The sequence below is a fragment of the Aplidium turbinatum genome, chromosome 11, assembly GCF_918807975.1.
Source record: "Aplidium turbinatum chromosome 11, kaAplTurb1.1, whole genome shotgun sequence".
Taxonomy (NCBI): domain Eukaryota; kingdom Metazoa; phylum Chordata; class Ascidiacea; order Aplousobranchia; family Polyclinidae; genus Aplidium; species Aplidium turbinatum.
In genome coordinates, this window is record NC_137482.1 from 18,764,163 (window position 1) to 18,904,456 (window position 140,294).

General features: G+C 37.4%; 5 protein-coding genes and 1 long non-coding RNA gene across 7 annotated transcripts; 2 read left to right on the top strand and 4 right to left on the bottom strand.

The window, feature by feature from the left end:
• The first annotated feature begins 9,001 nt into the window (after nucleotides 1-9,001).
• LOC145779960 (uncharacterized) lies at nucleotides 9,002-16,596 on the top strand. The gene is made up of 7 exons (XM_082591653.1): nucleotides 9,002-9,111; nucleotides 10,102-10,153; nucleotides 10,943-11,092; nucleotides 12,833-13,057; nucleotides 13,472-13,573; nucleotides 13,686-13,811; nucleotides 14,357-16,596. The coding sequence occupies exons 1-7, from the start codon at nucleotides 9,055-9,057 to the stop codon at nucleotides 14,395-14,397; spliced, it is 753 nt and encodes a 250-aa protein (XP_082447779.1). The 5' UTR covers nucleotides 9,002-9,054; the 3' UTR covers nucleotides 14,398-16,596.
• Nucleotides 16,597-38,388: 21,792 nt separating this feature from the next.
• Nucleotides 38,389-45,383, top strand: LOC145780089 (U11/U12 small nuclear ribonucleoprotein 48 kDa protein-like). Its single transcript, XM_082591802.1, has 7 exons — nucleotides 38,389-38,488; nucleotides 41,430-41,589; nucleotides 41,915-42,030; nucleotides 42,656-42,844; nucleotides 43,463-43,575; nucleotides 43,921-43,985; nucleotides 44,776-45,383. Exons 2-7 carry the CDS (start codon nucleotides 41,438-41,440, stop codon nucleotides 45,077-45,079), a joined length of 939 nt encoding a protein of 312 aa, XP_082447928.1. The 5' UTR covers nucleotides 38,389-38,488; nucleotides 41,430-41,437; the 3' UTR covers nucleotides 45,080-45,383.
• A 123-nt stretch (nucleotides 45,384-45,506) lies between these two features.
• LOC145780088 (putative methyltransferase-like protein 24) lies at nucleotides 45,507-56,282 on the bottom strand. The gene is made up of 9 exons (XM_082591800.1): nucleotides 56,167-56,282; nucleotides 54,774-54,864; nucleotides 53,853-53,932; nucleotides 50,073-50,260; nucleotides 48,531-48,670; nucleotides 47,379-47,453; nucleotides 46,768-46,884; nucleotides 46,099-46,189; nucleotides 45,507-45,860 (listed from the first exon to the last, which is right to left on the bottom strand). The coding sequence occupies exons 1-9, from the start codon at nucleotides 56,237-56,239 to the stop codon at nucleotides 45,507-45,509; spliced, it is 1,209 nt and encodes a 402-aa protein (XP_082447926.1). The 5' UTR covers nucleotides 56,240-56,282.
• Nucleotides 56,283-61,904: 5,622 nt separating this feature from the next.
• LOC145780121 (uncharacterized) lies at nucleotides 61,905-62,786 on the bottom strand. Its single transcript, XR_014290603.1, has 2 exons — nucleotides 62,669-62,786; nucleotides 61,905-62,133 (listed from the first exon to the last, which is right to left on the bottom strand). It is a non-coding gene; the product is annotated as an uncharacterized LOC145780121 (long non-coding RNA).
• LOC145780293 (uncharacterized) lies at nucleotides 62,781-73,825 on the bottom strand (the record flags this gene model as incomplete). The annotated part of the gene is made up of 12 exons (XM_082591996.1): nucleotides 73,777-73,825; nucleotides 73,085-73,265; nucleotides 72,584-72,731; nucleotides 70,940-71,276; nucleotides 69,347-69,607; nucleotides 68,309-68,675; nucleotides 67,599-67,830; nucleotides 65,840-65,987; nucleotides 65,474-65,566; nucleotides 64,157-64,396; nucleotides 63,641-63,736; nucleotides 62,781-62,833 (listed from the first exon to the last, which is right to left on the bottom strand). Coding segments are annotated over exons 1-12 (2,205 nt in total), but the record flags the coding sequence as incomplete, so codon positions are not given.
• A 7,238-nt stretch (nucleotides 73,826-81,063) lies between these two features.
• On the bottom strand, nucleotides 81,064-98,305 carry LOC145779454 (bifunctional 3'-phosphoadenosine 5'-phosphosulfate synthase 1-like). 2 transcript variants are annotated; one of them, XM_082591048.1, is made up of 15 exons: nucleotides 98,179-98,305; nucleotides 93,549-93,660; nucleotides 93,247-93,362; nucleotides 92,924-93,043; nucleotides 90,614-90,752; nucleotides 88,608-88,726; nucleotides 88,202-88,315; nucleotides 87,685-87,864; nucleotides 87,008-87,145; nucleotides 86,521-86,609; nucleotides 85,848-86,020; nucleotides 85,088-85,230; nucleotides 84,475-84,600; nucleotides 83,886-84,022; nucleotides 81,064-83,360 (listed from the first exon to the last, which is right to left on the bottom strand). In XM_082591048.1, exons 2-15 carry the CDS (start codon nucleotides 93,652-93,654, stop codon nucleotides 83,252-83,254), a joined length of 1,809 nt encoding a protein of 602 aa, XP_082447174.1. In that variant the 5' UTR covers nucleotides 93,655-93,660; nucleotides 98,179-98,305; the 3' UTR covers nucleotides 81,064-83,251. The 2 variants fall into 2 exon arrangements, with proteins under 2 accessions (XP_082447174.1, XP_082447173.1); XM_082591047.1 differs by lacking the exon at nucleotides 90,614-90,752 and adding an exon at nucleotides 91,922-92,060.
• Nucleotides 98,306-140,294: the final 41,989 nt, after the last annotated feature.

A 140,294-nucleotide genomic window follows, 5' to 3' on the forward strand; every position in this document is an offset into this window, starting at 1 on the left:
ATGAGGAATATTGCATCATGTCTCAGTTTTCCATCTGTACGTGACCAAATTGTTTCCCTCCTTTAGTCCTTTTAACCCCTCAATGATGTTATTTAGACACGCTTGTCTCTTATCATTATTTGGATTCATTTGACATTGCAATTGAGGAAGCAAAGCAAGCGGGACGTATGCCAAGTAAGAATTTTTTTTTCGGTTTTCTGAGATATTTTTTCGTTTTTTTTTTAATCTTTGGATTGAGAAAGCGTTTGATAGGGGATTTCTAGCAGTTTCACATACTTGTAGGACAGTCTTTAAAATCGAGAGCAGTCCTCAAAATGCATTGCTTAAGCGTACATGCCGAGAGTCTAATCAGAGCCGCTTGATCGAAAAGTTTCTTTGTGCACAATGGCCAATGTCGTGTGCTTAAACAGCGGAGCTGTTGGAGGGGACGATGTTTTTTTTTCGCTTGAGTCTAATGGGCCAAAAAAAGTTTTTTATTTTGTCTTTTATTGTTGACCATCACAACAAGTGGTTGTTGTCGATTTTCCTATAATGCCAAATAGTTTATCAAAAAGTTCAGCTGCAGTGTCGATTTGCAACGTAAGTTATTAATAATATCCAACTCACTGGAGCGTTTAGAATTCAGACAAAGACAAGGTGCGTATCATTTTGTTGACGCAGTTGTGAAAACAAAAGTTTTCTGTCATACCGCAGGAATTATTAAGTTTCGCAGGCTTGAATATTAGAAAATAAATATAACTCGTAAGTATGATAATGCTTAATGCTTGTTTTTTTTTTATATATTGCTGTAGCCATTGCAGAATGCATTTTGCTCCTCAGCGCTTTACAAAACTGCAAAAGAACCTATCAGTATAGAGGCGCAACTGAATCCATTCCATTGCTCAGTGCCAAGCAGGAATTAGATTCAGTACCATTTTCAAAAAGTCTTTGGTATGACCCTGCACTCCTGCAGGGTATTGCAACCATGCCTTTTGCCTACCGTTTCAGAGGCGGACGCTTTAACCACTAAGTTATCGAGGCGGTTTTGATTAACTTTAGCTGATAGATTGAGTTTTGAGCAACGTTTCTTAAATGATATGCTGTAAAAAGAAAAAAAAACAGGCTCGTGTAAAGTAGCTTACTATGCAATAACATTAAACGACATTGATCACTTAACGCAGGGCTTCTCAAGCTATGGGTCACGACCCCAAACGAGGTTGCAAATCATCATTTTTCGTCGTCAAACAAATTAAAAGTAGGCCTGGTGTGAATAGTTCACACTGTAAACTGTTCACCAAGAGGTCGAATAGAAAATGATTTCGTCGCACAATGAAAAGGTTTGAGAAGCCCTTGACTTGAAGCACATAAACTCTTGTGTGTTAATAAGGAATGCTCATGAATAAGTGAGAATGACAATATTCACTGGGATGCACCGTAAGTGTGCTCAATGTGGCTTATCTTCCTACCTTTTGGCACAGAGACTTACAGCAGTGGACGTACATGTATTTTTGTGCACGGGCCTTACAACACCTTTTCAGTTTTGGGTGATTAAGCATGTTCGACCGAAAACCAGTTACCAAATCTCAATCCCCCAATCTTCACCTTTATCTTTCATCAAGTCATTTAAAGAACATTAGTTTAAAGGACGTCGGTGCAAAAGCTAATGTGCCCTTGAAAGGGCAAGGTCATTAGCAAAAACTTCATTTCTACGGTTCATTTCTACCACAAAAAGAGAATAATGAAAAAGGCTAAGTCGATATTTGCAAATTAGTTTTCTCATTAGATAAGCTTATCGACAGAGCATCTTGAGTTTGCAATATAAGCTAAACTACATTTTGAGTAGCGACACTTTTCATCACTTCTTGCTCCCATTCCTGTGAAAAAAAATCTTCAATTAACTGGAACAAGCAAGTGTAACACTTTCTAATCTGGAAAAGTTTAGCCATAAAAGTTCATGAGAGCATTTAGCAATGTCATACAGATACAATACGGATCATAGAAACTTGGCATAAAATTACGCTGATAAAATACGTTGTCCTTTGACTAGCAAAATACGTTTAACAAACACCATCGTGTTTATAATCAAAGCAACATAAAATCAAACTGCAAAATTAGCAGATCTGAGCGAAGCAGCAAAACGTTTAACCAGCATGGGATGATTTTATGACGGAATCTTGGAATTTTTATCGTCATGGCCTAAATATGTTGCTCTGTTTTATCCAGACTAGATAACTAGACTGTACCAGTGAGATGAAGAAAGGGAACTTGAATAAAGAAAGTCTAATGACGAAAGCACATTTTCTCTTTTAAAGCGTGAGATAGGCTTACACTTAACCAAATATGGAAATGTGATCACCCATAAAAACAACAGAACTGTTCAACTCGTCAACGACGAAGTTGTGAGCAGGGTCATAACGAAAGAATTTCTCCTTTCAAGATCGACACCGGAACGGCAAGCTTAAAACCAGAAAACGACGAAAACTTCCAGACTTTGGTCTGGAACGTGTTTCAAGCAACATTGTCAAAACTTGTTGGAAATAGTTCTCTGCAAAGTCATTATGCTTTTTTTAAAGGTGAAGAAGTCGTGAGACAAGGGTTAAGTGGAAGTTTTCTTGCACCAGGCACCAGCTTGAAATCTGCAGAACTACCCTCTCATTACATTACGCCGCGACAGTTTATGGATATGCGAGGTTCAATAATATTGAGATTGGTAAAATCGTTTTCAATTTGCGTCAAGACATTAGTGAAAAAAACACAAGTTTAGATAAGAAAAGTTGCAGTTCGAAGAAAGCAATTATTTTGTGTTTAGGTTGAAAAAGAAAAATGAGCTTTTAATAAGTTTAAAAAAACTTTAAAACTCGTAAAAACCCCAGAAGTATACATTGGCATTTTATGCGTATTATTTATCAGCTGTCGAGAATCACACGAAAACTATCATTTCTAACTCGTAAACGATGAAAAAGTGGTAAGGTAGTTGTGAGGATATTTATTTATCGGTAATTTAAAAACAAATTACATGTTTCACAACACTTTGTAGCAAGTTGAAGGGGGAAGACATTTTGTTTGTTCCTCGTCTCCGGCGTATTGTGTTTTTGTAAATTGTGCCACGAAGAATGTCACCTTTCCGCGGAAGTAAGGAAATTTCTCGTGTCACTTTCAATTGTTAACTGCAATACATGCATAGGCTGCAAGGGTAGAAATCGGATCACTGACATCATGATAGGCAAGCTCGTGAGGAAACTAAAACCTTTGTATAACCCTTTGACTGTCTCTGTTCAGCATTGTAAAAGAAATAGTTTAGAAAAGCAGGCTTCACCTACTAGCATTTAACATTAAACTGTGACTTTTCTTTTCGAGATATTTGCATAAACATTATTTGCCGCAGCTTGATTTATCTTTTCGTCTGCAAAAAGTGAATTCGCTATGCAGGTGTGTGTGGTCGGTAATTCAATTTTGCATGTTGACTTTTTCTGCTAATTTTTAAAAGTATAAACTTTGCAGTGGTGTCTTGAACTCCATTGCCATTTGGTGGTTTGCCAAAACAAACCTTTACTGATTTGGGATGTCACACAGATTTAAAATACCATTTGTATCAATTTGCATTGTAATTTATATTCATATTTCTTAAATTTCATTATCTGTATGTCATTTAGTGAAAAGATGCTAAAGTCATAGAAAGGATCAGGCACTAAGGCACTACCTCTATGGGCGATCACAAATCTAAACTTCAACGAATCAATAAATGACATAAAACCCTAAAGTTTTTGCTCGAAGTCAATCTTTATACCATCGACGACTAGCTGTATGACGACCATCGACGACTGTATGTCATTTATTAATCATTTTGTTAAAACTTAGAAAATTAAAACTTAGAATGCTTGTAACACAAAGTCAGACCAGAAAACGTGAAGCATTTCAGACTGTTTTTCTTGTGCCATTCAAGATCAGTGAAGCATTGCCTTTTCTGACTTTCAGCAGAGAATTATTTTATTGTTTTGCACGTGAGCAGGGCAAGAGTTGTAGCTGCTTCTTTGTTAAAATGATATATACACTGTCTGTGACAATGATATATACACTGTCTGTGACTGTACAGTACCTACAGTGCATTAGATGCAAATTCTCAAGGCAAAATTTTGTAAGTGTGCTGTTTCTGTAGCGGACAGTTGAAGGGCTCCACTGTGTTATGAGCAACCATAAACCTACACTTTCGAACTAAAAAGTATTTCCCAGTATAATATAACAGCCATAATTTTTGGAAACACGCTGTTATTCCTCTGAAAAAACGTCAATCTTGCTGTCAAAAAGTAATGACTTTCTGTTTAAATGTGTAACAAGAGATAGGTTAACTAAAATTTATATTTGTTGGTTTCCTATTTGAGAGGGTTGATTTAAAATGACATTTACAATTGGTTAAAACCATGGTTAAAACTAAATTATAGTTTGTTTACAATTACCTTGTTTTCCTTGATGCGTGTTTGTTTATTAGATAACAAATTACCTTTGGCGTTGTTTAGCTGTTTAACTTTGTGAAATACCATCTTCCAAAGAATACTCAAGCATGGCTTTTATTGAAACAATTAGTGATTTGTTTATGATGGTTTCCTTAGAGCTGATTAACAATGTTTTTGGCTAAGCTTTCTGTTTAATTTCGTTTTCCTTTCGATCAAGGAGTGTTTATGTAACCAAGCTGAACAGTCTCTTCCGAGTTTACGATTTCTGATTGAGACTTTTCTCCAGCAACACTGGTAACAAACACAGTGGCCTATTGCATTTTTTGGCATCTAGACTTATCAAAGAAATACAAACTTTGTTTGAGAAGTAAAAACTTTTGTAAATTCTCCAGTTGCGGATGGGCGGATCGGCTAACTTGCAGGTTGAGTTGTTAAACTTGGCTAATTTCATTTGCTTGAAGTATTTGAAATGGATTGTTAAAAGGGATTTCATTTGCCAACGGAGCCAAATTCAAACTTGCTTTATGTAGATACTTGTTTTTTGTCTTCAACAGGTGGTTGGTAAATAGAATTAATTGTAAATTCCTAGCGAAGTTATAACGTTAAGTGACACAAATACTCCAATATCACATTTTTTACTTTTGAACCATAAAACCAGAAACGTCACCAATGCAAATATTCACTCTACTATTACACCAGAGATATCTAAACTCATGTTTTCTGCAACCTTACCACGACCTACCAGAACACGGCCAAATATGTTGCTATTTGAGGAAATTTCTAAGAGTCTGAATTGTTACAATCGTAGCTATGATAAACCTGTCATCTTCCCATTACCAGAAGTAAGTAAAATAAGCAATATTTGCACCTAGGCATATGTTTGGCTTGTTTAACCGGAGATTAGGTATGTGCGTCGAGCACAGTTTACACAATAATAATGTAATATGTAAAACTTTTCAACTGCACCCTGGAGGTAGTATCGTTTGGTGTAATTGCATGCTCCATTTACAATATTTTTTGTGGATTTTATGATGTAAGTTGTTCATTTGATGTGTCAATTTAAGTTTTAATTCGTTTGTTTTTCGCCAAGTTTAGTTTTGCAAGTAAAATATAGCTATTGGCGAAGGATCCTACTTTACAAAATAAGCCTAACGACTGTATGATGAGACCACCTCCAACATGCAGCTGGAAAGTCTTACATATTTTACATTATTATTGCATAAATTGTGCTTAACATACATATCTAATCTCTGGCAAAACAAGCCAAAAATATGTCTAGATGCAAATGTTGCTTGCTTTACATATTTCTGTAAGTGGAAAAATAACAGGTTTATCATGGCTATGATTGTAACAATTCAGACTCTTAGAAATTTTTCTAAATAACAACATATTTGGCTGTGTTTTAGTTGGCCTTGACCTTACCCTATAACATATCGATAGAGGCAGGAAACCAGTGAGTCAGGGGGGGATCTAACGAGTAGCTTTAGGAGGGATAGAAGCAATTTCAGCAAACCACAACGCTGCATATGTGTCCACAATAATCCGACCTTGCAATACCGTGAATAATTTTTTGTTTTAGAGGAGGCGATTGCCAAAATTACCCAAATCGCCCTCCTCTCTCCCTGAATCCGGCACTCGTTTCAGTTCTGTTTGATTTTACTTCTGACCTGTAAAACGAGCACAATGCATGCAAGTCATACTTTTTCTGATGGAATTCCTTAAGAGCAGGGGCCGATCCAGGAACTAACCTCAGGAAGGAGGGGGGTGATTTCAACAAAACACAATGAGCTGTGTAGGTCTACATTAATCCGCCCTTAAAAATACACCATGAATAAAGTTGCTTTTTTGTGTTTAAGGGAAGCGATCGCCTAATCGCCCCCTCCCTGGATCCACCACTGATTGAGAGTTACAAAGCGTAGTGGTCGGTTGTTAAACTGTAGCAAACGAACACAACCCTTACAGGTCAGATTTGTGTTAGCTCAATGGGAGAATAAACACACATTCTTCCGCTTATTAAATTTTAGGTAGCATTGTAGGCCTACTTACAGACTACATGCCAAGCGCTTCGACATCGAGTTAATTGTTAATTTTATCCCAACTGGTAAAGTGGTAAGATTACATGACAAAAAGTAATTGCTAACCGACCAGGCTTCCAAATATAAAGATGGTCTGACTGATCAGTTGTTGGTTTTACAAAGTGTTTATTCGATCTAACATTGGTAGTTTATTGGTTTCTTGAAATTGGGTCATAAACGCCTCATCGGAATTGTTCGAAACTTAATTAAACATCTTGTGTTTATCCAATGCGGAAACGAACGTCGTAAAAACATTTAACAGTCCGTAAAAAAGAACCTATCGCCATTGGTATATGATCGGAAGCGCTCAGACAAAAAACTTTGTTGAGCAATGTCAACATCATAACTGCACGTAGTCCGCAGTTGCACCATTCACACATTTCAGACAATGCCAATTCCAGCCTTGGTGAACGCACAGAGCGATTTTGTTATTGTGAAATCAACGGCAAATAAAGAATGGAATTTTCAAAGTAGAGAAGTCAGACAAGAGTGCAAATAAGCTGTCCAAACGAATGGTTGGGTGAAATAATGGAAGAAATATTTATGGCTGGGTAGTTCCTCTTCGCGTGAGTGCAGTGATGGTGTGTAAGTACGAAAGAATCAAGTGCTTCCTGACTTGAATTTTTAGCTTTAGGAAACAAAAGATTGTTAGTAAGTCTAAAAACCAGGCAGTTAGACACCTAGAAAGAACATCAGACAGTTATTCAAAGTTGTAGCGTGTTGCAGCGCATGTTTGAAAATCAAATAAAAGAAAATCGACAATAATAACAAAACAATGCGATTAAAAAACGTGATTTTCTGTTATTACTTTCAAGAAAAAATTAAAAGCGAGCGTGTATTGTGTGTAGCCTTCTATTTTGTCTATGTTTTCACCTAATTTTCACACATGACTTTTCGACGGAAATGACATATATTTAATGATTTTTGTAAAACTAGTTTTTGCATTTCTGTAGCCATAAAGAGACGGGTGACGTTATGAATAACCTAGTGCCAAAAATGAAAGAATCAAAAAGTGTGAACGAAATCGAGTTCATGACATTATAAATACGTTGAGTGGTATCCCTTTAATGTAACGTTGAAGGCAGCGTTGTAACGTCATCAAACAACTGCCAATATCACCACTGCATAGTGTTGCATGCTTTGTCAGAGACAGATGAATCTATGATCACTAAAATGCTAACGACAATGACGTATTGGCTTGAGTTTAGCACGCCGCGCATACAAGTTATGTCATAATTAATCATTAGTATGCCTCTGCTCGGTGGTCTATGCTAAAATCACATTACCTTTAAATTTTTGTAAAGTTAAAGGTGAAATTTAGCCTTAAGGGGATTCACCTTGTTTCGTATTTATCAAGGCTGGTACTGCGTTAGCTTACTATTACTTGACTGTGTAAGCTCAGAGGAAGGTACAAAAGACGTAAACGGTATTGGTGCTGCTGAGGTTTTTCAAAGTTGTTACTTTTCAATTGTAGATGAACTTTTTACCCGAGAAAAGTAGACAAATTACAGTACGGTAGTTTGTGTTTTAGTTGAGAAATATACTGCACGAAAGTTGTGGTTGATAGTTCAAAATTAAAATTTTAGGTTGTACAATAATTACTTTTGAAAGTTTCCTGACTGCTTGCATACATGAAAAGTGTCACCAAAGTGCACATGTTGGAATGCCAGTAAGATTGTTGCATATTGTCAAAATAACCTTCAAGGAAAATGTTTGACGTATAAAAAGAAAGAATGTATATGAAGAGTTTGAATCTTCCTTTATCTCTTAAACTTTATTGATAGTCAACAAATTGGCATATTCTTCCGCATCAAGTGTATTTGGCCCAACCTATGATATGTAATACCCAAGACAGTGACGATGACACACATTCGTATTTGAGGTTTTTATTACTTTGTCATGTAGCAGGCAGATATAACGATATAATAAAATAGTGTCAGTGTTTTTTGTTTTTTTTCTTTTTTAAAAAGGGTTTGGTCAAGAGGCATAACTCGACCAATGACAATAGATGATGTAAACCTGTCTACGCAATACGCAACAACAATAAAGAAATATGCTAGTAGGTTCCCTATTCAAATAATCGTCATGCAAGCCAAATGTGACTTTAAAATCACGTTTACGTCATGGAAAAGTAGCCTACACATTCTCTTAGAATAGGCTAACAAACAACCATATCTTCTAACGAACTGCTAGGACAATCAATTTTTTTTTGGAATGTTGTAAGCCTACCGCGTCATATCAGTTGCTTGTTTGTTTATTGATAGTTTGATTGATTGTTGTTGATTAGAATTGGTGTTTCAGTTGTTGATTTTGAAAATAGATTATAGAGTTTAGAAAGCAGTTAGGCCCGGAGATTAGTTTGTCATCATGCTTCAACAAAAAAGGTTGATTCAAGCTAAAAGAATTCTAATTGTACTTCGAAATAAAACAGGGCAAGGTTTTTCAGAATTAAACCTACTGTACTTATTTGAGTGCAAACTAAAATCTTCTATTTTTAGAAAACATAGGTAAATATTATAATTTAAAATCGATTAAAACTATCATTAGTAATGAAATACTCCAAAGAAACCATTGTATTTTGTATGGTTCTTATTTTTACTTCCCAGGTAAGCAATTGTTTTTTTTTTTAAAGTGGCATGCAATATTTGAGTGTAACCATGTAAATGTCGTGGCTTGTACTTTTTGAACTGGTTTAATCTATTTGTAAGTGTAACATACAGTAAACCTCCGTTTAGCATTGGACATTAAATTAAGCTTTTGTTGTTTTTTGTAAAAGATGTTACTTATATTTATTCCTTGCAGTCTTAAACTGCAGATGGCCGCATCAGACAATATAACCTCGTTTTCACAGATCTTGACTGATTATCGGGAATTAAAAAAAACATGCTTTTGCAGATAACGCTGATATAGAAGTCTTAGAAAATAGTAACATGAGTACTTCGTTTATATTTAAGTGACGGTGATCATAAAATCATTTACTTGTTATCACTAGTCATGTACCTAAACGATTATATTTTCTTGCTTTGAAAGTATTGTCCCTTTTTTTTTTATTTCATTCACATATTTTAACAAGTGGCTCTTTCTCTTAAACGCCACATACTTTGTGTGAAACTTCTTGAAATCTGCTTCTTTGCTGATGTTAAAAAAGCGTTTGATTTCCGCAACCTGTTCGATAGTTTTGTAACAATTCGCCTTGCCTATTGTTTACTTTGACGTCACAGTTAGGGCAGCCTGCGCCTATGGCTTTGCTCAAACCACAATACGGTATAGGATAAGTTTTAGCTTTTCCATGAAACGCAGAAAGTCAAGCTTTGGTGAAGTAGTTTAGTTTTAGCATGCCACTGCAACATTTTACTCTTTAACTCTTGTTGACCGCGCAGCTACTCAAAAGTTTACCATAAAACGTGATCTATGGCCTCAGTGAAAAGGTCTTTCAATTTACATGATTATTTTGCTCTCGTGCCACCAGACGGACCTGAAAAAAATGTGAATAACTAAGTAGTTATTGAATTGAATGTTAAAAAGAATTTCTTTTTTTTGATATCCAGCAATACGGCTGTTCGAAACGACAGTAATTAAACACATTTAATTTTCAGGCATTCAGTCTGGAACTTGTGCAATCTAAAGACGGCGCAGACACGAGTACAGGTACAATTTTATTTTTTTCTATTTTTAAAGAATTATGTTTTGTAGTCCATTGGTTTTGCTTTTAAATCAATGTTGCATCAAAACAAAGCAAATGTTGAACAAACCATATTATAGACACCTTGCGTCAACTTTACCCATCAAAACTCTAACAGACTGTTGACGTATTTGGGAAAAGTTAAAAAGCCACATTTTAAACTCACATGCTGTAGTCTACTAAACAACTAAATAAAGTGACTTGCTTCTGGTCACCAGAAGAACGCAAGTCATTTTATTTATCAAATGCCTGGTTAACAGTTTCACTCTGTCTTCACTAAACAATTGTTGAAGATTTAGTCAACTTCTGTTTAACGGCTATTTTAATCATGAAGGCAGCAGAGTTTACTTATAAAGCCTTTGTTGTTCATGTATAAGCGACCAGAGTTTCCAGAAATTTTGGTGAAGGCCTTTTTCCTGATTCAAAAGCCATGTGCTAAATGTTTCTTTTGTAAAATTAACCAATGACAATATTTTGTATTTTTGGAAACAAATACAGGAAATTCTAAATTTTAATTAACCTTGTGATTTAATTGAGTCATCTATAGACTAATTTCCGCCAGGTTGCAGGAGTGACGACTATACAATACAAGTCATGTAGTGATTGAATAAACGGCTTCCTTTTTTGAAGCAGCCTATATTCTGCCTTGTACGGAAATTTTCCAATCCGCAAGAGAAATTCTTTTTCTGTTTTTAAAGCATACTCTTCGGCTTTGAAAACTCTATCTTTGGCTTATGATAAATTATTATATGCAGATTATATTAGCGACTACTACGTGGGAGTAGTTTGTTTGACGGACGAGTTTCGGTGCATATCTGAAGAGTGTATTCCAATCACACAGAGATGTAACGGTAATAATGATTGTCCAGATCCAGACGATTCTGATGAAGTTAACTGTACTTTTGGTAAGCGAAATTGGCTTAAATAGATGGTTTCGTCATATCATTTTATTATCTAATGACGGAAACCCTGAAACAATTGCACCTCGAATTATAACGCGAATTACTGCGTTTAGCATTTGATCTACTCTTGCAATAGATTATTATTGCCGATCTACTTGGTTGATATATGAAGTTTAGCACGGCCAAAATAGTTTGTTTTTTTAACTGAAAAAAGTAACCTTGAATTTCATCGACAACACACTTTTCATAATCTAAATCAGGGGTGACGAACCTTTTTGCGGTCGCGGGCCACTTTGTCAATTACACATGAGTTATCGGGCCACACAACTTTTTAATCGTAACCTACTATGAAATCTTTTAGAAGCGACTCAAGATATTATTCATGAAAAGTAACAAACTGCAGATGAAAGTGATAAAACCCACACAGTGGAAATTATCTTACGCAAAATCGAAACATACAACAGTAAAAAATAAAAACAAATCAACTTGAGTAAAAAGGATAGAGCAACAGTACTTGCACTGATAATAAAGACAGTTTCATTTTCGAAGCGTTTGCTTTCATATGAGTATGATTTCTTCTTTTTTTGGCTCTATCCTTTTTGCTCAAGTTGACCAAATGTTTCGACCATTAGCCTATGCTCCGAAACAACAAATCAATTAATGAAATTTCTTTTTCAAACAACAAACAAAAGTTTATGCGAATCATACAGCAGAAGCTATCTAATGCAGCATTGAAGCATAAAATATTAAAAAATAACATTGAAGCATTGAATTTTTTTTCCTTAGTGGGATTTTTGGAAAGTTTTTTTGCTTGACTAAGCATTCAATATTAGATCGAACAGACGATGTGGCAACTCTCAACTGCATAGGCCTACTAAGATTTTCATCTGTCAGCCTCGACCTGTTACGACTTTTTTAGGCAAAGGTTTCATCATCATCATCATTACGTGCCGTCTCCGATCCGAAGGTTGGCTGTCACTTTCTTCCACAAGTCACGTTTTTCCGCTACACTTTTTGTTTCTCCGATACTTGACAAATCAGCCCACTGTATCACGTCATCTCTCCATGTTCGTTTCCTTCTTCCTCTGCACTTCTTTCCTTCCACCATACCTTCAATGACCAATTGATGTAGCTGTTCTGCCGATCCTCTTAAATTAGTCCTGCGAATTTCATCTTTTGTTTTGCAAAGTCGCTTGCCCATCTATCTCGCACTCCAATTTTCCAAAGGGTTTAGGTTTAGGGCAAGAAAATAGCAAAGAAAAGGTGTACCAGTGAAGGCATAAAACAGCGCTGAGATGTCTTTTGTCTTTAATGCATGAGTGATTGTCAAATTGTTTTGCGGCCGCACAAAATTCTTGGACGGGCCGCAGGTTCGTCACCTCTGATCTAAATGCTAATTTTTTTCAATAGCGACTATTCGCCATTTGTCAGATAAAAGCGTCCTCAAGAGGCTACTACGCAAATACAGTAGTTTTCTTAATCCTGGCAGTTTCGCATACTTGTACATTTCTGTAGTGAACGAAATGAGATAAGCAATGGCTGAGTAACATTAGCCTTTGTTTTTGTGATAACCTTTTTTTATCTTTTGCTGCTCCGTTGTAATTGATTAACAAGACTAGATTTGTTTAAAAGCAAACATTTACAGTTACTGGCCGAAAAGTTGGAAATCTTCGCAGCAAACGTGATGTTATTTAAGCAGTCGGCTGTTACGAAAATTATGTTTGAAATCTTTTTTTCTTGCAGCTTCCACTACAGATGCCGTTTCTCCTATAATTTCTACCACTGCTACCGTTCCTCCCACAACTTTCACCACGACTTCCGTCCTTTCTACAACCTTCCCGGAGTACGAGGGCTGCGAAGAAAATGAATTTGAATGTGATGATGGATTTGTGTGTCTTTCCAACAAGCAAGTGTGTGACGGCCTAGCTGACTGTACCGATTTTACTGATGAAATGGAGTGCCCATCTGGTAAGTAATGCAGGCACTTTTATGCTCCGATTTTTCACTTTCAGCATTTATTCTTTGCCAATCTTTTTTAATGAACATTATATGACAGCATTTACATCAAATTAAGCTTTTTGAAATCTTAACAATACAAATACTATGAAAAAAAAAACAGCATATGCCATTTTTCAAGCGCTTATTGTTTACAACCTGCAAAATTTATTTCATGTGTTTAGATTAGTAAGATTTAGCCACCAATTCACGAGGAGATTTAATATTTTTGGGTACATTGGGTTGTCTATGAATTCCACTAACCCAGACAGCAAAGTTTGCCATTTTTATATATTGATTCAACGTCTGTTAATGACATCAATCGTCTATAATTTTTGCATTTCTATCAATGCAGCGACGTTAAAAACTGATTCATTATCATTGCAGAAACAACAACAGTAGCAAACACTACTCCAACTTCAATCACATCAGCAAGACCTTTCACAGAAGGACCAAAGTGTTTGTATGAAGATGTCTACTACTCGGCAGGTATAGGCTGTGTTCGCTTTTACCCCCAACGCTACTGTTGTAAAGTATAACCAAGTTCTGTTTCTAAAAATTGCTTTGCATTGCTTGTAACTGACACAAAACTTTTTTACAGATACGCAAATTATAATTACAAACTGCTCCGAAGTGATATGTTCTTCTTCTGGTCATATTGTAACTTGGGAAAATGATGATCCGGCTTGCAGTGGATATACAATGAAACCTACCCTATCTATGCCATGTGAGTAGGGCATAGCCTAACTGTTCAATGTTTTACTACAGAACTTTTGTTTATGATGACAGTAATTTTTTTAATAAAGAAAAATTAAGGGATGTCGTTTTACCGGTGTCAAACCTTAAGTAGACCTACACTTATTCAAAAATAAGAATTTGAACATTTGATAACTTCACTTTCAATAAGTACGAGCTGGTTATGAAAAATAAATCAGTGCTTTATTTTTAATTTATTGATTGGTTAGTTTTTGCTGTCACATAAGAAGCGTATTTGCATTTTTCAAACCACCGTACATTAAATTTTTAAACAGAAAAAAATCCTATTTTCTCAAAATATCAAGAGTATACTGGTCTAATGTTTGTTAAGCAAAAACACAAAGTCGGTTTGACTTCCTTTGTTTTTAACATTGTAGCTTGTAAGGTGCCGTAGTAAAGTCTAGCAAAATACCCACGACAGTTATCAAAATATATTATATTGATCGAGAAATTAGAAGCCTTACTTTGAATACCGCTTAATTTGTTTGTAACTAATACATTGCATGTTGCTTGTAGATTTGATCTTGACATCAGTTTTAATTTCTTGGCTTCGATAGTGTCTCCCCAATGCATTCCTCAAGCATGTCGCCAGCACTTTTCAAGCCTTCATTTCATTCCGCATGTGGGCGCTGCTGATCTTTCAAGAAAGAAATGACGTCTTGTTGGATTTCTTATCAAGCCCATTGTTTTGTTGCGTTGGCCCAGACGAAAGCACGAGCCACACATGTCTGCTTTTCGCGGTACGTCAACGTACAAAAATGTCACGTACGTCAACGTCACAGAAACGTCACGTACGACAACGTCACAAAAATCCTGTCTTTGCAACTTCAACCAACAATTTGTAGACCTTACCCAATTTTACCCAAAATTGCTCAAGTTTACCCAATTTTAATTTTGTTTTCCTTGAAATCAAGCATTTGCATTTGTTTGTTTGTTTCATATAATCTTATTGCTTTCATATTATGTTTCTGTGTTGTTTTTTTTGTAAAATTTTAGATTATGTTAACGTCGTTGATCGACTGTTGTTTTACCTTGTTCAGAAAGAGAAAACGTCCAGCTGTGCATAAGTCATACACTATCTCGTTTTTATAAAATAATCAACATTTTTCAAGCCAACATTTTTGCAATTAGTGAACTAAAAATGGCTCGGCTCGTTTCAACTTTTTACATTTGGAAACTTCTTATACAGTATATTCAACAACATTTCTTGCTGTTTTTTTTTTTGCCATTTCAGTTTTAAATTAAGCTAATTTGACGAAAATTGTCTTTTAATCGAATCAAACTTTTTTGTGTCTTACAGTTAGTAGACTACATACAAAACACAAATTTAATTTACTCATTGGCTTGCATGGCATCACTGTTACAGAGAGACTAATGTGATTTTCCAACCACTTGAGCACTTTTTGTATTTGCTTGTGAACGTTTATTTCGCATTGTGTTTCGACTAGTTTAATGGCTGGATCATTGAACAATGTGTAAGCTTTGCTTTAGAACTTTTACTGAGGTTTCGTTTCTTATTATTTACTCAAATACAATTTTTTTATGATTCATAGACATCGGTAGTTGCAGGATAATGCTGCAAGATAGGATAATTTGTTTCTCTATCAGTTACTGTGAGTTAAAATAGCAATCCTATTTTCTTCAATCAAATCTTTATTTTGTCATTTCTTGTTTGAATTGTGCAGGATTTGCGTAATTTGCAGTGAATTGAAATTCGACATGCAACTGATCACAGTGCTCGTTAGATCTGTGACCAACTTGCCAAACAAAGAAAACGAAGTTATCTTCTCAAAAAATCTTTAGCAATTACTCCACAGCAGGCTTAGAAAAGTTAAAACATTTGACTTTTTCTGTGAATAGTAAAAACTGTTTTTCAAAGATATGTCTTAAAGATCTTGTAAATTAATTTTTCCACTTCGTTTGCAAAACTTGTGGCAATCAAAAACGCTTTTTGCATTGATTGAAGGCAGATAATTGTTGTTTGCATATGAAGTATTGCCGGATGTTTTCTAATTGAAATGCTTCCAGTTTTTCTGCTCCTTTCAGTCAACATTTACGGCAGGCATTTTCCTATACATTATTGACCGACAAGCGGCACTTTTATTGTATTTATTTTACTGCTAATTAGAGCATTTTGCTTGTACTACAGAGCAAATGTTCTTTGTAGGCCTTCCTATGCATCTTCAGCATTTTGTGGTGCTTGAATTGCTTGAAGCTTGTTATTTTTGTTGTGGCACTTCATTAATCAAAGCTGCAAGACAATGGATTCTCGTATTTATGTTTAGTTTAATTGGCCGAGGCCAGCTTTGCATCAAACATAAGATGTAATATTTGTGGGTTTACTTGTGTTACAGTTTATTAAGGCCTCAAAGTTGCACGATTTCGGTACATGTTAGTATTTTATATGTTTATTTTAAATACAGTAAACTTTTATAATTACACTGGTCGACAGCAAATTTTAATCAGATATTTGTCCTAAAACGTATTTATGACGCTGATTTTAAAAATGTCTTTACTTTTTTTCTAGCACATCTCGTTTGTGAGATATTTACATTTTTGTTTGTGAAGCTATATCTATGTAGTATATGGTAAAGCATATGGATTTATATTATCTTGACAATGATAAGCTTAATATAAAACCATCTATTGAATATATTCCTGTGGCACACTCTGCGCATTTAAGGAATCTTACGAAAATATAGAAATCCTTCTCAGTTCGATTCAGTACGGTGAATACAAATGGAACGTTTGTTGAGGTCTTAAGGTAATCGGCATTTTAATGGCAATGCAAAGAGAGTTCACCAAACACTGCTGCTTTGTCTGTGGGATAATCGTGCTACTGCAGAACACTATGTCAGAAGAGACTGGCCAGCAAGAGACTCATACATACCAATAAACGTTAATATATCAAATGAACTTTAATAAAGAATTTTGTTAAACAGCTGGGAAGACCAATTTCAATAGTTTCGCATTTCTCTGCAACAATAATTTTCCCAAAATAAGTGAAGAAAAAACGAAAGAAGACATTTTTGTTGGCCCACAGATTCGAGAAGTTTTGAAAGATCCAGTTTTTTAGAAAGCACTAACTGCACTCAAACTGCGTGCGTGGAAAGCATTTGCGCGGCTGTGTGCTGACGTTTTGGGCAACAGAATGTCACCTTTGTTTAAAAGGAAGGAGTTGGTTTGTTTTCGGAATTTTTATTCTTGGACCGACAAAGCATTTGATAGGTTATTCCTGGTAGTTTCGTATACTTGTAGAAGCTTTTCACTAAGGGCCGATTACCGAGATTGGCAGAGCGAAGTTTCCGATTGTTGAAATGCTTTGGCCGGGGAATTATTTCATCCACCAGGTGCTGCTGAATGTAGAGCAATCTTGAAATGCGTTGCTCAAGCGCACACCCCGAGAACTGAAACAGCGCCGCGTGATTTTGAATCGGGCGCTTCACAGAGCTAACAGAGAGGACTTGCTTGAAGCTTACAAAGGGATGAGGTTGTCGCATGCCTTTAAAGATACACGTTCTTCATTCACATCAAGATTTTTTTTCCCTGCTAACCTTGGTGCAGTTAGTGATGAGCGAGGAGAACGATTTCATTGGGATATACAAGCACTGGAGGCACGCTACCAAGGTTTTTGGAATGATGGGCGATTATTGCTGAATGTTTTATTGTGATAATCCGAGCCATTCTTACGAAATAAAATCATATTTAAAGCATTTTTGAGGTGTTTATAGTAATTTCCTTATCAAAAAAAGAAACCTTGCATCCAGTTCTGTGTGTGGTTGGTGGACTGAACTGCTTAAAAGGTTTGTTTAGACTTTAGAACAACCAGCTGCGTAAGCGTATTAAATATGTGCAAATTCCGCCCATAAGATGGAATATGTGCAAATTCCACCCATAAGATAAACGAATTGTACGCAGTTGGATATTGTTCATATTTTTTCACCTTTTTGATTAGATCTGGAGTTTTTTGTTTCAAAACATTGCTACAGTACACAATAAGTATAGTGAAGCTATAAAATGAGAATTTATAAAATATTTTGAAAAAATAATATGAAACAAAGTTTAGCTTAATTCATTAATAGGCCTTTTACTATAAACGCAAAATTGAAGTGCAAATATTTTGAAAACTTGATGTGCTAGAGAAAAAATGAGCGCGGATTCGGAATCAGCGCAAAATATTCATCTAGAAAAGTTTACTTGTGTTTCTAATTTAAAAAATTATTAAAAATTTGTTGACCAGTGTTATCAAACTTTTGCGCAATGATAGCAAGCCTTTTAGCTTGTTTGTTGTAAAAAAAAAGTATGGTTAGTCAAATAAAACTGATTTTTACTGGGGAATTTTGATTTATTTTCCATAGACACAGTGTTGTGACAGCCAATAGATTCCAGTCTTTATCCTTGGATTAGACTAGCATTCAATAATAAGCGACAAAGCAATCCGATCTCAAACTTTAATTAGAATTATGCCAAAGCTTAAGAAAGCTTAGCCTACCATTTTCTCGGAAATGTAAAACCGGGACACATAGCCGTAAAACGCAAAAACTGGTGTATTTGGAGCGACTCACTTTACGTGCGACACCCATAAAGATAACAATACAAATTTATGCAGTAAACGTAAATACAAATAAGTTTTATACTAGTTTAGTAGACTTATTTTAATTGAAAGTTTTCCCAAAGCATAAAATGCATGACAAAAACTTGCATACATATGCGAATGGTCCAACTGTTCAATGCGATATGACGTCTATAGGCTTCATATAGAGTAGAAGAAAATATCTTTGGAAATGAGTCTTAGTTCGAATTCTTTATCACATTCACACCCAACACAGCAATCTTCGCAAGGTAAGTGGCTATATGAAAAAGACATAACCATCTCGCGCAATAGAGCTTCGTGAAAAAAACTAGACACTCTGAACATGAGACCATTCAACTTTTCTCCTGAGACAGATTGTCACTACACACTTGCAATGCTACGCGTCTGATAAACTTAAGAAATAGGCCTATTATCACTCTGAGACTCACTCAATGTGTCTGGTGGGTTTCAGTTGAGGAGTTGCGGCGTACGACAGTCACGGAATCCAAGTCACTTAATCCATTCCAAGCTCTACGCTCACGAAAATCCTTTTTTACTAAAGTAAATAAATTCATATGAAGCAGTAGCTCACCCAGAAAAAAAATTTAGGGGGGGGGGCTAATTCAGAAATGTCGGCCGAGTGATTTGCAACAATAGTGACAGTAGGCCAATGCCCATCCCGTTGATTACTATTTAAAGGCACTCACAGCCCACAACCCACCGGTTGCCGATACATCAGGATTCGTTCTCTCAATCAGATTAGAAGTTGGCCTAATGAACCCCATGCTATCTAGCACCATCAGCATCCTCTTCCTTATGTCCACTCTCGCAATCGTCTATAGGTCTCAACTTTTTTGTCATGTATGACAAAATAGAAATAAATTTCTGTTTGCCACCACAAATTAGTGCGAAAGCAACAACTAGCACGAAAACAGTTTGAAACAAAACGGTAATTTTAAATAAATAATTAACACTAACAGTAAATTTGATGTGGACACTTTTCCTACTTACAAAACATTCAAAATTAGTTCGTATTTTGAGCTAAAGTCCAAAACGCTTTCGTCTCTCTGCTCAATTGTCGTGTACAGTTTTACATGACCGTGTGATTCGGCATTGACGTACGGTACATCGGTATGTCCACCAGACATTTGACCACGAGCGTACGGGAGCATCTGAACTTTAGAGAGTTAAAGAAAAGTGCCATCAACGACCATATCATGGAGTGTTTTTTGCGTAGATCGAAAATTCTCTGCTAACTCATTTAAAATTTTACGCAAAGGCAAATCCCAATTCGATACCAAAATTCAGGAAGCAGTGTTAATCAAACGCTACAACCCAAATTTAAACAAAAACATTCTCCTCAACATTTACTTGATGTAGGCTATCACGTTCTCTGTGGTACAATTTTTTTTGTGGTTATTTATGAAGTTGCCTTTTCCTAATGTAATTTTTAATTTTACCTTCAAGAAGTTGAAATTTATTGCATTTTTATAAATATTTTCAGGTTCCTGATGAGGGCTTAAGCTAAGCTGAAAACGTTCGACTGTTACAACTATTTGTAAATATGTAAAGTATATGGTTATAATGCTCAGCCCTGTTGTATTGTTGTGTCTTATTCATAATCATATCTTACCTGTAAGTAAAAGGTATAAATTAGAAACATACAAAAACTTCATTTTTGGTGGCGGGTTTGGGGGGGCTTGAGCCCCCCTTAGCCCCATGCTGGGTGCGCTACAGATATGAAGCAGCCTTCACTGCTGATCTTTTCAAAGAAACCGCCGAGAAATAAATTTGTGCGAATAAGTAAGACAGATGTTGGTGCGCTGCCCCACTACCGCCTCAATAGCTGTACGCAAGCTATCGTTGACCAAGTAAACCGATCCTTTAACAAAATTCTCCAAAATCCAAGTGCGAAACTTTAGTTACTTCTACTTACATCAACTTACAACAACGTTAAACCAATAACAAGTCAATTTCATGTTTTACCGCAACGAATTTTTACATTTTAGCCACTACGAGTCCATCAAAGACTTTTCAAAATAAGAAAGCTTGGGTGAAGGCTTTCAACTCATGGAGAGAGAAGTTATTTAATGTTTGGCTGCCTGTTCTACGAGAGTACAGCAAAGGAATGTTTTCAGGTATTTTAGCTGCAGTAATTATTTCAAGAGCCACTTAGTTGTGTGTTCCCATCCAAACCGAGAAAAATAAGCATTTTTGCTTTTGTAATTTTTTGCTCGATCAATCAAGTTACATTGACTTACTAACAGCACAGGGGCAAATGTATCTTGTCAGCAGCAGATTTACAAAGGGAAAAGAACTTGGTCATAAGCCCTTAAAAATTCGAACATGTCTGAATAAAAAATGCCAAGGCTGCACAATTTCATTTGAGTAAAGAAAGAGTAAATTAAGTTGTTCCGGATTTAATAAATTAACATGAGGAAAAATTCCTCCTACATTGTGCTTCAAAACCATGTAAAAATAACCAACTGAAATAAACAAAATTAAATTAAACATTCCACTACGTTTAGTGAGGCACGTTGTAACATGTTTGGCTGGGCTAATTGTAACATCACTTTTGTGTTTCAGCGAATCTAAAAATTAATTTCATTTGTAATTGTTATTGATAAACTGTTATGTGAGCTATTCTGAAGTGAGAAATCAGCCTAGTGCTGACGGAGGGTAGCTTTCTATACAGTTTCTGTTATCTAGCTCTGTGATCATGATTTTGTCTTGTAGAATCGTTGGCATCCATCAGCTGTCAATCATGGTCTGAAGCTCCATGTGACGTCATACCTTCTTGCGTGTTGGATGCGCACGACTGCGTCTATTGTTACTGCGATGTAACAGAAACAGGTGTTAAAACCTACTTAGTTTGGCTATTATGAACTAAATTGTTGATCACTCAACGTAAAATTGATGCAATTGAACGATAAGGTCAAGCTACTATCAGTACAGCTGGTAGTTAAAAGGCACGGAAGTTGCAAACTATATTGGCTAGTCTTCTTTGCGACTTTTCAATAGCTGCTGTCAACGTATTGTTTATGTTTAATTTTTGATCTACTTTAGTTCAATCATTGCTGTTCAGTCATGTTCTAGTTTAGTTCAATCATTGCACCAAGCGTATATGTGCATTTTTCCTTTCCCCAAAGTGACTTACAGATTACAGCCATCCTTAGCTTACTAACTTTGCAATGTGGCAGATGATGTAGATGGCGGGTTTTTGACGCAGTCAATCGTAAGCAGAAGGCTACAATAGATTTAAACGTTTTCGGCACAACCATGTGCCCTCGTCAAAGCTTTGCAAACAACGTTTCAGTTTGTTTTGTTGTTATTTTGCCAGGATGTTATTCAACCAAATTCCTATGTTTTTTATCATCTATTTGTGGTAGGCCATAGCAAAATAATTTTTTTCTCAAAGTTTTACTATTTTGTTATTTATTTTGAAGATGTTTTTAATGCCTTACGCAGCTCTCGATCTGCATTTACTTCCTTCTTCAACTATTTAAATCTAAATGCACATTTGTCCTTAACAGACACCAAAGAAACACTGGAAGAAGCTTGGAATAGAGATTTTGCCTTTTGGAACAACGTGATGACTTCCGAATGGAATGACGTTGTCAACAAGTATGAAAAGATCAACTGATAAAGCTAAAACAGCAGCTTCCAGCAGCAGCTAAACCAATTTTACTAACAGCTCTTCTTGTTTCGTTGAAGTTTGGATCTAGGTTCACTTAAGACTCTCCATTCAAATGATGATACAAGCCATCATTGTTCTAATGTTCTTGTTAACAAAAGTGCTGAAGTACATTTTTCTTCCAATACTTGTTTGCCATAGTTTATTGCTGCTGATCACGTTATATCTATGACTGCCTCCATTAACAAGACCCAAGACCTCACAGAACGCTCCAACACAATTAAAATATTTGAATTTTTTGTATCAGACCATCTGCCAACTCTACCCTGTTTTTATAACGTGCAGTTGCTTGAAAGCCATGCAGCCAAAGGAACACAAAGATAGCATGACAGACCTTGTTTCTCAGTATATTGAATTTTTATGCATTTCTTATATTGTACTTTTGAAAACATGTATGAAAAATGTGTTTCAATTGTAGCTTATAGAATTTAGTGTAAATATTTATAACCCTAGAATCTTTTGCTGATTTTTAAAGGTGTAATGTCGTAAGGCACAATCTCATAAGCCCATGCTGTAGCGCGAATTTTCTTGAGTTAAGCTTATTTGACAAATGATTTTCGCTTTTATTAAGCAGCATACATGGAATCAGTGTTTTTTTTAAGGTGTTTTGGGGGACCGAAACGGTCCCCCAAATTTCTCCAGCGGTTTCCCAAAATTTGGACTTGCAACTACAGTAGAAAAGTAATGGTTGTTTTTCGCTATGTCTTGTCGATAATACGAATATAGCCTACGATCAATAGTTCACGTCCGGAAAAAATAATAAGTGGAGGTACAGCTAACAGTTGAATCAAAGAGTTATTCACAAAAGAAGTGCACCTTCGATACTCGTCAATGTTTATTTCTGATTTATGGCGCATAATGATCAGTTTTTACGTGTGGAAACATGACAAGCAGAAGTCAACAAGCACGGTAGGCACTTTAACATGCAGATATCCAATCCAGCACGAACCAATCAGAAGCTACGCTTTTCATGACGTCATCAAGATTGCGTTTAGGAAGAATAAAGGAAAAACGCAAATTCTAGCTAAATTAAATCATCGCTTTGCCATCGGTTGGCTTGGCGCATTGGGTTAGGGCGGTAGTAGTCATTACAATGACGTGGGTTTGATTCCCACCTCTGCTATAGCTCTTTTTTCTTCTGTAATTACCAAACAAAGTTCAAAGTAATTATTAATTCTCTGGCTGAATGCTGGAATGAATGCTGGTCACAATAGCAGATAACGTAGCATCTCATTGGTTCGTGGTTGGATTGGATACGCGCGTGGATTATTAGAAATCTGCTTGTTAAAGTGCCTACCAACAAGCACACGTTGTTTGATTGTGCAGCAAACTTGTTTGGCGGCCGTGTTGGGCAGGCTGTTTGGTCGCTGTCACAATCATTTAAGCTGTGCCTTGTCGAATAATTCATTTTATGTTGCGTTGATTGTATGTAGTTATGGCTATTTTTTGGTATTTAAATGAAACACTTGCGGTTTCTTAAAACTACTTAGCGGTCACCCAAACCAAACCTTAAAAAAAACCTGTACATGGTAAATTTCTCGCAATGTTTTGATACTAGCACAGCATCGGCCTTAACTTTTACCGAGCCATATTCAGGAAAAGATAAGCGAGGCAATAAAATGCAGTTTTGAAAGGGACATGGTTGAGAGCTTCGAGCTGTCTAGGAGCATGATCTCCAAAACTTCGATTTTTTGGTTTATTTTGTGGTAAAAACTATAATTAAAAAAATACTTTTAGAAAACATGCTACCAGTCATTATAAGCTTATATTTATACTCACACGGTGATACAAAAGAGCTTATGAGCTATCTTAGAGAGAAAATATCAAAATGAAAAAGCAATAGATTTATGGCAAAACACGATCTGGACGAACTAACACAAATATATTGAACAAAAATACTGGTGATTATTGTGCGTCCTGTACCTACTGTTTACATCTTTCATAGCGTTAAATATTAATTGTAACCTATCGCTTTTGTTTTAAGTTTTAAATACCGGTATGTAATTGCACTGTAATTGCTACAACACACCACGACAATGATATTGTGTACAGTTAATCATGAGTTTCATGTCAATATTCTGCCATCATTAAATACCAAGTTGCCAGCAACAGTTTCTTTTTGTTGACTTTGAACCAGGAAAATTAAGAGCGTGCTGGAAGCTCAACTTCTGCCATCTTGCCTCTGCAGTAAAGTGCTTTAAGCAAAAGCGTTGCCAGATTTCGGTACATTTCCAGACAAAAGCTATTTTTAATCCAGAACCATAGGTTTGTTCAGTTGGCCATTGCCCTAAGAAGGGCCGTATGCATTTCTCTCTAGAGCAGCTCAGTTCATAATGATGAGAGACACCCTGCGCTTACAGTCGAGTGAGAGCCGTGCATTCCGCAACAGACGGTTTGTGTTCAAGGTTTCCATTCTTCATAGCCTTTACTTCACATTTAATGATCTACAAGGCTATATGACCTACAAGTAACTGAGAATTAGAGCAAGGTAGCACAACGTTATTTATTTTCTACAGCTCGAATCAACATATGTGTTTAGAAGGCATTTCTTCCATTAGTGCAGCTAGCCCGTCCCAAGCGCTCATACTCCAGAAGTCGGTGGCATTTGATTGATTGATTGATAGATTGAATGAATCTTTATCCTCGGACTGGGAAAGCTTCTTGCAGAGCTTAATCCTGGCAGTTTCGCATACTTGTAGAGGCTTTAAATCGCTGACGCAGGCCCGGTCACCGAGATTGACAGAGTGAAGTTTCCGATTGTTGAAGTCTTGTTGCCGGGGAACTATTCCATCCATTAGATGCCGCTGAATGGAGAGCAGACTTTAACGTGCGTTGCTCAAGCGCACACCCCGAGAGTCGAACCAGCGCCGCTTGATCTTGAAGCTTCTTCGTTCCAGGCAACATCGGTTATACCGCCCGATACCGCAAAGTGCTCGGTAGTATCACGAAAATCAATTAACGCTTTCCAGCCAATTCTCAATCAAAATTTGCAAAAACTGTACAAATTAATCTAAAGTCTTTTGTCAACTATTGTTAGCTGTAAAACTGAATACGAAAAAAATAACTTACCAAAGTAATGGTCTTGATAGATTAATTTATCCCTGTAAAATTAACACCTGAAAATGAAATCACAAATAAATTATAGAATAATAAAAATTGCACTCTCAACTCGACTCATCCAGTAATGCTACCTTTGGATAAACTGATGTTGTTATACAACAGTAGCTGATTTGATAATTTTATATTTTTTTCAGGTAGCCTAATAAGTACATTGAACAACTTAAAATCATAAACACTGTTGTACTGATGAGTTGATAAATTAAAGGTGCAAAATTTTCTGGAATTTTGTCACAGAATAACACTTATACTAAAGAACACCTGGCAAAACTATTGTTTAACACTTTAACACAACCAATTCTGAGAAAGTATAGTTTCTCATCCCGTACTTTTATGGGTCCCTGTTTTGAAATTAGCAACGAAAGTTCTTAATCTTTTGGTTGCAGTAAAAAGGCCACTTTAGTTCTTACTGTGCTTAAATTTGTTGTCATCAAAATAATAGTAGTTTTAAAAATCTTTTGTCATTGACTGGGATATTAATTACCATTGTGCTGATACAAAAGATAAGCCATGGTAAATGAGTAGTTAGTGTTGTTTATTTGTGAAATGGTCGACTTTGTTTTTGTCTCTCGGCAGTCGAGTGTAGCAAGAATTGACAGCGATAGACAGGTGTTTCACCCATGAGAGTGGGCTCATCAGTATTGCACCACTTTTGTCGGTGTAATTACGTTTGCAAGACAGCAATCGTCAGTCTCTTAATGTTAGCTTCTGTTTTAAGTCCTTCGCGGCAGTGACAATTCAAACGAGATAAGTTCACCATCTCTAGTCGTCTTTTGAGTCTTTGGGGCTCCACGGTCTATCTTTTTACTATACCAGAAAGAATTAATTGAATCTACATATATTTGAATAAGATCCCACCAAGGGTAAAGCAGATTGTTATAGTTTTTTAGAAGAGTAGCAAATATCTCAGCTCTAATTCTTTTTGCTTGGCTTTTATGGTTGACATAAAGCACTTTTTTGTAACTTTAAAATAATAATAATTTTACAGTCCTATGTTGGAGATGTGTTCTGGCCCGCACCAAGAGACTACAGTAATGGAGACACAATCACTAGAACATTTTTGGATTGCAGTTACTCAAATCAGTTCTTTTGAGATGTCAAAAGCGAGAATTGAATTCGACTTTGGAAACGTTAGGGTTAGATTTAAATAACGTTTGTCCAATTCCATTGATTAAAACAGACTAGAAATGGAGAAATAATTGGCTTTTCCCTTAACATGCAGAATTAATCATTTCTAGCGTACGACTTTGACAGCAAGACTTTTATCATTAGCTTTAGCAAACGTATTACGTATATGTACTTTGTGCTTTCTGTATCATCATTTTGCGGACGGAATTGCCGAACGACAAAAGCCAGTGTTTGCAGAGTCGAATCAATGTAAAACAGAACTTATATATCTGGTAGGATTTTCTTGGCCCTTAGTAAGATATGAAACGTGTTATATCCCTGAAGTGGACAACAATAAAATAAAAAGCATTGAGGAAAACCCGATAGTTGAAAGCTACGATTATTTATTCTAAAAAGACAGATTAATCCAGTAATCATTTTGCAAAGAAATTTTCCTGCAATAACTTCGCTTGATTGTAATATAGGATTATAATGGCCACTACTAACAGTTGATCAACGCAACCTAACAGTAGCTCTCGAAACGCTTTCTAAACAAAAAAGCGAACTTAAGACAAACAGCCTCTCGTAATTTTGGCTGAGAACTGCAGTCACCTTCTATTTTGTTTTGTGGCTTCACAATATGTGAAGAGAACGTATCAACGAGGAAAAGTACGACGTCATTTCCTCATATTACTCTGCAATGACATTTTTGTCTGCTCGACGAACTGCTGCTGGTGCATTAAATGAATCAACCTTATGATGGTTTAATTCTATACAGTAAAGACAACACTAGCGAGCAAAGATTGACTACAATAGATAGCAAAAGATATAAAAGAAGGTTTGGCGAGACTGAGAAAAAAAATTCAATGAATTAAATGGATTTTTGAGACTATGGAGTGAACAATTTTGAAAAAACAGGAAACTTGCCAACAATTCAGTAAACAACTGCTAAAATTCCATTTCTTCACTTCAACTTAGTAGATTTAAAACCCAGTCTGCTAGATAGTCTAAATCCTACAGAACAGTTTCAAATAAATCATTTTTGACCGAGATGAAACACAACAGGGAATTTTGTGAATACTGAAAAGTTTGGGTGTTCATCAGGACAATTATCGTTTCTAGCACTAGTTGCAACGTTCATCTGATGAAATTGAAAGTAAAATTAACAACATCAGTGAAGCAATAAACCATCTTGTTTGTTGTTAATTTTACTTTCAATTTCATCAGATGAACGTTGCAACTAGTGCTAGAAAAGAGAATTTTGTGCTGAAACAAAGCAATCCGAAATTTTGAACAGTTTATAACAGGGTTGCCAGATTGGCCTTTTTACGGCCAAATGTCAGAAATTTGGCCTTTTTGAAAAGTGTTTGGCTGGACAATTTTTGTTTGGCCGCTTGGCCTTTTTTTGGCCTTTTTTAGTTTCCCGATTGGCATTTGTTTGGCCTTTTTTTCTTTTGGTTTTCATAGTTCTTTTGGTTATCCCTAGCAACAGTGAAAAGTTTTGGTGTAGCGTTTTACATCATGCCCATTTCAAAGACCTTGCTAGCTATGCTTTAACATGTCTCTGCATCCCTGTCAGTAATGCAGTAGTAGAGAGGATTTTTTTATTACTTACTGCAGTGAAAATAAACACGAAACAAAATGCAGACTGAGATTTTGGAAACGATTTTGCGAATACAAACGGACAGGCTGCTGAATGGAAAATGTTACACAAACTTTGATGGCAGTGCCATAATGATAAGGCGTTTCACATCTGATATTGTTTATGGTGAAACTAGCAGTAAGTAACGAAATGGCAGAGGCGCTAGCTTTCCTATAATAAGGAGTGTTCATTGTGGAAAGATGTTGGACATAAATGCAATTGATTTCTTTGATTTTGCAGTGTTGGGTGTTTAATGTAGCCTACAAGTAATTATATTGGGTATAAATATTGTATATATATACTATTGGTCACAGCGGTAAACCATAATTTCTTCGTGGGAAAATTGTAACTTAAAGTTCCCGGATCCTTTCGTTTGCATATAATGACCGAAGAAACACACACTTGAACTTCTTTTCAAAAAGTGTATTTCTGTAAAAATTAGCCCACGGCTACCGAAAACGAGGGGGTGCAACGCGTACACCACTGAAAACTGTCACTACAGAACAGATTACTTGGATAAAAGACGGAACTTTTGTCCAGCTAGCAAGCACTAAGCCAACAGTTAAATGTGCGGCCAACTTTCAAACAATCATTTTACGAATGACCAGAATAGATATCAATATCTCAAATTCACGTATGCAGTACTATGACGCAATAATGAAAGACAATTATGAAGTCATTCAACAGGTGTTTAAGCTGATGTAATCCAATGTATTCATGTTTAAACAGGTTTCAAATCGAAACAGGCCCAAACAGGTCCAAACAGGTTCAAACAGGCCTGACACAAGTCTTATTAACGATGGTGGAATTTTGGCACATTTTCTAGCAACTTCCATGACGTAATATTCAGTAGACTTGAACTGTTTTTATATGACGTTTGAATAGGTGAAATTTGTCGGGAACAACTATTTCATATTGCATTAAGTGATATGCCAATATTAACTCCTTCTCACTAGTCACCTAGGTCTCACTGGTGGACGTTAATGGCTTTTTAGTCTACAGGATGACGCTTAGCCTAATGTTGTATGCATATTTCAGTTGTATTGTAATTGTTTCCATACCTATCTGTTTGTATTTTATGGATTGCATTTTTTCAGGAATTTTACTAAGCGATTCTTCTTGTTTGTTTGTTTTGTTTTGTTTGTTTATCTTTATCCTGCATTGCGGGAAAGCGGACTTGAGCGCTATGCATCGGTGTACGCCTTCCGACATACACCTGACCCACGCTGCAGCCGACGGCAATGTTTGTTTCCGGTTGTCTACTATACTTATGACTTAAATTTGGTACTACCCATTACTCGAAATCGATCACTAGGTAGAGGCAATTATCGTTAAGTTTCTTGCCCAGAGAAACAACAGCAAGTGCGGTGGTTGGAGTCGAACATGCAGGCTCTCGACTGCGAGCCCAACGCGCTAACCACTCGGCCACGGCTGCCGATTCTCGCGATCGGCTTCTTTAACAGATAACATGTAGAACAATAGAAACTGGGTAAATATTATCTAATTTGTTGTTGAAAGTAAGTGCAAAAACACCACTGATTTCAACAAAGAGAACAAAACCTCAGGTTTGGCCTTTTTTTCTATACTTTGGCCTTTTTTGGGGATGCATTTGGCCTTTTTTGTTTTATCAATCTGGCAACCCTGGTTTATAATCGTTGTGCGATGGCATGTGACGAAGCAACCGCTTTAAATTTAAACTGCTTTCTGCATTACGATATTCTGTGCGTTTTGTTTTTGCTGTGGGTTGGCTATATCGACAAAAAACTGCTTATATTCTCAAAACTAAACAAAAACTAGGCCTATAACTAAAACAACAAAACTTTTTCTCAAGTGTATACTGTACGTGCACAGTGAGCAGGTCGTACTCTCAGTGGCAAGGCAAGATTCACGATAATGATCCCCATGATACAAATTTCACAAAAGATTTCGGCTGGTTTCGTTGTAACTAAAATATATTTTCTTCTACCGTTGCCAATGTTCTTGCATTGCTTGATTGTGTAAGGTTTCTTTTATTGTAATGTATGGAAGCTTTGTTCAGATCATAATTAGGCTACATCCAGTCCCCTATATCTAACACAAACTTAAAATTTGACAACGCAGTCTGCAACGTAAAAGGTTCATGTTGTATGAGGAAGTAGTGAGGCTTATGTCAACCTTCTCAGCTGCTGGCACAGGCGTGATAGGCTTTTCACGAGAGTGGTTGGTGAATAAACTGTTAGGCTATGCAAAGTTCATTAGTCAAGATGATTTATTGCTTATTACCCAAAAAGTGCATCAATAAGACAGGTATAGGCTACCACAATAGAGCCAACCAAAGAAACATACAAACCGTGCATTTGACACAGGGATCACCTTTAGGCTGGTTTCACATTAATCAATAATTTTTTTTTATTATTATTAATATTACATTAGTGTAGCGTAGATTACGTGCTGAGTAGATTAGGCCTACTAACCTTTTACAAGTTTTGTATTTGCTTCACAAAACTGCCTACACTGGTCAAAGGTTGTATATAAGTTCTCTTACAACGAAGGTAAACCCGAGATCTACTTTTAAATGTTTTTAGCTTTATTGAAACTGATAAAACTTGCAATATTGAACTATTCCGAAAAACAACTGTTTTTATACAAAATTAACCGACGCTTGACTTCTGTGCGATATTCTTTAAAGTTTTTGAAATATATGATTCTTCAAAATACGGAAAACTTCTTTCATATTTGAAAAGTTTTTAGTTTTGCATTGACGTTTTACAAATAAAAATTGTGTTCAATATTTTTCAGAAAAGAGTTGCCTAATATACAACACTCTCAAAAATAATTTTTAAATTGTATTTCTTCATGGATGAAAGCAGGCAAGAGCACAATTTTCTTTCAGTAATATTAGAAACATTGCTTGCCGGAGGTGGAATTCTCTTGCTGCTGCTATGGTGCAAAAAACAACAAAAAGCAGACAAAGCCGTTATAGTGTCTGACGAAGCTCAAGAGAGTGTGAGTTCATTAAATACTGACGACAAAATACAGGAAGACGATCTGTATTTATCAAAATCGTCCAATAAAGTTTTGAAAAAACCCGAAGGCGAGATTGCAGACATTGCAGGACACGATAAACGAGATCCTAGTGACATTGGTATGATAGAAAAGAAAACTCAAGCTACTCAAACAGACGAAAATACAATATGGAAAGCAGTATGGGTAGGAGATGATGATGAAGATTTTACGGACACCGTGTCAAGTCGCCACCGTAGCGAATTGTTTTTGGACTTGGGCACAGGAGAAATCAAAAGAAAACATGAAGTTTTTCACACTCGGTGTACTCATGTTATAGCACCGTTGTAAACAAACTTTGTGAGTAAATTGTGAGAAAGTAACAGTTCGTCCGTATGCGTGAAAAAGAGAACTCCAACCCAGTGATTGCGTTTAACTTTGCTTTTCATAGACTAGGCCTGTGACGTAGATAGACATTCTTTTAAAGGGCACAAAAGCAACTGTTGGGGGGCTAAATGTTATTTAACATAAACTACAATGTATTTTTTTTGGGGAAAGATAAAATATTTGTAGAGGCGATTGCTTTCTCAACCCCCCTCCCCCGCATGCTACGTCCCTGGTGTAAGCTACACTGGCAAAAAGTTAAATTTATCTTCAGGGTGCAAAACTAGCTGAAGAAGGACTCCACTGGTCATATTTGTTATACTGGCGTCATGTTTTTGATGCAAAATAAAGTTTTTCAGAAGTGAGGCTCTAGTTTTCCCCTGTGGCCGTCTGTTAGCTACACCACGACCTACGTTTGTGTCTATTGTAATTTAATGTTTTGAGAGTACAACTTTCAACTTTAATATTTATATGCATGGTTACTTCAAAATTAAAGTTTCATTTATGATGATCTGAAATGTCCTGTACGGAAAGAAAGTTCAGCTAATATGTTGTTGCTTTGCTTGCAGTGTTAAAAGTAAACTAAGTTCTTGGTCTCTGTGGCCCCCAACCTGGGATCCACCGATCACTTTGGGGTCTATGGGAAGGTTTTAGGGGTTTGTAAGTGCACCAGTGATCGGACAGAATTAAGTTACTGTATTTAAACTTATTCTGTTTTATTTATTTAAACGATAACACTTCATGTATATGAGATTTAGTTGTAAAAAAGTAGGTGCCCATAAGCTTGACATTGTTTGAAACGAATTTGCGACCAAATGAAAATTGAAAACCTTATTAGTGACTTAAGTTAAACTGTTGTGGAGAAAAAACAGCTTGATGGGCATTAGATAATGTCTTATAAATATACAACCAGACTGGTCTTGTTTTGTATTTTAAGTGGTGTTTTTGAAAATTCCATGAGTAGTGATAAACTGGCAGTGAAAATACCATGTGGTAAACTGGCAATACTGTAGTTCTTAATTGAATATTATATTTGCATCGCAGTGTGATGTATAAAAGAAAGAATATTTTAAAAACAGCTTAGCCTGTAGGCTAGGCTATTGCATTGTCATGCTAATTCTATTCACAGCAGCTTGAGTAATAATATTGTGACTGCAATAAAATGCTGCAAGCATTCTGCAAATATGGATGCGAGAGAACATTTTGTTTGTATCTTTTAGGGAGTTATTTGATAAAAGACATAGGCTAACGAAACATGTGTTCAGGCTCCATTTATTACGCTTATTTGTTCAGGTATCCTAAATTTACCGTTCCAATAACTTGGCGGCTTGGGGGTTACGTTAAAATTGATTTTAGAACCTGGTGGTGCACTAAAAATAATAAAGCTGACTATATAGATCTCTTAAAGCCGTAGGTTAGGCTACCATAGCCTATAATTGTGGCTTGAAGCTTAGAGCAGAAGTGTATGGTTTTTCCATTCAATAGAATTCAATTTATATTTTCTTTGTCGGAAAGCAACAACAATGATAAAGTTACAAATAGTGAACGGGAACAAAACTAACAAAAGGAAAAGGTGGCAAAACTACAGAAGTTTAAAACGTGCATGCGATGCAGATTTAAAGGTTACGTGGATGAAAGTACATTAAGCACGGCCACCAAACTTCATGTTCAATTAATCCACTATCCCTTTTTCGATGTCAAAAGTTGTTGTTTCTTTGTAGCCTATGTGTAGCCTAGGCTACAATAGTAGCCTATATAGGCCTATGAAATATAGCACTCGGGGAGCCTGCGGAAAATCCTCAGTAGCGCTAGTTTAGGCAGAAAATCCTAGCGCTAGTTTAGGCTGAGCAGTTTGAAGAATTGGAATTAAGTGGACGAGGAAGCCAAAATTTTGTTTCTACCTTTACGCTGAGGCTCCGATAGGGAGAGAGTCGGGCAACTTTTACCCCTTGCATAATATTGCAAAGGAAAAACGAGTAACTAGTTGATGGACTTGGCTACTTCGTAAACAACACTACTTTAACAACAAACGGTAATTTCACTATGTCAATTTTGGTGACCAGGTCTGCTAAGTAGGCTATGCGAAAGTGCTTAAATAATTGTAAAAAAAGCATTTTCACTCCAAGGATGAAAATTCTTAGAATAAATTTTGTTATTTCCAGAATAGCTCGAAGCAGTTAGAACAGGGGTGTGCAACCTTTATTACAGGAGGGCCATATATAAATATCTGGGTGAAACCGCGGGCCACACGTTTATTTAACATATGTTTTCTAGTAGTTGCAGGCACAAAAAAGTAGTTTTTTTGTTATTCATGTTAATCTTATGGCATTATTAGAGGTTATCTCCCTGCAGAAATAATAAGTTAAGACACATAGATTTCTAAAGAAAACTGCTATTCAAATTTATTGTCACACCGACTACGAGTTCAGTGAGAAATTTGCAGCTGGTTTCTTTTCCGGACGACTTTTTCCAAATTTACTTTAATGGAAGTGCTCGCAATTCGAAGTCCATTTTCCAGGTGTTCGCCTGTCAGAACGGATCGATGGGGATATTTTATGACGCCCATTTTAGGAAAAATCTGTTCGCACAAATACGTTTAGCCAAAAAGAGCCATTTTTGAAGTCATGTTTTTTTCAAATGTGGAAAGTCATCTTGGTTGAGGTATTTTCGGTAAAATCAAAAAATTTACGACTTCTTTCCGCAGTTCGTAAAATCGTTGCAACATGCAGCCCTTGCTTAACCAACGCACCTCGGAAAAGTAAAGTAGATCTTTATGTGTCGTGTTGAGATTATCCAGAAACTTTTGAAACTGACGATGGTTGAGCTCTCGTGCTCGAATGAAATTACTGCCTTAACAACCGGACTTAAGACGTGTTTGAACTTGAAGGATTTTGCGCACAGGTTTTGCTGGTGAATGATACAATGAAAAATTGCTATGTCATCATCGATTTTTCTCTTCCTCAAGGTAGACTTCAAGAGACCTATGAATCCAATGCCAGTTCCGGACATGGATCGAGCACCATCAGTTGCGATTCCGCATAAGCTGGACAAGTCCAGTTCGAAGTTGTCAAAAGCATCAATTCAGTAAAAATGTCAGCACCAGTAAGTTGTCGTACCCTTCATTGACTGTAATGACAGAAGCTCTTCCGCTTCGTTCAAGTCTTTGTCCACTCCTTTTCAAATATGGCCAACTGTGCTGTGTCCTTCTGGTCCGTAGCCTACTTTCATCGATTGCAAAGCTCCATGAAACAAAGTTCTTCACCTTATCCTTATTGAGAGTGAGAGTGTCACTAATATCACAAGCAAGATCATCGATAGCCTACGCCTCGCTATCGTCCACCATTTTCTCGAACGCACTCTTCATTTTAGAGCACATTTCTTCTGCGACATCGATAAGACACTGCTTCACAAAATTACTGTCAGAATACGGTTTCATAGTTTGAGCTATTCTCTGTGCAATTCTGTGCCTCTGATCTACTGACATTCCAAATAATTAAATACAATCGGATGAGCGGTGGCCAGTGAGAGATTTCTAAAATAGTTAACAGAAGGTGCGAAATGTACAATAATCCACTCTATAATGAATTGTTCGCACGTACCAGACTATACTAAATTATAAACACGTTTCGCGGGCCGCACACAATTCAAAATTGCCACATCTTCGCGGGCCGCACAATTTTTCTTCGCGGGCCACATTTGGCCCGCGGGCCGTACGTTGCACACCCCTGAGTTAGAAGGTAACCGTCGTGCTTATAATTATACCTTCAGATACCAGTTGGATGCTTTTATCAATTGAGTTACACTGCCGCTTACGTGCAGTAGGCAAAATAATTAAATCAAATGAAAATACCATAAAAAATTCCAAACTTTGTATTTTGCTTTCTGCTTAAGGGCTGTTTACAGCAAAGTCAGCAATAATTGAAAAAATTCCAAAAAACGCGAAATGCTTGAAAATTTATCAGTAATCTTAAGCGTTAGCCTATTGGTAGTAAAGATGTGCATAGCCTACTGTGAAATCCATCAAGCTTGTCAAATTAGTCGTGTTTGTTTTAGAACAATAACATAATTATCGTAATTTGCTGATAATTTCAGATAATTGTTTTTTTTTTTTTTTGTGAACATTATCATTAAAGCAATGGCAGAACGCTCAGTTGTTGAAATAAGAATTACAATATAGACACTGTATTAGTGGGAATAAAAATATTTGATTGAGGTAGGCTATGGCGCATAGGTAAATGAGAAAGGTTATACTGTATTTAGATTCAATCTGTATTCAATTTTAGTTTCATTAACTAGGTGGCTAGTAAAAATACTACTTTTCTTTGTCTTTCCACTTGTGTGTTGATTCGAAATAAAATTTATCGGCGATAATCAAATATTGCCTTTGGCGATAGCGATAAACGATAACTGAAAAAATAATTGAGCGATAACGATAGGCGATAAAAATTTATCGCCGATAATTATCGCGGGTAAATTATCGCCGACAATGCCCATCACTGCCGGCTCCAGTTTTTGCCAAGAGTTTCAGACTCCGGCTCCACTTCGACTCCGGCCAAAAACCGAGATTCTGGCTCCTAAATACTCTAAAACTTTGGCTTCTGTACACCTCTGCTCTGCTCCTAACAATTTACGCCAAATAATCAACACACTAACTGTAGCTGTAACTTACAATGCATTGTTTTTAATTTTCATTTACTCTGCTTGTTTGTTTATGTAGCGCTATTGAAACAAAATAAATTGACAAAATAAACAAATTGACTCATCATTATCATTATGTTCCTTCCTCATATGGAGAGTGGGATACATAGCGGTTTTGCTTATCGGCGATAATGATATATAAAGAGTGCCATGGTGTCATTCTGCCTAAAGAAGTTGCTTCTCCCAAAGATCTGGAGGAAAGCTAACATCATAGCCATTAGAAAGCCCAACAAGCCAGCTGATAACCCTAAAAGTTACAGGCCCATTTCCTTGCTCTGTGTACCATACAAGTTACTTGAGCGTCTCTTATTGAGCAGACTCGAACCAATCGTTGATCCAAAACTGCCAAAAGAACAAGCTGGATTCCGACGCGGCCGATGTACAAACTGACCAGGTTGTCAGCAAGCTTACAGATAACATCGAAAGTGGTTTTGAAGCCCGTGAGAAGATGGGTGTTGTCCTAGTGGATCTTACAGCAGCCTATGACACTGTGTGGCACCGCGGTCTTACTATGAAACTATTACAACTCATTCCTGACCGACACATGGTTAAGTTTCTGGTAGAGACCATCTCGAACCGTACCTTCATACTGCATACCAACGAGGGAAAACCCAGCAGACCACGCCGCCTGAAAAATGGCGTCCCCCAATGGTCAACACTATCGCCACTCCTATTTAATATCTATATAAGTGACCTCCCATGCACTACATCGCAACAGTATGGCTATGCGGATGATCTAGCTCTTCTACACGCTCACAGGAACTGGCACGAGGTGGAAAGAAAACTTGAAATTGACCTGAAACTGGTGGCTGACTATTTGGACAAATGGAGGCTCAAACTGAATGCGTCGAAAACAACAATCTCCGCTTTCCATCTAAATAATCGGGAATCCCAGCGTCAACTGTCTGTCTCGCTAAAAGGAAATCCTTTACCATATACTCCAAACCCAACTTACCTTGGAGTAAAACTTGACCGACAGTTGACCTACAGACCCCACATCGAGTCACTCCGTGCCAAAGTTACCTCGAGAAATAACCTCTTGAGAAGCCTTGCAGGAACAGGATGGGGAGCCCGAGCATCAACCTTGCGTACAAGTGCACTAGCCTTGGTCTACAGCTCAGCCGAATATGCCACAGCTGTGTGGAACCGTAGCAGACACACAAAAAAGATGGATGTATGCATTAACGACACCTTGCGCATCATCACTGGCTGTCTCCGCCCCACACCTACTGCTTATCTGCCAACTTTGGCTGGCATTGCTCCTGCTCATGTCCGTAGGGAAGAAGCCTCTCACAAACTGGCTTTGCATGCAAGACTCGATCCTCAACACCTTCTCCACAGTCACTCCCAAAGATATGGACCAGTCAGACCCCAACGCCTGTCATCAAGGCGCCCATTCCATCGATATGCTACACAGCTTGTGGATAAGAACTTCAGCTGCATGGAGACATGGGCCCAGGAATGGAACGAGCTGCCACATATCCCTCCCCAGTTTTCAGTTATACCAGCACTCTCCATCCCTCCTGGAGCAGACCTCTCAAAAAGGCATGGGTCACATTGAACAAGATCAGATGTGACGTTGGCTGCACTGGAGCTAATCTATTTAGGTGGGGGTTGCATAATACGCCGATATGTGTCTGCGGAGCGGTAGAACAAACAATGCAACACATACTCCACGAATGCCCCATCTTACGGCCCCCAAGTGGAATCATTGGTATTCGAAAACTGGACCCAACTACCGTATCATGGCTGCACGATGAGGCATTGCCAATCTAAGCTACTACAAGTCAAACGAGAGAAGAGAAGAAGTGCCATGGTTGGATACAATGCGCCATTGTTTTCGATTCTGAGCTGCTAGCACTGCACTCTTATAATTTAACTTTGTCCATTTAGAACTGTTTGTTGTCCAAATCATTCTTGGTCTGCATTTGTTTTTTTTCACCTTTTTATTTATCTTCCCATCTATTAATGATCTTAGTAACGATTTTTTCCTGATTGTGTGTCCGAAATACTTCAATTTTCTTTTTTTGACTACTTGTAAGAGAATTTTTTGACTCAGTAAGTGGCGGTAAATGCACACTGAACAAAGGTAAACACTTTAACATGGTCAAAGATTTAACAAACAAAAGTATAAACGAGAAGAAAAAAACTAGTGTGGTTTAAGAAATAAAAAAACAAAAAGCACCAATTTCTTAAATCTCATTTTTCCTATTTATATTCTCGTTTTCGTAAACCACACTCTTTTTTTCCTCTCCGCTTTTATTTATTTTTGTTAAATCTATAACCATGTTAAACTTCGGGCAGCAAAAGACATCTGGCAGCACTCATCCAATTCCAAACCAAAAGTTTCCAAAACCAAACAAATAAGAATGTAACAAGTTTGAAGTTTCTCGTCATCATCAGTTTCCATCTCAAATTGCTCAGAAAAGTTTCTTACTTTTCCTTTCATTGGTAAGAAATCGAAATGATTTGTTATTTATGTTAACAATATGTCGAGATCTATTAAAATAAAGTTTGAGATTGCATTGTCCGGCTGCAACCTAATTCGTACCTTGAAAAGATCGAGAGAAAAAATTAAAAAAGCTGAAGTCGCTGATCGCAGTTCCGCAAACATTTTAAAATTTTCCGCAAACAAACAAAAACTCTTAGGATCATTTAAAGAAATTTTAAAATGTTTACGGAAACTCCGATCAACCCTAACCCTTTTAAAATGTTTGCGGAAACTCCGATCAACCCTAATCCTTTTAAAATGTTTGCGGAAACTGCGATCAGCAACTTCGGCAAACTCTTAGGATCATTACCAGAAATTTTAAAATGTTTGTGGAAACTGCGGAAAAACAGAAACTGCAATCAGTGACTTCGGCTTTGTTCTATTTTTTCTCTTGATCTTTTCAGTTTGTTTGTTTACGGAAACACCCTAGCCCTAAACCTTAACCCTTTTAAATGTTTGCGGAAACTCCGATCAACCTTAACCCTTTTAAAATGTTTGCGAAAACTGCGATCAGCGACTTTGGCAAACTTTTAGCATCATTACCGGAAATTGTAAAATGTTTGCATTTCCGGAAATTTTAAAATGTTTGCGGAATCTGCGGAAAAACGGAAACTGCGATCAGCAATATTCTATTTTTTTCTCTCAATCTTTTCAGTTTGCGGATACCGATACTCAGATACCCAAACCCTTTTAAAATGTTTGCGGAAACTGCGATCAGCGACTACCCTTTTTTTTAATTTTTTCTTTTGATCTTTTCAAGGTACAAACTGACGGTATGAATTGTTCATTGTACGAATTAGGTTGCACCCGCATTGTCCTGCGTTAAAACATGTAATTCTATTCTATCCAGGTAAAATCTAGTAGGCTACTCAATCTTGCGTTTTATCGAGGCTTTCTGGTGTGCTGTCTTGGTGTTGGTATGGCACCAAAAATAAACTCTTAGACTTCTTTCTATCCTATTTGAGTACTTGTGTCTAAATGTCTTCTTCTGTGTATATGAATTTACGGAGCTGGTATACAAGTCCCCCCTCCCACTGGTAACTCATGATAAAGACAGGACTCGACCAAACATATAAGGTGAAACTACATTACCTTTTCTTTACTGTTCACACACTTCAATCCACATGTTTTGGTCAATTTCTCTTTGTCATGAGTTACCGTACCAAGGGGGGGGGGGGGGGGGGGGACTTGCATACTAGCTCCGAATTTACTTGTTTGCATAACGGAAACTGTAAATGCATTGTTAAGTCCATGTGACTGATTAAAAAAAGTGCCATTAAAAATCCTATTATTTAAGCTTTAATTAGGCTTAAGCAATTAATCATTCTTAGACTCTTGAAATTATATGTAAACATTTTACACTAGAATTCATGAGGCTTTGCTCGTCATCGAATTCTGTGATTGTAGGCTTGGCAAGCAATTGTTTGCCATAGGTACTTTGTATATTTTCAGCGTCTTTATGTAACTCGTGATGTGTAAACTCATGATGTGTTTTTCTCTTGTAATTATAGCAGTAGCACCATATAATGCACTAATTATCTTCTTTGCCATCTTAGTTCATTTGTATTTTTTTGTATTTCTTATGTCAGTGATGTATGAATTAGTTGTTCAGATGCTGGACAAGGCCTAACATGCTGTATAGCAGAAAATGTTAATTATTTCTAGTTTATTTTTACATATTCGATTCTTAAATGTGTCATGGCTTGGTATTATCGTTATATGATTCAGCAAAGTTACCATACCTCTTTAACAAAGTTGTATGGTATATATAGTTTTGTTTTTGGCATTACCTTATTCTTTTGTAATATTTTCTGGTAGAGCAATCATTCTGACAAAGCTCATGTTTGTAGGTTTTATTTTTATCTGAATTAAATAAATCATGTCACTGCCAAGTGGTTTAGTCATGTTTTATTTTGTTACATCTGTTTAGTCGCCCATGCAGTAAGTATATATCATATATAATTTATTTGCAACTTAGAATACATTGAGTGTTGTAGCTACCTTGGTGACAGGCCATCACCTTGGAAGATCCAGGTTTATTGTGGAATGTATATATACAATTATTTATCCCAAAACTAAAGTCTGATGCAGTAGGCTGAGTTTTTTTCAGCAGCATGATTGTTTAACTTCACAAAAGTAAATACAAATTACCTGCTTTAGCCTGATGCTGCAGGTTTGCTGTGGTACAGTAGAATTCGCCTATAGTGACATCTGAAGGGACTGCAGAAAAAGTGTCACTATAAGCGAAGTGTCACTATAGACGAATGATGACGTTGTTGATAACGTCACTTGTGCAGTATCTGCGCATGCGCATCCCATGTTGGTTTAATTCAAACCCAGTCAGCAAATCAATCCTTTATGGTTCAACCTCTGCATACGTTAAATCAATTGAAAAAGATGGATTTGCTGGCTGGGAACTGGCGAATGTTGATACACCGTAAAGTGTCCTTATACGGAAATTTTTGAGCCCAAGGAACAGAAATGTGTCACTGTAAGCAAAGTGTTCTTATACACAAAGTCACTATAGGCGAAGTCATTTCTATGCAAAACATATGGTTTGCAAACGGGACTTTGTAACAGGTGTCACTATAGGCGAAGTGTCACTATAGCCAAAGTCACTATAGGCGAATTCTACTGTAGTAGCGGCACACACTAGATTTCGGATCACAGTTCCCTAGTTATGTGCTACGTTGATTGTTGAACCTTACAAAACAACAACACACTGACTCCAACACCAATTGCCATAGATGGCACATGACCAGGGAACTGTGTTCCAAAACCTAGTGCAAACCGCTACTACCACAGCGAACTTGCAACATCAGGCTAAAACAGGGAATTTATAAAGCTTGCACATAACCCTTACTGCCTATGCAATTACAGAAGTCTGTTGTGTATATGCAGGTATTGAAATGAATCAATATCAAATTGAATTGCAAGAGTTTCTTAGCAGTGCCAAAAGTACTCTCAAGAAGATTGAAGATTCACTTGGCTGGAACAAAACTGATGATGAACCATTTGTTCAGTGTCCAATTGACAAAGACCACCAAGTACCAACCAAAAGGTTAGTAAATGGGTATCCAACAGCTTTAGCTGTGTATATATACTGTACGTACATTAAGCCCTCTTCCATGTTGTCTAAAAAGATGTAATTTTAAAACTTGATGAATAATTTCAATGTGGGACTTAAGCTATAGGATTCAAGTTAACTACCTCTTACATCAAGTTAAGTTGATTTGCAAGTTGTTTACGGTCACAGATTTAGTTGTTTTTCTATGATGGCAACATTTGATTGTGCCAGTAAGTACTAAGTAGTAATTGTTTGATGAAAGATGACGCTCTTAAAAACAATGGCTTATTGCTCACTGTGACAGCACCATGTATTATAGTATTGAAAAACACACAAGACGATGCAAATGGAGAAAGGCTGGTTACACTCAAGCTGAAATAGATGAAATTATTGAAGAAGAAGATTGCAACTTCTCTGGCCCATGTGTATCCACTGGTAAATATACAACTTTATTTCCAATACAGATGTGCAATTTAAAGAATGAATTTTTATCCATCAGAATTTTATGAGAATTTGTGCATACTGTTACTGCATATCAAGTTTTAACAGTCTTAGTATATATTGTAGTGTGCGAAAGCCAGATGTTTAATTCTTGTGATGTTTCGGCCTTAGGTACTTCAGAAATTATCGCCGCATTACACTTTGTCTTCGTTGTTGATAGGTCAATGTAGTTTTGTCGATTGCCTTGTTGTTTTTTCATATTTGTTTATTTGTTGTTTTTAGTTGCAGTGAATTTGGTATATAATAACTTACGTAGAGTTTAGTTTTGTTATCTGAATATTTTCTGTTAGCATTTTTTGCGGCTTGTTTTCGATTTCCAAGGTAACACAATTTCACGTTCAGTCGTTCAGTGAATCCTACGCATGTGAAGGTGCACAACTATAATATAAAATCATGTCACTTTGCAAACCCAACTTTTTTTGTTCCAATGATTTTAATAGTGTTGTGGTATGCTTTCGAAAGATATACTTGAGTTTACATCGTTTTCTGTATAAATTACCAGTGAGTAATATTTTTTGATGTGAAAAACTTTTAACCAAGTTGTGAACATATCTTCCAGATGATATTGTTGCTAAAGTTGCTCCTGGAGTTCCACCTTTGAGAACTCACGAGCACTTTGTCTGCACTTTGACACATGCCGAAAGATTGCAAGTGTATGATCAAATTATTGAGCGGTTGCATATGAATAAACAGAAGAAAGAAAAACCAGAGATATTTGTGGACCTTTATGCGAAAGATAACAATGCAGGTTATTTGTCAATGTGATTTTAAATCTTTTTTATAAGTAAAATGAAAGTAACACAGAGCTTTAACTGGTTGTGTGGTGAAAGAAAATCTATATTACAATAGTAGCATACATTGATCATGGATACATTAGAACAAAAACTTGTGTCTCCTTTTGTCGCTCATTCAACGGGTAAATTGTCCAGTCTGATGTCGAGTTGGCTCACAGCTTGATAAATAAAAATTTAATTTTTTAATTTAAAGTAAAAAAATGAATCGTTTTTACAGAGTTTTGATGGAAACACTGGACCATAAGAATGAAATTTCATCTAGAACTTCTTTTCCATGACGACGTTGAAATGGCAGTGTAAACGAATATGATACTGAAAGGTGATATTATTCGTTTTCAATGTCATTTTGACGTCACAAAATACTTGACTCGAGCTTTCCAGTGTTAGTTTAAGACCGAAGTAGCGGTAGCGCAGTATTTTCATCGACTGGTAGCAGTGGCACCGCTGTTTTGGCATATTGTAGCGGTAGCGATAACGCGCTACTTTCAAAGTAGAAAGTCCCCACCTCTGCAAGAAGCTGTAGAAACTCGAATCACAGTTGCGTTTGCTATAATTATTTGAGTTATTTACAGCGTTCTCGACCAAGAGCAACTTGGAAGCTATCAAGGAACAGCGAGATCACAAGAGGAGGAGGCAAACATACCGGGCCAAGAATGTCCATGTAACAAAAAGAAGCCAAACGGAAGTAAGCTACGTCTGACTTGTGAAGACATTTTCTCCCCAGACAACAATTCAGTCGTTTCTTACATTGATTCAACGTCTGTAGACACTAAATCAATATAAAAAACGATTGATTTGCTGTCTGGGGATCTCTTGCGTGCGTAGTGGTTTAGGTTAGTTTTGATGGCATGAATAAGAAACCGAACAGCGTATGTGTGTGAAACACTTGCGTGTGTCGGTTCAACGTAAAGCAATGTATCTTTAAGGGATGGATAGGTACTTTCAATACTGCTTACTCAAATACTGAGGTATTGCAAATGCCATGGTGTAGTGCTTAATTTCTAAAAGTGTTTTGAACATTGCTTGTCAGATTATTCGCGGTGTCCTGGCAGTACATATGGAACAACTTCGTAAAGTTTGGAATCCTGACATGAGGTACGTTCAACCCTGGTTGAATTTCTTTAGTGATTATCTAATTGAGTAAACTGCTCGGCAAGCGATCCACAGTCCACACTGTGAAATTAAACTTAACGCAATGTTTTCTATTAATAAGTTTATGATTAAACGAAGCATTACTTTTTGTATTAACTTTTTCTTCCACTGCATAACCCAGGCTGGTGTTGTAAGTCTAGTGTGTACTAAATTAAGTTTGGACTAGGAACGCACCGGGACATACATGCACAGGTTGTCAACGTACATTCGTACAAGCATGCAAAAGTAACTGGAGGTTGACCTACTGCGCATGTTAACAATTGGAGCCGCTAGTTTTAGTAGTTTGTAAATATAATAATGTAACGTTTGTTTATATTTTAGACCACTGTCACCATGCCAATCTTGAATTACTTTTTGTACTTGTACCGGAAAGCCAGAGAGAATCTGGCAACACTTGTAGCCTTAAAAGTTTTACCATATTAAAATGAAACAGAGTTTGAGATTCGGTGATCCCATTTCGGCATGTTTAATTTCTCGTAGCTATCATAAGAGATATACAGTACATTTAGTTTGCAATTAAAATTACATCAACCTCCAAGTCATTTTTAATGCAAATTTGCACGTTAGCAAAGCTTGTGTGCATGGAATGTATGAAGTAGAGTTTTTATTGTTTCCAGTCCTTAAAGTAACAACAATTTTTAGAAATCACTGTACTGATGCGTTTGAGATAGGATTTGTGTTAAACAGAATTGCGTCATTGTATGTATTGGTCTCAACGCATATGTTATTTCAGATCCCCATCTCCGTCACATGACGAGGCACCACGAACACATGACAGAAGTCCTCAACGTCCAAGAAAGCGCAGGCGGAGTCCATCTCGAGAGAGACGTTACGATGATGTTTTTGATCGTCGTCCCAGGGATAGGAGTCACCGTAGGAAACTATCACGTGAAAATGTATCACGTGAAAGAGAATCGCATAAACATTCACGACGTGATCATGAAAGCAAAGAGCACAAAAAGAAGAAAAGAACGCGTGAAGGCAGGTCTCATTCAAAGCATAAAAAGCACAAATCAGATCGAAAGAATAAGAAGTGATTGCCCGGTTGCGAATGAAAGCCTTTGATCGTTTGATAGCTTCCAAGCCAGTAATAGTGTATTTTGATCAGTGCTACTGCTGTAAAGGACTGATGTGCTGACTTAGGCATTCCACCATTCGGCTGATATGACTAACCGACGCTCATGTCAGTTCGACACGCGTAGCTGTGAAGAACAGACGAACGACAACAATGTGGACAAGAAAATGCCTTTTTGTTCGTCTAATCCAAATCTGCGTACATGGGTCATACGCCTGGATACGAGAAAGAGGTACTAAGGGAAATAAACTTACAAAGCTATAAATACTAGTATAATACATTCCAAGGACTTGACTCTGTATCTTACTAATGTGCTTAGTAGAACAATGTCATGCTGCAATATCTTTTCGACTTCATTTTGCGTTGGAGGCAATGTGGTCTTTGATTTGTCACGAACATGGTCTTGGGTTCAAATTGACCCAGAGCATGACTGGTACTACCGCACTTTTTTCGGTTAATGTTTTTACAAACTTCTCCGCCGAATCAGCATTTGTGCGCGGAGGAATATTTACGTTCACAAGTTTAAAGCCTGCTGCTTGAAGGCTCTTGAAAAGGCTGTAACTTTCCCGAACGAGTTGAACCAAGTAGTCACTGCCGTCCAGAAAAGGCCCAAAATAATGATTTTCAAAAGTGATCTGCCTCACACATTTATACGTCCCTTCATCCAGCAGGTTTTTGAGCACAGAGGATTCATAAGATAGTCTTGGTCCTTCTGCGTCAATGCGAAATATATCAAGGATTCTCTGAAACGTAACAACAAATATAACCAACTTTCCCATTTACTTGATTTGAATACGTAACCACGCAGCAATGAGTATGATAAACTTCAAGCTTAACTTTGCAACGAACGCCATGGATTTTCTGTTGGTAAGATCAAACACATGGTGTTAATTGCTTAGATAAGCTTTTCCATGAACGGTTAGGTTATCCACGCTACACACATTTGGTATACACACGGTCTACTCTTGAGACATTCTGTACCTTTTTGTGTCCAAGTTGCTTCATCACTGAAGACAGCGTGTGCATTTTGACAGATCTGAACCTTCCCAGCTCCTTTTCTCCGTACTTTTTCCTTTTTTTAAACAGTGGTTAATTTTATTTGCTGTATGGAGTTGGGGAAGTGGTGAACTCTTCTTGCGATATGTGAAGTTACTACACATTATTGAAAAAGTAGTTCACTCCGGAGCTCGGGCCACTGTCTCACCTTTGTTGACTATGATCATAGTTGTAGGAGAGTAAACATTTTGGGGAGGCGAACAAAGTTTGCCTAGGTTTTGTCTTAGCAAATATACTTTCAAAAACGCAACATTACTTAGTCTCAGCATGAAGAGCGACCGCCCCCCATCTCCTATGACTATGATCATTAGTCAGATGTGTCACGCGGTTCCATAGCGCATACACCAATTCTTCGAACCCGCTCAATAATATACACGCCAACACTAACAGCTGTATCATGACCGTCTGACCAGACCAACTTCTACTTTTTCAAACCAAAGGAAGAAACTTTTCTGCGGTGTGTTATATTTTCTTTTTTATTTGTCACTTGTTATTTTTCAAAAACACTTCACATTATTGCTTTTATATTTTTGAAAGCAAACCTCTCATTTGATATTCTAAGAATATCTAAATTCTTGTCCTTTCACGACCCACCTGAACAAGTAATCTCGTTTTCCACGCAACGTCACATCCTCTGAGTTCCGGTTGCCTATCGCCACCTTGTGGAAGATGAGATTCTTGTTTCGCTCGTGGTATTTTGCGTCATACATGCTGACGGGATTTATATGATATTAAACACAGTAATAAAAACTTGGTCATTGTTTTTGTTTTCAACGCTTAAGTATTATGCTGATGTCACTCATTAGGAAACGCTTGGGGCTCGAATCGAAAGGTCTAGCGTTCCATACTCTGACCAGTTTCGTTGGGCATGGCCTTTTGCAAAGGTTTACGCTGATCACTGAACTATCCCGCACAGAAAATTAACCATTTTTTACATTGATTCAACGTCTGCAAACGTTGAATTATTGTGAAAAAGGGGTTGATTCGCTGTCTGTGCGGTTAGTCCAACGCGCAGGCAACTCTTGTTTCGCACCACGATGGGGAAACATGTCCAGAACAAGAAGCCATGGACAAGGTACGGTGGCTTAATGAAGACCAACTACGATCGAGTTTGGTTTCTACGCGTTCCGCAAGCGTGAAAGTGTGAGCAATAGAATAGCGTGTAGTTAACCACGACACCACACACTCTTTGATGAGTCACTTACTTGGCATCGAAACCGTGAACCTCGCACTGATACATCATCGACATTGTGTCGTCAAATCCCCAATCGTTGTCAATTCTAATCAAAAACAATTTAGACTAAAGAACAGTGTTACCAGATCGGGAATTTTTTCTCCAATGTGAGAAAAGTTCGTCTAAAAATGTTAAATCAATGTAAAAATTGCTTTGATTTGATTTACTTTCACCCTTTGATTTACTGTCATTTGCAATATTGTATTTCAAGCTGGGGAAAGGCCTGTGACAGTGCACTGGATCCTTTAATAAAATTACAAAAAAAGGTTATAAGAATAATTACGAAACAAAATTACTATGCTCACACTAATTTTTTATTTTTCATAATGAACATCTTGAAACTAAAAGACATACATAACATTGAAATAAAAAAACATATGTACAAAGTTCATATGAATGAGTATCCGTCTACGTATTGTGATTTATTTACAAATGCTTCATCTATTCATCAGCATAACACAAGATATCAAACAAACAACAACTATTTTATAAATAGATCAAACACAGAATTTGGCAAGAAGTCCATGCAGGTATTGGGACCAATGCTCTGGTCAGAGGTTCCAAGTAGGCTAAAAGACTTATCATTTCATTGTTTCAAAAAAGAAATCAAAACGTTAATTTTACAAAGCTACAGTGCATCGTAAGTGATATGTTATGGAAACCAACTTGTCAGTTTCTTCGGAAACTTGATTATTTTCTGCTTGCTTCATGGAATTTTGTGTTTTGGCCTACGTTATCATCAATATGTTTTTTTTTGTGCGTATGCTGTTGTTGAAGCGCGGGAACGTTTCAATTATTATTTTTTCTCTTGTAAGCTTATTTTAAATTGCAAAATTGTAATTTCCGTAGGGTGGCAATTGACTAGTAGACCGTATGGTCGTCTCGTTGTCTCCCTGACGGTATGGGAACTTGTGTAACTTTTGTACTGTGTATATTGCATATTTCAAACATGTACCTATGTTCCTGTTACTGACAAATAAAACATTGATTGATTGATTGAAAAAAGGACTGGTTTCTGACTGGGTTAGCATTCTCCAACTGGTGGTGGTAAACACACCACAAGGCTCCTCATTTTGCCTGCGTTGCAAGTTTGCAGCCTACTTTAGTTACAGTACCATCTCACCCGTATGAATACACCAAGCACTCTGATCTGTTCTTAGGGGGTTTCCAAACCTTCGGATCTACGCAAATAGGGAAAGTCCGATCTTTGAACGAGTCGTGGATTTTGCGTCCTCCAATGTACAAGACGTCGGTGCAAGTTTTCTAAGAAAGCAAAAATACTTTCAACATGGTAAAATACGACGTTACAAATACATACAACAGCGCAACCAGTGAGGGCCAAAACTCTCCTTAAAACGTGAAGGATGTCAGTTCAGTAGGCTACATATGATGAATTGTCCTGCCGTCGGTAAAATTTAACGTGTGTCTTACTCTTACTGTGTCACTGTAGGTTATTATCACTTCACTTTTCTAAACGCATCAGATGCGTTTCACGCGTTGATACCCTTAATACTGTTATACACTACTGTCGACCACCATAGAAATTGTAGGCTATTTTTTTTGTATAAATTATTTCTAATCGGCCACCCCCACTAGTGGGGAACAAACCGACGATGGATTATGATGATGATGATTTCTGCTCACACGTTTTCTTTCAACTCTTACGCTTTTAAGTTTTTTAAAAGTGATACAACCTTGCTACATCGTTTAGCTTAATTTTTTATTGCAATCTTTTGTGTCTTAACATTTTAATTTTAGCCTATTGCTTCTTTTGTCTAATTGGCCCGTCTTATATTCGCTGTGATGGTCAAGTCATTATCATCATGTAGCCTAAGAAATAAAGTTGATCTGAGTTGCTCAAAAATACAAACATCGATGGAGATATGAGCACTGTTGCCACTCTCTTGTCATGGAAAAGTACTAGATTTGACTGAAAAAAACACTAGATTCACAAAAAAACACTAGTATCATAAATACACGATCATTTACATGCATAATGTACAAAAATGACAGCCAATGGCGTTAGTGAGTGTTAAAAGTCCTTAAAATTTCAAAGTAGAACTGAATTTCCTTGAAAGTGAGAGCCCTGAAGTCATAGTCGTAGGAGAGTAAAACATTTTGGGGGGGCGAACAAAATTTTCTCAAATTTTCCCCAAATTTGGTTTTTGCAAATATATTGTCAAAAACGCAATATTACTCACAATCATCTCTGAGGCAGCGTAGTCTAAGAACTCCACAGTCCACACTCATCAAATGTAAGCCGACGAAATGCAAGCCCTATGGTAGACTACGGTACGCTACCTACGGTATTTTAGTCTACTTTGAACACTTTTCACAGTCATTTGTGTGTATTTTTTAAAGTATTTATGCTAAATATCTCAAATTTGGTCATCACTGGGTGTAACCAGACAAAAAACGTGCTGTCCACTTTGAAAAGTACTACAAACACATTGATGCAGCCAAACAAAAATAGGTGGGGCTACTTTGAACACTGTCCAAACTTATGCACACCAACATAGCGGTAAATCGCTAAAAAAACCACTAGATAGCAAAAAAAAACACTAGAACACTAGATGCAACCCAAAAACACTAGATCTAGTGGAAAAACACTAGGAGTGGCACCACTGGATATGAGTGGCAAAACACAGAAACCATCATTGCTAACCTCCAAGCTCGTGATTAATTCGTACACTCGCTTTAACTCCGCTTGTACTTGTGACGTCACTATCACTCCATCCATGCGAGCGGGTGGTTGTATGACGTATGCCGATCTGTGTTTCGAATTATTGTCTTCAGCTTGCTGAGAGTGATTGGTTCCACGCAATTTCTCATTAATTCCTCCAAATTTTGCATCTGAAAAGTATTATTGTATCACCGCCGAGCAGGGTGTAAGATGGGATGGAAAATGTAAAGGGATGAAAGATTTGGGTGATGGGATGGAAGACAGTTTTCCTTCATTCCATCCTAATTCCATCATGAACTTTCTAACAGGGTTGTGGAGTCGGGCGAAAAATGTACTACTCCGAGTCTCCGACTCCTCGGTTTATAACGGGCCGATTCCGGCTTCAGCGTTGCCAGACTTTAGAAAGTTGCCAGATTTTTCTGAAATTTTGTCCTTTTTCATTTTTTTTTTTAATTAACTTTATTAAATTTGTAATCATAGTTGAAACTGTGAGTTTTACCAAACTGACAAGAACCAAAACTTCTAGTTATTGCTAAAGGTTTGAGCGCAATACAGAGAAAAAAAACAATATTTTGAAAAAATGTGTTGCAGACAAAAATTTTATTGTTTATTGGTTTTTAACAATCTTCAATCAGCAAAGTCAGTTGTATGTCCCATCGAGAGAAATTGACGTTTGCTGACTTGTTGAAGCAGGGGAGTTGGAGTTTCTCAAACTGAAATCATTCCATTTTCAGTTCGCATTGAACCAACGCAACTGTTGCCGTACGGTGCTCGAGAATAAGAAGTCGACAATTTCACAAGAGTTGCAAGTTTGTAGAGGGAACAATTTTTTGAGCTGTAGGCTAATGGAAGATTTTAGATTCCTATGATGTAATGGAAAAAATTTGAAGACACTAAAGCCGCCATGAGACTCAACAAGCATACGGTTGCGGACTTATTTCGACACTAGGCCTACACAAAGTTATTTGTCTTGATTTGGATTTGCTTAGAATTACATTTCCCTGTAAATAATTTATTTTTATTTTAACCGAAAAAATATTAGTTGTTTGGGAAAGCACCAGTATCAAATCTTCACACATTCTACAAACCCAAAAGTGGGCACGCTAAGACTGATAGTAAGGTTTTAAAGGTTGTTTTTTGTTTATATAATTATGCTACTGTGTGGTGTGCTCTTATTACGCCATAGTCTAACACAGTGTTTTCCAAACTTTTTTTTAATAGCGCCCCCCTGGACAACGAACAGAGTATCAAACGCCCCCTTCGACAAAAAAGTAAAACCAAAGTTATTCTCCATTCATCACAACTTAAAGTCCAATTCTAATGAGACGGATGAGGTTGGTGCAATGCTATCAGCCTCTTGCTATCGGGTTTCAGTATGGACAAGAACAATCTTAAGTTTCCCCGTCTGACTATGCCAAGACGGTTTCTTTTGTTATCCAGAAGCGTTGTTACGGCACTGAAAGCACACTCCATCAAGTATGAGCTGGGAAAGGCAATGATAAAAACTTTGACCCGATTCTGCACGTGAGGGTAATTCTCTTTGATTTGGTTCTGTAGCCAGAACGATTAATACGAGATATTGAACTCCGGTTTGAGTGCAAAATCGCTTTGCAATTTTATCAGTTCCTCCTCAAGAATTCCATGTTCGAAAATATCACAGAATGGGTCGATTATCCAGTCATGGATTTCTAACTGGAATACATCCTGGAATCGAACTCCCATGCCTTTGTGGACTTCTTCAAGATGATTGCTGTACGTTTCTACATCAATATCAGATAGCCTATGCCTTTGTCACTGCTTTCAAGTTGATACAAGCTTGAGAATTGAAAAAATTCTCGTTTAGCTAAATTTCGCTGATACAATACGAGCTTATTTCGTTACCCTGAAGGGATAATTTTAATTCATTAAATTTGGAAAATATGTCTGACAAGTAAGCAATATCATTTCTCACAACCAGGACGTCATTCGCAAGGCCAGGGTCACAACTCACAACTATTTAGAAATTCCACGATAGTTTCAAACAGGTAATAAAACCGTGCAAGGCAATTTCTCTGGGAAAGCCATCGTACTTTGGTGTGGAGTAGTAAGCGCTCAAAAGCTTCATCGTTCTCATTACACAATCGTTTGAATAAGCGTGTAGCCTATTCAGAGCGTGTGCTTTAATTTTATTCGCTGCTTTGATGACAGTCTTCAAAGATAAATTAAAACGAACGCTAGATCAAAATACTCTCGGACTGTAAGATCAGATTTGCGTAATCGCAGTGCTTCAAATTGTCGTCATGCGTTAGGTTACGACCTCAACTAACTTGTAAGGCACTGCGAAGCGACGTTGCCAACATAATTGCCACAATATCTGCCACAGAGCTCTTATAGTCACCGTCTTCTTTGGTATTTCTTTGAAGCGAAACATGACAAAAAATGCTTTGCAATCCTCTTCTTGTAACTGCCCCGATTTACTCTCAGCGCCCCCCAATCGCCCACTTTATAGCCAGCGCCCCCTTTATAGTCGCAAACGCCCCCAGTGGGCGCTGGCGCTCACTTTGGGAACCACTGGTCTAACAGCTATAAATAGTAGCATTTTTTAACGTGACATTGACAACAATAGGGGAAGTGTGGGACCTATGGAACACTTTTTTTGAAATGGTCATAACTTTTGTATTTTAACTTCAAACAACCTAAATTTTGGACTATATTATGCTGGTGGGTGGTTTTAACTTATGATTAAGCGAAATAAAAATATGTTGTTTGGTTAGCTTGTTACGAGAAAAAACAAAAAATTTGCAAAATGTTCCATTGGTTCCACCCCTATGGGACCAATCGAACACCCGGTGGGACCTATGGAACGCTATTGCATTAGAGCTAAAAGCACTGCTCATTGTCAAGCAAAATCTAGATTTTTAACAAAGCACCACGGAAAACATTCAACACCAATCGAAAAAAACAAATACACAGAAAAATAACAAAAAATGAAACCCACAAAATAAAGTCACGTGGTAAAGTTGTTAGACTACTAAAAATATTAAAAACCTAAAAACTCTACCCCTCCAAATTTAAACTTTCTTACTGAAGTGCAGGCGTTTCCAAGATATCACCTTTCAAAGTGAATTCCTTATTCCGAAGTTTTCAGTAGAAACACTATGCAACGAACATTATATATTGAACAGTGTTGCCACTAACAAATTTTGGATAATAGGGTTCACATTGAACAGTAACATTTCGGCAACGACTGCATGCAGAGCTTATTTAAAACCACAGTGTCTCTTTCTTAGTTTTTCACCATTTAAATGACAAATCCAGCCAGAATAATGATAGCGCCCCTTACCTATGGAACACCTATGTGAAACAGTGTTCCATAGGTCCCACATAGCCATGATGTTTAGATAACTGGTTGTAAGTTTGAAATGATGCACGTCACTGTGCTGCATTCTTGTCTATATACTGTTTAAATAAATGGTTTCATCGGAGATTCTGCGCTAAGAGTCCTGCTTGCCCTAAACTCCTGAAGAATTCTTACAAAGTTAGACCTCAAAGGTACATTTTCAAGCTCAAAAACATTAAAAAAGCGTTTGGGTCTTTCAAAACAGCCTTTTCCAGAATTTTCGAAGTTGATTTTTGCTTACATGTCAAAACGGTGTTTCCAAATATAAATATTTTTTAAAATCCACTTTTGGTTTGGGAGCAAATCTGGTGTTCCATAGGTCCCTGCGTTCCATAGGTCCCACACTTCCCCTAGGTCTTAAAAATGAAGAACATTAAACCAACCCTTTTGGAGCACTTGAGGTACCGACTCCTTCACTGTCTGTATTTGCTTTCGTTGCTTGACTTTCAGCAGCATGTCTAACCTGCATCAAGAAAAACCTGTTCATATTGGTTTAACAAAAATGACGTCTACACAATATTTAACGGGCATCTGCACATATACCTGTAAAAGTAGTGCCATCATCGGCGTATGAGTGCCATCAAGGTGCTCTTGGAACTTTAACTGTTACAAAAACGTTTCTACATTGAATGGCCAACTTGGGAAACAACTTTAAGCAATTGATTGAACTTTTTTAACTGCGTGAAATATATGTAGCCTAGGTCTATTTAATTTCTTTTGTCAGAATGTAACAGTAATGATGGTGTTTAAAATAGAGTATAGGAACAAGACCAACAAAAGGAAAAAAACGCGAAACCGCAAAAGTTTATAACGTGTAGCCTATACGGCGTAGAGGTCACATTTAGATAAAAATAAATTAAGCACACGTTCCGTTTGCTCAATAGTTATGCGCCCGATTTTATACAAGAAGAAAACCAAGTGGCGCTGGTTCGCTCTTGGGGTGTGCGCTTGAACAATGCATTTCAGGACTGCTCTCCGTTCAGTGCCACCAAGTTTACGCTTCAACAACAAGCGAAAACTCCGCTTTGCCAATCGTTGCGTGCAAAGTATAGTTAGCCTACATACTGTATAACAGTTCTAAACACCAAGGATCGGCTGTGCGGATTTTGTAAGCAGCAGATTAAGTTAACCGTCTGACTACTTAATGGAGATTCAGTTTATGCAAAGTACATCTTTGATTAGTGGGCTAATTGAAAATTTTAATCAGTGGATTACGATTGCTGCATAAGGAAAAAAAGTTAGCTCGCAAATAAGTAGGCCTACCTTAATCGGTGAACAATCCAATTTGAGTTAGCATAACTTACTTGTTAGATAAATCTTCGACTTGATGGCGATAATCATCATTATAATCCTTTGTCTGCTGATGGTGCATCTGTTTATGAATTTTTCGAAAATCTGCAGAGAATGAATATTTCAAACAGAAGGTAGCCTACTTTCTCAGGCTTCTATCTCACGCTTGATGGCACTCAAATAGGCTAATTCTTCTGAAAAAAAAAATGTTTTCACGCCCTCTTATTTTAATTTTTCTTTATCAATAAAAAGTAACTTTTCCAAAATGCAATTGTTATAACTTTTTAGTGAATGATTAAGCTGACTGTTTTTTGCTTTTGACCAGTTTCTATGATTTGGCTCAACCACATCCAGCGGTGCGGCTCTCAAGACTGGACCTCCTCCGGCCCACTTTGATCAAGATTATTGAATACAAACAGGAGCTGGCCGCTTCCATTCCAGTATTAACAGGTGGGGATTGGCTTTTTCAAGGGCCGGATGGCTCGATAGCTGAATTGGTTAGCGCTTGACTTTGTGAACGAAGAAGCTTCAAGGTCAAGCGGCTCTGGTTTGACTCTCGAGGTGTGCACTTGAGCTTCGGATTCTAAGGACTGCTATCGATTCAGCGGTACCTAATGGATGGAATAATTCCCCTGCAACAAGACTTCAAGAAGCGGAAATAACCGGCCCTGCGTCAAAAGCCTTTACAAATATGCGAAACTACCAGGAATAGCCAACGTATCAACGCTTTGTCATTCCGAGGATAAAGATTCAAAATCAACCAAACAAATTCTACGCGAGGCTTTCTCTGCCGAAGAATCAAAATTCTTACAAATTACTATCATGTTTTATATATTTTATTGTATTATTTATTTGCATCAGACTGGTCGGTCCATACTTGCTACCAAACATTGTATCAAAATTCAAAAACGTATGTCAAGAATTGACTGAATCTATGGTATCGGAAATTAAGACTCCTGATGAAAACATTTTAAATTAATGCCCGAATCACCCATTTACAAGCTGCAGGCTCTTAGCCAAAACCTATCGGTTGATTGTGATGTGGGCTGTAGCTGAAGCTTTACTTATGATGTCGCATCATCGAAAAGCTTCGCATTGCTGAATTGGTCTACTAGCTTTATGTTGTCTACCAGATAAAGTGATAACTGATAATGATTGGCAACTTTACTTGGTTTTACAAGCTAACCTATTGTTCAGTCTTCAAAAGCTTAATGAATTACCCTCACTGCAGCATTCAACACTACTGTATTATTATAAAACAATTATCGTAACCTACTGCTTTCACTAACTATCTAAGTTGCTTTGATGAAAAACGACACTTCAGAACAATGAATAGGCTAAGGCGCTAAGCTACAAAAAATAGGCTAATTCACCTACTGTAGGTTACAAAACCAATTATCAACTTACTGTGTGTGCCAGCAATGAAGAATAAGGCAGTTAAAATGAGTTGTAAAATTTTTCTTTTGTTTCTCCGCCTCATTATAACATAAGCCAAGACGCTTTATTCCTTCATTGGAAATATCATTCTTTTGGATTCTCCTTCTTCAACTACACTAGGCTCCACGGAAAATAAAGTTGCCTGCAATAATGGCCAGCCTACTGTACTTGCTCTGAAGAAAATTAATAGTCTGCAGCGGTTCAAAGCAGCGTGATACGAAAAAGTAGCCTTAGGGTATGCCGTGGTAAATGGACGTTCCGACTTGAACCAGTTATCCTCTTAACATATTTTTTCTCTGTTATGCCACTCAGTGGCGTAAAAACACAAGCATGCCGAAATGTTTTCTTTTCAAGCCGAAACGTTTGGTGCAGCTGAAGAAGTGGTAAGTACGCAGTTTGCAAAAATGGTCTTTTTTGAATTGACAACGTTTATTGGCGATGCAAACAGATTAACTGTGCTCGCTACGGGTAGGTTATTATTGTTGATAGTGTAGCCTAGACTTCAAGCAGACTCTTTGTATTACATGAACTTTTTAAAACAAGAAACCTACCAATTGTGCCATCCCCTTTGCAAGCCTTCCGAAACAATAGATGATGTGAACATATTTAATTTCATACGATACTTATTAATTTTTAAACACTATTTGATGCATCAATCTCGTAAAATTGTGTCCAAGTGAAAAATAACAGTGACATTGCATTGACCTTCCTTATTAGTCTAGTAATAAAAAAGACATCTCTACAGCTACTTGGGTGGACCATAAATGGAATTCTGAATGGAAGTCAAGCACTACCAGACTCTATTCGTTCATTTCCGACGCCGACACACGCCCCATCGGCCTGACACCACAAAGACAGGCATGGGTGCGCCGCAACCGTCTCCGTACGGGCGTCGGGCTTTTCCGCTCAACCATGCACCAATGGGGAATGGCCTCTACCTCTTCCTGTGAATGTGGTGCCGAGGAACAGACCGCAGAGTCTGCGGTCATGGATGATGCGATCTGCGGCGCAGACCACATCATCAATGGCTGTACCATCTTCAAGCCACCTAACGGAGTGGAAGGTCTGCGCGTCAGGGATGATAAAACCAAAGACTGGCTGCTCTCTAATAGTCTTCCAGTGTAGTCCGGGAAAATCGTGAATCTGGAGCAGTAAACGGATAGACCCTCGTCCCCAGAGGCTCACACGACGACGATGACTCCAGTAGTTCTTTACAAGTAGAATTTTATTTCTTACATTTTTTTGTCATTAAACGTTTGGTTTGGTTTTTAGCTTTCTATCTTTATCCTCGGGCTGAGAAAGCCTCCGGTAGGTTATTCTTGGCACTTTTGCATAGGCCTACTTGCAGAAACTTTGAACCACTGACGCTGGCCCGGTCACCACGATTGACAAAGTAAAGTTTCCGATTGTTGAAGTGTTGTTGTCTGTGAAGTATTCCTTTAACTAGGTGCCGCTGAATGGAGAGCAGTCCTTGAAACGCGTTGCTCAAGCACGAATTCAGAGAGTCGAACTAGCGCTGCTTCATCTTGCAGCGTTTTCGTCCACAAAATCGGGCGCTGAACCTGTTAACCAACTGAACTGAGCTATAGAGTCAAACTTTGTAGAAGAGTTTTTTTTTACCTAGGTTATCCAGATGAAAAATTCGACTTGGAGACATCAGGCATTGGGACGTTAATACTTTGAAGACCACTGTTGTAGAGGCTCGAACCGCTTGATTGGTTGGTTGGCTGGAATTCTGGTTTTCGAGGTGGACAGAATGAAGTTTAAATTGTTGAAGTGTAGTTAAGGCCTGGGAATTATTTTATCTACTAGTTGCCGCTGAAAAGAAAGTTGTCTTCTGAATGCTTTGCTCAAATGTACACCCCAGAAGGTTGAATGACAGCGTTGCTAAATCTGCCAGTTTCTTCGTTAGAGCGAAGTTTATCGGTATTCACGTGCGTTACAGGAACTATAACTGAAAACAATGCAGATACGTTCTTGAAGCGTGTATAGTTATTTTATTTTTAGATTGCAGTGTAGCATACGACTTTACAAACTGACCAAAGACAAAATTGCAAACTGCTCATCAATTCATTTCCCAGACAACAAAATCCGTCATTGTTCATTGACTCAAGTCTGCAGACGTTAAGTCAAAGTAAAAATGATGGATTTTGTTGTTGTGTTGATTATAATTAAAATCTATAAAGCAACAGTTATCAACCATTTTGCGTCAGCCAACTTTAAGGCCTCAAAGTTTTAAAAAGCGTCATGAAAACAACGTTGTTTTTGGATTGAATGGTTGGTAGAGAGAGGGCATACAGATTGTTTTTAGAGTGAGAAAGCCTTTCCAAAAAGCTTAATCGTGTTAGGTGAGCTTTGAGCTACTGACGCAAACCCGGTCAATCGAGATTTACATACATAGCCGTAGGAGGGGAGAGCAGGAGGGTTGCTCTCTCTGCTGAAAAAAAAACGTCGCAAATTTGGGGGGAATGTTCGGTTACTTGGGCAAATCAATCTTACCACGATGTTTCGACATCTCACCAGTTAATAAACTTTACATTATTGTTATAATTTATGAGATATATTGATATTTTCTAATGAATGAAAAATGTATTTTTGAAAAATATTGCATGTGATATTGAATTTGGGCAAAATAATAAGTTTCGATTCAACATTTGCAAAAAGTAAGTGGAAAAGAGCACAATTGGCGAGCAGAGGTAAGCTTATTCACTTGCATGTAAGCTATATTTTTTCAGAAGTAGAATTCAAAAGCCTGCTGGGTACTGGTAACCTTATGAGATTTTTTTTAGCATCGCAAACCTATTCAGGTTTTTTGGTATTTTGTCCATGTCTTGCTAATGCAGTTATTTGTAAATATATTTGGGCAAAAATGCCCAGTTATTAACGCAACGATGGTACTGAAAAAGCATTGACTATGATATCCTTGTAATAGTACATCAAATACTAAAAGTACCGGTAGTTTAAATTTGTTCAAAGGTGCAAGTTTGATGCCAGAAAGACTCAATTTGATGGTTTATTGACGGTAATTTGGACACAGACAGCTCTATGAATGTAGATTAAAGCTGAAAATTGAATGAGGCTGTTCACCAGGCATTAAATTAAATGATACGAGATGTTCTACTGGTGCAAATTAAGCTAAACTATCACAAGATGTATACAGTGACAATCTGCTTTTATTCCGACGTTTCGTCAATCAGACACGACTGACTTCTTCAGGGGGCTAGACCAGGTAGTGACTACCTGTCTAGCATGGCAAAACACAGGACATATTGCTGAAAACAACTAAACATGCAAAATGAAAATTCGTTGTTTTCAGCAATATGTCCTGTGTTTTGCCATGCTAGACAGGTAGTCACTACCTGGTCTAGCCCCCTGAAGAAGTCAGTCGTGTCTGATTGACGAAACGTCGGAATAAAAGCAGATTGTCACTGTATACATCTTGTGATAGTTTAGCTTAATTTGCACCAGTAGAACATCTCGTATCATTTAATGTAGATTAAAGTTAAGTTAGCCTTGTTTATCTAAGTTGAACGTTTTGTTGCCTGTGTTTTCGTGCACTGCCAAGTTGATGACTGTGGAGGTATTAGACCAGGGGTCGGGAAATCATGGCTCGATAGCTATATACGGCTCTTCGTGACGGCATCTGGTTCACAAAAAGTTTTATTTTAACTTTTCATTAAAATGTAAAGCTGAAAATACGCTTAGAATGTACCAAATTAAAGGCATTTTTTCAAAAGTCCCCCAAACCCCCTTTTTTTCTCATCTTCAGTAAACACACGGCCCCACTTTTACAACTAATACCCTGCCACTACATTTTTGTTGTATTAAGTGTTAAAGCATCATATGGTTCTTATGGAAATACATTACCAAAAATGTAGCTTTATGGCTTTCTTACCCAAACAGGTTCCCGACCTCTCTATTAGACTATGCACCACATCAGAATGAGTGATGTTGCGTTTTTGAAAGTATATCTGCAAAGACAAAAATTGGGCAAGTTTTGTTTGCCCCCCAAAATGTTTTACTCTCTTAGGGCTATGTTTACAGATTGCAGTTTCTGCGTGTTGTTGAAGTTTTACTGTTGTCTAATACTCTTTTTGTTGTTTGATGATGCTTTAAGTTTTATTGCGTTTTCAAAATATTGGTGAAAGTTGCAAAAGAATGGTTGAGAATCACTGCTTGGCGTTTGCTGCATCGGTAGCCCATATGCGCAATGCGCATGCGTAGAAGACAAAGAAAAACACTGATTTGCATTCATTCACGTACTGATGACAAAATATAAGCTTTTAAAAAACAGACGATTTACCTGCTTACAGAAAAAATTCAACTTCACACTAATGTGCAACGCAATAACGAAATGATCTGATCATGATCAATAAATTCTAGTTTGCTTAAATTTGATTAATTAAGATGCAATCTCCAGATCTAAAGAAGTCCGACTTTATATTAAGTTTAGTAAAGCAACCAGCCACTCAGTGTGGTAGGCTACACACATGAAAGCAGTCTTAACATACATTGTCATTTTAACTAGTTGTAAGTCTTAAATTATAAAAAAAAACATCATAAGTAATGACGTAATGTCATACCAATGTCAAATAATACTTTCCTTCATATCGAGCTCAAAAATAGCTGCAGCAGTAAGTTTTTTTGCTCGCACAATTAAAGGAGGCGATGGTTTGTGTGGCTGCAAATTCTTTAATTCAGCTCCATTGGAAATGCCATTGGCCAAACTTTCTCTCGAGGTTAAGTTAGAAAACCGGACCTTTAATGTTTTCTTCAGGACGTTGTTTGCAAGCCTACCGTTTTGATGATATTTTTCTTGATCGCTGTTGGCCAGAGACGGCAAATTTAATAAACTTCCTAAAAAACAAAATTATTCATCCCAATTGGTTTTCAATGTTTCTTGTAAAAAGCTTGATTGACAAGTCATACAATTAAATGAACAATCAAAATTATGAAGTAAATTGAGATTTGCTTTTAGCAGCATGATCGTTGTTTTCTTCACAAATGTTGATACTAACGATCTGTTTTAGCCTAATGCTGCGAGTTTGCTGTGGTAGTAGCGGTTTGCACTAGCTTTAGGAACACAGTTCACTAGTCATAGCACATGATTATTGACCAGGGAAATGTGTTTCGAAAGGCTAGTGCAAACCTTCGCAGTGCATGCTATGCCTTCGCAAAAACAAATATAGTTGGTAGGCCAATGCTGCTCTCTTTCCAACATTTGACACCACAATGTGTTTTGGCACGCGTTTTGCTTTATCGCAAGCAGATTGCGGAAAGTAGATTGCAGCATAAACTTACAAATAAGCAACACTTTTGAAACCGATTCTGAAATCTTGTTGAAATTAATTTATATTTGTTAAAATTCTTTCCACGAGATCAGCAAAAGATTCTGTCAGTTTTGGGCGCTGATTATATGTAGGCTAATTCAGATTCAAAATGATTTGGTAGGCTACTTGATGCTGAAAACCGTAATTGCTTGCCATTGCCAGTGTAAGAAATTATCGCACAACACAGGATCAAAGCAAACGTTAGGCTACAACATAGGTGTAGGAGTAAGAGGTGCGGTTCCACCCATTAAAGAAGAGAGAACTCAATGCTGTTAATTCTGTATCGTTTGATTTTGTGAGAAGCGCTGTTTTAAAATTAAACGTGCTGAATTACTTGATTGTGATGACAAATTTTATAAACAGTAGCCTAAATGAAAAATTGAAGGAGCTAGATTGAATTTAAGCAAAACATTTTTTTGCCCGGGTGCCATCCGTCTCAGGGGTTTGTCACGTGTTGTTGATTTAGCATCAGCTTTAACTGGCTGTTAGTGCTAGAATTGGAAGACTTTTAAACCACGCTTTTTTTGAAGATGACTATGTCAAGGCTCTTGATTTTCAAGATTGAAAAGTACTTTTCTTTCACGCTTCTTCTTGGTCGGTAAAAGGTCTGCCAAAAGTTATCAACATACAAAACGTAAGTGTTGCAACCGGTACACAAATAGTTGTTTTTCGGCAGTCGAGTGTGGCAAAAAATTGACAGCGATAGACACCGTGTATCACCCATGCTACTGGGCTCATCGGTATCGCACCACTAATTCATGCCACAGAGCTCTCGACGGCTGCGTTTGCCAGTCAATTGAAATCTTACCGTTGTGGAAAGAAAGCAACCAAACCAATAGAAATAGTTCCTACTTATTATTAAATATGGTATTTATTTTTTCACTGCACTAAATGAGCAGAGATACAATTGGCCGGAAGCGAGTGTGCGTGGTGCCAGTGCAAACGAATCGTGGGAGACTAAGAAAGAAAACAAGAACAGCGTCCTATCACAAGCGATTAGAATTGCACGGTTAGGACACTTTTACAAACGCTAAAGTTACTCCAATTTATCTGAGCTTGAAATTGAGAAAAACCACTCAATCACTAAGTATCAAACATAAAATATGTTGTAAAGACAAAAAAGGAGTAGTCCATGAACTTACCGACACTACCATTGGCATGAGTGACGAAATAACTCGTGTCGGCAGAAGATGACTTCATAAGGTAAGGATAAGGATCTTTCTTTTTAAACAATTGCTTGAAGTTTGTCATCAAACTTGAATAAACTATGGGATTGACTGCACTGTTGATCGGTAGAAGGACTGTTCCTGTTTGATACATTTCTTGTAAAATATTTACTTGATTGTTAAAATGAAAGTATTCATCCCTTACCCAAGCAAAACAAAAATAACACTTGAAAAGCTTTTGGCTAAACAGCACTTTCTCTTAAGATTTGCGACCATTTTCTAGTAAGTTTTACGTTAGATCAAGATGATTAAAGTCACTGATACCAGAACAAGGAAAGGTACATTTGTAGCCTACATATCAAAAAACAGCAAAAAGAAACACTTCTTATGCATGATTTCAACAACTTTAGAGTTAAGACAAGATCAACGTGTAAGCATGACAAATTATGCAAACAAGTAAATAAATTAGGTAGGCTATGCCTCCATGCCTACCCCACAAGAAAACTCCTCGTGCGCCACTGTGGGTGAGCTACGTGTTTACTTCGGAACAATGCATTATTTTCTCAGTTTTTGACCGCCAGAAACATTTTCACTCCTCATATTGAGGGTCGGCGCGTCCAACTGTTATAATAACTGCTATAAATAAATAACTTTTATTGTTCACTTTATACAGTAAAATGTTGAGGCAATGGGGCAGAGAAATTAAACCTTGCCTAGGGTACAAGATATTCTTGGGCCGGGCCTGCTTATATGTATACTGTTGAAACGTTTTCCATACTGTTGGTTAAGTCAATGAAAAGTGATAGAACGAACGAGAAAATGTGCAAAATGGATAAAAATTGCATGTTTTTTTTCGGTTTTTGGGTGGGCACTTGACCAAGTGCCTCCTTAGACTCACTACAGCACCGTGCCCAATGGCCTAGAAAATCTGAACTTTACATTCCATACCTGTTACGGCGTGCACTACCGGGTGGAGTGGAATGCCAACTAATTTGACCAACATGATGATACAGATGGGCATCCAGCACATAAAATCTGTGAGAACTGCAAATAGCAAGTTTGAAACTGAACCCACTTGTCAAATATAGTTTACAGTTCATAAATATGTCATGTAGCCTAACATACATTACTGTCAGTATTTAAACAGATGTCTGTGATACATAGCAGTAAATAGCTTATTAAATTGCATAAGACTAAATACCATAAGTGCGTTGGCGATGATGGAGCAAAACCAGAAAGCTAAGTAAGATTTAGAAGATTTGTAGTTTTTCTGTTAGCATTGGTTTTGAAAAGATGGTTCAACCAATCAAATTTCTATGTTTAGTAGCAGCAGAAGAGCAGAAAACCAACCACACAACTGTGTTTTAATTCACAAAATTGTTTTTTGACATCGATTCAACGTCTGCAGTGATTGCATCAATGTAAAATTTAAGCGGCAACAGTTACACCCCTGAAGAAACCTACCAAGAATAAATATTTTCTTTTGCATTTTTCTATTGTCTCGCCGCCACTGCTTCGATCTTCGGCGCACACTTTTCCGTACACAAGGCCGGGAAGACGCCTTGTAGATTACTCCATATGCGATTGCTATGTAAGCGAATGCCAGGAAATTGAAGAAAACAATTGACGCCATGTACAGCCACGCGGTGTCGCCCACGTTTGAATAAAAAAAGGGCTGGCACGTTGGATATTGATTGTAAAAACCTGAAACCAACGATGTTTTTTTCAAATAAAATTTTGGTTAATAAACCATCTGCCAAGTAATAAATATTTTTATGTGTTATTCAAAATAAAATCAATAAATTGTATTCGACGGATATGAAAAGGTTTTTAGGCTAAAACTTTTTTCTTCAATTCACAATTCAAATATTGAGTTTGATAGCGTAATGGCCATTAGATTTATTTACCATTACATTTGGCTCGTGTGTGTTTCATTGTGTAAATCAAAATATTTACAATAGCCTCCCATTTCTTCATAGAATATTTAGTTTTTTTCTTTCAAAATTTTTTGCAATTGTAAAAATAGTAAAATTCTCTATACTATAGCCTACTCTGACACCAAAACGTCAAGCATGGTAGCTACCCTATTCCCTGCTTTACTTGAGAAAAAAACAGAAGTATCATTTTCAATGAAACTGGTCTGAAATCTAACTAAGGGTTTCAGATCTAGGTATGAAAGACCTAATAAACAAATGGTCACTAAGTTGGGTTACGGCTCTTCATTACCGACGCCGACACCCATTCCATCGGTCGTTAACAGTCATCCCACTAGCCCGTTGTTATCGAAATTGGAGTGAATGCGTTTCAACCGTCTCTGCATGGGCGTTGAACGTTTTCAATCAACCGTACACCAATGGGTAGTGGTATCTTCCTGCGAGTGTTGTGCTGAAGACCACACCACAGACCGTATCATTAATGATCGTACAATTTTCTTACCACTAACGGTAGAGCAAACACGACGTGTCTTGGGTAATGAGACCAAAGGTTGGCTGCTTCTTACTAGCCTTTCGATGGTACGAAAAGCAGGTTAATTTGGGATAATAAAAGAAAAGTGTAGAGTAGACCATCGACATAACAGCTCAAACAAAGACTGTCATCGAGACGAAAAGTATGATCTTATGTAAGGAGCTGTTGTAGGCTACTGTCTAAAGTGAAACTGGAGTTATAAAGTCGATGGTATAATACGGGTCATGATAGTGATGATGTACTTGATTTGATCGCTAACGTCTGCATCAGATTAAGCACAATGGGTAAGCATCAGAGTAAGCACAATAACCTTACCAATGGGTACAACTTTTTTCTGATACCAATTTGGATGAATAGGGGTAACATTGCTTTTCCACATGTAGTTCATCATTGTTCTCCATTTTAGGTCTGCACAAACAATGAAATTTTAAAAATATGACATGGCTTCTTATTTGTTGTGTAGACCTGTAGGCTTTCCGGCATATTGTATAGGGTATAGAAGCTCTTGAATTTCTGTTAGTAAAGCCATCACAGTAAATACTCGACGTTAGCGGACTTGCAATTGCTTCCATTGAGGACAACTTCTATTGAAATCGTGTTTCTACATTTTTCTTTTTTTTAAACCGCATTATTTTATGATATACTTGTCACAGCACACAATGTACAAAGTAAAAACTACACCTTTTAACTCCAAACTCGACGAATTGTAGGAGAATGTATGAACATTTAGTACTAATGTTTCCATTTCCTTTCTATCTAAAAGGTCGTGATTGAGAAATGGCAATGGATACCAATACTGATCCACAAAATAGTCATTTGCAAAGCGACTCTAAAAAATAAAACTCTTAATGAATTAATTTTGACAAAAAAAAAAAACACAATATGTTATATTTGACATAAAGGCTATAACTTCTGTGTTTTTCTGACCTCATTGATTATGATACGGTACAGATATATTAATCTGCTGGCCGCCGTTGTGGTTTAAGTTTGTGAGCAACGGAGATCGCACCAGTCTTCGAGTTCAAAACACACAGGAAAACAAATCAATGCAGAATTACTCGCAATGAAATGATTAACTGACAAAGACTTACTCATGTGAGCAGGGGAGGTAGTATTAAAAGATATTTTTAGTCTGATTGTTGCAGTAAATTTTGAAAAGACATACTCGACTGATGCGCTAGCTGAGGTTTTTAGCAAATACACTGTAGATCAGTGGTTCCCAACCTTTTTTGGTGTCGGGGCCAAATTTCAAACTTCAGACTACGTATGGAGCCGCATGAAAACACTCAAGTAATTATAACGAAAATTTTAAAGCATGAAAGCATGTACCAACGAATAGCAACACCAACAAGAAAAATAACACAAATCAATTTAATCTCCAACTTGGCATTGGCTTTGAGCTTTAACAAGTTTGTCAAAGCGAGGCGCAATTGCAGAGGATGCAGTAGCTACTTGAGGTGGTCATCGGTCAACCGATTGCGATATTTATTTTTGATTGTGATCATTTTGCTGAAAAGTGCTTCACATACGTAAGTTGATCCAAATACAGAGGCGTTTTTCTGGGCATTGGTTTTCAAGTTGGGATACTTTCCCTCTGGAACTCAACTCCAAAATTCAAGTAGGTCTTTATTTTGAAATAATTGTTTGAGCTCGATATTTGTCTAGCAACTCCAATTGAAAATTATCAGGAGCAGTGGCCACATTAACTGCAATAGGATTTGCAAACATGTTCATCATTGGAAAATATTAACGGAATGAATTTATTTTGATGAGTTCAACCGCCGCATTAACATTAACATTAACATTAACGGTAACGGGAAATGTGTTGTAATACCACCTGCAAGCTGCGTTTTCCAAAGACAAAGCTTGCAAAAGCAATTGCTGTGCTGTACAAATTGTGACAAAACTTGCTATTGCCTTGTAGAGTTCGATTTAGAGTAGAAAGGTGTGTAGTGAATCTAGTGATATCAACAAAAAACGCCAAATCAGCAATCCAAACTTCATCGCCAAGCTGAAAACTGTTAAACCGCGTGCTTTATGCTAATTGGTATTGGTTGCAAATTATTGGGCTTGTTTTTGTGTTGATTTGCCTGTTTTGGGCTTGTTTTTTAGATTCACTTGCTTGTTTTCAAAAAACAACCTGGCATCACTGTGTAAAATGAAAAGTTCAATGACAGTGCAACCTCTACGACACAACGACAATGCAGTTTGTAAACAATTTTGACTTCGTAAACAATTTTGACAAGTCAAAAAATAGCCCTAATTATTATAAATACATTTTTTGTGGGATTTTCAGGGGTCAATGAGAGCCGCAAGAAGGCTAGCTTGGAGCCGCATGCGGCTCTAAGAGCCGCGGTTGGGAATCACTGCTGTAGATAGTAAAATTGAAAAAAAAATGTTTGTTTACATCTTTAAAAAATATAGGTTAAGTTGATCTTACTTGAGGTATCAAAGCAATTGCAATGGAAAGGACCCAAAAGAAGAGAGTAGCAAGAGTAGCACCTCCTAACAATTTTGATTCTTCGACTTTAAAAGGATGCAGCGTACCATACAAGCGATATGATGTCATAAGAAGGAGAAGAAAGACTGATGTCTGGGAGGATACTTGTGTGATTATTCCCATGAAAACGCACATTCTGCTGGTCCGCCATGGACGATCGTCAGAACAATAACTGAAAAGACAAAATAGAGTACAACTTGAAACAAGGCATATAAAGTAATTACTTTTTTATCATTTTTAATTAAGTTTTATGTGGCAAAGTCGAAAAGCATTCCATTTTAGCTAGTTTGCACAAAAATGGGTCCTTCCTGTTCCAGCGAGCGTTGACATTAGCCATGAAGATTATACAAAAGACATGCATATAGGAAAAAGAACACAAGTTGCAGACAGTTGCGTAGCCTGAAAAGGTTGTGAACCCCAAAGCTCCTCTCTTTGAGACGGATGTGACGCCACAATACTTAATTTGGTAACAACAATCAATAATAATAACACGAAGACGACACAAGTATCTTGACGTCACACAAGTCTTAAAGTAGAATTTTGAAATTTACAACCCCGCCCCCTCTTTTGGCGAGGCTATACCCATTACTCACATGATTGTTTTCCCATAAAATTATTGCGTAGCAAAACAGCAAGCCAGCCATACCTACTTGTTCGTCTTCATAGCTCCTTGTATTCCAAGCATTAGGAGATAAAACCCCATAAATAAATCAGCAAAAGCAAGGTTAAGGACAAATGTTCTGTTGCACTTGGCTAGTCTTCCTAACTTTTGAACCTCTCTGTCTTCCCAAAGCTCCTTCGATGTACAGACGATTACAACGACGTTGCCAGTCAGAGCTAATACAGCCATCACCCATACTAAAACCTGGAGTATGGGATTACTGATCATGTGATTTTGCTTTTCTAACGAGAAGCTTTCCCTCATGTCAAACGTTCCAGAACATTCGTCACTTCCATCCTCACAGTCCGTCACCAAATCAAATCGCTGGCTTTGGTTTAAGAAGGGGATGTTTCCATCTTAAGAAAGATTTATTTCGTAGAATCAAAATTTGTGCTGTTTTTTTTTTTCAAAATTTGTAAAGCTAAGTCGTGTTGGATCATGATCACAACATTTTAACCAGCAAACATTTGTTCCTTCATTAGTTTCCTTTTCACTTTTTTAATGTTTGTTGGTTTTTTTTCAGAAAGATAGTCAAACTACAACAAAAAACTTACAAAAACATAACTTTTTACTGCTTGCAATGTTGCATTAGTTATTCTGTTGCTGTCTAAATAAAAACAGACCTGTTTCTCATACAGCCAACAGATCAAACAAAAAATGGAATTGATTTGCAAAAGTAAAAGGATAGTGCAATCAAAAGTAAAGATGACTTACGCAAGTAAAGTAAAAAACATATACAGTATAGCCTATTAAAAACAATAAAATCTAGTGAACTTATTTAAGAACAGTGACTCTACAAATACGACTAACTCTATTAGACAATGTTATTTGTAAAGTGATTGGTGGTACAGAACTTGAAAATAACGAGTAGAAAAAGAAGTAGTAGGAAAAGTAGAACTCTCTTCAGGAGCGACGTTTGTTTTTAACGACAGCTCCTGCAGAGAATTAGACAAAAACTGTAACTTTGAGCTATGAACAACCTTTTACTCGCTATTTACAATATTATTCAAAAAAGAAAAAAACTTACCCCAACAATAGAAATGGTTATTGCAAAATAACTCATCTATCTTGCTTCCGTCACAATTGATGACGTTGTCGCATAATTGCGATGACGTCAGCTTGTCAGAAAATGGTGTTTCATGGTTAATTTCAGATGCATTGCAATACATTGTGTCGTTGAACACGTGGTTACAATATTCCGGTATTCTCCAACAATTTGCGTTGCATTCGTCACTGAAATCATTACACGTTGCTTTGCCATCGCATGATGTTGCTTCGATGTTGCTATCTGTATAAGGTATATCAAACTTAATGACTATCGGTCATTGGGGAAATGTTAGTTGATTAAATATTTTTGGATTTGTGAAGTTTATGCGGCCAATCTTTTTTTAATATAGAAAATTGAGGTAAAATATCGTGAACTATTTTCCAAAGAAAAGTAAACAAAAAAGTAAATAGATGGAAATTTGAAAAGCTGTTATTTTTTAAACATTTAAACGACATGAAGAATTATGCAGAATTACATGCGAAAATGTATCACTGCCATTTTCAAATATCCCTTTGCTGAAAAGCAAGCTTTATTATGTATAAACGATTTTTTTTTTTCAATGTCTCTGCTAAACTAAAGTGAATTTATATATGGTTTTAATCTAGTAAACAGTTCAGTCTTTTGTTAGATTCTTTTCATTTCTCTCATTATTAGATTTGGCATCATGCAATTCTCTGGAAATTCCTTTCAGTTCTTTAGTTTCAGCAATATATAAAAGTTAAGAATGATGTTTATCACTTTTAGCACGTTTATTATTTGCAATGCTGCAGGTATGATTTAATTGTGAGGCTTGTAATAGGCTTTGAATCGGCATGTGATGTATTCTATCTCATCCATTTGTTTTTTTTGGAAAAAGGGTACATATTTGGCCACTCTGTTTCAAAAAAGATTTAATTCTGTTGAACTTGTAAAACGTAAACTATTTGCTGTTAAATTGTAGACTAGATCAGTGCTTTCCTGTCTTTTATAAAGGAGTCTACTTTCTTCTTTGTAAATCATTTTTGGTTTATTCATAGGCGTGAGGTTTAGATAAAGTTTGCAATAAGCCTTGTTACCTAATAAAATGTCTCTAAAATTTCAGCTCTAACAATTTCACTAAAATGGTCTCTTATCTTTACAGGAAATACCATTGATTGATTTCTATTGTTGCAGCAGGCAAATGACTTCGCTAATGTGGTTTTATTTATTTTATCTCCTAATAGTAATAAATCGATGACTTTAGTACCTAACCCAGCTAGCAAAATCGGTCCTGTTTACGTTTAATGTTAATGGTGCTCACACGGACCTGGTTGTTGTATACCAATAGAGTTAATCTTTTGTTATCCGACTTATTACATAAGCACAGTTGATTCAGTTTAGTCTGAAAATCAGCGATTCATTGGTTTTTTACGTTGACTCAACGTCTGCAGACGTTGAACTTGAACATTTGTTTACTAGTATTAGTGGCAGCGACATTGACAAGCTGACCATTGACATTGGCAAAACGCAACTGTAGACAAAAAAAACTTTGACACGCCGGTCACCGACCCAACTACGGTAGCATTCGCAGAGCAAGTTAGTGAGAACTTTTACCTCTGCACTTGAAGTTCTTTGAGCAAAATTTCTCATCGATTCCATCTGGACAATCAACAATGCCATTGCATACGTCACTTCGAGAAATGCAAACTATGTCGTGAGAATAGTTGAGGTATGACGTCGAATCCGAGTTAGTCCTTGGCAATGTACACATAACTTCACCGGTCTGACAACCGCCACAACTTGGATTACTGTTACCCTTCAGTGACTTTTTGGTCACGTGACAAACTTCACCGCAGATCGGATTTGAAATGAAACCAGAGTTCGGTCCATCATTGCCCATGCACAAGCATTCATCAGAGAAGTCATCGCAGTCTATAACGCCGTCGCATACCTTTACAAAACATCACTGCATTTCGTCACAATCTTTATTAGACGTGTAAATTATTGATCGATGTAAAGCGACTTGTCTTACAAGGGATTCCTGCTGCTCAAATTGGCATCACAACAACTTTTAGTATTTGTAAATTCACAAACAACGTGGAGTTTATTTTCACAAACCATTAGCATTGGGAAGCACATTCTCCAACTAGCAAATCAGTTCATTTTTTAGATCGATTCAGGGTTACGTTGAATCAATGTAAAAATGGATTGAATTGCTGAAAAAAAATGCTTGCTAAGAAAAAGAAGAAAAGCATTCAAGACAAAAGCTCAGTTATTGATGATGAAAATAAAATTCCGGTTGTTAATATGTGATATGGCTTGTTCCATTTTAAACATCTCCACACAACATCATAATCCCAGCTAACCCACGTTGTAAACACGAAGGATATTAAATCTCAGTTCATGGCGGAGGCTTTTTTCAAACTACATTTAGATCCCACTACGCGAAAAGGAAAGTACCTTACATTATTAAATCATGTCCTCTCATATCAATTTGAAATTTGTCGTCGTCGTGGCATTGAATTAATTTCTATATCTATTGGGTCGACTTCGACACACACAGTCTAACTGAATCACAGGCCTATTTGTTTTGCGGGCAGACAAGCCTCCTCGGTTAAAACTCCCTATAATTTTTCCCAATTTTAAACATTTGACAACGTTGATGCAACGTTAAAGTAAACTATGATAACTGGATAAGGTTTCCGATAACTCTGTTAAGCCATACGCAGCTTGTTAGTAAATATTGAACAATAATTTAATGTAAGTAATAGCTTCGTAAACGACTACGCCCGACATGAGTGTCAGCAAACACGTGGAGCGGTTTCTTCGTTGGTGCTTCGATAGTACCAAGGGCATAGTCGTTGAAGATGGGGTGCAAGAGGAGCGGTCGCACCCCTGCTACAAAAACAACGCTATTTGGGGCAGAAATGTCCAGTTGTTTGGGCAATTAGCTAATTGTTGCGTTTTTAAATTTATCTTTGCAAAGACAAAATTTTGGAAACTTTTATTTGCACTCCCGTGATGTTTTATTATCATACGGCTATGGCCAAGGGATTAAATATTGTAAAAGTGGACACTAAGACCTTGGTAACACAAGAGTTTTGGGAACTTCTAAAAACATTGGCTTTGCTTAACCTTCTTCTTTGCTAATCTGGTGAAATTCCATTGCGACTTTGTAATCATAACAGGCAACGTTTTGATAACGTTTGTAAATATTCAGTAAACGACACGAACTTGGCAATTAACATTTTTAAATACCTGGTTGAAAGATATAACTTGTTTTCCGCTTAAACATTGAAAGCAATGTCGTGTATCCAGGCGTTTGGCATTGTCGAAACACGCATCAGACCCATCAGAACAATCGACCACATCGTCATGTACTAAAGTTTGAGGCAGAATACACTGTCTGAATACAATAAATACACTATTTTTCAGGGATTTAAATTTTATATTCTGTTGTTCCTCAGAATGTTGGTGTGGCGTTGTATTGATCTGCCTTGTATAAAATTTACCCTAATTTCACCGTGATAAACATTGCCAAACCTGGCGAACGCAAAACTGCCCAATAGGAAACCCATAACTTTTGTAAATACAAATGAACAATCTGAAGCATAAAGCCTTTACGGAAATGTAAAGTGTTCTGTTGCACTAACCAGCAGTTATTTAGATTCTAATGGATAGATGTATTGACACGATCAGCAAGGAAACAGTTCCTAAACGTGCTGGTCTAAACCTGAGCATTGCAAACTGTATCAGTACCTGTCGCTTCCATTCATTTTACACTTGAAGCCTCTTCCAGTGTACATTTCGTCGCTTCCATCCTCACAATCTAATTTTCCATTGCAAAGTGAAGTGATAGGGATCGTTTTAGTCGAGTTTTCGCAGGTTATTGTTCTAATTGCTTTGGAAGAATTCACGTACACAATAGCAAGTAGTAAAACTGCAACAAAGAAGCTTAAAATGTGATCGGGACATGTTTTCTCACGGTGAATTATGGTTGGCGGTTGCACCAATCTATCGCTTGATCGTATGATTAGCGTTTGCTCTGGATTTGGGAGTATGTGAAGTCCGAGCGCAAGTATTTAAGCTTGTAAAGCAGGTGCATACAATCATATATCGTCAAAGATAAACAAAGTTTACCAAACTTGCCATTACTTATTGCACTGCCAATAAATAGTAGACGACATTTTTGTCTTATCCAGGCTCATTCTAGGTGAAGATTCAGATTAAGTGGACGGAGAGGCAAGGAAGTCAATCTTCTTGTCCACCTTGAAACATGTCTTTAAGTGTCTGTGTCCAAGACACAGCGCATGCTCTTTAGCTGTGTTGAAACCGGCACCCTTTCAAGCGCCGTGCCAGGGCGCTCACCACTCGGGATGCAGCACTCGGCACGACACTACTATGAAGATTGACACTTAGTTGATTGCCGAAAGGTAAGTTTTACGACTAACCGTTGAGGCTTGCGGCACCTCCTTTGTTTGCATTGTACAAACAGATCATGTTGGGTTTCTACTGCTGTTAGGATTTTGCTGAAACGTATTTGCTACGTTTTGGCAAATTACACAGATTGCAGCTTATCTTTATGATAAAATAAAACAAATTTAGACATAATAGTAGTGTATGTTTAGATCATAGATGTTTGTGCCTATTACGTCTGCAAAGATAAAGTCGTTCAATTTTTTTCTTCTGCAAATTCAGTTGACTTAATGACTCAGACTACATACATAAAATTGCCTGAAAAACTAGTGAGTGTCTGAGTATTTTTTTTTTACTTCTTAGTGTAGGCCTACTGCATGTTAGAGATATTAAAATATTATTATCGTAATTCAACTTTTTCAAAGAAATAAAAACTAAATAGGCCTTTAATCTGAAAGCCTTCAAGCAATCTGTATAGTTTAAACTTTTCTTGAAAACTTGCACAGGTATAAAATGAACTAACCTGTAATATTAGTAATCATCTGAAAAAACATTCCAAGCTAGGTGACTTCAAGTCTTTGTTGTATCTGCACCAGAATACTTTTATCACCTTGAAAACGAATTCAACATATTTTGTCGCTTAAATCTGCAAATTTTGAACATGATCTGATTGCTTAAAGTGAAATGTGTCTCAAACTAACTTCAAACAAACCTTAGCTGCATTTATCAAGTAAATATTTAACTTTTATACCGCAATAAAAGCTATTCATATCACTAACTTTCAACGCTTTCTTCGGCAAGAAAAGCGTGATGGTTTGACCAAACCTGCAACAATAATACAGGAAACTATGTAAGTTTGGAAGGCCATGATCGCCAACGTCTGTATCAGATCAGGCGCATAATTATCATAGGCCACGCCTCTGACAGAAGCTTGGCAACTCTGCGTGCCTTTGTTCCTTTCCAAAAACTATTAAAATAAAAATGCCTTGACATTCATAAATGTCAGGAAATCTGGCCCAGTGAAACAAAGGTTTTGGGTTTTGATTATCTTAAGTCGAATGCATCAGCACAAGGAAGGGAACGGCAAAAATATTCAGTGAATGGTGAATAGTGAATTGAATTAGTGAAATGTGAATTAGTGAATGAACAAACGTAATCGAAAGCAGCTCGTTGATTACACTTGACGCAAACACCATATTTTTGACGCTCAATGTAAACCACTCCCAGTTCGTACATTCAAGTAACTCGGACGAATCATCCACCCTCACCTGTCAATCATGTCCCTGCACTTAAATTGCCTATTGGAGAGCAATTCGTTAGAAATCTATCTAACCCACCTTTCTTAACCCATAAAACTGACTGCATAGATTATGATGACGTAGTTAAGTTGGCTATAGGGTAGTCCACACTTTCAATAATTTAATAGTCTACAAATTATTTTAGATGATGATGTTGTTTCAACGTCAAAATATAAAAAATGTTTTCAAAACATGTAACGTAAAAACTTGTAGTCAATTGCCAGCGAAGACTGTGGCATATTTATATTAAACATATTCACACGGTGTGTTCTTTCCAATACTTTTCCACGCGTAGTTGTCAAAAAAATGTCACAAGTTTTCCACTGACTGTTGAATTCCAATATTTTTATTTTGAATATAGTCTTTTCAATATCATTTATTATTTGCAGTACTAACAATTAAGCGCTAATACGCAGGCTAAAACCTTTATCAGTTGTGGAAGGGTAAGATTATTATCTTAGTGGAGGCCTACTGAATACTGATGTAAGCTATAAGTACTCTTTACAAATTAAATTTGTAAGGGAGTTTTAAATTTTAAATAGCAATTATAAATTAAACAGTAATAGCAGTTAAATGGGGTCTACGGGAGGAAAAAAGGTTGAGACCCACTGTGTTAGAGGCTACGGGTAGCCTACTATTTTGTTTGTATTGCTCGGGCTGAATAAAGCGTAGGGTACCTACTTACACAGGAACACTCATCATAAACATTTTTACACTGAGCAGTTTCTGCATCATTGCATTGCAACTCACCAACACAAAGCAATCCACTAAACACTGTTTTGAGAGCATATCTAAGCAATAATATAATTATAATAGTGAACATACTCCTTGATAAGGTTCATAGCTAAAACCATAGCTCCATACTGCCTAGGGATAGCTAGGGACTTTAACATTAAAAGATGTCAATAGATGGCACGTAGGTTAAAGCTATTTACCAACCTTCAAGGCTGCTCAAACATATACCTTGATATCCTGAATTCACCACGTTACTGATTTATAAGTAGCCTGTGCCTGTACAATGACCATGTTCAACTTTATTTATATCCTGACAAAAGAGAAACAGTTTCTGACATTGATTCCGTTGAGCTACTAAGCTTAGGTTTTGTTTGCTGTTACTAGGAAGTGCTGTGGCCAGACCAGACTACCAAACATTAACAACTTTTCAACTTCCTTTCTATATTTCGTTCTGTTATTGATAGGGAAACAACAATATCCTACAGACCTACACCAAGCATATGAGATCCTGGCCTAATATTCTGTGTTGATTAAACATTAATCTATTTAAAAAAAACAAAAAAAACACAGTAGACCTACGTTTTACAATCATGTAAAAATTACAAAATAAATTTTCGTTGATAGTTTGAAAACTTTTATAGTTTCTTGAAAATGACGTTTTCAAATTTAGGTAGTCAGCTTTCGCCTGATTAAATTTATTTCACTCGTTTATGCCACGCTTGATTTGGTCGGACAATTAATTTGTATCAAAAATCTAAGTTAAAAATTCAGGTCAGTATTTTAGGACGGACAAAAAGGGACTTGCTCCTGAATTTTTCACAAACTTATATTGTTTTTGTTTTTTTTGGCTCCCAGATCATATTTTACAATAGCGTTTTATATTTGAACGCAACCATTAAATCAATGCACGATTCCTTTACCAGTAGCAGTTGCGTCCAAAATCTTTATTTTAATAAGAATATAGGCTAAGTAGCCAAAATATAAGTACGTTCAAGCAGTGAGCAGGTCTTAGGGGGAAATTCCAACAAAACACAAAGATGTGTAGATCTAACCTATAGTAATCCCATCTTGCAAATACACTGTGAATAAAGTTGCTTTTCTGTGTTATCGCTCCGATCGACCCCCCACCCCCGGATCTGCCACTGAGTTTAAAGCTAAAAATGTATTCATGTTTCGTTCTCGTTAGTGATGTTGGTTTGAGTTTAGAATGAGTCATATAAGAGTAAAGACTGATAATGCATCTACTGTAGGCAGTTTAAGTAATCTGTCCAATGAGTAAACCCAGAAATGAAAATATTCCTCGCTGAGACTTAATATGATTATCGGCTGTTTGTTACCACACTTTCTTTGTTTTTCTAACTAAACACTAGTTGGAGAATGTTCAGTAGACCTTAGGCTAAGTTATATTGCAATTTGCAACTAGTGCTGTGTGAGTACCCCCGTACCATCTTACCCTCCGACATCCACTGTTGGGTCCCTAACTTTTGGCCACAACAACTGCAATGTTTCAAGGGTGTTTTTTTGAACAATGGGGTGTTCCAAACGTAAGCCGTGACGGTGAAAAGATTAGGTTGTGGTCACCAACTCTAAGGTAAAAAATCCTCTCATTGAAGCAGGGCCGGATTTAGCCGATGGGGGGCCCGGGGCACTTTTAGATCGGGGGGCCCCCGTGCAAAAATTTTTTCGCGCCTACGGCGCGAAAAACCACCTCTACGTCTACAGTAGCATCAGTCCAGTACTGCACAGCATTTTGCAGAAACTTTAAAGGCCAAAAGGAAAAAAATAACACAAAATCACATTTTTTTTCACATAGGGGGCCCTTCAAAAGTCGGAGGGCCCGGGGCAACTGCCCCCTCTGCCCCCCCTAAATCCGGGCCTGCATTGAAGACCTTCCAGGTCACTTCGCAGCCACCCGTTGCAGTATCCACACATTCTAAGTGATCGTTTGTATTATTTGGACTTTGCTTAATGAATGTGTGTATTTATACTCGCAACAAAATAAACGCCAATCAATCAATCATTTTAACAAAGAATAAACTTTTTCATATTTAATTAGAAAGAATGGTTAACATGCAGACAATGCAGTGATTTCTATTATATTTTCAATTAGAGTTTGCTGACATCATAAGCTATTTTGCTGTGGTGATCATGGTAGGCTACCATCTTCTTTATGCTTTGGTTTACACAAACGTTCTGGAGTCAGATCGAAAACCCTGACTTTGACTTCACAATTTTATAAAAAAAAAAACATATACCGACTTTGACTCAATGACAACGCAGAGGGCTACCTACGACTTTTAACTGCCAACTTCAACACTTTAAAAAGACACCCTACCCCTGCTATGAGCACACCAAAATGTTTCCTACGGTAGGTACTCTATGGTTTTCTGGTCTTCACTGCACGTTCGCAACGGAACGTTTGGCAATGATCAACGAGTCATTCAAAGTGCTGTGTTTTCTTTGCCGTTTCAAAGACATGTTGACTTGCAAGATTTGCGATTTTCTCGAATTGTGAAAGCATGGGCTACTCTAGTCGCGAGTCACACTCAACTTGATTAATATCTAGGTTAAACGCCTTTTCTCAACAAGAAATTTATACAAGTTCTGTTCTCTCACCTCGTCTTTCAATCATAGCTCAATTAGTTTAGCTCTCGACTTTCTAAACAAAGAAACCGCAAGATCAAGCGGCAGGCGACTTGTGTGACTCTAGGGATGTGCGCTTGGGCAACGCATTTCAAGAAAAGCTCTCTGTTCAGCGGCACCCACTGAATGGAATAATTTACATACGACAACAAGCGAAAACGTCACTCTGTCAATCTTAGAGATCGTCTCTACGTTAATGGTTCAAAGCGCCTTCAAGTAGCTTATGTGAAACTGCCAGGATTCTGCTTGCTAAGAAGCTTTCTTCGTCCCAAGATAAAGATTTTAATGATTAAATTATTTTTTTTATTGATTTATAAGAGATTTAAAATACCAGCTACTTTACTCGTCTAAATCAAAACGACATTCAAAAGATTTAATAGCAATAACATGATAGCGTTTTCAATATCCTTAAGCCACAGAAAAAAAGAGAAGTAAAACAAAGGTTTTTATTTGAAAAAAAAAGAAAAAGCACTAGACTGCTTTAAAATGATGAGTTAGCTCCGAAAAATGCTTCTTTGTGGGCCCTGAATTCATCAAAGATTTAAAAGTACAATACAGGCTGAGCCATGCTTGTCAATATCCAACACTTTTGTCAGTTCACCATAGTTTAGTATTGCAAAAGCTTGTTGCACCCACAAATAAACTTTTTTCACAAAAGCAAGGATAGCAGGCTAGTAGGCCTATTTCTTTTATAAACTCTAACAAAATAATATAGCCTAGATTTTCTGGTTTAAATGTAGGAGCCGTTAAATATAGAACTTTTGCAGCAATAGGCTACAGTATGGTGCATTCACCTTTTTTTTTCAAATAGGCCTACTACTGTCGAAAATACGTTTGACAGACCAAAAATGAGCGGGTTCCTGGAGGAAGGTGCTGGCCGAGAGAAGTTACGAGAGCCGGTTAACACGGCCCTGATTGCAGATCTATTTGTCGTTTGGAAGAAAATTATATTTTTGTTTTTACGTACAGGCTACTCAGCACTCACATCATTAAAATAAGTTAATTTAATGTAGGCTAGTTGAGAAGAAGATTTTTTTCTAATTGGACATTTGACTTTGTTAGTTTTTCAAGCACGTGTAGAAGTGCTATCACCCAGGTCTGGTAGGCTGCTACCGCCATCGATCTACAGATGATGTAGTACGGTCGTTGGCGTCTCTTGGGATTTTCTCCCGGGAAGCAAGCATAAGTTTATTGGGATCAGTAACAGTAACTATATTTTTAAAAAAATTCTTGGATTCGTTGACGCAAAATGCACGCCATGTTCTTATGTTTAAACTTCCAGGGTAGGCTAAGTTTGTTTGCAATGCTCTTCCCCGGTCAGTTGAGCACCTGATTATGACAATCTCCCCTTTACTGTAAGGGAAGGCGGGCAAAACGGACATTTGCTTTTTTGAAATAACTACAACACACAAATATCTTTCTTTTTCTCCATCTTCTAAAACTACTTGAATGAATATTCCACACAAAAAAATTTGAAACTTTCGTGAGACACTCGGTGGCTAAGAGGTCGAAATAGCTTTCTCAGTACTTTCTTATAAAAACTAATCTACTAAAATGTGATGGCAACTAGGTGTTTTTTGAAAATTTCTACTTTTTTCTTAGTTTGATTGGATCCCCATTTTCCAAAAAATGAGCTTTCTACATATTTTAGTTTTTTTTATAATTACCGTATAGACTTTTTTATGCAGCTTGTTTGAGGCAAAGTGGACATATGGATATCATCATCACTTACGCTCCTGGCTCAAGATCACGCGGCGCTGGTTCGACTTTCGGGATGTGCGCTTGAGCAACGCATTTCAGGACTGCTCTCCATTCAGCGGCACCTAGTGAATGGAATAACTTTTCGGCAACAACCCTTCAACAATAGGAAAACTTCACTCTGCCAATCTGGGTAACCGACTCTGCGTCAAGAGCCTCTGCAAGTATGCGAAACTACCAGGAATATCCTATCAAGGCTTTGTCAGTCCGAGGATAAAGATTCAAAACCAACCAACCAACCACTTGCAACACAGCAGTCTAAAAGAATGAGGAGATTGTTTGGCTGGAAAATTATTTTCAAACAGATATCTAGTTTGTTTTGGAAGCCTGAAACAGCAAAGATGCATTTGTCAAACACTGTTTGACAAAACGTTAGTTTTAATGGCGGCGAAAGCTTTCTTTAAAATAACGTTACTGGTCACCAAAACTGACTGTTTTCATTCATAGATATTCATTCTAACAAGTTTACAAAAAATTGCTTGATCTTGACAAATAATTAACAGAATAAACTTCCAGGCAAAGCGGTCATATAGCCTACAACGTCCGTTTTATCCAACGCCCGGAAAAAACGGACACCCAGGAAAAAATCGTTTTTTGTCAAAAAAATAAAAACACATTAAATCTCATACTCTGAGCAGTTGGTATTAAGTGACATGTTAACCCGAATATTCCACGTCCGCAGACGTTGAATCAATGTAAAAAAGGTGTTTTCATTTTTGATTGAAGGCGAGGTTAAAAAAAATTAGACAATGGAAAATTTGCTCTTGTAAATAACTCTCCTGCGCAAAACCTGGGGCTGATAAATTCTTGCAGCTATTGCTCAAGAAAATACTTCATTTCTAAAAAGTTTCTCAGTCCCAGCACAAAACCAAGTGTCAAGAATAAAAATGCACATAATATATCATCTTGTATTACCATTCGCAAGGCGACGTTTACAATTTCAATAAATATATACTGTCACTATGGTAATGCTAAGTTAACAAATTCACCATTTTTACATTGACTCGACGTTTGCACAAGTTGAAAAAACGTAAATTTGTCAGGCATTGGAGATTGGACTATATACACTACAGTTAGGAAGGAACTTTCCAGACAGCACAGTCCGTCATTTTGCATTGATTCAATGTAACAACGAAGGATTTTGTTGTCTGGGTCTTCCAAGAATTATTGCAAGAACAATACTAGTGGATCTTCCAAGAACAATACTAGTGGATTAATAAAAAATTATAAAAACATCATGGAATTCAGAGTAATACTTGAATTAAAAATTGCTTGTTCTCACACCAACATTGGGCCTCCCTGACAGCAAAATCTGTCTTTTTTACATTGATTAAACGTCTGCAGACGTTTAATCAACGTAAAAATGATGGATTGTGCTGTCTGAGCTAGGATGGAAGATTTGATGTCCGATGATGTCAAAATTAGGTTCGCTGAGATGACTGTTGCGGATAAATACCAAGTTGATTTCGTGCACCTAAGAAAATACGACGTATTTTGCGCACGTTTAAAATGTAAAAGAAAAATATCACTCTATCTAACTTATAAACTTTACTGCCGTAATTGCACTAAACGTACGTAATTAAAATTGCGATTGCTACTACGATCGATGATTGTATCCCAGTTAGTAAAATCATTTGTAGATGGAGTTATCGTCTGCAGACGGATTTTTATGTCTGGAATGTTCAATTGTTCATACGTAATGTGAGCACTGGTATTATAGCAGCACCGTGAAAGAACATGCAATACAGCCTTTCAACCTCCTGTTACCAAAAGCCTGCTAAGTTAAATTGAAATACGGCCAATTAAATTAGCCTTTTTCCATTAAAATGTTTGTAGACGTTGAATTAAAGTAAAAGAATTGATTTTGTTTGGATTTAAATTCTGGTGATGTGTATTCAATGCTCGATGTTCTTCCTTCAATAATTTGTTACAAGCAAAGGGTTAAAAGCAATAGAACCAAAACATAGATATAAACAGCCACCGTATTGCAATTGCATGTTTTCTCCTAGCTTATAAAATTCGTCTTTTTTGCATTGCTTCAAACGTCTAGCAACGCAAAAAGAACAAATTTTTCCAGCCGGAGTTGTACTATCAGGGATCGGTTTACACAACCCAGCAGCAAAACCCGTCATTTTTACATTGATTTAAAGTCTGCAGGCGTTAAATCAATGTAAAAATGACGCATTTTGCTGCTGGGTACAACAACAAAATTGCCTTGCGGCCTTTGCGGCCAAAACTTGCAAAAAAAACACAAGAGATGAAACCTGCAGCTTCTTGTTTTCCAGCTTAAACTCACTTGACTGAAGAAACATGACTATATAGAACGGTTGTTTGTACAATAAACGCCATATTCCTCCGCGTGTACAACAATATGCAAACTGCAGGTTCATCTTTAACACCGCGAGTGAACACCAGCATAAGTTAGTCAAAGTCAATCTTTGCAAAGAAATTTTTCTGGTTGCTAAAAACTCGAGACTGGAAACCAAGACTTTGACAAAAGTAGCGGAGTTTTAAACTAAAATAGACTTTCAAAACACTGCATATAAATACAAATATCACTTTTTTGTGGTGGAAGTGGTGGATTTTAAAATACTATAAAAATCTAAAACGAATATAATAAAGTGCGCTGCATTAATTCCTAATCCCGACAGCAAATCAGCCGTTTTTTAACATTGATTTAACATCTGCAGACGTTGAATAAATGTAAAAAAACGGCTGATTTGCTGTCTAGGAACTGTGATCGGATGGAATCGAGTGGATACGAAACACATTTTCCATCAACACAAAGATATCATACACAAGGCGTGGAACATGATGAAACTGCAAACGCATTGAAAAGTCACCTTTCTACTGAAACTGCTTGTTGTCTTTGCTTTCGAATATGCATTTTATAGTTGCTAATAAACATATTACAGCCCAAGAGTTAAAACTAGAACACTAACGAAAGAGCATTCCTTATGACAAACAAGTTAGCGATGTCAAATGGATAGCTGTACTAAAGCTGCCTACTGATTGTAAATCGGTTATAAAACTAAAAGCACAACTAGCTTTGAATAGAAAACAGCAGCGATTGACACTAGGTGGACTTTGGCAGAGACTGGTAGTACTCGACAAGTATCTGCCATGCTTTGGGAGCCATGAAACCTTCCGGCAAGTTATCTCCTTCTCTGGCTGTGCGTCTCATTCTGGGGAAAAAATAACCTGTGAAGTTTCTTAAAAATTATTCAAGCCAACGTAAATGCGTCCGAAGAAACTTGCAACAATTTTACCATTTTTTAAATAATTTTATGCGTTTTAGAAATCAAAACCGCCCCGACAGCTCAGTTGGTCAAGCGCCCAACTTTGTGCACGAAAAAACACAAGATCAATCAGCGCTGGTTCGACTCTCGGGGTGTCTGTTTGAGCAACGCGTTTTGTTTGAGCAAGGACTTCCTCCATTCAGCGGCACTTAATATATGGGGCAACTCACAGACAGCTGCACTTCAACAAACAGAAACTTCACTCTGTCAAACTCCGATGACCGGCCTGCGTCAGTGGTTCAAAGCCTCTACAAGTGTGCGAAACTGCCTGGATTAAGCTCTCAAAGAAGCTTTCTCAATTCATGGACAAAAATTCCTCACTCCTTCTTAAGAGCTCGCACACTAATTCCGGCCTCAATACCTTGGGTAATATGAAACGATTTAAGATGAGATGATGAAAAACTTGAATACCTTGTCCCAGAAATAAATTCAAAAATTTCGTGTTGATCTTTGTCGTAGAAATCCATCTTCTTTTTGATCTTATTGTAAGCAGCAACACGGAACGGGACGATCTCCAGCTGGCTCAAACCGGGAGCCATGGTTAACACCTGCACAGGAAATATTAACGTTATAAATAAGTCTTCATTATTTGCAGACCACTGTCCAGTGACTAAAGACTTTTATTAAGTGGGGAGGAGGGAAGACAAAGGTTTCAATTTTCGTCTTTACCTCCAAGCGTGTTATTATGTGTCTTGCCAAAAACACAGCCCCATGCTCTCGGTGGGTGTCGAACCGATGAATTTTAGCTTGATCAATTAACACTAATGTTTGGTAAGGTTTTAAGCGATTTTAAACAGAATAAAAATAGCGAAGAAAGTTGAAACTTGAAAAGATTAGCAGAAGGGTAAACTAAAACCTTCAGTCATTTTTTATATAAAAATCCCTTAAAGATCAGCATGGCACCATGGACTGGACGCGAAGGTCATTAATCAACAAACAAAACAGCAACTTTTTTAACAAGAGTAACGACATTGAACGTTTGAAAAAGAGCTTTCCATACTTTTCGTCCATGGGTGTGCTCATATAAATCCCTCTTCTCCTCCGGATGCGGCATTCCAGCTGGGTCGCGTCCGACGATGTAGAAGTTAGCTCCGGTGGCCATTCGTGCCTTGGCGTGCCATTGCACCTGTGTGGAGGGAACGTCGTTACAGGCTATTGTGGAGAGGCACATCGCATTACACCAATGGCAGCGTGATCACTTGCAACTCTGAACCAGGTGACTTTCTCAAGACAGGAAAGTTTCCATTTTACATCGTTATAACGTCTGGTGACGTTGAAACGACATAAAAATGGCAGCCTCGCTGTCTGGGTCCCTTCTTATGTAAGATTATGGAGACGGTTGTATGTCTTGATAACAATCGATGCAAATTTCAAACGATGGCAAACGACTTCCCTTGGAGTTTCGAAATATGGCTGTTGTTGTACTAAACTCCATCAAACACAATAATACTGGAACAGGCATTACAATTTAATCTTCAGTAAATAAACTAACTCACCAACTGAACAAGAAGCGTCGTTAGTATGATCTGCAATCAACTTGAAAAAATTCCTCGCCAATGGCGAGTTGAAATACTTGTTAAACAACTTCAAAAATGAAATTCTCAATAGCTGACCTCAGTAGGTCCAGCATACATCATAGGTGATGGGAAGATGGCCACCACGGTGGAACTGGGATCAAGGACTCCTTCATCCAGGACTGCTGAATGTTGTTTCATGCGAACATCAAGAGGAACATCATCAGACTTGGTCCATCCTCCTGCGAAGACACAAAAAGGCGTCAAAATTTCGTTCAGAAACGTGTCAGTTGCGTTGAAAGGAGACCAAAAACGAAAAATCACAGAACAAAGCTTTTTTACATCATGAAGGTCCCAGATAGCAAATCAACCGTTTTTTTACATTGATTCAACGTCCGCAGACGTTGAATCAATGTAAAAAAGGTTAAATTTTCGTATGAGGTATCACCATAAACTGACATCATGTGACTACCGAGTTGGTTCTATCTAACCTTGTACAAGACTTGATAAATGAGACCATCAATGACGTCATATCCTGTACGTACACAACTGCTTTTTTTGTGTGTGAAAATCTAAGCCATGAAAACAGCCGATTGTATAAACTTGGCTGCATTGTCAGGCCAGCTGCAGACATGCACTTCAGAACCAAAACAACTGTTAATGTACATTTATACCTTTCAAGCCTTTACCCCTTTTCCTCTTCAACTAGTAGATAGCTTATTATAGGCAGCTACATCGGCCTTTTTGGTCCAAGACAGTTGAATACCAAAAATTAAAGTCAAACTATTAACTTTAGCTAAGATGTAAGCTCAAGATCTTCTATCTACTTATTCAAAACGTCAAGTAACGCAAAGGCTACCTAGCGGGTGCAATAACAGCACCGGATTTTTGAAGCCTCGTTCAATGAGGGAGCGCCTTGTGTCTTGCATGAGCAGAGCATGCCCATTGTGAACTGGATTGCGAAGTTGAAACGCAAACACTGCGTCAGCTTGCATTGCTTTGAATTTTGCTTGCAATTCCAAAGGAGTGAGCCTGTAAAGCCGATGGATTTCGAGTTTAATAAGCGCTCGGCTAGTGTGGTCAGAATACTCGAAAATATACCAGAATGTCCCTTACACAATTTTTCTGTGGTAAAAATCTTTCATAACACTTCATTCAGGTGCTAGTAGCTATTGTAAGCTAAAGTATCGTAATCAAGAATCTGCACAACAAGCAGAATATCAACCCCATAAAGAATATTTACCCAAGGGGGAGGAGGTTCTGAAATAGATTATGCTCATTGATAAGTGTAAACTCATAACTTTTTTTTGCATATCGAAACAACCAGATCCAGGAAGCACAACTTTTAGAACGAATTCATTAGATCGAATTCATGACGCAACTGAGCTTCCAGCATCGCCATGTGGTTGGCTTTTCATCGTCACTACTTGGTTTCATCATAACTGTACATGCGTGACATTCCTGGGTTTAATAAGGGTAAGGTTTGAATTCAATGACTGCGAAGTGTGAAATTGTCATAACAAGAACCCAACCTATATTTGTCCAGTCCATCTCCCCAAATGATTCGTTCCAGAACTTCAATATCACCACCACACAACCAATCCCCACTCTCCATCACCATCTGAAAAGTATTGTGCTCGTTAGGGAAACACCCGCCCAACAACTGACATGACCACATCACATCAAGACTTAGTTGCTGCGATGACGAAGTAGCTTAAATCAGTGTTTTAGAACAAGATTGATCGCTCAACAGTGCAGTGTTCGTTTTTGTAAAATTGCACCGGTTTACATGGCTTTGAGCAATAAAATACACATCTGACGGATCCGACTGTCAGCATGAAGAGTTTCGCATGAAAATGACAGATTTTGAAAACACAGAGGCGGTTTTTAAAACACTTTTTTTAAGTTTGTGTATGACAAGAACAGACCCAATGATTCAGCAACTGAAAAATTGACACAAAAAGTGATAAAGCGGACTTTAAAATCACACTGACTGAAATGCAAACATCAGTCACATACCTTGATATAAGGGTGACCTTTGTTCGAGGTTCCCCACTGCCTTGAGCATCTTTCCTCTTTTCTGTGTTCATAGAATTCCGGCTTTTCCAAGATAGCTTTCACCTCATTGTTGTAAGTCAACGCGAAAGCATTGGCGGACTGAAAAATGACAAGTTTTAATAAAAATGAGTAGAAAGGACGTGTGAGTGACGCCCTAAACAACAAATCAACCGTTTTTTTTATTGATTCAACGTTCTCAGACGTAAAAAAACGGTTGATTTGCTGTCTGGGGCTGTGTAGTTACAAGATTTTTTTAAATCCAAACCGGCAATCACCCAGACAGCAAATCAATTGTTTTTTGCAGATATTGAATCAATGTAAAATAACGACTAATTTGCTGTGCAGCCATTCAGCGTTACGTTAAATCAACGTCGAAACAGCCTTTACTGTCTGGGACAACGTCAAGCTACAGTGTGCGTTTCGACGAGGTTAGATTTTGTGACTCATACGATACCGCGATTACGCAAGTGGAATGACCTTAACTGAATAACTGAAAACACAATTTCCTGAAACAACATGCAAAAAGTAAATACACTTAGCACTGTTTGAAGCCAGAAATTTGCTTTCTTTGCTTTGTTTAAAGGGCTGGAGACGTTAACTCGATGTAATATAACACTTTTTCTAACAACAATGTTTACCTGTAATCTCTCTTTATCCTCGCTGTGCACAGGCAGCACAATGGGAATGGATTGATTGATGGGCTCAGCGCTGAGCAAACTTCCAAAGTGTTGACATTGTAGAAATTCCTGCTCACGCATGAAGCCTCTCAATGGAGCGGCCCAGCCTTCTGAAAGAACCTGAAGCCACTGAAGGTCCAACTGCAACGAAAAGTATCTTTGACACACGAGGTAGAAACATGACATATTTGCCCTGTAGGGTATTGAACTTTGCACTATCGATTTAACTTGGAACTAAATGCCTTTGTAAAGTTAATTTATAGTCGTTTATGAGAATATAAACAAAGGATGGTTTGGAATTGTGGCAGATGAACCGCCTTATCTAAAATGCTAAAGTTACAACAAAATTGTGGCAAATCAAAATGACAAACTTAATGTAATAAATAACAGCATAAGCTCACGTGCTTCGTGTACATTATTGCTCTTGTTAAACACTGGAGCTAAGCAACTAGGTTGTACGAATTCCAATGAAACATACCTTTGTTATTTCCAATGAAGGCAGAGACTCGGCATACTGGCGTCGTTGCCCCACATCTCCAGAGGCAGTGAATAACTCCATGACTGGCAGGTTTGTTTCGTAGGGGATGATGTCCTATCAGAGAACGCAAGCGGTGATCGCAAAGTAGGAACATCACTTTTTGGATTGTATTGCTTAGTTTTATGCAAAACAACTTTTGGATCAATGAGATGATTACAAAACCAGATTTCTTAGTATGATCAGCTAACAAGACGATGTAAAAAAAAAAAAACGTTTGCGTGGACTGAAAATATCGACCTCGTGCCATAGACGGAACATCTAACACTCGAAGACGATCAATGCTGAGACAAAAACGTTCACATACTGTGGTAGCTTTGCATCTAAGTAAAACTCAAGAAAACATTACTTTTTTAACCAAGTCCTTGACCACGTTCATCATGCACTCAGTGACGGTCATTTCGGCGGTTTTGACGGTCACCTCCGGATCCTCTGGCGGCTCGTAAGGAGAATCGATCCCAGTGAAACCTGAGATAGCAACATTTTGTTAAGAAAGATACGGGGCAGGAATTCATCAGGAAATTTAGGTGTATCGAACAATAAAAATTAATGGTAAATGCGTTTAACGAGCGTGAGTACAGACGTAATTCGACTAAATATAGTTTTGGTGGAGAGATAACTTTGTTGAGCCATACGCAGATAAAATTAAGCAACAACACGGCATTTAGCATGATGGGCTATGATATAAATAGACTAAAAATTGCAAACGTTTTCGGCTGTGCAGAAAATTTATTCCTGTGCATATCTTCTTTCGTTTCATATGTGTACCGGTTGTCCAGATGCTTGCCAAAGGCTAACATGCTGTGTGTAGCCGAAAACGTTTGTAGTTTTCGGTTATGTCAAATGCCGTGTTGTTGCTTGGTTGTTTGTCCTATCCAGGCTTACACCCGGTGGTTGAAGATTTAGATTAAGTGGACGGGAAGGCAAGGAAGCCAATCTTCGTGTCCACCTTCAGGCATGCCTTTAAGTGTCCTGCCAAAGACACAGCCGCATGTTCTTGAGCGGTGTCGAACCGGCGCCCTTTCGATTGCCGTCCAAGGGTTCTCACCACTCGGCTACGTTGCTTGGTCTTATCTGCTTATGGTTCAACTTGACTAACAACACTAAAAACTGAAACTTTAAACAATTTGTCGCAGCTAAAAACGGTCATCGCATAGGTGTTGTTCAAATAGAATAATAACATCATATATGTATTGTTATATTCTATTAAAAAAAAAGCTTCAGGTAATGTGCTTTGAAGTGAAACAAATATAGGCCTAACACATATGAAGCTAAAGAACATGTTAAAACAAACTTATTTTTTTTCTCATTGATAAAAAAGTTCTAAATTGGATGCCTAGTGAACAGACAATCACATTTACATTTATTACATTTTTACAGCTTCTTGGTAAGTAGGCTATTCATATAACATATATATTAAAAGAATAAGTTCATCATTTTGACATTGAGTCGATGTCAAAAATGATGTTTTTCGTAGACACATGCAATGGTGCAGTGAATTCGGGAATAGAGTGAATTTGATGCAGTTTCAGACGACATCTTACTTGGCGAAAGTTACTTTTTAACATTGCATTCACGTGTCCGAACGTTGAAGCGATGTAAAAATGCAACTTTCCTATCTTGGAAATACAAAGCACAAGATACAAACAACACAGCGTTAGTGCAAGCGTGAACACTGAACAGTGAACAGTGAACAGGTGCTATCATAGTTGTTTCCGAGTAGCAAAATTGGTCTTGTTTCATTGATTCAACATTGGCTCGCCTTGAATCAACGTCAAAAGAATCGATTTTGCTACTTGAGATTACCAGCCAACAACATGCTAAAGACTCCTAAGTTGCAAAGCTGCAACCTTCAAGCAGTGAAACTTTGTAACCAATTGCTTCCTGACGTAACAAAACATTTCACATCCATTTAACCTTTCCAATTGCACAAAATCCCGCATTTTAACATTGTTTTATCGCTGTACCGGTATTGGAAAACTTAAAAAAAAAGAGAAATTTGAACCTAAACATTGTGGCAGGTGTTTACACAGAGTTAACCGGTGAAACAATTCGACGTAAAAAATCGTTCCAAATTGATGTAAATAAGTGTGTTAACTGCTACTACGGCTGTTCTAAACACAACTGCAAATTTGCAAACATTTAGTTTTCTTTCAATACAAAATTGTTACATATTGCAAACCTTTTCTTCGTTTCGAACAAAAAACACATTTCGTTTCACTGTACTTTCTAAACGAAACAGCTTTCCAACTGTTCGGCAGAAAACTGTTTCGAAGTGTAAAATGTCTTAATTCCGCTTCGAATAAAACTTTTTGAAATTTTTTTTTGTTTAGAACAGCCCTAGCATCTATCTACCTTTGATGATGCCCTGTCGGGCCTTTTTGTAAAGGCCTTTCACGTCCCGACGTTCGCATAGTGAGATGGGTGTGTCGACAAACACTTCAACAAACGGAAGCTGATTGGACTCGTGCGCCTGACGTGCGCCGTCTCTGTCCTAGTGAAAACTTAGTTACGTGAGATTGTAGATTGTCATTGAACACTAAGAGTGACGACAAATCAGAAGCGAGGGGAAGCAATTAGCGGGAAACTCGTGATCGCCATGTCGCAACAACAAAACCAGCATATGTCCTTCTTAAATTAATGAATTAGAATTGGTAAAAATGGTCAGGATTGGATGGTTGAAAAATGTGCCTTGGCTGCTCGCACATCAATGATGATGAATTTGAAGCTTTGATTAGAATTCGTTAAAACAGGGGTCTTAACCAGGGGTGCACGACTGCACGTATCACCAAGGGGTGCGGGAATGCTGAATCATTAAGTTTAGTCATAAAATGATATGAAAAGCTATGCTTGTTTACCAGGCATGGTACCAACATTCTGAATAGTAGGTGAGTATTTTTTCACTCATTCTAGGTGGGGAGCGAGAACTGGTGTCAAAGGTAATACCAATACTGTTAAGAACCACTGTGTTAAACGACAGCACCAAAGCTCCACAAATCTCGATTCTCGAATAGGCAAGTTTGTTACAGTAGCTTGTTAGCGTGCAGGAGCAAGAGCATGCATTTACAAAGCCAACGTTAATGCCGTGCAAACCAAGCAATAAATGGAACACGCAAGCAGCATCCATGCATAGTGAAAAAGGTCAGTTGAGTGGTCTGGAAGCAACTGTATCAAAAACTGGACAATGGGTAAGCTCTTTGAAAACACGATCAAGTTTTATGGCTGAGAGTGGTGCATTTCAGCAAGTCGCTTCAAGACGTGAAGTACAATTCGGCGACTAAATTACACTTGAGTTACACAGCTTCCATCTCCAGAAGAAACTAGGTCGGTGGGTGACCAACAATGTTTGTGGTTCAAACACTGGTAATACAGTACAAGTGAAATTGCAAAGATTAAGTTAAAAAGTGTTTAAAAACATTGCAACAATCGTTTCGCAATTACAGTAGCTGGAGTGCAGCATGCAAACATCAAGGATTGCCGGCTATACGTATACAGACCACCTCATGGTATGGAAGGCCTAGTTTCTATCGATGACGACACCAGGCAGTGGCTAACCAACGGATGCCCTGACATATAGCAACAACACGAGAGAAAAAGCATGCAAAGCAGCTGACAAGTCTTCAAGAAATTTCATGCGAGAAATTTTATTGTCACTTTGCTTACCCTTTATCTCTCCACTTCTGGCTTTTTTATATAAGCCTTTGACATCGCGCTTTTCGCAAACGCCTAGTGGAGTGTCCACAAAAACTTCCACAAATGGAAGATTAGACGTTTTGTGCACTTGACGAGCACTCAGTCGATCCTAACCACCCAATCACATAAATTAAAAACAGTAAATTTTACAATCGTATAGCGCTTCTTGATGTTGTTCTATGATTGCAGCAATAATCATTGGTTCAATTTTATCAAACTGGACAGAACGATTGAGCAAATGCAACCAAGACAATAATTACACTGATTGAGCCCTTTAGGGAAATCATATTGCAAGTTTTAGTCAAAGAATGCGACCACACAGGAAGCCTGGCTCAACACAGCATTCCACTGATGCAATTTAAGCTGAACTATCACAAGATGTATAAAGTGACAATCTGCTTTTATTCCGACGCTTCGTCAATCAGACAAGCCTGATTTCTTCAGGGGACAAGTATTAAAAGCATATTGTCACTTTATACATCGTGTGATAGTTCAGCTGAATTTGCACCAGTAGAACGCGTCATGTTATTTAACTAAATGCCTGGACCTGTTGAACAGCCTCATTCAATTTTCAATAATAACAGCAGTATGTAAATGACATTCGACTTATAAACCATTGAGGTAATGATCAAATGTGATTTAAGAAGTCAATGAAAACATTAAAAATTAGTCAGATTGCAATGAAAGCTGGATGCTGAAATGCTTTTAAGGTGATTTAATTAAATTTAGCGATGTACAAGAATTTTCAAAAAACATTTGAAGAAAAGATATTAAAATGTGAAGGTAATCACAACACAGCTGATGAACTATTTTTGCTCACATGACTTTGCTATTGTAAATTCTAGTCCTTTTATGCAAGTATTAAGTCAAGTCAAGGTTATTACTTTTGCTTAGGTTAGGATATAATGTGACAATAAAAAGTTGACTTGCACGAAGAAGTGAGTAACTTTGCAGCAAAATTCTTGGCGTTACCTTCCTGTATGGAGAAATGAAAGAGACAAGACAAACGACTCCAGCGTCTGCGAATAGTTTTGCAACTTCTCCTATTCTACGGATATTTTCTTCACGGTCTGTGGGGGCAAACCCTAAATCCTGGAAGAAGAAATTTTACATAATTTTGCCTTTTACGTTAAAATTTAATTTTACATTGAATGGACAACAACAAGCGTAAGTTTTAAGCACAAATTCTGCCTCGAATTGTATACAGACCCAAGAGAACAAAAGTTGTATTTTTGCATTGTTTCAACGTCGACGTTGGCAAAGCAAAACGCTACATTTGTAAGTTAATGACTCACTTTATTTAATCCATGTCTAATGTTATCCCCGTCCAAACTGTATGCAGGTATGCCTTTCGAACATAGATACTCTTCTAATTTCATGGCAACCGTCGTTTTCCCCGCGCCAGATAAGCCTGAAGTGTGACAAAAGTATCTCGTCAAAGTAAAAACTGAGGTCATTTCATTTAATCATGTTTTGTTATACAATAATTGCCCCAAAATAATTAATCGAAGCACAATTGGAGGCGTTAACAACCATTTTGAAATTATCTTGAAAAATTCTTTCAACTTGGTATCGAGCAATACATGATTGTTCTTACCTGTGAACCAGACAGTGCATCCCCGAAATCCTCCCTTTTTTCCCATAACCTGTCCCCTCTCATCTCGAGACACCCGATGTTGCTGATACACGATGTTCGAAGCCATTGGTTTCTGAAAGAACAAAGTATTTGTAAACAGCTGCTACACTGTGGTTTGCACAAATTCCAATCCGGTTTCAAGGAGCAATCTCCATTTCTATAAGACATATCCGACGCTGCCACCACACAAAATCACAAACACAGGAATATTTTGGCTTCTTTTTTTAATTTTCTAATGCAGTACAATGCCACAATTGATGCAATAAAAAGAACACATCCATAACCAAAGCACAACCATTTGTATCAAATGAATGTTTAAATGCAACAATTAATATCACTGAATTTTAGTTTCGAGGTTTGAAGTGTAGACTGTGTAGTGTGTGTGTAATTGTATACAAACAGGCAAACAATTCTAACAGACAGCCGCAACAGCTGAGAAGCTGCGTTGATATGATGCATCTTGCACAACAATAGTTACAACTTCTGACAGGTTTGCAATACACAAGCAAAACCTAAATATCAGGGATAACTTGACACTACGGGATGCGAAACTCGAAATCTGCCCATCCATTGGCGTCCAACTGAAGGGCTAACTATGTTGTCTACATCGTATTGCACAATGCCGTGTTACTGCATGAGAATGTGTTTTGCACTGGCTGTTTTCACTTGATCGTTTCATTAAAGTGGTATTTGTTATGTTTTTGACAAAAACATTAATATTTCATAAGTTTATTGCCTATTATACAAAAAATTTACACGGAGAACGGACAAAGTAAGTTAAACAACGACCATTGCAGTATTGTGCATTACCTTGGCGAGCATGTACACAAAACAAAAATAATGCAAATCAATATCATTGGACAATTATTAGATATTATAACTACCAACTGTAACCACAATCAAGTGGTGACATAAATTCAAATATTCGCAGTTGGTTGGGTGAAAGGTTTGGTTGGGTGAAATTCAGAGAGTGTCGAGAGTTGTTATGTGGTAGAAGATTTCCGTTGAAAATGAGAGGAAGAATTTATACTAGTTGTGTGAGATCTGCAATGCTGTACGGAAGTGAGACATGGTGCTTACGGGAAAACGAATTGGCGATTTTAAGAAGAACTGAGAGAGCGATGGTGAGAGCAATGTGTGGTGTAAAGCTGATGGACAAAAGGAATACCGAAGAACTTATGAGCTTGCTTGGGTTGAATGAGAGTGTTGATAAGTTGGCAAAAGCGAATGGAGTGAGGTGGTATGGGCATGTTTTGAGAAGGGATGAAGATGATGTTTTGAGAAGAGCGCTGGAGTTGCGAGTGGAGGGTCGGAGAAAACAAGGAAGACCAAAGAAAACATGGAAAAAGCAAGTTGAGGAAGAAAGCAGCAAGGTGGGCTTGACAAGAGAGGACGCGTTAGACAGATCGATGTGGAGGCAGGGTGTGAAGACGATTGCGGCACTTGGAGGTGAATCCGGCCACCCTCGGTAACGGGGACATCACCGGATAAAAACTGGACTACTACTACTACTACTACTACTTGCATGAACTAGTCTACCACTCATAAGCTTGCGAACTGTTCGAGCCATCTTCGCGCCTGGGATCGTTCAAACGTTTATTCTATGAAAATGTTCACCTTACCAAACACACGCTCTGCTTTTGTTCGAGCTGTTAAAAATACCGCAGATGCGTCATTCGGTTTGCAGGCTGATGAAGCTTGTCCCATAGGCCACTATAACTTTGAATTGATAGTAAAAACTTCGTATTGTTTCGCCAAAAATGAACTAAAACATTTGAACGTTCCCAGGCGCGAGAAACCCGCGAAGATGGCTCGAACAGTTCGCAAGCATACTCAAGAGTGCGAATCTTTAAATTTATGTCATCACTTGATTGTGGTTACAGTTTGTAGTTATAATATCTAACAATTATTGTCCAATGATATTTATGTGCATTATTTTTGTTTTGTGTACATGCTAGCCAAGTTAATGCACAATACGACAATAGTCATTGCTTTTTTATTTTGTCCGTTCTCCGTGTAAATTTTTTGTGTAATAGGTAATAAACTTAAGAAATATTAATACTTTTGTCAAAAACATAACAAATGCCACTTTAATGAAACGATCAAGTGAAAACAGCCAGTACAAAACACATTCTCATGCAGTAACACGGCATTGTGCAATACAATGTAGACAGCATAATTAGCTCTTCAGTTGGACGGGCAGATTTCGAGTTTCGCATCCCGTAGTGTCAAGATAACCCTGCCTAAATATACATAACTGCGAGAAGCCAGATTTAGCCTACACTTCGAGTTTGCCAAACGTTTCTAATTAGTAAGAGTTCCATGCAGACGTGTCCATTAAGATTAAAAAGCAACAAGTGTGTTAGTGGCAGCTTCATATTTATTTTGTTAAGTGGAAAAAATTGAAATTACTAACGTATTAAAAAAACAAAAAAAATAATTAGTTTTAATGAGAAATAACCACGTCTCATCCTTATTTTGTTAAATGCATAAAAACAGTTACTTTATTTTTGTTTGTGTATAAAAAATGAAAATGCTTTCGTGACAAATATAATCATTACCGAATTCAATTAATTTTATTAAGAAATAATCAAATCTCGCGTCATTCGAGCCTTGCAGCCAGGGGATTGAGTCGCGTTAGCGTCATTCGGATCGCGGCATAAAGTCCTAGACCGGTGCTGCGACCAGGGGCGCCGGAACGATTTTTGACTGGGGGGGCAGGATTACGAAAAAAGGGCACTTTTGTTTACTAAAAGGCCAATTTTTTTCAAGTTTTAAGATAAGATATAGCGATAATGCTAATCTATCAGCTCACTATGTATTGAGTAATGATAGCCTACAAGTGTCCCGTATACAAAGAAGGGCATCATGCTATGTTATAACGATGTAACCTACTGTCAAGCCTTAAAGCAGCCGGCGGCCATGACCGCTAAGTAGTGCTTGAATGACCGCCGGTGCTACCTCCTCAATCGGCCAAGTTTGGCCGCCGGTCTCTTCTAGCCAATTATCTAATTTCGCAATAGAATGATCGTGGATTAACTGTCGAAAATATGTCGAAAATAACTGTCGAAAATATCAAAGAGTGACGCAGAATTAGGTCAGCGCGTCATAATCGCCACTGTTGCATTGTGCGGGAATATTTGTTATTGATGGAATATATCCATCTGCGATCATCAGCGCTGTAAGTCTTGTTTGTAATTCCCGACGTTTATTTTAACATAGTGTTAATCCGAAGTGCTAATTTACATCGGCAATATTGTCGTTTTTATGTCGATTCGATGTTGTCGGACATTGAATCGTTGTTAAAAAGGAGAACTAGGTTAGTTGACATGTGAGGGGAAAACATTTTTTAATCATATTTTGCAAAAACTATGCTTCTTTTAGTAATGTCCTTCGCATCATTGAAATACTTATTACCTTGCCGTCATCGTCAACACATGTCGAACGTTGTTTTTCGTTGCTAAAAAGAATTCTAGGGGAGTGGCGAACTTCTTTAAAATCAGCTACATTGGAGACACTCGTGCGAGTGTCGTTAGATGGTCCCGCAGTACTGGATTACAATCCCGATAAAGCAGTTATTGCGTGGTGCAACGATTCTATTGTAGGACGTCGCCCAGGCCCAGACTTCAACAACGCTAAGTGATCATTTTAGCATTGTTGCAAGTTTAATTCTATTTACTTGTGCTATCGTTATTTTTATTTTGTATTTTGGCCTCCAAGCACGCAGATTTGGCCGCCGAGAAGGAGCTCCAGGTAGGCCACGATGGCTGCCAAAAACGAGTTTTAAGGCCTGTACTGTGTTGCAAAATTTTGTGCCGTAAATATTATTTTGAGGCAAAAATGAAAGATTATAATTAGGCTAAAAGCGAATGGCAGAAATTGTTATATTGCAAAATGTGCAGTAGCTTACATGACTTTAAAAGGGCACCATTGCCCCCCCTGCCCCTCCATCTGCAGAAAAATTGAGGGCAGGGGGGCGGCCTGCCCCCCGCTTCCGGCGCCCCTGACTGCGACTAACGAAAAGACAAACAGAGTAGGCTATGATTGATTGAATCTTTATCCTCCGACTGGGAAAGCTTCTTGCAGAGCTTAATCCTGGCAGTTTCGCATACTTGTAGAATGTAGAGGCTTTGAACCACTAACGCAGACCCGGTCACTTAGATTGACAAAGTGAAGTATCCGATGGTTGAAGTTTTGTTGCCGAGGAATTATTCCATCTATTGGATGCTGCTGAATGGAGAGCAGTCCTTAACGTGCGTTGCTCAAGTGCACACTCCGAGAATCCAACCAGCGCCGCTTGATCTTGAAGCTTCTTCGTTCCAGAAGTCACACGCTATAACTGAGCTATCGGAACAGACTGCGCATGAGAGTACTGATATAAAGAAAAGTAGTCACTGAAAGATCGCAAAAGTCCAGTTTTATTCAAATCATATCGAATAGGAAATTGTATGCTGTGTTGGTAGGCTACACATAGTTCTAGCGATGTTAAAATGAACTTCTCCTGGTTATAGCCAACATCATGCGCAGTTAACCAGCATATTGTTGAATAAATGTCATCAAATTAAAAATAAAAAATTGCAACGACACTTACCGTTTTAGTAGCTCTTTTGCTGGAAAAACAATCCAGAGAATTTTTATTTGCCTAGTTAATTTATCTAGAAATGTAAAACAGCACCGGTAACTACAGTTTTTTTCTAATGAAAGTTGTTCTCTGTGGGGGTAAATTGTTGAGCTTGAAGTTACAAAACACGAAAATGTCGTGACTTGCAAATAAGATCAAGAAAATGCCAGCATTTGATGAATACAAAATAGCAGTACCATCGTCTAGCATTCTAGCTTGATGTTGCAAAATGCAAAGGCTACACAATATGTCAATATGATCGCACCTGATTGCACAGCCAAAGAAAAAAGGACTCACAGGTCTAAGACAGCAAGAGACTCAAACGATCGAAAAGGCCTGTGATAATAATAATTGAGAAGACGATAGCTGAGTTTACTTTGGTGCACAGTGAAATCACAAACTATCATTTAGATATATTGTTATTGTGCAGCACAACCAAACAATGGGGCTGTTATAGTCCTGCAAATCTTACAGACTTACCACACAACGGATAAAATTAAAGAATGAAACAAACAGGTTAATGTACTTAACTTTTCAAGTTTACCTGACAGCCTTAAACAAATTATCTCTTCAAAAACAGCGCATCCTCTCGAACTTCAAAAGACTGGACACATCCACTAAAGCAACACATATAACTGCCAAACTGTGTTAGTGATTGCCGTGGCAACCAGCTTTCAAGCTATCAGGGCACCATCCGTGTTATTTGACCTTTTATTGAGTGATATGACTAAATTCGTCACAGAGAAAACCCTATAAATGCAACAGCACATTGCCAGAGATATCACCAAGATAGCAAAATTGGAAAAAGGAGCGATTTTGCGAGCAGGGCGTATGCAAAAATACTCGCCGAGAAAGCAACGTTAATATTGCGCAACCGACGGTCCAGTAGTTACGCACAACCGGTTGACCGACTTCAACCGCAAGCGAGTATAGAAGCGTTGTTTGCAAGACCTTTTTTATTCTTATTTCTAGGTTAGATGACTGTACCAAATTTAAACATTGGCTAAACCTCATTTCACAACAGCACACTTCATAAAGTAATAAAAAAGCAGTGTTACTCCACATCTAAAGTACTGTACTGATTTTGAAACAGTAAATACGTCATCGTGACATAACAATTCATTTTGGTTGAGTGAACTAAAGACACATTTAAACATATTGATTCAATAAACTGGCGTGGTGTTTTTCTTCTCAGAAACTAACTTTACTTTACATCGTTTTTACGTTTGTGATCTGCTCAATTAACCCAATTAGGGAATCTAAATAGCCTATGGCTTGCAATTACTTCCCAGTTAATATCTACGCATGGGAAGATAAGCGACTGAAACGGGCACTGCTCTAACTGAATGTTATTCAGTGACATCAGCCTGAGAGTATGTTGTATGAGATTCTAGTTCTACGACTACATTTTTCAAATTGACACACTTCCGTAGTGTACCACTTCCAGTGACGCACTTCATTCGCCCAATGTAAGAAAAAAATTGCTCAAGTCTATGAAACCAGGCCCCTGTTTCAGCACACCGCTCTAATTTAGCATTTACACATGGCTATTTAGCTCAGTTTTTAAATACTGTTTATGCGAGAAAAAGGCAACTGCTAGTCGACTGTGACTTCCACGTCACTAAATCTTGAGTGGAAAGAAAACCGGTTCCACAAAATGCTGCCACTTTGCTTGCTGGCAATTTTAGAAAATCATTTTAGACTTCGCATTCTGTCCAGATTCAAAAATGGAAAGAGCGTTTTATGGTGTAGATTTGATGGTTGCAACCACCACATTATCAAGTTTTTACTGGACGAACAGATGGGATAAGCATCCAATAAACGGAGCACGGAAGTTTCCTTAGGCTATCTAGTTTTATGCCAAAAGACTTGGATTGAGTAAACTAAAAAGCAAAATTTTTGAAACAACCATTTACTGAAGCAATCACTGCCAGTGAAAATTTTGCAATCTTTCTGATAAAATGATTGCAAGGTTTTTACTACTTCACTCACTTAACCTGATGATGTTATTTGTGCCATAAAATCGGTGTCCGTTCGGTATTTAGACTACAACTTTCTTGACAAAGTTTTCATTTTTGTCATGCCACCATATTTCCTACCGGTACAAACCCTCGAAGAACCAGTTAACAAAAGTTGTTGCCCTGCTAGCAATACAACCCTTTGTTTTCACATTGATTCAACGTCTGCAGACGTGAATCAATGTGATAAAAAGACTGAATTATTGGTTGGAAGCGCTTTTATGTTCTGATTTACAAGATGACGTTTTAACTCTACGGAGTGCCATAACCAAACGAACGACTGAAATTAGTTACTGAAGTTAAGAACATATCCTCCCTTTGCAATCAGGCGTTACCGTGACGTGAAAAAGGGTTTCTATGTAAACACAGCATGACTGGTTATCAATGGATAGAGAATAGTTGAAGATTAACCAACCTACGCTAGCCGGACGTGCGGGCAAAAAGTGGTGCTCAAGTTAAACTAATGCATTCGATTTTTTTCTTCTTGCTGTAGGAATTTGTGGCTAATCTAAACTACCTTTTCTATCTGTATCTTATTTTGCTTCAGCCATATTGATCTCAAAGCTTAACAACTTTTTCTTCACCTAATATACAAAAACTCGCAAAAAAAGAACTTTGGGGAAAACCAACACCCGAAACATTGCCAACAACACTCTCATCTAGCTTGGACAACCTATGAATGAATGAATCTAAAAAATCTTTCTGGATAATATTCATCCTGAACAAATGCTGGTCAATTAATGAACTTGTTGTTGAAGTCGTTTTATCATAGGCTTGTATTCTGATACTATGACGACTAAAACCATTCCTTATTCCATTCGGCTAAGACTACCTGATCATCTAAATTCTAAAGTGCCATTTTCAGCCATGTTGATTTCTGCAACCGCGGTCACGATACAATGCAAGCGTTATTTTCTAGTGCGTATGAAATAATAAGAATCCACTCTGTAATAGCTCACGTCTTATCTCTTTATTGATGGCTGAAATTACTTCTGAATTCCTCTTACTTTAAATTAGAGTGGCTACAGCAGTCAACACCGTGAGGCGGGAATCGTCTAAAAATCAGTCTGCTGCTACTTTTCTACCGCAATCATCTGCCGTCATAGTAAATGTTAGGCTAAACCTGATGCGACGTTGCAAGCGTGAGATAGCTTTGTACGCATACATCATGGTTAAATTGTTGTGACTGGTTACAAAAAAAAAACTGAACCAAATGGAAAAATTAAAAGTTTGTAGGTTTAGAAGGGGATAGCCTCTGCTGATCAAGCTTCATACAACACAATACTAAATTTAATGTATCTCACGCCGACTTTAGGAAAATAGTGTAGCCTACCAAGAGGACTAAAAAGAAGAGTGGCAATTAATTAAACAACGCTGCTGGACGTCAATACAGCGTATAAAAAATAATCCAGCCAGTAAATCATGCCCTTTTTTCGTTGATTCAATGTCTACAGACGTTGAACCAAAAAAAAAAAAAACTGCTTTGTGGGTTGGAAAAAACTTTGGATTAAGTAAACTGACATACAGACATTTCCACTGGGAACTAAATACAGCGACTATGCCGTGATTTCGTGATGCTGTGACACCTTGAACCACATCAACTTTAAGTAAAGATCTTTCTTTCCACAATGTTGGCTCTTTCTTTCCACAAAGATAAGAGTTAAACTGACTGGTAAAGCGGCGGTCGATTACTCAAGTGGCAAGAATACGGTGCGATACTGATGAGCCCAGCCTCATGGGCGAAACACGTGTCTATCGCTGTCTATTCGATGCTACAATCGGCTGCCAAAATAATTTAAGTAAAGATTTAACGCTTTTTCGAAACTGATATAACAAAACCTGTATTTACAGCGGCATTTATAGCAGCTCGATGTTACATATTTCCAGTAACTGAAATGGCGTTTATGAGAAATTTATATAGGGTCGGCTGGTTTTGCTTAATCATGGGATCGAAGTGCAATGGCAGCAAACAAATGCAGCAAAGATATCGTGCATATGGCTAAGTCAAATGTGCATTGTCATAACAGGATTTGCTCGAGAGTCGCGCTGAGCAAACAGTAAACTCATTGCAAGGTGCGCCAGACTTTACGATTTGCCGCGTCATCGGTGACATGCGATCTTCTTATCGATTTGAATACTCAATTATCAGACAGAAAAAGTGCTGTTCAGAATAGGAGAATGGGCCAAACTCAGGGAGGCCATCAACAAGCACAATCAAGACGGTGGTTGTGAAGATTTATTTTGGAAAACCGTCGCGACCTCAGTCACAGAAACATTGACAAGAATTTCTATGAAATCGACAAAGACAAATCCTTTTGAAGCAAGAATTTAAAAGATGTCTTTAAAAGCGAAAAAGTGATAGGAAGAGAATCTGGTGCTATAGTACACCACAGGAAGTATTTAGAAAGGGATTGAATAAAATTTGTGAGATCCATTGCGTCATGTTACAAGATCTCTAACTATTCTTAACCAGACCTCGTGTAATTATAATGATGCCAAAACAGCAGAGTACACAAGAGTGAAAGTAAATTAACGAAAGAGTAATCCCACAGACAAAAATGAAGCTAGCAAGTTAAAATTAAACACAAGTCAGGTGTGAGACTGTAGTGGCCCTTTTTCACACGCTGATGCTCTTCAAACGGGGATCAAAAAGAAACATACACACACAAATAATGCAAAATTAAATTTTCTCGTTACCAAAACGTAGCCTACTATTTCTCGAGCTTGAATCGCCGCTTCCTAGACTGCCCCAACATCAGCAAGAGGAAAGTTGGGACAGGTAGATAAGCTTGAGACAGCCAATAACTTTTCCTATATCTACAGATTAACATCTACCACGGTGGGTCCGTTTGGTCGGAGTAAGTCTCTTGCCTCCCTGGTAAGTATTATCCGCATTTGTATGGTGTGCCTGCTGAGTGTTTGCGTGTGTGGATGGCTCCCAGAGCGGACGCACTAATGAGTCAGATAACAATTAGATTTTATATGAGAAAAAATGTAAACTTGCAACCTCGAACTCTTGAATAAAAAAAATTAAAAATACACAAGTCTTGGAGCACCGAAACTGAAAAAGATTTACTGTAGAAGCATTGTGCTACCTACAAAAATAAAATAAAAATCAAGGTTAAGTAAACAAGACAGAAAGTTACAGATTGATATCTGAATGGAGTGGTTCAGTTACTAAACTTTAGTGCATACAGTTAAACGAAAGTAAACCAACAAAATGACGACAGTATAGAAATATACAAAGCAAAATATAAATATGTCGTTTTGCCATGCCACCATATAATAGGTTACCGTTTCGTAATATCAATTCAGATGCCAAATTGAGTTTATTTTTTATAAATGAAACCTGTATCTAGCCTAAAAGTTTTAACTTTAAGTGGTGCGGATGCTGCATGACAAGTAACAAAATGAAATAAGATGTGATTTCTCACAACATGTTGAGAATTTCGTGGATAAAAAAAAAAATGACAACAAATTCTCCAGTCAGCAAGAACAAAAATTAGCTTCTTAACAACATGTAGAAGGTGTGGGCGGGGAAGTGGTGTTCACAAGGCAGTTTCTCAGCTGATCAAGCGTTGGTTAATCTGTCGAACAAAAAGTATCATATGCAATTTTCAGGGCACAATTTCAGACGTGGGATCTGAAAAAAAAGCAGCATTTCAGACATGACGCAAGGAAATCAAAAGTTCAGAGTTCAACAAAGATTAACACTTTTAAACAGTCTGCATAAATTAGCTACAAACGTGCCAGTCAAAACCAATCATATAACCGTATATGGATGTAAAATAACATATAATACTTGGATGACAATGATTTAAAAAATCTGTGTTAAATCAGACAAAAAATCATCATCAGATGCTAACAGTTCAAGCAATGCACTATAAGTCTTTTTTCCCCTGTACAAACGTTATGCTTAACTGCATCTACAAGGCTACAAGGCACTGGAAACACAAACCCAGAAAAGAATTATCATATTGCAATAGACCACACAACTAAATACAAACAACATAACACTTTCCAAACTTTCATTGTATGCCATGTAACTTTTTCATGCCATTAACCTATAACATACAAACCAAAAACCAAACAACAGAAGTGACACTTAGGACTACAAACGTTAAAACAAAATATTCTCAAACAAAAAAAATGCTGAAAGTGACACTGAAGCAAAACAGTGGATGTCAATAACTCGGTGGATTAAACAGTCCATTGCCCTAGGTTGTCATCTCAAATATCTAGTATAGGTGTAGCATCAATGAAGTTGATCATCAGTGTTTAACTGTTTATGCAAAAATATTGCAAATCTTTGAGGCCAGCAAAAAAACAAATGAAACGATTTAAGAAAAACAATCATCAGTTATATGTTATGCACAAATGTTGCTTTTTGTGTGGCTGTCACATAGTTGCGTCATGCTAATAAAGGTGGTTTCTGTACTGGGTACCAAGCTTCGATAGATGAGGGGATAAGGTTCGTATTATATATACTCAGTGAAGAATTTCCAGAAGATTAGGTTCCGGAGCGCTAGTTTTTTTTACTTTCCAAATGCGCTAGGTGCGTAGAAGAAATTCAGAAATATGTCTTATAAGACTTTGAAACAACACACTTGATGTACCTAAAACGTTGCTAAAGTAAGTATCATGGTCTATAGATGGTATAGCGTTGTTCAATGCAAATATTCATATTTTAGTGAAACAATAATACAAAAAAAAATACAAGTTATAGCCTAGAAAAAAAAAAGAAAAAAATTTGTTTTTAGTTTTTTTCCGCTTTTGATTTTTGATTTTTCAAGTTATAGCCTACAATTTTTAAGACACTTATCGTATTCAAAATCATAACAACTCTGGCGACTTCGGGTCTCAATTGCCAGGTTACGTCCATGGCGTAATCAGGATCTAACATACTTCGCTGGTTAAAAATTTCTCAGTGGAAGACGGATCATTCGTATAAAGAGTAAACTTGAAACAGTTACAGTGTGTAGAGAAGCACGGTCAGATGTCAGTATGAGGTTCATTTGTGAAAATCCGCGCTCACACTCGCTCGATGAAATTGGAAGGGATTATAGTGACGTTATCAAATTTTGAAGACTCTGGGATCTTCTTTTCGTAGCTGTATATTCACGAAGTCCTCTCACAGCAGCTTCGCGTTCATCTAAGCGCAATCTCTTTGCCACTTCAATGATTTCGTTTTCTCCGTGTGTCATTACTGTCTCCTCTGGTCAAATAGTTGGATCAAGTAGGCTACTTTTCAGCTGTTAATAAATGACAAGTCTGTTGAATTCAACAAGCGATCTTGGATGGAATTTCCTAAGTGATTATACACCCTTCTCTGTTGAGTGGAAAATAGCCTACCACCCTTTGGTAGGGTGGAAATGACCATCTTTCCCAATAGGCTATGGGTGGTCACAGCGGTAAACCATAATCTCTTCGTGGGAAAATTGTAACATAAGATTCCCGGATCCGTTCGTATGTATGTAATGACCGAAAAAGAAACACTCTTTTGAAACGTCTATTCAAAAAGTGTATTTCTGTAAAATTAGCCCGCGGCTATCGAAAATGGGGTGCAACGCGATACACCACCAAAAACTTGTCACTACAATCCAAACTACTTAGATAAAAGACGGAAATTTTGTCCAGCTAGCAAGCAATAAGCAAAACAGTTAAATATGCGACCAACTTCCAAGTAACAATTTTAAGAATGATCAGCATACATGGCAATATCTCAAACGCACGTAAGCAGTTAATGTGACGCAATAATGAAAGGCATTGTCAAGCAATTCGAACAGGTGTTCAAAGGTGATGATGCAAAGTTTCATCAGGTCTTACAAACGATGGTGCAATATTGGCTCATTTTTTTAGGAAAAATTCCATGACGTAATACGCTAAGATTCAGTAGACCTGAACGGTTTTTTATGACGTTTGATTTGAAAATTGTCCGTAACAATGGGGTGGGAATGAAAAAGTAGAAGTGGAGTTTTAGACCACCCCAAAAAGTGGTTAAAACTACAATTTTTGATTTACAGCGTAGAAGATGCGGGCCCTTTGCGGGGATTGATTAGCGGGCTGTTTCTGCAATTGTTTACATGTAATTCTACACCTTTGAACTCTAAGTTTTCTTCAGCATCCTTAGCAATACCATAATGTCGTCCGGATTCGTTCCTTTGTGTTTCAAATAATTTTGCAAGATTATTAATTTTGTTATCTGCATCTCAAATAGCAGCCTACATGCTCTGTTTTACAGTTCAAGGCTTAGGCTATTTCGGATAATTCTTGCGAGTATTCGTACATCAAAGCCAAGTCCAACAAGAAATCCGTGGACGTTATCTTCGACAAGAGTCCTTGATATTTAGCATGTTCACGAGAATCTCTTGTGTCGCTACTAGCTCCCTTTTTGAAATGTTCGACAAGTGCTGTGAAATCATTCCAGACGGCATTAACTGTGCGGAAACTCGAGGCTACCCAACGTGTGTCCAGTACCCTTCCGATTTTCAACAACTGCACTTCAACAGCCGCTGCACATTCACCCAATTCCCTGCTATTGTTAGGAGAAGCGAGGTAAAGGCTATAGCGTTTGTCCATAAAAGATCGAAATCGATTCAAATTACTGACTGATTTTACAGCATGACAAACCGATAGTTCCAATCTGTGGTTGCACAATACCACACCACAATATCTGGAAATTCATCACGGAGCAATTTTGCTACACCATTTTTGCGACCTAACATCACAGCCGCGCCATCACATACAACACCAATCAAACAAGAAGATAAATATGTTGTTGACATGCCATATTATTTTAGGCAGCTCTTCAGGGAATCAAAGATGCCATTCGCCGTAAGACTAGCGAGCTCAACAAGATCTACAAATACATTTACAGGTTCGCTTCCGTCAAGACTGGTACGAAGATATTATGAGAGTAGATACGCGATTTAACGTGGTCGACTCATCAAGAATTATGGATATACTTTACTGAACAGGGCAAAGCATAATAAGAGTATAAAATATTTGAGCTTCCGGAACGCCGTTCTGGATAAGTCAATTTTTTGATTGAGCTTCCGGAGCGGCGCTCCGGCTGAAATCCAGCCCTGTATATACTAAACTTTTGGTACCTACTAACAATAGTAACATGACCAGTTCTTTACTTTTGGCCACCTTTCCTTTCACCCACACATTTATTACACCGTCGGAAGAGGTGAGTGGTGTTTTTTCAACCGGAATGGCCCGTTTCGGTGAGTTTCCTATTCGGTGAAAGCCCTATTCGGTGATTTTTTTTTAAATTATTGGGTACCGTAGCCTAATTATCATTGCCGTAATAGGGTTAGGGGTTAGGCTAGGGGTTAAGGGTTAGGGTCTTATTTCAACGTTTAGCGACGTTAAAACGATGTAAAAGCGGCAATGATAATTAGGCTACGGTACCCGATAATTTTCAAAAAAAAATTTCAAAAAAATCACCGAATAGGGCTCTCACCGAAAAGGCTCTCACCGAATCGGACTCACTGAATAGTAGCAGACCCTTTTTCAACAGCCAAGTTTTACATTCAAGAAGCTTTTCCAGTCCGAGGATACAGATTCAATCAATATGAGTCAAACCAGGATGGTAAGATTGGAAAATGAGCACCCATCTACTGTGCCATCCTACTGCCTTATGTTTAGTGAATACAGAAAAATCATGTGCAAACATGTTGTGATAGATTAGTAACGCTCCAACATATAAAAAACGAGAACATAAAAATCTTACCTAAAATAACCAAGAGGGAAATGCACTTTGAGCAATCAACTGCAATCAAACAGCATGCAATATTTTAATGTTGCTACATAAATAATAATTTAAGAAAAAAAATGATATACAGAGTTTTAAATTGGAAATTGAGTCCAAATATGCCATTTTTTACAAACTGGGTGAGCTGATGTCATGCTCTACCAACAAGTTGACTCTTTAAAATAAAAAATGCAAAAAATAAAAATAGTGACACCCAAAATAGTCATTTGGTCTGAAAAAGGTAATTCTGCTTACGGGATTTTTTCACTGGAGCTACACAGATAGCTCAACTGATTAAGAGTCTGACTTTATGAATGAAGAAACATCAAAATCAAGTAGCACTGGCTCAACTATCGCAAATGTGCACTTGAACAATGCAATTCTCATTCAGCAGGACCTGGTGGGTGGAATCTCAATAACTGAACCTGTATTGTTAGCTCAAAGCCTCTGCATTTATGCAAAAAAGTAAAAATACCACTAACAGGATTAGCCTTCCAGAGGCTAGGGATGGTAGAACTTAGAAGTAGGGAATTGCTCACTGGTGGACAACGTGGACAAAGAAGGACAAAGAAGAAACGTGGACAACGTGGACAAAGAAGGTGGACAACTGGAGTGGAGGGTCATAGCGTTATGACAAAATTTGGTGCAACTACAGCTTGAAGTCTACCGCCATATGTCGCATACCCAGGTGCAGCGTGTTTGACCTGCCTATGAGTGTACAAAGTGTGTATTGCCAAAATAAATGTATGAAAATGTGTGATATCATGCTTATGTAATGCTATACTACTAGTCATAATAATGCAGCAATAGATTTCACGCTACAGTGGTAACAGTAGTTAACCTCACTCTGCTGTAGCAAGGTTCTGTCGATGTTCTAGCATCCTAAACCTAGCGCAAAATATAGCATTTCCAAAACCAAAAAAAAATACCGTAAAAAAAACAAAAAAAAAACCCAAAAAAAATACCGTATAGCACTTATTCTGACTTGTCAAACCCATCTCGTTGATCCAGTAAATTGTAATTTGTTTTTTCGTAAAGTCTTATTGTAAAATACTGACTTCTGTTACGCATCATTTCATGAAAAAACCTGACTTCTATTACGTTTTTTACTTTCATAACAGCTTGTTGATGAGTCTTTGTGACGTCAGCCGCAATTCAATTTAAATCTATGCGGCATCAGGGATTGCTTACATTTATAACACTGAAGATGAAGACAGTATAGTTTTCGAAACGTTTGTTTGCTGAACATGAGTTTAGTATCTACATTTTGGGCTCTTTATTTTTTGATATAGCATTTCATTTGTTAAAAATGAATTTGCATAAAAGCAAACAAAACTTTTTGCAGTTCTGCCAATTTTTAAATTTTGCAGTGACCCTCCAGCTGTCCATATCGCAAGAAAAATCAATAAAGCAAGTCGTCCCATTATTCCACTGTCTCTACCAGAGCAGGGTTCGATCTTAATGCTAGTCCGCCAGTGAAAATTTGCGCGGACCAGTAGAAATGTTGCAGTACTAGTCCGATTGACTAGTGAAAATATTTGCCGGTGAAAAGTTTTGGTTTACAAAATGGCGATTGGCGACGTCACTCTGAAATACTGCAAAAATTTGCTTGCCAGAGGCGAAATTGCACGAAGAAGGCTGCAAAGTCGGTCAACTGAGCACGTGACTACGTTTTTCGTTTTTTCCCTCTTTGGATTGCTACCTTGTCGTAGTTGAAGAGCTCATGTGCTTCCGTGACCTAAACAGTTACGCTGACCCAACAAGCCAGATAGGTCTGACGGTAGAGGCCTAACCAAACGCAATCCATCCAATAGTCCACTTCTTTTGACAGTGAACGAATATTATGTATATTATATATTGTACCACCCTGGCGAGTGGCGTGTCATCTCGTATTACAGATGCACACAATGTAATATTACAACATAAATAAATATTAAGCACACACCGCATGCCACATTTATTTTTTATGTTTTAAAATTGCATTGTTTGCGTCTGCAGTACGAGCAGGTGTTTTTGTGCGTATTGTTGCTCTCTTGTGCGTACTGAAATCTGAAAGCCTTTACTTTAGTTAGTTTCAGTCTAAGACAAAACACTTATTTTAATACGTCATCAGACAAGTGAAAAGTCAGTAAACTGGTCGGTCTAGTGAAATATCGTGCGGGCTAGTGAAAACGGGGAGCAACTAGTCCAGTGGGCTAGTGAAAAAATAAGTTAAGATCGACCCCTGCAGAGACATTCTCAATCCCTTTCTCAGGTCACTCAACGATAAAGAATTCAATTATTTTTTAATCAATGCACCACAATCAATCCATGCTCAAAATTAATTTTAAATAATCATGAACTAGACATATATAATACAATACTACAACATAAACATCACAAAACCTTAAACTTGAATGATAAAGTCAGAAAAACTGAAAAAAAACATTGCAAAACAAAACAACTCAGGTCACTTGTATTGACTAAACCTTGTACGGTACATTGAAACCCAAGTGACTTCTAATGAATGAAATAATACAATACGACTGCAACAATGACACCTTGATTGGGCATTGCACTTTCCTCAATGGTCAAAAAGAATAAATAAACTTACATTAGGCACAAAGTTACGAAACAACACTCAACATTAACAACAACCTAAAAAGTAAGACTGCATAGTGCATAAAGATGTTGTTTCATTTGCATTTGCCCAAAAAGACGCCATCAATAAAACATAAGGCATGTGCACTGTGCAGTGCCTGTTATGAGCAGGGCTTCCACAATTTTACAGTGATGTACGCGCATACAAAAAATATTGACGCCGTCAGCATAAACGCAAACGTTCGAAAAACCATACGCCGTATGCGTCAACATAACTTGTAAAAAAAGTTAGCGGCGTCAGTGCATACACTAGCATAAACTCATTTTGTTTGCTTGGTGCCAAACATTCCAACGGTATTAACCACTCGAAACAAACAAGTTTTATTTTGAATTTCCACGAAGAAACACAAGCATCTGAAAGTGTTATCTGACATTTTGCTACGTTTTGGTTTCAATATGCCTTTGCCCATTGAAAACATTCTTTCAACTGCAGTGCTGGAAGGTATTGGTGTGTTGTAGCGAAAAAAATACATTTTTGCTACAACATGCAATACGTAGAGATAAGTACATCTCTGCAATTTTATCTTTTATTTCCTTATCATCAAGTAACTATTTTCTCTAAATTCCTCATTTCAGAAACTAATTTCCTTCCAAATTTCCTCTGACACAATTATATGCTTCTAACCAAAAAGGGGGTTATTTTTGACAAAACTTTTAAAATACTGAACATACAAATGTAGGCTGTAGATTCCAAGTTTTAAAACAAATCAACAAGCATGCTGATAAAATACTACCATAAGATTTTAAAAGAAAAAAATTCACCGTACAGAAAAGTGATGAACTGCACAAGAAAAACACTGCTAAAAATAAGAATGGTCACTGGAGCGGAATGGCCCGTTTCGGTGAGTCCGATCCCTATTCAATGATTTTTTCAATTTTTTTTTTTAATTATTGGGTACGGTACCGTAGCCTAATTATCATTGCTGTTTTAGGGTTAGGGGTTAGGAACTCACCAAATCGAACTCACTAAATAGTAGCAGACCCCACTAGAGCGGGGGACGGGGGTATACCTACACTGGCTGGTATGCTACAGCAACGGTGTTGGATTCTTGAGTTAATCTGGAACTGGTTGTGGCCACATATTAGATGTATATACATTATTCTTATGCAGCTTCTTAGCACTGAATCTAAGACAAAAATGTTTTACAACATCTATTTTAATGCAAAATTCATCATTTTTGAATGTTACCTAGATTTCGAAATAGCAAAAACCAGTTTTCGGTAAATTTAAAATGATTTACCAATTATTAATATAGGCTATCCAAACTTATAAGAAAGCTACAAAGCACACAAATGCAAAGTCAACTTATTTAAAACAGTTTGTTTCGAAAAACAAAACTTTAAATACCTAACTAAGGTCAAATAACTTGATTTTAGGACATATCAGTTCAGATCTTTAAAAAAATCCCAAAATTCAGCACTCAACAAATAAAAAAGACAACCTTATGATTAACGTGAAGTTTCTAAACTTGCCAAGTTTACATCAATTGGTTTTTGGCTTGTTTTACCTTATTTCTGTATAATATAGGTAGCTTACAAGCCAACATTTCAATCCATCCCAGCAATAATTTATCCTTGTTGCAAATTCTCTTTTTTCCTCAATTTTGATCATTTCCTCCTGGTTTCCTCTTTGATCACATTTGAAGTCAGATTTCCTCACAGGTGGAAGCCCTGCTTAAGAGCTAGGCACTTTCTTAGTTTGGGCGTAGCGCAATATAGATGTACAGTGTTCATTGTACAGTAGGTAATTTTCGGTCTATTCTTTCTTTTGTTGAAGAGAGGGATTGGGCTTGTTATGTTTAACTTCAGCTGGTGGTTAAAATCGCCCTTGTTGCACTGGCAAGTGTTGATTGTAATTGTAGCCTATTTTTGTAGTATTTTCACATAATTTTTTTTATCTTTTTCATCTCTTTTCTAGGTTTGGTGGCTATGCAAATTAAAAACAGTGACATCCAAACATTGTTTTTGCATATTTTAAACCTTTTGGTTTTGCAATCTTTCCCTTTTGTTGGTAGCCTACCAAATTCGTGTGTTTACTTTGCCGTTCTCTACATGTTCGCGCCAGCAATAAAAAATAAATTGAATCGAAGTGAGATGGTCTGGCCCTATGCTAACTGAAAAACAACCAAAGACCCAACAACCACCGTCATTCTGGCAGAATAATTTTTCCGCTTTCCGCCTAAAAAAGTCATCCGTGAATAAGTGCGAGGTATACAATGCGACCTGAGCTACTTTCGACAAAACTCAAATAAAACTATAATCCGCAACACATGCCACTTAAATTTTACATGCATCGGATTCAGTATTGAATTACCTTTCCAGGGATGTGCACCAATAGGTGGGCATTTGGTAGGAACTCCCAGCAGAACGGTCGAAAGATGGAAGAGATATTGACGATAATCAAGAGAATAATGCAGTTTTGCATAATTGACACCTCTCCAATAAACCTCAAATAAAACTATAATCCGCAACATATGCCACTTAAATTTTACATGCATCGGATTCAGTATTGAATTACCTTTCCAGGGGTGTGCACCAATAGGTGGGCATTTGGTAGGAACTCCCAGCAGAACGTTTCAAAGATGGAGGATATATTTACGATAGACATTAAAATAATACGACTTTTGCATAATTAACACCTCTCCAATAAACCTCAAATAAAACTATAATCCGCAACATATGCCACTTAAATTTTACATGCATCCGATTCAGTATTGAATTACTTTTCCAGGGATGTGCACCAATAGGTGGGCATTTGGTAGGAACTCCCAGCAGAATGGTTCAAACATGGAGGATATATTTACGATAGACACAAAAATAATACGATTTTTGCATAATTGACACGTCTCCAAACATCTTCGAATAAAACTATAATCCGCAACATATGCCACTTAAATTTTACATGCATCGGATTCAGTATTGAATTACCTTTCCAGGGATGTGCACCAATAGGTGGGCATTTGGTAGGAACTCCCAGCAGAACGGTCCAAAGATGAAAGAGATATTTACGATAATCAAGAGAATAATGCAGTTTTGCATAATTGACACCTCTCCAATAAACCTCAAATAAAACTATAATCCGCAACATATGCCACTTAAATTTTACATGCATCAGATTCAGTATTGAATTACCTTTCCAGGGGTGTGCACCAATAGGTGGGCATTTGGTAGGAACTCCCAGCAGAACGGTTCAAACATGGAACATATATTTACGATAGACATTAAAATAATACGGTTTTTGCATAATTAACACCTCTCCAATAAACCCCAAATAAAATTATAATCCGCAACATATGCCACTTAAATTTTACATGCATCCGATTCAGTATTGAATTACCTTTCCAGGGATGTGCACCAATAAGTGGGCATTTGGTAGGAACTCCCAGCAGAACGGTTCAAACATGGAGGATATATTTACGATAGACACAAAAATAATACGATTTATGCATAATTGACACTTCTCCAAACATCTTCGAATAAAATTATAATCCGCAACATATGCCACTTAAATTTTACATGCATCGGATTCAGTATTGAATTACCTCTCCAGGGATGTGCACCAATAGGTGGGCATTTGGTAGGAACTCCCAGCAGAACGGTCCAAAGATAGAACAGATATTGACGATAATCAAAAGAATAATGCAATTTTGCATAATTGACACCTTTCCAATAAACCTCAAATAAAACTATAATCCGCAACATATGCCACTTAAATTTTACATGCATCAGATTCAGTATTGAATTACCTTTCCAGGGGTGTGCACCAATAGGTGGGCATTTGGTAGGAACTCCCAGCAGAACGGTCCAAAGATGGAGGATATATTTACGACAGACATTAAAATAATACGACTTTTGCATAATTAACACCTCTCCAATAAACCCGAAATAAAACTATAATCCGCAACATATGCCACTTAAATTTTACATGCATCGGATTCAGTATTGAATTACCTTTCCAGGGATGTGCACCAATAGGTGGGCATTTGGTAGGAACTCCCAGCAGAATGGTTCAAACATGGACGATATATTTACGATAGACACAAAAATAATACGATTTTTGCATAATTGACACTTCTCCAAACATCTTCGAATAAAATTATAATCCGCAACATATGCCACTTAAATTTTACAAGCATCGAATTCAGTATTGAATTACCTTTCCAGGGATGTGCACCAATAGGTGGGCATTTGGTAGGAACTCCCAGCAGAACGGTTCAAAGATGGAAGATATATTTACGACAGACATTAAAATAATACGATTTTTGCATAATTAACACCTCTCCAATAAACCCGAAATAAAACTATAATCCGCAACATATGCCACTTAAATTTTACATGCATCCGATTCAGTATTGAAGTACCTTTCCAGGGGTGTGCAGCAATAGGTGGGCATTTGGTAGGAACTCCCAGCAGAACGTTTCAAAGATGGAGGATATATTTACGATAGACATTAAAATAATACGATTTTTGCATAATTAACACCTCTCCAATAAACCTCAAATAAAACTATAATCCGCAACATATGCCACTTAAATTTTACATGCATCCGATTCAGTATTGAATTACCTTTCCAGGGATGTGCACCAATAAGTGGGCATTTGGTAAGAACTCCCAGCAGAATGGTTCAAACATGGAGGATATATTTACGATAGACACAAAAATAATACGATTTTTGCATAATTGACACTTCTCCAAACATCTTCGAATAAAACTATAATCCGCAACATATGCCACTTAAATTTTACATGCAACGAATTCAGTATTGAATTACCTTTCCAGGGGTGTGCACCAATAGGTGGGCATTTCGTAGGAACTCCCAGCAGAACGTTTCAAAGATGGAGGATATATTTACGATAGACATTAAAATAATACGATTTTTGCATAATTAACACCTCTCCAATAAACTCCAAATAAAACTATAATCCGCAACATATGCCACTTAAATTTTACATGCATCGGATTCAGTATTGAATTACCTCTCCAGGGATGTGCACCAATAGGTGGGCATTTGGTAGGAACTCCCAGCAGAACGGTCCAAAGATAGAAGAGATATTGACGATAATCAAAAGAATAATGCAATTTTGCATAATTGACACCTTTCCAATAAACCTCAAATAAAACTATAATCCGCAACATATGCCACTTAAATTTTACATGCATCAGATTCAGTATTGAATTACCTTTCCAGGGGTGTGCACCAATAGGTGGGCATTTGGTAGGAACTCCCAGCAGAACGTTTCAAAGATGGAGGATATATTTACGACAGACATTAAAATAATACGATTTTTGCATAATTAACACCTCTCCAATAAACCCGAAATAAAACTATAATCCGCAACACGTGCCACTTAAATTTTACATGCATCCGATTCAGTATTGAATTACCTTTCCAGGGATGTGCACCAATAGGTGGGAATTTGGTAGGAACTCCCAGCAGAATGGTTCAAACATGGAGGATATATTTACGATAGACACAAAAATAATACGATTTTTGCATAATTGACACTTCTCCAAACATCTTCGAATAAAACTATAATCCGCAACATATGCCACTTAAATTTTACAAGCATCGAATTCAGTATTGAATTACCTTTCCAGGGATGTGCACCAATAGGTGGGCATTTGGTAGGAACTCCCAGCAGAATGGTTCAAACATGGAGTATATATTTACGATAGACACAAAAATAATACGATTTTTGCATAATTGACACTTCTCCAAACATCTTCGAATAAAACTATAATCCGCAACATATGCCACTTAAATTTTACATGCATCCGATTCAGTATTGAATTACCTTTCCAGGGGTGTGCACCAATAGGTGGGCATTTGGTAGGAACTCCCAGCAGAACGTTTCAAAGATGGAGGATATATTTACGATAGACATTAAAACAATACGATTTTTGCATAATTAACACCTCTCCAATAAACCTCAAATAAAACTATAATCCGCAACATATGCCACTTAAATTTTACATGCATCAGATTCAGTATTGAATTACCTTTCCAGGGGTGTGCACCAATAGGTGGGCATTTGGTAGGAACTCCCAGCAGAACGGTTCAAAAATGGAGAATATATTTACGACAGACATTAAAATAATACGATTTTTGCATAATTAACACCTCTCCAATAAACTCGAAATAAAACTATAATCCGCAACATATGCCACTTAAATTTTACATGCATCCGATTCAGTATTGAATTACCTTTCCAGGGATGTGCACCAATAGGTGGGCATTTGGTAGGAACTCCCAGCAGAACGGTCCAAAGATGGAAGAGATATTGACGATAATCAAGAGAATAATGCAGTTTTGCATAATTGACACCTCTCCAATAAACCTCAAATAAAACTATAATCCGCAACATATGCCACTTAAATTTTACATGCATCGGATTCAGTATTGAATTACCTTTCCAGGGATGTGCACCAATAGGTGGGCATTTGGTAGGAACTCCCAGCAGAACGTTTCAAAGATGGAGGATATATTTACGATAGACATTAAAATAATACGATTTTTGCATAATTAACACCTCTCCAATAAACCTCAAATAAAACTATAATCCGCAACATATGCCACTTAAATTTTACATGCATCCGATTCAGTATTGAATTACCTTTCCAGGGATGTGCACCAATAAATGGGCATTTGGTAAGAACTCCCAGCAGAATGGTTCAAACATGGAGGATATATTTACGATAGACACAAAAATAATACGATTTTTGCATAATTGACACTTCTCCAAACATCTTCGAATAAAACTATAATCCGCAACATATGCCACTTAAATTTTACATGCAACGAATTCAGTATTGAATTACCTTTCCAGGGATGTGCACCAATAGGTGGGAATTTGGTAGGAACTCCCAGCAGAATGGTTCAAACATGGAGGATATATTTACGATAGACACAAAAATAATACGATTTTTGCATAATTGACACTTCTCCAAACATCTTCGAATAAAACTATAATCCGCAACATATGCCACTTAAATTTTACAAGCATCGAATTCAGTATTGAATTACCTTTCCAGGGATGTGCACCAATAGGTGGGCATTTGGTAGGAACTCCCAGCAGAATGGTTCAAACATGGAGTATATATTTACGATAGACACAAAAATAATACGATTTTTGCATAATTGACACTTCTCCAAACATCTTCGAATAAAACTATAATCCGCAACATATGCCACTTAAATTTTACATGCATCCGATTCAGTATTGAATTACCTTTCCAGGGGTGTGCACCAATAGGTGGGCATTTGGTAGGAACTCCCAGCAGAACGTTTCAAAGATGGAGGATATATTTACGATAGACATTAAAACAATACGATTTTTGCATAATTAACACCTCTCCAATAAACCTCAAATAAAACTATAATCCGCAACATATGCCACTTAAATTTTACATGCATCAGATTCAGTATTGAATTACCTTTCCAGGGGTGTGCACCAATAGGTGGGCATTTGGTAGGAACTCCCAGCAGAACGGTTCAAAAATGGAGGATATATTTTCGACAGACATTGAAATAATACGATTTTTGCATAATTAACACCTCTCCAATAAACTCGAAATAAAACTATAATCCGCAACATATGCCACTTAAATTTTACATGCATCCGATTCAGTATTGAATTACCTTTCCAGGGATGTGCACCAATAGGTGGGCATTTGGTAGGAACTCCCAGCAGAACGGTCCAAAGATGGAAGAGATATTTACGATAGACACAAAAATAATACGATTTTTGCATAATTGACACTTCTCCAAACATCTTCGAATAAAACTATAATCCGCAACATATGCCACTTAAATTTTACATGCAACGAATTCAGTATTGAATTACCTTTCCAGGGGTGTGCACCAATAGGTGGGCATTTGGTAGGAACTCCCAGCAGAACGTTTCAAAGATGGAGGATATATTTACGATAGACATTAAAATAATACGATTTTTGCATAATTAACACCTCTCCAATAAACTCCAAATAAAACTATAATCCGCAACATATGCCACTTAAATTTTACATGCATCAGATTCAGTATTGAATTACCTTTCCAGGGGTGTGCACCAATAGGTGGGCATTTGGTAGGAACTCCCAGCAGAACGGTTCAAAGATGGAGGATATATTTACGATAATCAAGAAAATAATGCAATTTTGCATAATTAACACCTCTCCAATAAACCTCAAATAAAACTATAATCCGCAACATATGCCACTTAAATTTTACATGCATCGGATTCAGTATTGAATTACCTCTCCAGGGATGTGCACCAATAGGTGGGCATTTGGTAGGAACTCCCAGCAGAACGGTCCAAAGATGGAAGAGATATTGACGATAATCAAGAGAATAATGCAATTTTGCATAAGTGACACCTCTCCAATAAACCTCAAATAAAACTATAATCCGCAACATATGCCACTTAAATTTTACATGCATCCGATTCAGTATTGAATTACCTTTCCAGGGGTGTGCCCCAATAGGTGGGCATTTGGTAGGAACTCCCAGCAGAACGTTTCAAAGATGGAGGATATATTTACGATAGACATTAAAACAATACGATTTTTGCATAATTAACACCTCTCCAATAAACCTCAAATAAAATTATAATCCGCAACATATGCCACTTAAATTTTACGAGCATCGGATTCAGTATTGAATTACCTTTCCAGGGATGTGCACCAATAGGTGGGCATTTGGTAGGAACTCCCAGCAGAACGGTTCAAAGATGGAGGATATATTTACGATAATCAAGAAAATAATGCAATTTTTGCATAATTGACACCTCTCCAATAAACCTCAAATAAAACTATAATCCGCAACATATGCCACTTAAATTTTACATGCATCGGATTCAGTATTGAATTACCTTTCCAGGGATGTGCACCAATAGGTGGGCATTTGGTAGGAACTCTCAGCAGAATGGTCCAAACATGGAGGATATTTTGACGATAATCAAAAGAATAATACAGCTTTTGCATAATTGACACTTCTCCAATAAACCTTAAATAAAACTATATTGTTGTGGCTTTGTGATGTCACATGGAATGTTTGTGCAAGTTTCGCTAATTGTCGATTGTAGTTTAGCAGGTATTCATAAATGGTGTGCATGGAAATTTTTTTGCTTATTTTGTTTGCTAAGTGAAGGGCAATATAATAAGTTTCACACTGACTTTGAAATAAATAAACTTTAATTATTATAATTTTTTTTTAGATTCAAAGCTCAGAAGCATTTAATTTCCAAGTAAAACTAAAGCGTTACGATAACTATGTTGATTTCTGAAGGTGTTACTGTATTATTAAATTACTATTTTAAAAGGCAAGCGAACTTGTTGACTTTTCTCAACACTGCATAGCTAAAATCAATCAGAGATGTTATAGGCCTACGGTTAAGGTTTGTTTCAACAACGTGCTGCATTCAAGGTGAAACATCGTGGGTCGGCCTAGGGTGCCATAACAATTTTTTCTCGACAGAAGGGTGCGTAACCCTAAAATAGATGGAATCCATTGATCTAGTTGGGCCGCTAACTTAATCGGCGCTTAAAAATTCATCAGTGGTACATCAAATTTGAAAATAAATAAATTTTGAAAAGGTGATAACTATAGCAAGTTTTTTATAATCTAAAAAAAAGATTTGACTTGATTTTATTATTTGACTTAGACTGGTGCGCAGTACTCAGCGGTGGAATAAACAAGGGCTAGGGTGGCTGTACGAAGAGTTTTACCACCTGTACCCCAGCCGAAATCCACCAATCGCCTCAAAAGTGCAACGCGTGTGGATAGTTTTTGCGCAATGACTCCTATAGTGGCGGCGGTACGTAAGTGACCTGTCCAGAGCAGGGCGGATTTAGACCATGAGAGGCCCTAGGCTATTCCATTTGTGAGGCCCCCTCCCTATTTTTGAGCTCAGAATTTCTTTCTCAACAACATCACGTGTCATCGCTTAATGTTAATTAAAAATATGAGTGCATTAAACTCTTCGTTCTTTTCATTTTCCACATTCATAGGTGCAAATTTTTAATTAAAAGAATAAAAATTTAGTTAAGGCAGTTTTGCTTTTAATTTTACTTTCTTTGATCAAACTACCGTTACAATAATTGTAAAATTTATTTACGATACATAAGAAATAGTTACAGCCATCAAATAGAGCAGGGGTCACCAAACTTTTTTATTTGAGGGCCGGTTTGCTGCGAGATTGACAGCTGCGGGTCGGATGCAAATTGCGAAAAGATATACAACTATTTAGAATCTCCATTGACTTGAGTTGGACACAATAAATAACAAAGTCAGCGGTGGAATAGCAAAGAGCAAAGTTGTGATGAAAATCGAAAGGTTGCTGGAAAAGTTATCCTCTGCTGTGATACACTACAGGGCATCGTGCTGTTGAAAAAACATTACATTTTTCCAAATTTGGCCTAGGTGTCCCCATTTGTGGTGGCTTAATGATAAAAACAGAACACCAACATGTAGGCTGCCTAGTGCCTGGTGGAAAAATGTACAAATTCACCATACAACAACGAACTACAAAAGCGAAAAATTTTAACAAAGAAGTCTCTATTACACAAAAAGGCAAAGCCAAAGACGGTTGCTAATGCCCAGGCAAGCACATGTACATAATTGTAGTGCAGCTGTAATTTCCGCAGTACGATGGCGGGCCGGATGAAATCAGTTCGCGGGCCGATTCTGGCCCGCGGGCCGTAGTTTGGTGACCCCTGAAATAGAGTAATACTAGGCTAATAAAAAAATTTTCTAGCTTTCGTCAAAGCAATATCATGCAAAAGTTTATCAAAATTTATCTGTTTAAGTTTGTCACTCTCAATGAACAGAATGCTCAGTGCGGACAACCTTTCTTGAGACATTGTCGATCTCAGTTTATTTTTGATGCTTTCAGCCTTGAGAAAGATCTCTCTCCTGAGCAGGTAGTGACCATTAAGCTTAGAGCAGTCTTAATATTGCTTCCACATTAGGAAAGGCAGTGTTAATTTTTTCCTTGCACATAATTTCATAAAGGTCTCCATGAAACAAGGAAATAGATTGATCTTCTGTACCGGTAAGCCCTTGGTTTTGTGTTTGTCTCACGTACAAACGAAAATGTAGAAGTTCATCAGTAAGTTTCGGGTCAACATTTTCCGGATACGCTTCCTTTAAAAGTTCTACGCCTCGCACAATTTCTACCTTAGTTGCTTTCAGATTGTTTACATATGACTGTTTACAACGTGGTTGAAACCAGTTGTGTATAGAATTTTCTACTCTGAAAAGCTTGATATTATTATTAGCCTATTAGCCTATTCATTTGCGTCAGACAAAGCTGTCCATATCCAAAACAAACCGAAGTAATACACAAACTGCAAATGCACAAAGGTCACAGAGAGCCACTTTGGATGTCATCAGTAAGAGCTCACTAAATATCTACTGTTACAAATTTACATAGCCTACAATGAGCGTTGGAAGAGTTGAAAGTATTCAGAACGATAAAAACAATCAGATGACATAAGGTCTGATATAGGCTAAAGCGATTTGAGGAGTGAATGCAACGGTTAATAAACGAAAACATGTTTTTCCTCAATAAAGCATCAAACGTATATATACTTTAGGTAGAGTTTAAACTTGTCACGTTTTTTAAAAGAATTACAAACTTCGAAACCGAATTTCGAGGCCCCTGGACGTTGAGGCCCTAGGCTTCACCCTGCCTAGCCTATTGGTAAATCCGGCCCTGGTCCAGAGTTATGCCGAGGTAATTAGCCTACAGTAGGTTCGGCACAGGAGGGCATGCGTTCCCCATCGATGTTGTTGTTTAACTCACGCTGCGCCTCCCGGTTGTTAAGGTGGAAGGCCGCCGACACTGTTTTTCCTTGCTGAGCTGTAGCTTCCATTTCTGGAGGTATGCTGTTAGTGTTTGCATGTCATGGCTGAGGTTCCTCTCCACTGACTACCAGTTTCCCGCTGAGTGTAGGAGTGCAACGTCTTCTGGCGTCTGCGTAAGCATATTTCGTGGAGATGTTTGGGCGCAGGTTGTAGGTAGGCTATATATGTTGAACAGGAGAGAAGCCAAGGCTGAGCGCTGTGGGTTTTTAAGTCGGCGTGGTCTGCTTCGACGACCGCTGTCGTTGCCCTGAGGGGCGTGGAGGAAGTCAGAGAAAGGCTTTCACATTCCTTATCCCAACACGGTATGTAGGTCTTTCGTCGGCCGCGGGGGATGGAGTGTTTTACTGCCGATATTATTGCATTACAAAAGTCCTGGTAAGCTTCTTCCACGTTGTTGGTGTGTGGGGATGGGAGATACTGTGTAGATTCGTTGGTGAGGAGGCTATAGTATTTCCAGTTAGCCATTATGAAGTTCCATCGCTCAACAGGCTTGCTCGGGACAGGCATTGTGAGCTTTAGAGCCATGATGATCGAGGGTCGATGTTGGTTTGATCGATGCCTCCAATAACGGCTTGGAAAAGGTGTAGTTCAAATGCCTTCTATTCAAAACTCCACTCGCTTGCCGGACTTGATCGGACCAGACTCTTTTCAACTCTTAGAGTTTTACCCAAGTTTGAATGTTTGACTCATGAAAATCCCAGACCTTGGCACCATATGGAGGAGTTTTCATCATTCAAAGCTCTGCTACAGAACATGCCTGCTACAAATGATGTTGTGGAGAGAGTTTTGGGCATGGTCACTGATGTTGAGGAAAGGGTTTCTGCTTCAAAAAGTGAGAAAGAGTTGGACAAGGTAATTAAAGTGACTCATGCTTACCGTTCTAAAGTTCGAGATATGGCCAAGAAGTCATTGTCCACCAAAAAGCTGGACACAACCACAAAATCATTTTTAAGAAATATTAGGTGGTAAACTAATATGAAAAACGAAAAAAATGTCTTTAATTATTTAATGGGTAATTACAGTGGTCAGTGGTTGAGAGTTAAGAAGTAAACCAAAGTGCCAAAGCAATAAAACTTGTTTGTGATTAAACAAAAGTTGCTTGTATTTTAAATGTTGTGTTATTGCTGTTGTATATTACACTAAAAGTTGAACATTACACGTTTATGGGGGCCACATTTGGTCAAAAATACGTTTTTTGCATTTTTTTCATAAGTTAAATGTTTTAGACCCCAAAACCCTCTGGAAGTTAGATAGGAAACCGTGCATTCTGCTTCTTCAAAGCCAAGTTTGATTGTTCTAGGCCTACCGGTTCTGAGATTTAGCCAGATTGGCCGATTTTGAGCCGGCGGGCGGTGCCGGCCCACTGCTAGGGCGTCAAATAGGGACCAATCTCAACAAAACTTGCCAAGGTGTCATTTTGAACCACAATGCACAGGTCTAAACAAGAAAAAAGTTTAAAAATTAAAATTTAGTCTTTTTTAAGTCACCCTATACTATCCAGAAGTATCCACCCTATCCCTTGTGGTCCCTCCCGCTGAACCCGGGCCTGGTTTACTCAGGTGTGACAAGCTTTGCTTCGCATATCTTTTTTCTGTCTTGAAGATATTGTACTGACGGGAGGGACCACGAGAAGGTGCTTGTTTTCCCCCCTGATATTGAGTGATAGGCGAGCATTCACTCATTTTTCTGCTAGCAAATTCAACAACTGCTTTCGAAATTTCGCTATAATTGAAAAAGATTTAGTCTGTTGCTAGTTACTTCTTTCTGTGTGAACCCTGCTGAGGTTCAAGCTCATTGAGCTTCGCTAAACACTTCAACATAGACCACACAATGGCTGAATCCAGCTCAGTGGACAAATGGTTTCGTTTTGGCGCTGGTATTTCTGAGATCGATCCCAGGTCGGGTCAAATGGAAGACTTTAAAAACGGTACGAGTTGTGTTCTTTTTTGCTTAACGCAGTAGGAATTAGTTGGGTAATAATGTGATGACGTCGTAAACCTGGTATAAAATTAAAAGTGAGCCCTGTCGATAAATAACCTTACCCAGCTTTGCAAAACCCGTCCATTTTACATTGATTCAGCTTCGGCAGACGGCTGGGTAGATGTGGTAGGGCGACAATAAATTAATTCAATAACATTATTACTATTACCAGCAGTCGGATGAAAAAACTTGTCCACAAAAGAAAACGTTTGCAAAATTAAACGAACTTTTTTGTCTCAACATATTTTATGCTTGTACATATGCAATTGCAAAGCTGAGTAAACCGGACATTTCCTCAGCATTGTATGGCAAAATTGTTCCTACTTTAGCATATTATGTGGAGCGATCATTTTCCTTTTTGAAATCAATGCTTTGTCCAAAGATAAATTTTGCAGACACAAACATTGTATATGTATAGGTCTAATAAATCAATTTTATTTGAACGCTAATTGATTAGATACATTAGAGTTAGACATTTGAATTCTTCTTGTGATTTGGAAGTGAAATAGCGTAAATGTGTGGGCTCTTTGTTCGAATATGTTATTGTTCAATATAGGTTACCTGTAAAAAACTTGTACGCTATGCGATACTTCAATTATGAAAATTAGCATGAAATTGATGCTTAAGAATTGAAGTCATACTCATATATTGTCATATATCTCAAAAAATCAAGTCAAATTTTTTTTTAGATTATAAAAAACTTGCTATAGTTATCACCTTTTCAAAATTTATTTATTTTCAAATTTGATGTACCACTAATGAATTTTTATGCTCCGATTAAGTTAGCGGCCCAACTACATCAATGGATCCCATCCATTTTAGGGTTACGCACCAAAAAATTTCATGGCACCCTAGGCCGACCCACGATGTTTCACCTTGAATGCAGCACGTTGTTGAAACAAACCTTAACCGTAGGCCCATAACATCTCTGATTGATTTTAGCTATGCAGTGTTGAGAAAAGTCAACAAGTTCGCTTGCCTTTTAAAAAGGTAATTTAATAATACAGCAACACCTTCAGAAATCAACATAGTTATCGTAACACTTTAGTTTTATGTTTCTCGGCAGCCGATTTGTAGCAAGAATTGACAGCGACAGACACGTGTTTCGCCCATGAGGCTGGGCACTTGGAAATTAAATGCTAATGAACTTTAAATCTAAAAAAAATTATAATAAATAAAGTTTATTTATTTCGAAGTCAGTGTGAAACTTATTATATTGCCCTTCACTTAGCAAACAAAATAAGCAAAAAGATTTCCACGCACACCATTTACCTGCTAAACTACAATCGACAATTAGCGAAACTTGCACAAACATTGCATATGACATCACACAGCCACAACAATATAGTTTTATTTAAGGTTTATTAAAGGGTGTCAATTATGCAAAAGATACATTATTTTCTTGATTGTCGTCAATATATCCTCCATCTTTGGACCGTTCTGCTGGGAGTTCCTACCAAATGCCCACCTATTGGTGCACACCCCTGGAAAGGTAATTCAATACTGAATCTGATGCATGTAAAATTTAAGTGGCATATGTTGCGGATTATAGTTTTATTCGAAGATGTTTGGAGAAGTGTCAATTATGCAAAAATCGTATTATTTTAATGTCTATCATAAATATATACTCCATGTTTGAACCGTTCTGCTGGGAGTTCCTACCAAATGCCCACCTATTGGTGCACATCCCTGGAAAGGTAATTTAATACTGAATCCGATGCATGTAAAATTTAAGTGGCATATGTTGCGGATTATAGTTTTATTTGAGGTTTGTTGGAGAGGTGTTAATTATGCAAAAATCGTATTATTTTAATGTCTATAGCAAATATATCCTCCATCTTTGAACCGTTCTGCTGGGAGTTCCTACCAAATGCCCACCTATTGGTGCACACCCCTGGAAAGGTAATTCAATACTAAATCCGATGCTTGTAAAATTTAAGTGGCATATGTTGCGGATTATAGTTTTATTCGAAGATGTTTGGAGAAGTGTCAATTATGCAAAAATCGTATTATTTTTGTGTCTATCGTAAATATATCCTCCATGTTTGAACCATTCTGCTAGGAGTTCCTACCAAATGCCCACCTATTGGTGCACATCCCTGGAAAGGTAATTTAATACTGAATCCGATGCATGTAAAATTTAAGTGGCATATGTTGCGGATTATAGTTTTATTCGAAGATGTTTGGAGAAGTGTCAATTATGCAAAAATCGTATTATTTTAATGTCTATCATAAATATATCGTCCATGTTTGAACCGTTCTGCTGGGAGTTCCTACCAAATGCCCACCTATTGGTGCACATCTCTGGAGAGGTAATTCAATACTGAATCCGATGCAAGTAAAATTTAAGTGGCATATGTTGCGGATTATAGTTTTATTTGAGGTTTATTGGAGAGGTGTCAATTATGCAAAAATTGTATTATTTTCTTGATTATCGTAAATATATCTTCCATTATTGCGCCATTCTGCTGGGAGTTCCTACCAAATGCCCACCTATTGGTGCACACCCCTGGAAAGGTAATTCAATACTGAATCCGATGCTCGTAAAATTTAAGTGGCATATGTTGCGGATTATAGTTTTATTGGAAGATGTTTGGAGAGGTGTCAATTATGCAAATATCGTATTATTTTAATGTCTATCGTGAATATATATCCTCCATCTTTGAACCGTTCTGCTGGGAGTTCCTACCAAATGCCCACCTATTGGTGCACACCCCTGGAAAGGTAATTCAATACTGAATCCGATGCATGTAAAATTTAAGTGGCATGTGTTGCGGATTAAAGTTTTATTTGAAGATGTTTGGAGAGGTGTCAATTATGCAAAAATCGTATTATTTTTGTGTCTATCGTAAATATATCCTCCATGTTTGAACCATTCTGCTGGGAGTTCCTACCAAATGCCCACCTATTGGTGCACATCCCTGGAAAATTAATTCAATACTGAATCGGATGCATGTAAAATTTAAGTGGCATATGTTGCGGATTATAGTTTTATTTGAGGTTTATTGGAGAGGTGTTAATTATGCAAAAATCGTATTATTTTAATGTCTATCGTAAATATATCCTCCATCTTTGAACCGTTCTGCTGGGAGTTCCTACCAAATGCCCACCTATTGGTGCACACCCCTGGAAAGGTAATTCAATACTGAATCCGATGCATGTAAAATTTAAGTGGCATATGTTGCGGATTATAGTTTTATTTGAGGTTTATTGGAGAGGTGTTAATTATGCAAAAATCGTATTATTTTAATGTCTATAGCAAGTATATTCTCCATTTTTGAACCGTTCTGCTGGGAGTTCCTACCAAATGCCCACCTATTGGTGCACACCCCTGGAAAGGTAATTCAATACTGAATCCGATGCATGTAAAATTTAAGTGGCATATGTTGCGGATTATAGTTTTATTCGAAGATGTTTGGAGAAGTGTCAATTATGCAAAAATCGTATTATTTTAATGTCTATCGTAAATATATTTTCCATGTTTGAACCGTTCTGCTGGGAGTTCCTACCAAATGCCCACCTATTGGTGCACATCCCTGGAAAGGTAATTCAATACTGAATTGGATGCATGTAAAATTTAAGTGGCATATGTTGCGGATTATAGTTTTATTTGGGGTTTATTGGAGAGGTGTTAATTATGCAAAAATCGTATTATTTTAATGTCTATCATAAATATATCCTCCATCTTTGAACCGTTCTGCTGGGAGTTCCTACCAAATGCCCACCTATTGGTGCACATCTCTGGAGAGGTAATTCAATACTGAATCCGATGTTTGTAAAATTTAAGTGGCATATGTTGCGGATTATAGTTTTATTTGAGGTTTATTGGAGAGGTGTCAATTATGCAAAAATTGTATTATTTCCTTGATTATCTTAAATATATCCTCCATCTTTGAACCATTCTGCTGGGAGTTCCTACCAAATGCCCACCTATTGGTGCACATCCCTGGAAAGGTAATTTAATACTGAATCCGATGCATGTAAAATTTAAGTGGCATATGTTGCGGATTATAGTTTTATTCGAAGATGTTTGGAGAAGTGTCAATTATGCAAAAATCGTATTATTTTAATGTCTATCATAAATATATACTCCATGTTTGAACCATTCTGCTGGGAGTTCCTACCAAATGCCCACCTATTGGTGCACACCCCTGGAAAGGTAATTCAATACTGAATCCGATGCATGTAAAATTTAAGTGGCATATGTTGCGGATTATAGTTTTATTTGAGGTTTATTGGAGAGGTGTTAATTATGCAAAAATCGTATTATTTTAATGTCTATAGCAAATATATCCTCCATCTTTGAACCGTTCTGCTGGGAGTTCCTACCAAATGCCCACCTATTGGTGCACATCCCTGGAAAGGTAATTTAATACTGAATCCGATGCATGTAAAATTTAAGTGGCATATGTTGCGGATTATAGTTTTATTTGAGGTTTGTTGGAGAGGTGTTAATTATGCAAAAATCGTATTATTTTAATGTCTATAGCAAATATATCCTCCATCTTTGAACCGTTCTGCTGGGAGTTCCTACCAAATGCCCACCTATTGGTGCACACCCCTGGAAAGGTAATTCAATACTAAATCCGATGCTTGTAAAATTTAAGTGGCATATGTTGCGGATTATAGTTTTATTCGAAGATGTTTGGAGAAGTGTCAATTATGCAAAAATCGTATTATTTTTGTGTCTATCGTAAATATATCCTCCATGTTTGAACCATTCTGCTAGGAGTTCCTACCAAATGCCCACCTATTGGTGCACATCCCTGGAAAGGTAATTTAATACTGAATCCGATGCATGTAAAATTTAAGTGGCATATGTTGCGGATTATAGTTTTATTCGAAGATGTTTGGAGAAGTGTCAATTATGCAAAAATCGTATTATTTTAATGTCTATCATAAATATATCGTCCATGTTTGAACCATTCTGCTGGGAGTTCCTACCAAATGCCCACCTATTGGTGCACATCCCTGGAAAGGTAATTCAATACTGAATCCGATGCATGTAAAATTTAAGTGGCATATGTTGCGGATTATAGTTTTATTTGAGGTTTATTGGAGAGGTGTTAATTATGCAAAAATCGTATTGTTTTAATGTCTATAGCAAATATATACTCCATGTTTGAACCATTCTGCTGGGAGTTCCTACCAAATGCCCACCTATTGGTGCACATCCCTGGAAAGTTAATTCAATACTGAATCCGATGCATGTAAAATTTAAGTGGCATATGTTGCGGATTATAGTTTTATTTGAGGTTTATTGGAGAGGTGTTAATTATGCAAAAATCGTATTATTTTAATGTCTATAGCAAATATATCCTCCATCTTTGAACCGTTCTGCTGGGAGTTCCTACCAAATGCCCACCTATTGGTGCACATCCCTGGAAAGGAAATTTAATACTGAATCCGATGCATGTAAAATTTAAGTGGCATATGTTGCGGATTATAGTTTTATTTGAGGTTTATTGGAGAGGTGTTAATTATGCAAAAATCGTATTATTTTAATGTCTATAGCAAATATATCCTCCATCTTTGAACCATTCTGCTGGGAGTTCCTACCAAATGCCCACCTATTGGTGCACACCCCTGGAAAGGTAAATCAATACTAAATCCGATGCTTGTGAAATTTAAGTGGCATATGTTGCGGATTATAGTTTTATTCGAAGATGTTTGGAGAAGTGTCAATTATGCAAAAATCGTATTATTTTTGTGTCTATCGTAAATATATCCTCCATGTTTGAACCATTCTGCTAGGAGTTCCTACCAAATGCCCACCTATTGGTGCACATCCCTGGAAAGGTAATTTAATACTGAATCCGATGCAAGTAAAATTTAAGTGGCATATGTTGCGGATTATAGTTTTATTCGAAGATGTTTGGAGAAGTGTCAATTATGCAAAAATCGTATTATTTTAATGTCTATCATAAATATATCCTCCATGTTTGAACCATTCTGCTGGGAGTTCCTACCAAATGCCCACCTATTGGTGCACATCCCTGGAAAGGTAATTCAATATTGAATCCGATGCATGTAAAATTTAAGTGGCATATGTTGCGGATTATAGTTTTATTTGAGGTTTATTGGAGAGGTGTTAATTATGCAAAAATCGTATTATATTAATGTCTATCGCAAATATATACTCCATGTTTGAACCATTCTGCTGGGAGTTCCTACCAAATGCCCACCTATTGGTGCACATCCCTGGAAAGTTAATTCAATACTGAATCCGATGCATGTAAAATTTAAGTGGCATATGTTGCGGATTATAGTTTTATTTGAGGTTTATTGGAGAGGTGTTAATTATGCAAAAATCGTATTATTTTAATGTCTATAGCAAATATATCCTCCATCTTTGAACCGTTCTGCTGGGAGTTCCTACCAAATGCCCACCTATTGGTGCACATCCCTGGAAAGGTAATTTAATACTGAATCCGATGCATGTAAAATTTAAGTGGCATATGTTGCGGATTATAGTTTTATTTGAGGTTTGTTGGAGAGGTGTTAATTATGCAAAAATCGTATTATTTTAATGTCTATAGCAAATATATCCTCCATCTTTGAACCGTTCTGCTGGGAGTTCCTACCAAATGCCCACCTATTGGTGCACACCCCTGGAAAGGTAATTCAATACTAAATCCGATGCTTGTAAAATTTAAGTGGCATATGTTGCGGATTATAGTTTTATTCGAAGATGTTTGGAGAAGTGTCAATTATGCAAAAATCGTATTATTTTTGTGTCTATCGTAAATATATCCTCCATGTTTGAACCATTCTGCTAGGAGTTCCTACCAAATGCCCACCTATTGGTGCACATCCCTGGAAAGGTAATTTAATACTGAATCCGATGCATGTAAAATTTAAGTGGCATATGTTGCGGATTATAGTTTTATTCGAAGATGTTTGGAGAAGTGTCAATTATGCAAAAATCGTATTATTTTAATGTCTATCATAAATATATCGTCCATGTTTGAACCATTCTGCTGGGAGTTCCTACCAAATGCCCACCTATTGGTGCACATCCCTGGAAAGGTAATTCAATACTGAATCCGATGCATGTAAAATTTAAGTGGCATATGTTGCGGATTATAGTTTTATTTGAGGTTTATTGGAGAAGTGTTAATTATGCAAAAATCGTATTGTTTTAATGTCTATAGCAAATATATACTCCATGTTTGAACCATTCTGCTGGGAGTTCCTACCAAATGCCCACCTATTGGTGCACATCCCTGGAAAGTTAATTCAATACTGAATCCGATGCATGTAAAATTTAAGTGGCATATGTTGCGGATTATAGTTTTATTTGAGGTTTATTGGAGAGGTGTTAATTATGCAAAAATCGTATTATTTTAATGTCTATAGCAAATATATCCTCCATCTTTGAACCGTTCTGCTGGGAGTTCCTACCAAATGCCCACCTATTGGTGCACATCCCTGGAAAGGTAATTTAATACTGAATCCGATGCATGTAAAATTTAAGTGGCATATGTTGCGGATTATAGTTTTATTTGAGGTTTATTGGAGAGGTGTTAATTATGCAAAAATCGTATTATTTTAATGTCTATAGCAAATATATCCTCCATCTTTGAACCATTCTGCTGGGAGTTCCTACCAAATGCCCACCTATTGGTGCACACCCCTGGAAAGGTAAATCAATACTAAATCCGATGCTTGTAAAATTTAAGTGGCATATGTTGCGGATTATAGTTTTATTCGAAGATGTTTGGAGAAGTGTCAATTATGCAAAAATCGTATTATTTTTGTGTCTATCGTAAATATATCCTCCATGTTTGAACCATTCTGCTAGGAGTTCCTACCAAATGCCCACCTATTGGTGCACATCCCTGGAAAGGTAATTTAATACTGAATCCGATGCAAGTAAAATTTAAGTGGCATATGTTGCGGATTATAGTTTTATTCGAAGATGTTTGGAGAAGTGTCAATTATGCAAAAATCGTATTATTTTAATGTCTATCATAAATATATCCTCCATGTTTGAACCATTCTGCTGGGAGTTCCTACCAAATGCCCACCTATTGGTGCACATCCCTGGAAAGGTAATTCAATACTGAATCCGATGCATGTAAAATTTAAGTGGCATATGTTGCGGATTATAGTTTTATTTGAGGTTTATTGGAGAGGTGTTAATTATGCAAAAATCGTATTATATTAATGTCTATCGCAAATATATACTCCATGTTTGAACCATTCTGCTGGGAGTTCCTACCAAATGCCCACCTATTGGTGCACATCCCTGGAAAGTTAATTCAATACTGAATCCGATGCATGTAAAATTTAAGTGGCATATGTTGCGGATTATAGTTTTATTTGAGGTTTATTGGAGAGGTGTTAATTATGCAAAAATCGTATTATTTTAATGTCTATCGTAAATATATCCTCCATCTTTGAACCGTTCTGCTGGGAGTTCCTACCAAATGCCCACCTATTGGTGCACATCCCTGGAAAGGTAATTTAATACTGAATCCGATGCATGTAAAATTTAAGTGGCATATGTTGCGGATTATAGTTTTATTTGAGGTTTATTGGAGAAGTGTTAATTATGCAAAAATCGTATTATATTAATGTCTATAGCAAATATATTTTCCATCTTTGAACCGTTCTGCTGGGAGTTCCTACCAAATGCCCACCTATTGGTGCACACCCCTGGAAAGGTAATTCAATACTAAATCCGATGCTTGTAAAATTTAAGTGGCATATGTTGCGGATTATAGTTTTATTCGAAGATGTTTGGAGAAGTGTCAATTATGCAAAAATCGTATTATTTTAATGTCTATCATAAATATATCCTCCATGTTTGAACCATTCTGCTGGGAGTTCCTACCAAATGCCCACCTATTGGTGCACATCCCTGGAAAGGTAATTCAATACTGAATCCGATGCATGTAAAATTTAACTGGCATATGTTGCGGATTATAGTTTTGTTTGAGGTTTATTGGAGAGGTGTTAATTATGCAAAAATCGTATTATTTTAATGTCTATAGCAAATATATTTTCCATCGTTGAACCGTTCTGCTGGGAGTTCCTACCAAATGCCCACCTATTGGTGCACACCCCTGGAAAGGTAAATCAATACTAAATCTGATGCTTGTAAAATTTAAGTGGCATATGTTGCGGATTATAGTTTTATTCGAAGATGTTTGGAGAGGTGTTAATTATGCAAAAATCGTATTATTTTTGTGTCTATCGTAAATATATCCTCCATGTTTGAACCATTCTGCTGGGAGTTCCTACCAAATGCCCACCTATTGGTGCACATCCCTGGAGAGGTAATTTAATACTGAATCCGATGCATGTAAAATTTAAGTGGCATGTGTTGCGGATTATAGTTTTATTTGAGGTTTATTGGAGAGGTGTCAATTATGCAAAAATTGTATTATTTTCTTGATTATCGTAAACATATCCTCCATGTTTGAAACGTTCTGCTGGGAGTTCCTACCAAATGCCCACCTATTGGTGCACACCCCTGGAAACGTAATTCAATACTGAATCCGATGCTCGTAAAATTTAAGTGGCATATGTTGCGGATTATAGTTTTATTGGAAGATGTTTGGAGAGGTGTCAATTATGCATAAATCGTATTATTTTAATGTCTATCGTAAATATATCCTCCATCTTTGAAACGTTCTGCTGGGAGTTCCTACCAAATGCCCACCTATTGGTGCACACCCCTGGAAACGTAATTCAATACTGAATCGGATGCATGTAAAATTTAAGTGGCATATGTTGCGGATTATAGTTTTATTTGGGGTTTATTGGAGAGATGTTAATTATGCAAAAATCGTATTATTTTAATGTCTATCGTAAATATATCCTCCATGTTTGAACCGTTCTGCTGGGAGTTCCTACCAAATGCCCACCTATTGGTGCACACCCCTGGAAAGGTAATTCAATACTGAATCCGATGCATGTAAAATTTAAGTGGCATATGTTGCGGATTATAGTTTTATTTGAGGTTTATTGGAGAGGTGTCAATTATGCAAAATTGCATTATTCTCTTGATTATCGTCAATCTCTCTTCCATATTTGGACCGTTCTGCTGGGAGTCCCTACCAAATGCCCACCTATTGGTGCACATCCCTCGAGAGGTAAATAAATACTGAATCCGATGCATGTAAAATTTAAGTGGCATGTGTTGCGGATTATAGTTTTATTTGAGGTTTATTGGAGAGGTGTCAATTATGCAAAAATTGTATTATTTTCTTGATTATCGTAAATATATCTTCCATTATTGAACCATTCTGCTGGGAGTTCCTACCAAATGCCCACCTATTGGTGCACACCCCTGGAAAGGTAATTCAATACTGAATCCGATGCTCGTAAAATTTAAGTGGCATATGTTGCGGATTATAGTTTTATTCGAAGATGTTTGGAGAGGTGTCAATTATGCAAATATCGTATTATTTTAATGTCTATCGTGAATATATATCCTCCATCTTTGAACCGTTCTGCTGGGAGTTCCTACCAAATGCCCACCTATTGGTGCACACCCCTGGAAAGGTAATTCAATACTGAATCCGATGCATGTAAAATTTAAGTGGCATGTGTTGCGGATTATAGTTTTATTTGAAGATGTTTGGAGAGGTGTCAATTATGCAAAAATCGTATTATTTTTGTGTCTATCGTAAATATATCCTCCATGTTTGAACCATTCTGCTGGGAGTTCCTACCAAATGCCCACCTATTGGTGCACATCCCTGGAAAATTAATTCAATACTGAATCGGATGCATGTAAAATTTAAGTGGCATATGTTGCGGATTATAGTTTTATTTGAGGTTTATTGGAGAGGTGTTAATTATGCAAAAATCGTATTATTTTAATGTCTATCGTAAATTCATCCTCCATCTTTGAAACGTTCTGCTGGGAGTTCCTACCAAATGCCCACCTATTGGTGCACACCCCTGGAAAGGTAATTCAATACTAAATTTGATGCATGTAAAATTTAAGTGGCATATGTTGCGGATTATAGTTTTATTCGAAGATGTTTGGAGAAGTGTCACTTATGCAAAAATCGTATTATTTTTGTGTCTATCGTAAATATATCCTCCATGTTTGAACCATTCTGCTGGGAGTTCCTACCAAATGCCCACCTATTGGTGCACATCCCTAGAAAGGTAATTTAATACTGAATCCGATGCATGTAAAATTTAAGTGGAATATGTTGCGGATTATAGTCTTATTTGAAGATGTTTGGAGAGGTGTCAATTATGCATAAATCGTATTATTTTAATGTCTATCGTAAATATATTTTCCATCTTTGAAACGTTCTGCTGGGAGTTCCTACCAAATGCCCACCTATTGGTGCACACCCCTGGAAATGTAATTCAATACTGAATCGGATGCATGTAAAATTTAAGTGGCATATGTTGCGGATTATAGTTTTATTTGGGGTTTATTGGAGAGATGTTAATTATGCAAAAATCGTATTATTTTAATGTCTATCGTAAATATATCCTCCATGTTTGAACCGTTCTGCTGGGAGTTCCTACCAAATGCCCACCTATTGGTGCACACCCCTGGAAAGGTAATTCAATACTGAATCCGATGCTTGTAAAATTTAAGTGGCATATGTTGCGGATTATAGTTTTATTTGAGGTTTATTGGAGAGGTGTCAATTATTCAAAATTGCATTATTCTCTTGATTATCGTCAATCTCTCTTCCATCTTTGGACCGTTCTGCTGGGAGTCCCTACCAAATGCCCACCTATTGGTGCACATCCCTCGAGAGGTAATTAAATACTGAATCCGATGCATGTAAAATTTAAGTGGCATGTGTTGCGGATTATAGTTTTATTTGAGGTTTATTGGAGAGGTGTCAATTATGCAAAAATTGTATTATTTTCTTGATTATCGTAAATATATCCTCCATCTTTGAACTATTCTGCTGGGAGTTCCTACCAAATGCCCACCTATTGGTGCACATCCCTGGAAAGGTAATTCAATACTGAATCCGATGCTTGTAAAATTTAAGTGGCATATGTTGCGGATTATAGTTTTATTTGAGGTTTATTGGAGAGGTGTCAATTATGCAAAAATTGTATTATTTTCTTGATTATCGTAAATATATCTTCCATTATTGAACCATTCTGCTGGGAGTTCCTACCAAATGCCCACCTATTGGTGCACACCCCTGGAAAGGTAATTCAATACTGAATCCGATGCTCGTAAAATTTAAGTGGCATATGTTGCGGATTATAGTTTTATTGGAAGATGTTTGGAGAGGTGTCAATTATGCAAATATCGTATTATTTTAATGTCTATCGTGAATATAAATCCTCCATCTTTGAACCGTTCTGCTTGGAGTTCCTACCAAATGCCCACCTATTGGTGCACATCCCTGGAAAATTAATTCAATACTGAATCCGATGCATGTAAAATTTAAGTGGCATATGTTGCGGATTATAGTTTTATTTGAGGTTTATTGGAGAGGTGTTAATTATGCAAAAATCGTATTATTTTAATGTCTATCGTAAATATATCCTCCATCTTTGAACCGTTCTGCTGGGAGTTCCTACCAAATGCCCACCTATTGGTGCACACCCCTGGAAAGGTAATTCAATACTGAATCCGATGCATGTAAAATTTAAGTGGCATATGTTGCGGATTATAGTTTTATTTGAGGTTTATTGGAGAGGTGTCAATTATGCAAAATTGCATTATTCTCTTGATTATCGTCAATATCTCTTCCATCTTTGGACCGTTCTGCTGGGAGTTCCTACCAAATGCCCACCAATTGGTGCACATCCCTGGAAAGGTAATTCAATACTGAATCCGATGCATGTAAAATTTAAGTGGCATGTGTTGCGGATTATAGTTTTATTTGAGTTTTGTCGAAAGTAGCTCAGGTCGCATTGTATACCTCGCACTTATTCACGGATGACTTTTTTAGGCGGAAAGCGGAAAAATTATTCTGCCAGAATGACGGTGGTGACCCAACACCTACCGGTACTTGGCTATACTTTTGCATTAAGTTTCGTTGTTGCAAACAAAACTACCAGAGCATAACGACGAAATAGGTTGCCACTTACAAAACAACAAAAAAATGTCTAATGTTTTTATCTTTATTTTCGCGCTGGGAAAGTTTTTTAAGAGCTTAATCCTGGGAGTTTATTTTACTTGCAGAGGCTTTCGACTACGGACGAACCCCTGATCACTGAGATTATCAAAATAAAGTTGAATTTTTTTAAAGAATTGTTGCCTGCATCCGGTATCTGAAGCTATACTGAAATAAACTTGATTCATTGATTTATTTTTATTATCACAGCTTGCGTGACAGGTTTCAAAGCGCTTTGCATGCCACATAATTTAATTGTTTCTCACTCTTTAATCAATTCTTCAAGCGTTTACAGAAATAGAATCATTCAAGATCGATGTTCTTCAATGTAGTACAGTTAATGTTTACAGTTACAGTTAAACAGTTACAGTTACAGTTAAACTTAAGTGAAAGTGAGAATATTGAGTTCACTTGCTTGTTTTGTTTTGTTTTTGTTTTGTTTTATTATCTTTATCCTGCATTGCGGGAAAGCGGACTTGAGCGCTATGCATCGGTGTACGCCTTCCGACGTACACCTGACCCACGCTGCAGCCGACTGCAGTGTCTGTTTCCGGTTGTCTACTCTACTTATGACTTAACTTAAATTTGGTAGGTACTACCCATTACTCGAAATCGATCACTGGGTAGAGGCAATTATCGTAAAGTTTCTTGCCCAGAGAAACAACAGCAAGTGCGGGTGGCTGGAGTCGAACATGCAGGCTCTCGACTGCGAGCCCAACGCGCTAACCACTCGGCCATTGCTTGAACTATCGTAGGCTAGCAGGCGCGCTCGATCGATACGAAAAAAATCGACATATTTCAGTTTAAAACGAAATCAAATGGAAATTTTTACTCAATTTATTTCCATCCTATCATCCAAATCTTCCATCTTTGACATTTTCTCTCCCAAACTGTGGCTTCCATTCCATTCGCTGCCGTGAGTAGGCATAATCGAGCAGCGCCCACGTGACCGTAACACAGGTCCCTGTGACTATAATATAAACTTGAGGTTTCCCACGAGAAATAGAAGCTGAGCTGTTTAAAGAAATTTGGTTCTTGTGGCAGACAAAATTTAAATAAAATCTGTACAACAATAGCATTAAACTTATGAACCTCACCGAAGCGAGATAAAAAAAATTCATAAGACTCATTGTGGTGCTCTTTCAAAAGGAAATCTCTAGTAAATGGCGAAAGATTTTTTTTTTCTTCTTCTTCGCGCAATGCTCAGAGTTCAAGATGGATATCACTACATCTTGCAAGAGAAATGGATTTTTTCCCTGTCTCATCATTAGTGCGTCCGCTCCGGGAGCCGTCCACACACTCAAACACTCAGCAGGCACACCATACTTACATGGAAGATACTTACCGACAGTGATGGGCATTATCGGCGATAATTCATCGGCGATAATTATCGGCGATAAATTTTTATCGCTTATCGTTATCGCTTAATTATTTTTTCAGTTATCGTTTATCGTTATCGCCAAAGGCAATATTTGTTTATCGCCTATAATTAATCGCCGATAAATTTTATTTTGGATCAACACACAAGTGGAAAGATCATGAAAAGTAATATTTTTACTAGCCACCTAGTTAATGAAACTAAAATTAAAACCAGTTCTTCTGCAGTGCCTGAAGTGTGTGTGCACAGGTAGTTATCAGGGGAGGGGGCACGCCCCCCTGCAGCGACGGCCCTGACAACACAATAATTTTTAGAGTTGCAAATTGCAATGCAATGAAATGCATGCAACAAGTCTCTTGTTGTTTTGCTGCAATGGGCAATCGCGAGTGAATTTTACAATTAAAATGTAAGCGCACAGGCGGAAAAACTTCCTTTGAAGCGAAGCGAAAGAAATTGGCAAGTGGTTTGTGAAAGTGTCGCAATACGAGGCCGCTTTTACATCGGAAACATGGTCTTTCGCGCCACCTCACGATCAACTATTTTTTTCTTGTGTTTTCTTTTTTCGTTGGAAGTGTTAGTTTTTAGTAATTGTCGTAAAAAAATAAAATCTCTCTCGTCAAAACATGAAACTTACTGTTTTAAGCGCATTAAATCTTTAGATGAGTAGATTAACTAAAATTGCAAGAAGTTGCCTTGAGACGTGCGGTTACGTCACAAACTCAGATTAAAAGACAAAATTCACACACAATAACAACACAAGATCGGATATAGATTGTAAGATCGATTTTTTTTTCTAGCTTGGCGATATAACTTTAATCCAAAAATAATAATCGAATGCATAAGTGCCATTTAACTTAAAAAGTTAACCCACTTGTGCCGAAAGTGAAAGTAGGCCTACTTAAAAAAAAATTTCGGAAAATTTAAATATTGCATAATTATGACCTACAAAACATATCACAATTATTTTTTTCCTAATTGTGTTTGTACTTTTTGAGAAAAAAGCCGTTCTATATATAAGACGCTAGGCAAATCCGTTATCAAATTTCACAAGTTTCTTGTGCGTAATGCTTAATCGTTATTACATTTTACTTATCGCTTAAAATGATAAATGGGAAATGTCTTGTTCATGTCTTGTCATGTCATTATTGTATTCGAGCATTTTATTGCATTGAAAGTTCAAAAAATATGAAGATGAAAATTAGCAAAGTAACACAACATCACTGAAACAAGTCATTGCGGAATATGATATTGCTTGAAGCATTTAACATGCAGACCGACATCACATTTTTTGCATCTTGTAGTAGTTTTTGCATGACAATAGGCGGATCGAGTTGCGTGGTAAAATTATGCTAAATACAGTACAACCTTTCTCATTTAC

Coding starts and splice junctions, on each gene's coding strand:
- LOC145779454 (XM_082591048.1), bottom strand. CDS start 93,654: ATGGCTTCGAACATCGTGTATCAGCAACATCGGGTGTCTCGAGATGAG. Junction 90,753..92,923: donor TCATTTCTCCATACAGGAAG/GTAACGCCAAGA, acceptor AGTTTTCACTAG/GACAGAGACGGCGCACGTCA. Junction 83,361..83,885: donor GAATTTATTTCTGGGACAAG/GTATTCAAGTTT, acceptor TTTTTTCCCCAG/AATGAGACGCACAGCCAGAG.
- LOC145780088 (XM_082591800.1), bottom strand. CDS start 56,239: ATGAGGCGGAGAAACAAAAGAAAAATTTTACAACTCATTTTAACTGCC. Junction 53,933..54,773: donor GTCGAAGATTTATCTAACAA/GTAAGTTATGCT, acceptor TTCTTGATGCAG/GTTAGACATGCTGCTGAAAG. Junction 47,454..48,530: donor TGCTTGGTGTATTCATACGG/GTGAGATGGTAC, acceptor GTTTTTGATTAG/AATTGACAACGATTGGGGAT.
- LOC145779960 (XM_082591653.1), top strand. CDS start 9,055: ATGAAATACTCCAAAGAAACCATTGTATTTTGTATGGTTCTTATTTTT. Junction 11,093..12,832: donor TGAAGTTAACTGTACTTTTG/GTAAGCGAAATT, acceptor TTTTTCTTGCAG/CTTCCACTACAGATGCCGTT. Junction 13,574..13,685: donor AGATGTCTACTACTCGGCAG/GTATAGGCTGTG, acceptor ACTTTTTTACAG/ATACGCAAATTATAATTACA.
- LOC145780089 (XM_082591802.1), top strand. CDS start 41,438: ATGAATCAATATCAAATTGAATTGCAAGAGTTTCTTAGCAGTGCCAAA. Junction 41,590..41,914: donor CACCAAGTACCAACCAAAAG/GTTAGTAAATGG, acceptor CATGTATTATAG/TATTGAAAAACACACAAGAC. Junction 43,576..43,920: donor CAAAAAGAAGCCAAACGGAA/GTAAGCTACGTC, acceptor ATTGCTTGTCAG/ATTATTCGCGGTGTCCTGGC.